Source organism: Thunnus maccoyii, chromosome 11 (genome assembly GCF_910596095.1).
Source record: "Thunnus maccoyii chromosome 11, fThuMac1.1, whole genome shotgun sequence".
Taxonomy (NCBI): Eukaryota; Metazoa; Chordata; class Actinopteri; order Scombriformes; family Scombridae; genus Thunnus; species Thunnus maccoyii.
Window position 1 is genome coordinate 20,533,395 of NC_056543.1, and position 121,896 is coordinate 20,655,290.

General features: G+C 37.9%; 7 protein-coding genes and 2 long non-coding RNA genes across 16 annotated transcripts in view; 5 read left to right on the forward strand and 4 right to left on the reverse strand.

Moving 5' to 3' along the window:
• LOC121907016 (gap junction alpha-8 protein-like) overlaps positions 1-8,494 on the forward strand; it is a 14,815-nt gene extending 6,321 nt beyond the window's left edge. The window contains 5 exon segments of the mRNA XM_042426319.1: positions 6,412-6,498; positions 6,820-7,136; positions 7,591-7,697; positions 7,833-7,863; positions 8,091-8,494. Coding sequence (XP_042282253.1) covers positions 6,412-6,498; positions 6,820-7,136; positions 7,591-7,697; positions 7,833-7,863; positions 8,091-8,198 — 650 coding nt within the window. The 3' untranslated portion in view covers positions 8,199-8,494.
• A 7,705-nt stretch (positions 8,495-16,199) lies between these two features.
• On the forward strand, positions 16,200-19,631 carry LOC121907034. The gene is made up of 6 exons (XM_042426352.1): positions 16,200-16,262; positions 16,635-16,721; positions 17,064-17,378; positions 17,826-17,949; positions 18,085-18,115; positions 18,343-19,631. The coding sequence occupies exons 2-6, from the start codon at positions 16,640-16,642 to the stop codon at positions 18,454-18,456; spliced, it is 666 nt and encodes a 221-aa protein (XP_042282286.1). The 5' UTR covers positions 16,200-16,262; positions 16,635-16,639; the 3' UTR covers positions 18,457-19,631.
• Positions 19,632-22,524: 2,893 nt separating this feature from the next.
• On the reverse strand, positions 22,525-38,449 carry si:ch211-214p13.3 (nectin-3-like protein). Of its 3 annotated transcripts, none has more exons than XM_042426329.1 (8): positions 38,235-38,449; positions 31,251-31,592; positions 30,786-31,007; positions 28,200-28,290; positions 27,075-27,229; positions 25,777-25,873; positions 25,553-25,659; positions 22,525-25,254 (listed from the first exon to the last, which is right to left on the reverse strand). In XM_042426329.1, coding segments are annotated over exons 1-8 (1,149 nt in total). In that variant the 5' UTR covers positions 38,368-38,449; the 3' UTR covers positions 22,525-25,252. The 3 variants fall into 3 exon arrangements, 2 of the variants coding, with proteins under 2 accessions (XP_042282263.1, XP_042282262.1); XM_042426328.1 differs by having other exon boundaries at positions 30,786-31,088; positions 38,235-38,448; XR_006098784.1 differs by lacking the exons at positions 22,525-25,254; positions 25,553-25,659 and adding an exon at positions 26,841-26,962 and having other exon boundaries at positions 25,785-25,873; positions 30,786-31,088; positions 38,235-38,448.
• Positions 38,450-38,627: 178 nt separating this feature from the next.
• LOC121907043 lies at positions 38,628-41,206 on the reverse strand. Its single transcript, XR_006098789.1, has 6 exons — positions 41,003-41,206; positions 40,303-40,375; positions 39,890-40,212; positions 39,706-39,796; positions 39,302-39,383; positions 38,628-39,214 (listed from the first exon to the last, which is right to left on the reverse strand). It is a non-coding gene; the product is annotated as an uncharacterized LOC121907043 (long non-coding RNA).
• Positions 41,207-43,015: 1,809 nt separating this feature from the next.
• On the forward strand, positions 43,016-45,231 carry LOC121907036. Of its 2 annotated transcripts, none has more exons than XM_042426356.1 (5): positions 43,016-43,472; positions 43,563-43,874; positions 43,968-44,058; positions 44,753-44,825; positions 44,923-45,231. In XM_042426356.1, exons 1-5 carry the CDS (start codon positions 43,406-43,408, stop codon positions 45,019-45,021), a joined length of 642 nt encoding a protein of 213 aa, XP_042282290.1. In that variant the 5' UTR covers positions 43,016-43,405; the 3' UTR covers positions 45,022-45,231. The 2 variants fall into 2 exon arrangements, with proteins under 2 accessions (XP_042282290.1, XP_042282291.1); XM_042426357.1 differs by having other exon boundaries at positions 44,756-44,825.
• A 3,386-nt stretch (positions 45,232-48,617) lies between these two features.
• On the reverse strand, positions 48,618-51,900 carry LOC121907042. 2 transcript variants are annotated; one of them, XR_006098787.1, is made up of 5 exons: positions 51,759-51,900; positions 51,345-51,668; positions 51,161-51,251; positions 49,110-49,178; positions 48,618-49,012 (listed from the first exon to the last, which is right to left on the reverse strand). It is a non-coding gene; the product is annotated as an uncharacterized LOC121907042 (long non-coding RNA). The 2 variants fall into 2 exon arrangements; XR_006098788.1 differs by having other exon boundaries at positions 49,110-49,181.
• Positions 51,901-59,670: 7,770 nt separating this feature from the next.
• On the reverse strand, positions 59,671-75,476 carry LOC121907035. Of its 3 annotated transcripts, none has more exons than XM_042426353.1 (5): positions 75,335-75,476; positions 74,921-75,244; positions 74,737-74,827; positions 72,887-72,959; positions 59,671-60,092 (listed from the first exon to the last, which is right to left on the reverse strand). In XM_042426353.1, exons 1-5 carry the CDS (start codon positions 75,399-75,401, stop codon positions 59,994-59,996), a joined length of 654 nt encoding a protein of 217 aa, XP_042282287.1. In that variant the 5' UTR covers positions 75,402-75,476; the 3' UTR covers positions 59,671-59,993. The 3 variants fall into 3 exon arrangements, with proteins under 3 accessions (XP_042282287.1, XP_042282289.1, XP_042282288.1); XM_042426355.1 differs by lacking the exon at positions 59,671-60,092 and adding an exon at positions 72,478-72,789 and having other exon boundaries at positions 72,887-72,956; XM_042426354.1 differs by lacking the exon at positions 59,671-60,092 and adding an exon at positions 72,478-72,789.
• An 11,384-nt stretch (positions 75,477-86,860) lies between these two features.
• On the forward strand, positions 86,861-109,460 carry LOC121907029 (follistatin-related protein 1-like). Of its 2 annotated transcripts, none has more exons than XM_042426345.1 (11): positions 86,861-87,078; positions 87,185-87,241; positions 100,497-100,598; positions 100,724-100,853; positions 102,040-102,072; positions 102,348-102,478; positions 104,177-104,295; positions 104,786-104,898; positions 105,644-105,754; positions 105,870-105,964; positions 108,081-109,460. In XM_042426345.1, exons 2-11 carry the CDS (start codon positions 87,185-87,187, stop codon positions 108,120-108,122), a joined length of 933 nt encoding a protein of 310 aa, XP_042282279.1. In that variant the 5' UTR covers positions 86,861-87,078; the 3' UTR covers positions 108,123-109,460. The 2 variants fall into 2 exon arrangements, with proteins under 2 accessions (XP_042282279.1, XP_042282277.1); XM_042426343.1 differs by having other exon boundaries at positions 86,864-87,057.
• A 1,528-nt stretch (positions 109,461-110,988) lies between these two features.
• LOC121907025 (leucine-rich repeat-containing protein 58-like) lies at positions 110,989-120,719 on the forward strand. The gene is made up of 4 exons (XM_042426339.1): positions 110,989-111,714; positions 119,165-119,293; positions 119,448-119,725; positions 119,979-120,719. The coding sequence occupies exons 1-4, from the start codon at positions 111,257-111,259 to the stop codon at positions 120,170-120,172; spliced, it is 1,059 nt and encodes a 352-aa protein (XP_042282273.1). The 5' UTR covers positions 110,989-111,256; the 3' UTR covers positions 120,173-120,719.
• The last annotated feature ends 1,177 nt before the right edge of the window (positions 120,720-121,896 follow it).

Genomic DNA, 121,896 nt, shown 5'->3' on the forward strand with positions numbered 1-121,896 from the left:
TTCTGCATTCAAAATTGTACTTATTTAAAAGTACATTTATTTAAATATTTTATCAGCACTGAGTAATGTCACCCATTGCCAATGAGTGTCAAATGATCACAGGTAGATTTTACTATAATTTATCAGGATCTGACATGAATTATGATTTATCAACAAGAATTTCAGCAAGAAAAATGAAGAAATCTGATAAAGTTTGATGACAGCTACTCTAAAATAAATAGTAAAAGAAACAGACAGAACAATAGTCATACTTCATATTCATTTGGTATTTTGTTTTTTATTGACAGAATCTTTTTTAGACAGACCTGGCCTGTTTGTTTTGAGTAACATCTTTGTTCCACCATCACACCATTTCAAATAGGTTGAAATATTCAGAGCTCATGTTATTCAAGGTATCAGTTAGGATAGTGGTCTCCGTTTCTTATAAAGTAGACTAATCTGGGTAAAAACCTGTGAGGAAAGAGAAGTGTGGATTTATTTTATTTACTCCAGTCAAGAGAACGTTTTATGAATGCACAACCTTATCAACCATGGTGCTGAAGATAAAAATTAAATACAGGCAAACACAAAGAATCAAATTCACTGTTCAGATATTAATGTGATGATAATTTGCCTTCTTTGATGCCAACACTTCACCCACTGTGTGTGATCGCCCCACATCCCTGCTGGTCAGATTTAAGCAAGTTTAAAGAAGTGGGTTGCAAGTCACCCAGGAAGTGAGTGGCAAGTACTCATCTATCTTCAGTTGTAGTTTTTTCCCCTTTGTTTAAGGCTAAATAGTTTTAATTTAACAAAATGCATTTTATGCTGGCTTTAGTGTACTTTGTTCATGCTAATTACACCATAATTAAGAAGATTGAAAGGAAAAGTTTAAGAAGGAAAGAGAAACACATAGAGGTGTCAGGCGTCAGGTGATGGAGAGACATGAACACATTCAAAGCAAGAAAACTGATAAGGAACTTCCACCTGTATCTAGATGGATTACTGTTCTGGCAAATATTTTGAAAGGCACAATCTGTTATCCAAATGTAAACTAAAGAGCATCTGCACTAACAAAAGTCAAAGCACAAAATTGAAACCTGCTATAAAAGGACTTACAGATCTTTTAATACAGGCACTAACACTACACAACAACTCTATTAACATGATGTTTTCTTAAGCTGTTAAAAGGTTGTTGACCTCAGTAACTGGAATTTAGTGTTGGTTATGGAGGGAAAAATGATGTTAACCATGCTAGGTCAAGCGCGCCCAAGAATCCACAAGGAACACATCAACCGTCCATTTGATTACAGCAGAGCAGGCAGTAAAGGCATCTGGTGATTAGGTCTCTGGAGCCAAGTGAGGAAACCCTTTTCATAATGTAAAAATTACAGTCAGGTGGGGTCCTGGAAAATCTCCCTTATTTTCAAAGCCCAGTGTTGACAGGTATGAGTGAACCAGGTGAAGTGAAAGATAACGTCAACGACAACTATGCTCACAATGAAACCTTTGCAAGTAAAAAGACTATAGGTACTTTATCAAACCACCTGTTCAAGAAGCAATATGTGGAAATGCGATATTTTCAACTGCTTTGCCTGCAGTGTCCCATCCACCACCAGTATGTTTTATACAACCACAGCGTGCTGGTTAGGCTAATACTGGACCAATAAGGGGTATCGATAATAGTAGCACTGATAAAATCCTAACGATACCCATACCTAATCATGATAATGCAGCAAATACACATAATTCATGAGGATTGCAACAACACATTACAAATATAACATGAAGAAAGTATGCCTTTGCTCATCCCAGTTCCCAGGTTCTTCTGTTTATTTTTAATATAACGTTAGTTTTCAGACTGTAAAAAGTGAAGGGATCCAATACTGCCTTCTGAAAAAGTGCAGGGGACATGGCGCCTATACCCCCCCACCCGTAAATTACGCCCCTGCCTTTGCACTGTGAGGGGAAACCCATGCAAACACAAGGAGAGCAAACTCCACTTTGGAATTACGATAATAATGTATCAGTCAGGATGGAAAGTCTTAAAAACATTCAATGCAAACGGACCTTTATGATTTCCAGCAAAATGAATTTAATGGAGTCAACAATAAAGGGTTGTGAGGATTTCTGTTGAATCACCATCAGGTGGCAGTATTGTACAAGGTATTTTATTACTGGATTCAGTCCTTCTGTCTGTTTAAAGATATGCACATCACAAGGAAAAGTGAGAGCTGAATCATCTACTTGAATGGCTGGATTGTACATCTGGTCATTTGGACATTATTGCAACATTAATCAAAATTTATAAAGATGCATTCCTATTTTAAAATCTTTTTTAAAATCTTTTTAAAATAGGAATCATTTATAGAAAAGATGGATGGATATTGTAAATGACAAAAATAAACATCACAACATCTCTGTATTTCTACTAGTAGTATTCCATCACCACTATCAAAGCTTTCAGTGAATCTGCCCTCCACACATATTCTATCCTTTTAAACTGAATTAATTTATTATTTGCCACTAGGGGCACAGCAGAACAGAAGACCAACCACATACTGGTACCTTGAAGGTAAAATATGCCTTCCAGACATGGTTTTAGACATATAAAAATACTCTGCTTTGAATAATAATTTGTGTCTGATATGTAGTCAGAAGTTCTTAAAATGACATATACTCCTTCTCCCTGATTAAAAATCAAATATGTAAATATTTCATTTCACAAGTTTAATTGTTGGACACCAGATGTCTCCTATTTCACTGAAAAGTCCATTCTCAATATTTGTGCACTGGAGGCTTCAAGTTTCCACATAAGTTGCATACAGGACCATGATTGGCTCCAAACTAGTTGTTATGATGTAAATCCTGTTCATGGGTACATGCCTTTACTTTTTGATAAGCACAGAGAAACTTTCCTTCTTGAGAGGATGAATGTGAAAACAGCCTTCTGGTGTCAAATTCATACAGCAGTCTACACAGTGAAGCTCAAACAAAGAGCCAACTGAAGTAACAGAAGGAAAAGCATTTTTGTGTGGGACGAGTCGCTGTCATGGCAAGCTCATTATGCTCTATGCAGGAATGGAGCAGCATGTAAGAGGCCTCTTAAGGGTGTATGAAACTGACAAGAACTTTCCATAGTTACTTCTTCATTCTTCACTGCATTAACCAGTAACCACTTAACAAAGCTGAATTTTGACCACATCATAACATCCTGTGCTTTTTTCTCACACCCATACTGCTAATTATTGACAGTTCAATAATTAAAATGTAGAGTTTTAAATGCAGTGAAGATTTTCTTCAAAGAGAAGCGCATGGGCATTTTAGATTTAGGATATTTAGCGGACATCTTTGTCATTTGGACAAACTCGACCTGCAGAGAAGCTGGTACAAAGAATACTCACATTCATTAACTAGCTCAATCTCTTATGACGCTTCTGTGTAAGAGGACTTGATGGACAGTATTTTCCTTGTGTGTCAGATGCAGCTGACACACTAGAAATGTTTTGAGAACAGAGAATGTGAGAATGCTGCTATTGTGCAAAAGAATATTTCCATTTCATTTTCATTTGATACACACTAACATTTATGACACAACTGAAATTCAGTTGCAAAAGCCAGTTTGCAATTTTTATTTTCAGGGTGCACAATGTCTGCCAAAATGAAGATACACGATCGGTTTAATATACATTATATTTTTGCAGGTTCATATTTTTTGTGGTAATGATGCATTTTCAAACATGAGAAAGAAAATAAAAACATGTAATGTGATCTAAGGTCTCTCACACTCAGGGGGTCTCAGAAAGTTGGAGACTCTCTGAGAGATTGGAGTTTGGATTCTCTGGAGCCACGCTGAACTTGTTTAACACTTACCTCACTGGCAGAAGCTATTTTGTCAGCCTTGGTGAACATGTGTCAGACAAGCGTGATTCTCTCTTTGGTGTTCCTCTGGGTTCAATTCTTGGTTCACTACTGTTCTTTTTCTCCAATAGGAATTGCTTCTGATTGCAGAAATTGTTCGCAACCATGGTGTAAATCTTCATTGTTATGCAGATGACACCCAGTTATATTTATCTGTAGTGCCAGATGATAAGGAGGCCCTAATTCCCTTGATCGATTGCCTCTCTAGCATTGTACAGTGGATGAGTGGTAACTTCCTTAAATTAAATGAAGACAAAACAGAAGTTCTTATAATTGGCACAGATGCACAGCGAGAAGAACTTTCAAGCAGGCTTGGAAATCTGGCTCTACAGATTAAGCCAAAAGTAAAAAATTTGGGTGTTATCCTCAACTCTGATTTGAATTTTAAAAGTAACATCCACAATGTTTCAAAGATAGTTTTTTATAATTTAAGAAACATTGCAAGAGTGGGCCCTACCTTACATTGGAAGATGCTAAGAAACTGACTCATGCCTTTGTTTTTCACTCTTAGATTATTGTAATGCACTTTATACTGGTTTACCAAGTAAAACATTGATTGGCTGCAACTCATAACTTCAGGATAACTTCAAAACTCAGCAGCAAGAATTTTAACCAAAACTAAGAAAAGGGAACATATTACAACAGTATTAGCGTCATTGCACTGGCTACCTATAATGTTGAGGATAGATTTTAAAATTCTTTTAATTGTTTTTAAAGCCCAAAAAGGTCTAGTACCTTCATATCTTTCAGATTGCTTGTCAGAGTATGTCCCAAACTGTTCGCTTAGGTTGCTTAAGGCTGGCTGGTTAAATGTGCAGTAAAATACAAAAAGTATGGTGAGGCAGCTTTTTGAAGCTATGCACCTTTTATTTGCTTTTTACTGTTATCAGCTGTTTTTACTACCTGTATTATCTTTATATCCTGATGATTTTACCTCTTTCTTTCTTCTTACCTCTTTTTATCTTCTTAGTTTTTTATTTTTTATTGTTTTTTTGTTTCTTTTTTTTGTTTTTTCTTGGTTGTTTTAATGTTTCCTATTTTTAAATATCTGTTTATGTTTGTTTTTAATACATTTTTTGTAAAGCACTTTGAGCTGCATTTTATGTTATGAAAAGTGTGGTATAAATAAACTTTATTATTATTATTGTTGTTACTGCATATAGAACAGTACAACTCAGGGTTCATTCACATTTTGCAATACATTGTCTGCAATAAATGTCTGAGTAAAGACACAGCATGGTCTGTCACCTCAAAGAAAACAAAGCACGTAACTTAAATGTCCACAGACCACCAGTGTCATATGAACATTTGTTTCCTGTGTGGAAACCACTTCTGGTGTGTGTTGGACCAGGCCAGGCTTGAATTTAACATTTCACATGCATGCAGCTACAGTGTCATAAACTGTAGATGTGAGTTTTAATCATCATTACTGCTGTAAAATCCTACTCACCACCGGTAAGTAAATGTAGTTACTAAATTTATCGCACTGTATCTGTGTTTGGAAAGGATGTTTTATATGATTCTTAATGGCAGTTTTATTTATAATTTTACAGTCACATTATTGTCTAATTCAGATCTTTTGACATGTATTGTTATTTTTTTCATTTTGTCAGTTTGTAACGTATAGTTATTGCCTCTTATATTGGCCAGAACACTCTTGAGAAGCAGTTTTTTAATTTCGCTTAGGTTTTATTGGTTAGTAAGTAAAGTTTAAATAAAAGTATAACAATATTTGGGCAAAGTACCAATTAATGTCTAATGCACACACAACCCAAATGTATTATCACTTTAGTGCCTTGATTCTCTTTTTAATAAACATTAAACTTTAAACAGAATATGTGAATCATTGCCCTAGAAGGACAACTAATCTGGACATACTGGACCATGATTGGCTCCAAACTAGTTGTTATGTAAATCTTGCTCTTGGGTACATGCCTTTACTTTTTGATGAGCAAAGAAAAAACTTTCCCTCCTCAGAAGATGAATGTGAAAACAGCCCTCTAGTGTCAAACTCATACAGCAGCCTACACAGTGAAGCTCAAACATCCAACTGAAGTAACGGGAAGAAAAGCATTTTTGTGTGGGATGAGTCGTTGTCATGGAAAGCTCATTACACTCTATGCAAGAATGGAGCAGCACGTAAGAGGTCTCTTAAGGTTGTATGAAACTGTCAAGAACTTTCCATAGTTACTGATTCTTCACTGCATTAACTAGTAACCACTGATGTCAACAAGGCTGAATTTTGACCACGTAATAACATCCTTTGCTTTTTTCTTAATGGCAGTTTTATTTATAATTTTACAGTCACATTATTGTTTAATTCAGATCTTTTGACATGTATTGTGTTATTTTTTTCATTTTGTCAGTTTGTAACTTTATTTGTTAGTAAGTGAAGTTTAAATAAAAATACAATGTTTGGGCAAAATACCAATTACATTCAAACCCTATTTCCTGAGTTGACCACATATACAGTCAATATGATGTTCAAAAAAAAATTGTCTTTGTTTCAAGGTGGAATGGAGGATTTTTCTAGATATCTGGCCATCAACTGGACCTTTTCTTTAATATGTTGCATGTTCTGGATTTTCTCACCTGCAGGTAAAATTCATTTACAACATCTATGACACCACTCTGCTTAAGTTTTTGTACAGATTAAACAAATAAGATATAACAAGCTAATTAGTGAATTTTAGAAGTGCTTGTAGGTAGATTTCGAAACTGTTTCCCCGTCTATATGCTAAGGCTTCAAACTGAATGGGCAGACATGAAAGTGGTATTGATCCCCTAATCTTACTCTGGCAAGACAGCGAATAAGCATTTTGCGCAAACATTTCCTTTAACTGTTGTGTAACAGAATTCTGACAACATGGTAACATTGAAAATCAAATTCACCATATGAAATGTCTGTTTCCCTCTCAGAAGGATACATAACCATCTCACAGTTGGTGGGCAGCAAAGTGGTCCTGCGCTGTAACGTGTCTCTCAGCACGTTCGAGCAGCTGACATGGAAAATGAATGGGGTTAACTTGTACAGCTTCAGGCCGAAGACACCCTTACATGTCAATGAAGAAGCTGTCCGCCTGAACATAAACATGTCTTTGTCAGAGAGTGAACAGTACGCACTCGTCATGGACCAAGTCCAGAAGTCTCATACAGGGAACTATACCTGTGAGGTCACAACCCTCCATTCACCCTGGGAACATACGTGGGAGCTGATAGTTACAAATGTGACAGGTGTGTTAATCAGACCTAAATTACAGGAAACACAATCCCACACTAAAAAGCTCAAACACACTCACCCTTCTGTCCTCAAGACACAAACACAAAAAGTTGGACAGCAATGGCTGCACTGTTATTAACTTCATGGTAAATAGTCTCTAAGGGTAGATTTATTACACTGCTTGCCAAAACTCCAAAGAATCTCCTCATCACTTTGTTGTAATAAATAGCTTGTCATGTTTTTAGCTTGGATATTGTATTATAATGACATAATGGCAAAATTATGCTTGGGCTGTTTTGAGAGACCACAGGAAATGGGAGCAGCTCCTCTCCTTCCTTTGTGAAACATTGATCTTACACACACAAATGAAACTGTTTTTCCATGACTGTGAGCTTAATTTAACTACATATTGGGCTTGTTGTGAGTTTAATTGTGCATTTTGTTTCTTCCTAGACAAAGCTGAAAATCAGAACGAGCTGCCGGTTATTGCTGTGGCAACTATTGTTCCTTGTGTTTGTTGCCTGGTGTTAATATTTTCTTTGATCCTTCTGAAAAGAGTCTGCAAACAGCATGCACAGTAAGTTACATTTACTTCAAGTCATTCTATAACACACTTTTATTCTCAACTGCTAAAATATAAACAAGATACTAAAATCAACATTTCAAACCTGTAAATTTTGGATTCTAGCTCTAATGTCAGTCTCTTTTACAGACATAGCATTCAATCTCCACACGCAAACATGGTAAGCAAAATAATTATCATTTTGTTATTTGAGAAGATTCACCTAATATACAATCTGTAGAAATATAAGGAATGGAGTTGGTTCGCTTTGAGTTCAAGTAACAACCAAAGAAAGTAAAGACAAAATCTGTTTTGCAAAGAGACCGAGATCAAAGTGAACTGACTGCAGTAACTGTAAGCCTAGAGTTCAATTTTTGATTTCTGCTCTTTACCTTTTTTTTCCAACAGCATGAGCAAACAGAAGATATATATGTAAACTGCCTGGAAACTGATGTCAGGCAACGACACAGCAATAATCAGCTTTTCAGTAACAAACCCAGTGCTCACTTTAATTAAATATGAACAGTTGAAACAGGGTTCTCCTCCCTTCCTCCAGTAAAACCAAGCTGAATCAGGTGCTTCTCAGTTCAAAGACAGCAAACTTCCAGAGAACAAAAGTGACTGGAGCACGCAGATTAATTCACAAACTTAAATTGTGCAAACAGACTAACATTTCGACACTACTGTGTCTTCATCAGAGTCAAAGTGGACAAAGACATGAGGCAAACAACATATGTTATCAACCTAGACCAGGTATGCAGTTGTCATTAGATAATTGATTAAACAGGGTTTCAAATCTATTTGATAAAGAATCCAAGGGAGGGAGTTGCCATAGTCAGTGTCCAAGCACCACACCCCTAACACCATGTCAGAAACAAAAGAACACAAACCTCTCTAAAAGTTACAAAAAGCAGATCGGTGGAGTGTCGCAGTGATGGCTGTCCTTCTGGAAGTTTCTCTCATCTGCACACAGGATCTCTAGAGCTCAACCAGAGTGACCATCGGGTTCTTGGTCACCTCTCTTACCAAGAACCTCCTCCCCCGTTGAGGAGCAGTTCGAGGTCCATGATGTGAGTAAGAAGTTTTAAGTTTATGCTGGTGTGTCACAGGGTGCTTGCAAGCTGAGACAAAGGGAAGAGGAGCGGATATGGTGTGTTTAAATACCCTGTGGTGCGGAAATGGGTTGCGTACAAGGCGTGGTCTTTGGTTCCCGAACTTTGTTTATAAGTCTATAAACTTCATAAAGATAAAAGTACAAAAAGTACAGATACAAACATCCGTCAAGTGTCTCTTTGTTTGCACAGACACACACACACATCTCACTGTGTTGGTTTTGGGGGTATGATCAAATGGCTCTAAAGAAACTCTGAGAGAGAAGGTAGCTTTGAACCCTTTGTGACCCCCAGCCATCCTTTCGCCTCCCATAATCCAATGCTGTGGAACCTGAATCAAAGAGAGCCTTCAATGAATCACCAAATTGCTGAACACATGAAAGCATTTAACAGCGTTACAATCGAAGCACGATTCTGGTCCTTGTGTACATCTATAAAGTGATATGACTGGAAATGTATGATTTTTTGTATTTTGAGAACTGTTGCATTGCCTGTATGTTTGTAAGAAGACATAATTAATCTTTGGAAAGAAAGAAAAGAAAAAAAATCCTTTTTATTAACTTGTAGTCTGATAGATGTGTAGCAGTATCTTCTTTTGGAATGTGAACCAACACAATAAAAAAGTCACACGTGGTCAAGAAGTGTTGTGTCAGTGTTTCTCTGCAAAGCAAACACACAAAAACAAAAATAAATTCATTATGATTCATAAAGCTATAACTTTAATGCTAAAACACACTGAAATAATACAATTTCAAAGGTTCTTGAAGCTGCTGAACTTGTGTAGGACGATAGTGTACTTTAATGAAAATTATGAGGTTCTTGTACTTCAAGTATACTTCAAGTCTGCTGCTATTTTAGCAGATAACACTGCACTTTTTTAGTCTATGACATTAATCTGACAGCTAAAGCTACATGTTATTTTGCAGATTCATATTTCAATTTATTAAAAAAATCCCCAACAGAATAATTGTTTAAATTGGCTCAGTTTTGACCAGCTGTAGTTTTGAAAGACTTCTTACATGTTAATGCATCAGAAAAAAATCATTTAATAATATAATATAACACTAACTGGGACCATTAAGTACTTTTATTTTTCATAATTTAAATACATTTTGCTGATACATACATATGTACACTAAAATTCACTTAGTGAATCATAATGATAAATAAATCACCACCATCTGATTTTTGTCAGATGGATCTTTGTTCTGCATGAGTCGCACCACACTGATAATGTTAGTTTATTATTAGATTAAAATTAATAATTTAATGAACAGCAATGTGTATATACACACACATTTCAGTTACTGTGTATACTTGTCATGCATGTGGACTGGAGCCAGTGGTGGAAGAAGTATTGAGATCTCACTCCTGCGTTGTCTTGACAAGGTGACAAGGTGTAGAAACATCTTAAAGATGATCAAGAGAAATTGAAGGCACCTGAGCTAAATTTCAAGTGCCATAGCAAGGGGTCTGAATACTTATGTCAGTGTGATTTTTCAGTTTTTTCCTTTTTAATTAATTTGCAAAAAAAAAAAAAATGCTTTTGTTTTGTCATTATGGGGTATTGACTGTAGACTGATGAGGGAAAAAATTAATTTAAATTATTTTAGCATAAGGCTGCAATATAACAAAATGTGAAAAAAGTGAAGGGGTCTGAATAATTTCTGAATGCACTGTATATGTATACAGATATACAGTGGAATTTGTCACATTTTATTCTTTAAATACATTTAACCAAAGAGGATGTAATGTGGATTTTTTTACACTGAGCGACAGAAAATGTCAAGGGGAAAACAGATATCTACAAAGTAATCTAAATTAATTACAAATATAAAAAATATAAATAGTAGAGAAACTAAGGGCCCTAGTTGTTGTTGAGTTAAGTTGAGATACCCCTACCTGAGGTACAACAAAGCATAACCATGTTTTTTCATAACTTTAATATGTTTAGTTTTTGAAATGGATGGTTGTATAAACATATCTTGCTGCAAAATTAGTTTATTTGGTTGATGTTTGGACCCTCCCCAAGACTGAAAATAGTGAAAATTGAGGTCTTCTAAAGGTCTACCTTATCACATATATCTCTGGAAATAATGATCAGAATGTCACCAACATTCTGTATTGTATTGTCAATATTCACAGACAGTTATTACATACAATAAAGCAAAGATTTCATCAAGAATGAAATTGAATGAAAATTTATACACTTAAACACACATGAATGTGTATGTGTCTGTTATTATTAAAGTAAGGAGACCAATCACCAAAAAATGTCATTTATATGTACCAAAGACTGTTATCTTGTCATAAAAGTAGGTTATTTGACTATTCACTTCCCCTCTGATGTCACCAGCCCCGAACAGGTAACCAGTGCAGCACTTCAAACAGACAAATACAATGGTGGCCTATTGGTGTATATGTGTGAAGAGAAACATACAAACCATAGATTAAGCCAAAAGTCAAGATATAACTATATATTATAATACACTGTATACAATAATAAACATTTCTTTATCATTCTAAATACATTCTTTCTTTATATTTTTATATTTATTTTATATTGATTGACTGATTGAATTGGAAGAATTTATTTGGACTGTTGATTGGACAAAACAAGACTTTTGAAGTCGTCTCCAAGAGCTGCATGCAATTATAACAAGTTCACCCTGACGGGTTGAACTGACTTCTAATTTGTGCGTGTGAATAAATGCGTGTGCACGTACACGTTGTTAAGTCAATGGCATCAAAACCTCACTCCAGCCAGGTACCCAAAGTTGGCAACCCTGATGTTTGTATCGTTAGCTAACGAAATAGATTGTGTCTGAAGACATCACTCACACGCTTTTTTTTTTTTGAAAAAAATTTCTGATGTCCTCCGTCTTCTTTATTTTGGGGGGTTTGGATATATCTGCTGAGTTTCTGACTGTTTAAATCGATTTGAATGAGAGCTCGAGAGCAGAGGGGAGGGGGAGTTGTTCTGCGTGGTCCTATTACGTGCAGCATCTTCTGTTTATTTTTAATATAACGTTGTGCAGGGCACATGGCCCCTATGCCCCCCCATAAATTATGCCCTTGCCTGTACACTGTGAGGGGAAACCCATGCAAACACAAGGCGTTCAAACTCCACTTTGGAATTACGATCATAATGCATTCTCAGTCAGGATGGAAAGTCTTAAAAACATTCAGCGCAAACGGACCTTTATGATTTCTTACAAGAATGGAGTTAATGATAAAGGGTTGTCAGGATTTCCACTGAATCACCACCAGGTGGCAGTATTGTACAAAGTATTTTATTACTGGATCCAGCCTTTCTGTCTGTTTAAATGTATGCCCAATCATCTATTTGAATGGCTGGATTGTACATCTGGTCATTTGGAGATTATTACAACATTAATCAAAATTTATAAATATGCATTCCTCTTTTAAAATCTCTCATTTATAGAAAAGATGGATGGATATTGCAAATGACAAAAATAAACATTGCAACATCTTTGTATTTCTACTGGTAGTATTCCATTACCACAAAAAAAAAAAAAAAAAAGTTCCTAGTCAGAAATTCCTAAAATGACATCTACTTCTTCTCTCTCAATAAAATCAACAATCTATGAATATGCAAATATTTTCATTTCACAAGTGTAAGTATTGGACACAAGATATCTCCAACTTCAATAAAAAGTTCATTCTCAGTGTTTGTGCACTGGAAGCTTCAAGTTTCCACATCACAATTGTGTAGGTTGCATACTGGACCATGATTGGCTCCAAACTAGTTGTTATGTTGCAAATCCTGCTCAGGGATACAAAACTTTACTTTTTGATGAGCACAGAAAAACTTTCCACTTTCAGCAGATGAATGTGAAAACATCCTCCTAGTAGGGGTGTGCCTGAATACAAATACATTATTTGGCAAAGCAGAAATAGTGGGTAGTAGTTTATACTAATATTTGTTTCATAAAAATACTAAAAAAAATATTTGTCGGGGATGTTCCCCAGAGATAAAGCTGAGCTACTGACACAAGCAAAGTACTCCCAAGGGACTCTCCATAACCTGTTGTTCCCCTTCTCCTTTCCACAGATTTAGGTTGTAAAAAATAGGCAATAAATGAAAAGTACAAAGCAATAATTGCCTTTGAAGTTCCTCCCTACACCTTACACAGTGTGCTGTCTCTGTGTTATGGGTGTATAAATAGGAAGAGGTCTTTCTGCATGAGGTGATGAGCAAAGTTTTAGCTCAGCAATCAGCGCAGTTGTCTATGATCTGGGAGACTCCAGTTCAAGACCTGATGTGGGGACCTCCCTTGTAAGGCAGTTTATTCATGAACACTTATTGTAACACTTTAATTTTCTAAAATTAAAAGTGTCATAAAAACAAAAACAGGCCTTTTTAAGCCTCTTTCTACTTTTATTCAAATACAAATACAAATACTGGGATCTCTGCACATCCCTACCTCCTAGTGTGAAACTCATACAGCAGTCTACACAGTGAAGCTCAAACATCCAACTGAAGTAACAGGAAGAAAAACATTTTTGAGTGGGACTTAAACAAATTTCTATCATGGCAAACTCATTACGCTGCATGACACAATATTTTCACATTATTTAATTGATTTTTTAAAAATTTGACTGAATTGGAATAACTTTTTGGACTGATGATTAGACAAAAGAAGACATTTGAAGTCATCTCCAAGAGCTCTATACAATTATAACAAACATTTTCATCAAAAATGTCAGACATTTCCTGACATTTTATGGACAAAACTATGAATCGATGAATCAAGAAAATAATTGGCAGACTCACTGATAATGAACATAATTGTTAGTTGTAGCCCTATGAGTCTTTTATAAGTTCTGCATTCAAAATTATACTTTTTTAAAAGTACGTCTATTGGAATATTTTATCAGCACACAGTAATGTCACCCATTACCACTGAGAGTCAAATCATCACAGGTGGATTTTACTATAATTTATCAGTGTCTGGCATGAGTTATGATTTGTCAACAAGAGGAGAGTTTCAGCAAGAAAAATGAAGAAATCTGATATAGTTTGATCACAGATACTCTAAAACTCATGATGAAAGAGAAGTGTGGGATTTATTTTATTTACTCCAGGCAAGAGAGCGTTTTATGAATGCACAACCTTATCAACCATGGTGCTGAAGATGAAAATTAAATACAGGCAAACACAAAGAGTCAAATTCACTGTTCAGATATTAATGTGATGATAATTTGCCTCCTTTGATGCCAACACTTCACCCACTGTGTGTGGTTGTTCCACATCCTGCTGGTCTGTGTCATATTTAAGCAGATTTAAAGAAGTGGGTTGCAAGTTACCCAGGAAGTGAGTGGCAAGTACTCATCTATCTTCAGTTGTAGTTTTTTCCCTTGTTTTAGGCTAAACAGTTTTAATTTGACAAAATGCATTTCACTATTGGCTTTAGTGTACTTTGTTCATGCTAATTACACCATTATTATGAAACTGATGCTGTTGTTCTTTAAAATTAAGGCACAGAGTTTCTTTTGACTATTAAAAGTACAAATACATTTTAAAAACACTGAACATAAAAAAAATAATGGGGAATCTCAAAACTGAGGATATTCACACTCTCAGAAGGTATACTGTATGTAAAACAACATGGTCATGCTTCAGGTATTGTTTTGAATGCCAAATTTTATTTTAGATGCAGAAATGTAAATGTCACTGTTCTGGCTCAATAGGATCCAGCCTCTCTGTATTTGTTTAAAGATATGCACATCACAAGGAAAAGTGAGAGCTGAATCATCTATTTGAATGGCTGGATTGTACATCTGGTCATTTGGACATTATTGCAACGTTAATCAAAATTTATAAAGATGCATTCCTAAAATCTCTCATTTATAGAAAAGATAGATAGACATTTTAAATGACAAAAATAAACATCACAACATCTTTGTACTTCTAATAGTAGTATTCCATCACCACTATCAAAGCTTTCAGTGAATCTGCCCTCCACACATATTCTATACTTTTAAACTGAGTTAATTTATTATTTGCCACTAGGGGCACAGCAACTCCAAAACAAGCTGGCATGCACACACAACCCAAATGTGTTATCACTTTAGTGCCTAGGGCAACATCCTGCTTGAGTTGTGTTTCTGGCCACCTGATAAACATATGTCTAATAGTCATCATCCTTTTAGTTCTGGTTTGGTTTGGGAAGTTTATGTTTCACCTCTGTTGTTTGGTGATTATTCAGCAAAACACAAGCAAGATCAAAACCAACTCCTTAGATAAGGGGTGGTCAGATTCTCTTTTGAATAAACATTTTTTCATTTTTTCATAGGAAAAAAGCACAGGATGTTTTGATACAGTGAATATTTTCTTCAAAGAGAAGCACATGGGCATTTTAGATTTAGGATATTTAGCGGACATCTGTGTCATTTGGACAAACTCAACCTGCAGAGAAGCTGATACAAAGAATACTCACATTCATTAACTAGCTCAATCTCTTAGGACGCTTCTGTATAAGAGGACTTGACGTACAGTATTTTCCTTGCGTGTCAGACGCAGCTGACACACTAAAAATATTTTGAGAACAGATTCCATGATGGTGAAAAGTCAACAGATTATAATTCAATACCACTTTCTCTGCCAAACTGAACTGCGCTGAAGCAGCTGTGTTTTAGTAAAACTGTGCAAATACAGGAATATCTCAATGTCATACAGACTGCATTTAGACTACTCTCAGTGTTCGGATCAACATGCATCGACATTAGTTTTTCTACTCTCTGACACAAAAGTGAATCGAGTTGTTCCGACTGTGTTGCTTACATTGCGTCAGATTTGGGATATGGTTTGCATGTTTTCATGTGACTTTTGAAAGCACACATCTATTCAAGATAAAAGAGCTGTGATGAGATGGGTGATTGAAATTTCCAAAAACACCCCCATGCTATTGTGCAAAATTCCATTTCATTTTCATTTCATACACGCTAACATTATGACACATCCCATGTTTACATTTTCATTTTCAGGGTGCACAATGTCTGCCAAAATGAAGATACATCATCCGTTATTCATCCATATTTTTGCAGGTTCATATTTTTTGTTTGTAATGACGCATTTTCAAACATGAAAAAGAAAGTAAAAAAATGTAATGTGACCTAAGGCCTCTCAAACTCAGGGGGTCTTACGAGTAGAACAGTACAACTCAGGGTTTATTCACATTTTTCAATAGATTGTCTGCAATAAATGTCTGAGTAAAGACACAGCATGGTCTGTCACCTCAAAGAAGACAAAGCACATAACTCAAATGTCCACAGACCACCAGTGTCATACAAACATTCACTTCCTGTGTGGAAACCACCTCTGGTGTGTGTGTGGCCCGGCCAAGCTTGAACTTAACACCTCAGATGCATGCAGCTACGGTGTCATACATTGTAGCTGTGAGTTTTAATCATCATTACTGCTGTAAAATCCTACTCACCACCGGTAAGTAAATGTAGTTACTAAATTTATTGCACTGTATCTGTGTTTGGAAAGGATGTTTTATATGATTCTTAATGGCAGTTTTATTTATAATTTTACAGTCACATTATTGTTTAATTCAGATCTTATGACATGTATTGTGTTATTTTTTTCATTTTGTCAGTTTGTAACGTATAGTTATTGCCTCTTATATTGGCCAGAACACTCTTGAGAAGCAGATTTTTAATTTCACTTAGGCTTTATTTGTTAGTAAGTAAAGTTTAAATAAAAATACAATATTTGGGCAAAATACCAATTACATTCAAACCCTATTTCCTGAGTTGACCACATATACAGTAAATATGATGTTCAAAACAAAATTGTCTTTGTTTCAAGATGGAATGGAGGATTTTTCTAGATATCTGGCCATCAACTGGACCTTTTCTTTAATATGTTGCATGTTCTGGATTTTCTCACCTGCAGGTAAAATTCATTTACAACATCTATGACACCACTCTGCTTAAGTTTTTGCACAGATTAAACAAATAAGATATAACAAGCTTATTAGTGAATTTTAGAAGTGCTTGTAGGTAGATTTCGAAACTGTTTCCCCCGTCTATATGCTAAGCTAACTAGCTGTCAGCTCTGGCTTCAAACTGAATGGGCAGACATGAAAGTGGTATTGATCCTCTAATCTTACTCTGGCAAGACAGCAAATATAAATTTTGTGCAAACATTTCCTTTAACTGTTGTGTAACAGAATTCTGACAACATGGTAACATTGAAAATTAAATTCACCATATGAAATGTCTGTTTCCCTCTCAGAAGGATACATAACCATCTCACAGTTGGTGGGCAGCAAAGTGGTCCTGCGCTGTAACGTGTCTCTCAGCACGTTCGAGCAGCTGACATGGAAAATGAATGGGGTTAACTTGTACAGCTTCAAGTCGAAGACACCCTTACATGTCAATGAAGAAGCTGTCCGCCTGAACATAAACATGTCTTTGTCAGAGAGCGAACAGTACGCACTTGTCATGGACCAAGTCCAGATGTCTCATGCAGGGAACTATACCTGTGAGGTCACAACCCTCCATGCACCCTTGGAACATATGTGGGAGCTGATAGTTACAAATGTGACAGGTGTGTTAATCAGACCTAAATTACAGGAAACACAATCCCACACTAAAAAGCTCAAACACACTCACCCATCTGTCCTCAAGACACAAACACAAAAAGTTGGACAGCAGTGGCTGCACTGTTATTAACTTCATAGTAAATAGTCTCTAAGGGTAGATTTATTACACTGCTTGCCAAAACTCCACAGAAGAATCTCCTCATCACTTTGTTGTAATAAATAGCTTGTCATGTTTTGAACTTCGATATTGTATTATAATGACATATTGGCAAAATGGCAAAGTGCTTGGGCTGTTTTGAGAGACCACAGGAAATGAGAGCAGCTCCTCTCCTTCCTTTGTGAAACATTGATCTTACACACACAAAGGAAACAGTTTTTCCATGACTGTGAGCTTAATTTAACTACATATTGGGCTTGTTGTGAGTTTAATTGTGCATTTTGTTTCTTCCTAGACAAAGCTGAAAATCAGAACGAGCTGCCGGTTATTGCTTTGGCAACTATTGTTCCTTGTGTTTGTTGCCTGGTGTTTATATTTTCTTTGATCCTTCTGAAAAGAGTCTGCAAACAGCATGCACAGTAAGTTACATTTACTTCAAGTCATTCTATAACACTCTTTTATTCTCAACTGCTAAAATATAAACAAGATACTAAAATCAGCATTTCAAACCTGTAAATTTTGGATTCTAGCTCTAATGTCAGTCTCTTTTACAGACATAGCATTCAATCTCCACACGCAAACATGGTAAGCAAAATAATTATTATTTTGTTATTTGAGAAGATTCACCTAATATACAATCTGTAGATATATAAGGAATGGAGTTGGTTCGCTTTGAGTTCAAGTAACAACCAAAGAAAGTAAAGACAAAATCTGTTTTGCAAAGAGGCCGAGATCAAAGTGAACTGACTGCAGTAACTGTAAGCCTAGAGTTCAATTTTTGATTTCTGCTCTTTACTTTTTTTTCCCCACAGCATGAGCAAACAGAAGATATATATGTAAACTGCCTGGAAACTGATGTCAGGCAACGACACAGCAATAATCAGCTTTTCAGTAACAAACCCAGTGCTCACTTATATGAAGTATGAGCAGTTGAAACAGGGTTCTCCACACATCCTCCAGCAACATTAACAACATGTCAGAAACAAAAGAACAAACAAACACAAACCTCTCTAAGAGTTACAAAGATAAAATTAGAAAAAGTACAGATACAAGCATACGTCATGGATGACAACTCAAAGGAAACATGACAAATTCAGTTCCACAGTGGGCTCCACTGTGTTCCACTGAGTGTAAATCCATCATGCCTCTCTGTGGAGCAGTGAGGTGAGGCCTTTTCCATTCCCCAGAACTTTAATGATGCTGCAGAGCCTTGGTTAGCCAGTGCATAATGTCCAGCAATAGCATAGTCCGTGTTTTGTGAATGTAGTGCAGTCTTATGTTCAGATATGTGAATCTTTAAAGCTCTTTTAGTTTAGTGTTTTGTTTACATAAACCAGACCAGAGGGACATTTCAGCATATAGACAACATGTGCGCTGCTGCAGTTAATGAAGTATTTTTACCAGTATGTGGATGTGATGATATAAATGACATATGACAAAAATGAAGAACTGAATATGTCATGTTTCCTTTAATATGTCACATTTGACGGATATTTGTACTTGTTTTTTAACTTCTGTCCTTGTAACTTTAAGAGAGGTCTATGTTCTTCTGTTTCTAACATGTTGTTAAGGATGTGTTGCTTGGACACTGACTATAGCAACTCCCACCAGTGGACTCATTATCGAATACATTTGAAACCCTGTTCAACCAATTATCTAATGACAACTGCACATCAGGTTTAGGCTGATAACATATTATGTTTGCCTCATGTCTTTGTCCACTTGATAAAGACACAGTAGTGTTGAATTCTTAGCCGTTTGCACAATTAAAGGCTGTGAATTAATTGGTGTGGTCAAGTCCCTTTTGTTCTCTGTATGAAGTATGAACAGCAATAAATATGAAGTGCAAAAAGCAAGGGCGCACTGAAAGTGGACTAATGTGTGAAATATCTCATCATTTTATAGGAAATTAAAGACATAATATGTAACTTTTCCACATTACAATGTTTAAAAAACATCACTGTGTATTTAACACCCACAATAACAACCATGTCTAGAACACATAGGGCATTTTCACATCCTCTGTCTAAAATTCTTTTCACTCTGAATAGTTACTTCAGTCTTTAAGCCCACTTGGTGATCAGTTTGATGTACAGTTTCAGTGTGCTGGGTGGAAAATACATCATGCTGTTACACTTATAAATTTTTGGAGAAATAAAATACAACAGGTGTGCATAGTGTCTTGTCATGATCCTGTGTGGCTGATCAATAATACAGAGTAAATCTCTAAGTCTAGTATATTATGAGGAAAGCATGATTTCCCGATTTCTAACGTTACAAACTAGAATGAATGTGTCTGTCCTGTGCAGCTGTCAAACAGCAGGTATTATATGCTAACATTACTTTTTTGCTTTCATGCTTACGTTACTCTTGTGAGGGGGGCTTCTGTGCTTTTAACTCATCCCGCTGGTTGATGGTTTGGGACACAATCAGTAAATTTTTCACTGCCTGTAAAGCTAATGTTTTATGTTAGTTTTATCACTGCTACTGGCTACCATTTTTTTTACTGGAATATGTGTCATATGTCTGCTAGCAAGAGCTGATAGATACCTGTCAAAGGGGGTGTGTGGTTTAAAAAAAAAAGTTTGGGAAATGCAAGGATAAGTGTTGCATACAAATTCCCATCTAAACAGTAATTTTAATGGTTTACAGCCCGTTGCTTTATTTCTAAATATTGAAAATGTCCATATATAATCTTTCAGGACATTGTGGCTACATATATTCTGCACCCTTGCTGCATGCACATATTGCATGAGGTCATGGAACATAGAGCAGCTGTACTAATAAGGCTGTACATGTAAGATTGTGGTAACCCACACAAGAAAACAGTTCTTTTCATTTAACACCATCTAAATAAAGAATAGCAGTGATGGAGGTGGCAATGATGTGGGAGGCAATGTTTGTCATCTTAAGACCTCTAGTAGTTATGCTGGTTTAGGATTTCATCATCTTTAAAAATACATGCATTTCAGGCAGCAATGTTTTTGTTTCTATGTTCAAAATTGGTCATAAATATTTGGAATGAAATCTGACGAAACACTGCTGCTGCAATTAACCCATTAGGTTCATTAATTAGGGAAGTAAATACAATCAGAAAAGAGCCCATATTTACATTACTGTGATGTTTGGGGAAAACAGGAGCCACTCTGATAAAGAGTGAACCGGCATTGTCCTGGTAACCAAGGCCAGGGAGATGGCTCTAGACAATGCATACATTCATGGGCACAATCAGACATTCAAACCAGAATGTGCTGATGGTGACCTGAAGCTCCATGCAACATGACCTGAATTAACACGGGTAAAGTGCAGCTCCTTGTTTAGAAACTAAATGAGCCAGTAAGACTAATTTTTCATATTGTGGGATGATTTGATGGGGTTTAAGACTAAAAGTCAGACCTTCAGAATGCAGAACAGCAAGAGACGACATCTTGTGCAGACCACCTTGATGTTTACTGTTACATGTAACCTAGGTGTATGAATGGTACTAAAACAAAGTTTACTTTGCTTCACCATTGTCATATTCCAGTTATTAATCTTACGTAGCCACAAACAGATACATCACCTCATCGCTTTGCATCCTGTAAACAGCTGTGATTAAAAAATAAAAATAGTATTAAAAATAAGCTGCGTCTTTCTTTCATTTGCTTCCAAAACAAATGCCAGATCAAAATCTTTACGACATGGGTGGTGGTGCTCATGGGAAATGCAGTCTTCATTCTGGGAAATACTACCACTTTTGTCCACAGGGGCTGCCAAAATCACACAAAATGAAAGTTCCTTGTAGTAGCTTCGATAATAAGGATGTCACAAAGACCAGCTGAGACTCATGAGTTACAGTATTTTCAGTAGAGCTCAGATTCTTTGTGAGTTTTTGTAAATAGTTGTAATTAAACTTAAAGGATGGGTTGTAATTTTTCATATCTGACTTAATACAATACTTACATGCCATATGTACTGATAGAGTTATGAATCATTGTGATCTTTCTCCTTGTTTACACTCACCCTGAAACAATATCCTTGCGGTGTCACTGCACTGTGGGAAAGAAAATCTAGTCTCCCTTTGGTGAAAAATGTAATTTCAAAGCTAAGCCAAAGCTTAAGTAATCTAAGTAAGCCAACTTCACCAGTATAGATGCATATGATATGTGAGTATTCTATTAAAAAAGACTTTAAAATAGTGTGTGGTGATGGATGTAACACAATGAGCAACTCTTCTTTAACCCTTTCATGCATGAATTATGATAACCTCAGTCAGAATTTTTATTTTTTTTTATATAGTGTTTTTATTCCTCTTTAGGTGTGAAAAAAATATTTGAACTTCATTTTTTTTAAACACACATTTTTCAAGGAGTTTGTCCAACTTAGTGGACAGATGATTAATTGTCATTTTCTCCCAATATAAAATCAATACTTGGAAATTTTAACAATTGTATTACTCCTTAGTTGTTACTTGATGTTACAAAATTTTATTTACCTGCAAGGGTCTATTACTATAGAAGGATTGGCAAGATATTCCTGAGCTATTGAGCATTCCTAGTCGGCCGGCAGCCATCTTGGTTTTGAGAAATTTGTGTTGCACTTACAAAGGCTGGCCAATGGATGGCAGTGTATGGGATGACACACTAGAGTCCACTGTGTTGGCTGATGTGCAACTATACCATTAAAACCCATGCATATATAAGAAAACAGCTTTTGAATAGCTGTCCACTGTAGTGACCACTTGAAAGGGTTAAATACTTCAATGAAAAATTGCTCTTAAAATATTTTTTCTCTGGGATCAGAAAAGTGCCTGTACACTGGGTTAAGTGAGGTCAACCCTTCCAGTGAGAGACATTTTTATCCTCATAAGACTAGCCTTGTGACAGCCTTGTGACAGCCATTATGCCTCCACATGGTCTGTAATGATAGAGTCACAAGGGTGTGGTCTGTTTTGCTGCTTTTTGGAATGTGAGAGAGTGCAAATTGTAAATACAGATATAGAACAGAACACTGAGGCATTTGTAATGTTTATCTGGATGTATAATACAGACGACGCAAGTAACAAACAACACATTTTGTCTAGCAACAAGGGAGATAATTAAAGAACACACGGTGGAAATGTTTTAAGTCAAAAAGGCACACGCACAAAAAAAAGTGAGTAAATAAATTCAAGCCAAACACGAAAGTTCACTAACTGTTGTCAAACCCCTAAAAACTAGAAAGAAACATAACAAAATCCCAAAAATTACAGCATAATTTCACTATAAAGCAAACATATAATAAAAGACCATCATTATTATTAGTCATTATTCTTATTATGTAAACCATGTTTGAACCAGGTTGGGTGTGTTTACTGTCCTGCTTTGTTGATATTGACTGAAGAAGATTATTCCAAGAGAAACTGTAGCCTACCTCCAGCCCAGAGTGACTGGAGAACACTAAACAAAGATTTCAGTGTCGTATAAATACATATCTATAGATAAGTAAAACCAAAATTTGACAAAAAAAAAATTCCTGTAATGTCACCATTAAATTGGCATTTTTGTTTATGTGTGGGATGTCTCAACAACTATTGGCTTGATTGCCATTAAATTTTAGTGCAGATGTTCAAGGTCCCCAAAGGGTGAATCCTAATAGCTTTTCATCTAGGGCAACCAGCAGGTCTCAAGTTTCAGTAGTAGTTCAGTAGTTTGGTTTTGATATTCTTGGTACCCAGATAATGTATCCTGATAACTTAAGTGGTCCCCAAAGATTTCCTCTTATTTCCACCAGAAGGTTGATATTTTTAGTTGAGAGCCAATGGTCTAAACAATTATTAGATGGACAATGTCGGTTTGTTGACCACTTTGTACTTTGTGTTTACGGGCATGTTAACATTGTTATTGTTACCATGTTGGCATATTAACGTTAGCATCAAGCTCAAAGCATTGTTTCAGCATGACCCAGCTCTAAAACTCACAAATAAATTGAATGTACTGCACTAACAATAAGCTGTGGTCTAAAAATGCACAAGTCTACTGTGTACCTGGATGCTTGTTTCTTTCTCAGATCAGTCTGCAAAGTGGTTTACATGCAGGTCAACAGGATGTTGTCGTGCATGGAGATGCAGTGAAACAGTTAACATTACAGAGTAATCTATTTTGCAGAGTTTGCAACATATAACTTCATTTTGACCTTAAAAGAATATGGATACGTCCTGTAATGCTGTTTTTGCTCACTTCTTTCATGGGTACACACATAACTATAGAGTTCAAAGCACAGCAGTTGTGTAACACTGATGCCAAAAAGATAAAGCCTGTTCCACACTGGGTTTTCCCAACACTAATATTACAAACAAGTAAAACAAGTAACAACATTTGATAAGTGATAAAGCACATACACATATCAACTCAAGAAAACACTTTTAAGATAAGATCTTCTCCACTTTAAAACATCATGACAAAAAGCTGCAGATGCGTATAACAAGAAACACATTCAAGAAATATGTCTGTACCGCTTTGAACTCTCTTGGCAACCAAATATAGGACATCATCATGAATGGACAATTATGTGTTTTTTATAGAGGTCATAGTTAAAGGTGGTGTTGTACTATGGAGGATATTTTTGGTCATAATTATAATTAAAAGTCAAAATAGAAAATTAAAAGAGACAAAATTAGTGTGTGATTGGTACAAACATGCATCTACTGCTGTTCAAAAGACGGACCAAAACAGGAATGGATGTTGTCACAACCTTGCTTGTCAAACTAAAGAGCGCTCGAAAGGTCTTTGGCTGCTTTATCACCAACAGCTCCAACTTCCTGTAGATAAGCTCTGTATATGTTTTCCCACCAACCGTCTTAACTGCTAAGTGTAACAGAGGTTTAAAGTGCCTCTGCGGCCCAGCCGTTTAATTTACATACAGCTTGAAAAGCCAAATGACAAATGTGAAATGGTAAATGCCTAATGGAAAATAGAAAAGATGAAATTTAAAATGGCAAATGGTAAAGTGCAAATGCAAAAAAATATTGATTTATTTTCTTCTATTTAAGCTTTTAATTTAAGTATTCCCATTTAAGCTTTTCCATCTCCCATTTTGAGTTTCATATTTGTATTTGTTTTATTTATTATATTTCTCTTTTCTTATTTCCATTGCCATTTTCAACTTCATCTTTAAAATTTAAGCTTTCAGTTTGAACATCGTAGCACAGGGTTCAGTGTGATACGGTTTCGGAAAAAGCCACATTCTGACAGCATAAAAAATTAATATTGTAGAGTATGTTCAAAACATACAGACGCAGGTTTATAGTTAGTAGTTTTCATTCTTGGTTTGCTGTATGCTGCCTTTTGGATTGAGTACTGTAGTAGCGTCGGCCCCTTTAAAAGTGATTTTATTTCTTCTCATGCTAAATTCAGTCATAATGAAGTCACACTTTGTGGAAAATATGTCCAGAGCTTATCTGCCTACTGCTGGAGCCATTGGTGATAAGCAGCCAAAGAGATTTCGAGCTCTTTTGACAGTTTGCCAAATCAGTATGTGAACAGCAGTTGATGCGTGATTGCACCAAGACAGTAGCAAACCCACAACCCCCAAAAGCAAACCCAAGTTTGCTAGTAGTAGTAAGACTCCAGGGAAACTGATATAAATAAATACACAGCATCTGCTCTGTTGCATCTGTTAACAGGAATGTTAATGACGGAGCCAGTTAAATGCCTGCAGTCCAACTGTTCTCCATCCAGTTGCTTCCATGGTTGTCACAGAGATCTCTAAAAGGAGACAATTCAATATATTTAGTTAACATTCAATTTCAAATGAGTCTGTGATGAGTTTCAAGGTATCTACGGATTACTGAAAGAAAATATTTTTTAAACTCAATTTAAAAATGTAAAAATGACAAAACTGACAAAACATGTGTAATACTCTAAACAAATACTAAAACAGAAAAGATAAGCAGATAGACATAATATCAAAACAAAAAAAAGAGACAAAGTTTTAAAGGCACAAAGATTTTACTTTGATGGAAATTTAAAAGAGCCATAAAGCATTATAACAAATTTAATATACATCTTTCTTTTGCCTCCGCTTGTGTACGTAGATCCACTGTCTCTTCTGCTCCACGAGCCCCATCAGGTGAACCTGAAGTTGTTGGGACTGCCTGCCTGTCCGTTGTCCTTGATTATGAACCACCAATTAATATACAACAAAAGACTTACATATATACATATGCTTGTTTATTTAGCAGTATTACTGTATATTACACTGAAGTAAAGTGCTACTGTACTCAGTACCTCCAAAATTTCCCAGATTTATAAAAGTACCACACTGCAGCAGCAGCTCCACTCAGGATAAGCAAAACAAATAAGGTCCAACAAGCACTGCATCCTCCTGTAGGGAGACAGGACAGAAGAGAGGAGAATGCTATAATACTGGTATAATATATTGTACATTGCCTGTTTATTTGGTGCGTCTAGCTAAATCTAATACAGTCCAATACAACAGCCCTCCAATCTTAGCTTATTCAGTTTTTGTTTACACTGTGTCAGAGAGGTATTGACTCGATCTCAAGGTCATTTTGGTGGCTTTAGTTTGTGATGCTATTAAGGGGAATTTCATGATATGGAAAGACTTTTACATGACTCCATTTATGTCAAAGAGGTATCAGTAATAAGCAGCCCAGAGGTTTTTGTTGGTTGCCAGACAACCTCACAGTAACAACAAAACTCCAGGAGGTTTAATGGCCTTGTTCTGTTCATTCATTCACACGAAGTGGTGGTCATGGTGAGCAGAGGCTTTGCAGTGAAATGATTAATGACTCTTCCTTCAGTTTCTTCCTTAATGTTGTCTTAACTAACATTCTTTACCGGTATCAGGTATTTATGGGAGAAAACACAAGCACGCATAACCTCAGCATAAATACGGCATAACCCCTTAATGCAGACGTTTAAACGAAGCTTTACTGCACTCGGGCAAGAAATAGTTACAGCACAGAATTCCCCCTAAAACCACAACATGTTGTTTTTACATTTCTGTTTCATATTTAGCGTACAGACAAGAAAGTGGTATCCTTCTTATCTAACTTTTGGCAAGAAAACAAATAAGCATATTTCTTAAAAATGTCAAACCATTCCTTTAATAATTATAATCTCTTGTTATTGGAAAAGCATAATAACCCAATTTTTAATTTACTGATATTTACATCCTTTACTAATAAGAATAATGTGTTCTTTTTTCCACTTTACATGAAGTGTTGTTATCATATTTACTATATTTATATATTTTCCCCGTAGTGCATTGGGTGGAGTGTGGGCAGATGTAAATAGATAGAAATCCTCTGGGAGAAATTTTAACCCACTTTTGGCAACTGTAGGTCTGTCCTTGGTTGCCCTCTCAGTTGGGCATAGCTGGAATATGTTCACAGGGAGGTGTTCAAGTGGGCATGAACAATCTGCTCTGACTTCCTACTTCATGTCCGAGCTTTTCATCAAACAAAACCACAACAGACTCAAATTCAAAAACACAGAACAAGAATGAATGCAAAAGACACAATTTGACAAAACCCCCACAGTCAAATCAAACCTGACCTCACCTGAAATCACATGCAAATAAAGGCGACCATGTTTTCTTCCATATGAATTAGATGCCTCGCATTGGTACTCGCCATTCAGGTCAGAGGTCATGCTCGAGAGGTGAAGCACTGCACCCTCTGCTCTGACAGCAGACTGAGGCCATGACCCATCAGATCTGAAACAAACAAAGCTCAGCATGGAATGTAAAGCTAATTTAAGACTTACAGCCATGAGGCAGAAAAAATGCTATAATTTTTGCTAAAACTGTACAGAGCTGTGCCAAAAGTCAAATGAATCTCAATTGTTGGTTCTTAATTTGTGTTTCTAAGTTTGCTAATTTCTAACTCAGACCCTATTAGAATTAGAGCTGCAATGATTAGTTGATCGACAGAAAATTAGTCGGCAGCTATTTTGATAATTAATTATTAAATTCCCTTGTTTCAGCTTCTTACATTTTATTTTATTTGTTTATTTAAAGTTCCGTATGTAGGAATCAGAAATTCCTTCTCATTAGTGACACCTGTGGCCATAAAATAAGCTGTAGTCAACATCCTGGTGCTCACTATTGCAGGTGATGTCTTTTTCCTCACTTACACTTCTCATAATACATAAAAGATCTCTAACATTGTGTTTCTAGTTGTATGGTACAGTTTTTTTGTGGAAGAGAGGCAAGGCACTCGGGAGCGAGCAAAAACATATGTTGTCATTTATGTTGGATTTTCACGGATTTGTTTCTATTAGTAACAGCTACACTCAAGTTAACAACACGTTATGAAAGGCAGGATTAACATCATTTTTATTGGTAGAATACATGAGACTTGTCAGACTAGACTGTGAACTTCTGGGCCCCCCGAGCAAAGACGAGGTCATCATCAATTATAGAACTGAAAATTAAAATGAAAAACATTTTAACAAGGTCTGAGTTGCAAAGCAGCGAATCTATTCTTTAAAGCTCTATGTGATAAAAAATGCTTTTTTTCCTCCTCTCTGTTTTGTCCAACCAAATTTCAATTTCAGAATATACAATTCAAACTCAGAGAACAAACAGCAAGACTCTTTCACCTTTGTTCAAAGTCTGTGAGAATGACAAACAAAACAAGGTGTCAAGGTTATATATTACCTGTTTGTTAAAAAAACTACCTCACCTGCTCCAGGTAAAGTTGGCGGGAGGGTTGGCTTCAGTTACACATTGAAATGAGTTATCTGATCCACTGATACTCACTTCCATGGGTGAGACTGTGAGAAACAGGGAGAGAGGATGAGCTATATTATGACTCACCCTGAACAAGGTTTTTAATTTTCATCTCTACCCTGCTCAGTACTGGACATTACAGAGGTCTTTCTGAGATGCATTTCTCAAATTTACAAATGTTTACAATACACAAAGGCCTTTAAATATACCAGCTGGCAAAAACTAGTCTGCTTGTTTAGACTGGATTTGCTGCATTTGAAAGATTGCTGTTGTCTTTTTATAAATAAGGCTGTTTCTCAGTACTCATCACACAGGAATGTTTTACTAACCGACAACAGACAGGCAGTACTGCATTGTCCCTTATTCTTTGACCTGCAGATAATGTTCTGTCTACAATAGTCCCTTTATAGAGCTGGCAGGAGAAATTGAGGCGTGTTCACTGAGTGATGTGGGACTCTCCCACACAGTCACTAGAAGCTAGAGACCAGATGTCTGTAGATTAGCAGTGTAATAAAAAGGCTCCAAATTGTAAACCTGTTCTTTAAGGTTATTGGAAAAAGAAAAGGTCACACCTGCACTGATATCAAAATTTCACTGCAATCAAAACATTATCTATTTAAAGAAATTTGTGGTTTGGGGTTAGTGTACTCTTTTCATGAATAGCAAAATAATTATTTTTTGTTTCACAGTTTAATAGTATTTGTAAACCTTCAAGGAGTAACACAAACCCTGAAAATCGTGTTTTTAATGACATACAGAAGTTGTTTAACTCCTAAGGACAGACACACATTGTTGTACCAAGCAGAGCATCTTGATATGTCTTAATAATTGTATGGAGGGGATCTTTAAACATCAAATCTATTTTTAAAGGTCTGTCACACTGACATCCTATGTATGCATCTAACTGAAATAAACGCACTGCTCACAATGCACTGAACACTTATGCAGACAGCAGTCTGTAAGCTGACTCTATATTGGGGGCTGTCATATGTCATTAACTGAAACTTCTGGCTGCCATTTATGTAGTGAATTGCTCATTATGCTGCATATGAATTATGTGTGTAATACAGGAGTATGTATAACTATGTCCAAGCAAAGATCATATAATATGACTGATTGACACTCTCTTAACTGGAATACTGTGCATGTACTACAGTATGTGTGCAGGTGTGTCCTCAACTCAAGTCACTAAGTAGTCAGTTATTTAAACCCTGAAATAACAAAGGTGCAGTGTGTAGGATTAAGTGGCATTCAGCGGTGAGGTTGCAGATTGCAAAAAAAAAAAAAAAAACCCTCCCCCTCCTACTCCCCTTCAAAGTGTGTAGGAGAACCTACGGTGGCAGTGAAACTCGCAAATAACATGAAAGGCCCTCTCTAGAGCCAGTGTTTGGTTTGTCCATTATGGGCTACTGTAGAAACATGGTGTTGCAACATGCTGGTCTCCGTGGAAGGGGACCCGCTCCCTATGTGGATATAAAGGGCTCATTCTAAGGTAACAAAAAGACAATGTTTGAAAACAATTGATTTTCAGGTGATTATACTCTAATTAAAACATACTAATGAATATTTTATTCCATTCCTGCCAAGTTCATTTTGCTAGATGCCACTAAATTCTACACACTGCACCTTTAAAAGATTCTCTCTCTTGTCTTAAGGCGTTTTCACAATTGGGTTAATTCAAGAGATTACCAAGAGTTTCAAGTGAACTTTGGTACAACTAAAAGTCCAGTGCTAAAGCCCCATGGGAAGGTCTGCTACTGAAAGATCACAAGACAGTAAGCTAGTAGCTGGAGAACTAGCTAGCTTCTGATACTGCCTATAACTTTGACCTGAGATGGCATTTTGCTCTGCCTCTTTCTGGCCTGACTGTGCCCTTTGTCTTTTTTCTAGCTGATTTCTTCATCTCTGTCTTGAAGAAGAAAAGCCCCTTTCACAGCCTGTTTGTTGAAACATGAAGCAACAGCAATGGAGAGTAACACAAGGGATGATGTCACAGTCACAAAGGGAATTCACACCAATAGCTGTTTAGCAGCCTTAAGAGTAGATCACAAAAGAAACAGACAAATGTATTGTACAAGGCAGTCAATGAATTTTTTGGCACACATGGATCCTTGATACTTGTGTGTTTTTGTCTAAAGAAATGTTGAGAAACAATCATATCTGAACAACAGACAATGTTAAAAAATGATTACAATTAATAATTGTATGAAAATCACATGTAAGGCTATTGGAAAAGGAAAAGGTTACAAGGAATTTGACAAAACTGAATTACAAAATCCATTGCAACAACAAAGCGAGAGGATGACCAAGGTGTTCCTTGAAAGGTAAGATCAACTTCTTCCTGAGCTCATCTAAATCAGACTATTTGACTAGTCCCCCCCCTAAATCACTGGGAAAGAGGTTTCTCCCAGCATAATTATTGACCTGGAAATGTGCACAATACGTCACCTTGAGGATGAAAAAAAAAAAAAAAAAAAAAAATCAACAAGAAAAATAAACTACATGAGAAACTGGTTTAGGGAAGTAAGTCTATACCCACAGTAGACCTGTATGGTGAAGGGCAGGATCTTTTCTTTCGACAGGGCTACACTGGTGACGACACACTGGACTGAATGCTGGTTGATTTCTCTGGTGGGTACCCCAAACAGCGAGCTGACTGTGGTGGTCGTACCGTTGTCATGGTGGGTAGAGTTGGTTATTGGCTTCACCTTTTCTGTCAGAGTATCAATTTGCCACTTCACCTCTGCAGGAGGCCGAGACCCTGCAGCCATGCAGGTAACAAGGGAAACCTCTTGATTACCCAAGGTAGGACGATTGTCCTTCAAGCTTGTGATGGGAGGCACTAGGGGAGTTAACGTACATAATTAAGTCAACATGCAAGCAAGAAGATAAAAACAAGACATTCTCTCTTTCTCCCTCTCTCTCTCTCTCTCTCTCTCACACACACACACACACACACACACACACAAAATACAGATCATTTTAACACAAAGTTTTGTCATACCAAGAAGGTTTAGATGTATCTCTGTCTTGTAATTTCCACTGGGGAACAAAGTGAAGATGCATGTGTAAACACCTTCATCCGAGAGTGAGACATCGGATAACTGGATAGATCCATTGAAGTCAGTAATGCTCCCAACAAATTGAAATCGATCATCCTTTCCATTGTGAAAACGTGGTATACCTGTGTCAGTGATTGTAAAAAAATTAACAATTTGTGGTTTTCCTCTGGTATTCTTCTGCCAGGAAATCTGTGTCAGGCTTTCCTTTGTGTCAGTGAGTTTGCAGGGTAAGATAGCTGTCTCTCCTTGCACCACAGTTATTTCTCCTCCAGTCACCTTGACACCTGTAAGGTACATAAAATCTTATCAGGCAATCAGATCACAAACATACATAAAAACAAACATGGATGCAAACATTCACACCAGGCCTGAACAGAACAGACCTGAGCTAGACTTACTAGTTCTTCTCACTGGTGCCTGAAAAAACACACTTCCACCAACACAAGTGCTTGCCTTTTTCTGAACAGATGACAGAAAAACAATCAGCAACCATTTTGGTAATACATTGTTTCAGTTCTTTTTCAAGCAAAAATAGTGAAAAATGCCAGTCATTCTCTGGTTTTAGCTTCTCAGATTAGAGGATTTCCTGCTTTTTGTTGTCATATATCATTGTAAACTGAAATCTTTGGGTTTTGGACTTATGTTTGAATAAAACAGGACATTTAAAGACTCTCTTTGGACTCTTGGCATTTTTTCACTAATTTTTAATCAGTTAACTGAAAAAATAATTGGCAGATTAAGCGATAATGAAAATTATTGTTAGTTGCAGCCTTAAAACTGCGCAGAATCCCATAGCCTATAGAAAAAGGTTGAGTTGACTCTAAACAAGTATTTTTTTTCCTCTTTGTTCTGTATGTTTGTTTGTGTATGTCTGTAAGTCTTTTCTATAAATGTCAGAGGTATACAGCATGTGAGCCACTTAAGAGAAAAGCTCTTTTATATGGCAAAGATGCTGATTTTCATTTTATTCAGGAAACTCATGCATGTTCAACAGATGAATCTGATGATATGGTTTTCCAATGGCAGTAATCTGACAGCAGGGTTCGCTATTTTAAAGGATACATTTAGAGGTCAAATATTACACAGTGAAAATGTCTTGGAGATGGATTATTTTAGTTGTAGATATAAATCACAGTCAATTTATTCTGATTAAAGATCCCCTCCAGACAGTTATTAAGACATACAGAAACACTCTGCTTGTAGCACAAATGTGTGTCTGATATTATTTCCACAAAAGAAGTATAATTACTATGTTAAAATCCTTAAAATTTCATCTACTCCTTCTCCCTCATTAAAAATTCTGAATCTATAAATATATTTCATTTCAGAAGTTTAACTGCTGGACACAAGATGTCTCCTACTTTTCCTATAATAAAAAGTTAATTCTTAGTGTTTGCGCACTGGAGGCTTCAAGTTTCCACATCACACTTGCACAAGTTGAATATTGGACCAGAATTGGCTTCAAAAATGGTTGAGAAAAACAGAAGAGCACAAACAAAATTGCTAAACAATTTAAAATTATGTACAACACAAGCTTTTTTTTTTTTTTTTTTACAGTTTAGATAATACACTAACTGACAAATCAAGCTCTTAATGAAACACACTGTTCCGAATGTACCAAACTTGTAAAAAGAAAACAAAAGACTCAAGAATTAACAATTTGTACATCTGAACCAGATTGATGACAAACATCAAGAGTAAGTGGAAAATAGATGAATGTGGAAACAGCCTTTCAGTGTCAAACTCTGCACAAACATCATTCTGAACAGATAAGCTCAAACATCCAACTGAGGGAACAAGAAGAAAACATTTTTGAGTGGAAGAGGACTTCAATATACCAACAATAAGTTTAGAAACTCTGCATTGTCCAAAATATTGAGGCAAAAGTCCCTCCTCTATTTAGTTTATCCTTCGACTTAAGTAATATCATAAGGTGATTTTTAATACCGTTTTGTGACAAGAATACAGATTGATGGCCTCCAAGGAATACTACTACTGACTGTGAACTTACATACGTGTACGAATGGGATTCTTGGATATTTGGAGATAGAAAAATCCTCAGAAGAATAAATGTTAGAAATAAGAATTTCTAGTTACAATCACATATTAATTTCTGGCTCATTTCTAGTGATCTTGTTTTCACTTTCATCCGCTGACAGTGGAAAGTTTCTCTGTGTTCACTGAAAATCTAAGGGGTGGGTCTATGAACAGTATTTAGGACATCAAAAACTATTTTGGCTGGTTTAATATCCAACTTTCACATGTGTGACGTGGCAACTTTAAGCCTCCAGTGCACAAACACTGAGAACTGACTTTACAGTGAAGTAGGAGACATCTTGTCTCCGACAGTTCAATTTATATTAAATGTATATAGATTCAGGATTAGGAATAATGAGTAGATGTTATTTTAAGAAATAATGTTTTTGTGGAAAAACTATATCAGACACAAATTATTATTCAAAGTAGATTATTTTAAAAGTCACCTTTCATAAGAATAAATGCAGTGGAGAAGTGTTAGGGTTTCAGGGTTTGAAGATGAATATGGATAAATATCTTATTACCAATTAAAACTTATAATTGAACAGATTGTCATGAAATGCGGAGCAGGTGGACTCGAATGCAACAAAGGAAGCAGGGCGGGGCTAACGGCTTGATGCAGGGCAGGTGTACTAAAAACATGTGCCAACCAGCTAGTTGATGTTATTACTGACATTTTTAACATATCACGGTCACAGTAGAGTGCTCCCACCTGCTTCAAGACAGCCACCATCATCCCTGTGCTGAAAAAGTTTGCGTCTATGTCTAGTCTAAACAACTACCGCCCTGTAGCACTCACACCTATTCTGATGAAGTGCTTTGAAAACTGATTCTCAAGCACATCAAAGACAACATCCCAGACAGCCCGGACCCTCACCAGTTTGTATACAGAACCAACAAATCCACAGAGGATGCCATCTCCACTGTCCTCCACTCAGTTTTCGCACACCTTGAAAATAACAACACCTACATCAGAATGCTGTTTGTTGCTTTCAGCTCAGCATTTAATACAATCTCCCCCATAAAAGTGATTAGAAAACTTAGCACTCTGGAGGCAAAGACACACACCCCTGTCTACATCAGTGAAGCTGAGGTGGAGCAGGTGAACAGTTTTAAGTTCTTGAGTATCAGCATCACAGAGAACCTGTCATGGACATCACACATCTCCACCCCAGTAAAAAAAAAAAGTTCAGAAACAACTGTACTTCTTAAGGAAACTTAAGAAGGCAAAATTCCAATCTACTGAGCATCAATGATATCGGTGAGGTGACAAGCATGCATAGAGCCCAAAGGATACTAGTAGACAATACCCACCCCAACCACAGCCTGTTCACCCTGCTGCCATCTGGCAAAAAATACAGAAGTACCCACTGTCGTACCACCAGACTACAGAGCAACTTCTTTCCTCAGGCTGTGAGACTCCTCAATTCACCCTCCTCACTACAACATAAAAAATAGTTTTGTTTTTGTGACTTGTTGTTTGTTGGTCCATTTGTGTGGTTTCTATTTTTGTGAGTGGCACTGGGGGGCTACAGACTACACATAATATAAAAGATCTTGAATTTTGAATCTAAAGGAAAAGCCTGGCTTTTTTTTTTATAAGACTCACTATTTTAAGAGTTCTGTTCCATTACTGTGGCTCCATGGCAGGCTAACTGTCAAGCTAACTTTATCTGTGTGTCTGGAAACAGACTCCCACAAGACACTTCAGCCACATGTCTTTTCCTGTTTGGATTACTTTTGTCTCTGAACTTGAACTTTTGACCGTGTTCAGGGAATTAAGATGGAAGAACTGTGAGAGACCTTTACAAAAATACCTATTTCAGTTAATCACCCTTTTTATTCATGGTCACCTTTGTTTTGGAGTGAACCCGTTTATTTAAAAGCTTAGCATTTATAATGTAAGAAATAAAAGTGTGGCAGCATTGTTTTGTCCACTTACAGTGTTCATTTTTTGTCTCTTCATACATGACAACATATGGAAAAACATTTTAAAACTACGGTTATTCTATATTTTGTATTTTACTCCGATGATAAGCGGCTGAGTCACCATGAAGCTTATGACAATAAAAGGAGGGAAAGAAATCTAAGGAAAGGATGAACTTGTCATTGGCAAAAGTCAGACGTGTTTGAAACAGCTGTACTGTATTCTGAAACAGTCTGTAAAATTGAGTAAATAGTGAAGCTGTCTGTTTCATTACTTTATATTCATGTAGGCTAATAAATATACAAATGTCAATTAGATGGTATTCTGCATGAGAAATGAAGAAAAAAATCGGTTGTAACAATTATTAGCTCATAGTGATATTTGACCCAGACATACATGATCAATATAAGCAGCTTCCACTGTACTTATATCCTTCTCCAGGTTCTTCATCTCCAACTACAGCTTCTTAATTTTTAACTTTGAATGATGCTTGTAAGTCAAACAGACATCCTACAAAAGAGCAAATGTGTCAAAGAGTAGCTGATTATGTAGCTGGTAAGTTTGTTCTCCTGAGTTGCCTACACCATAATTTTTACATAGCCTACATCTGATATTATCTAGCTTCTGATAATATAGCCACAGTCAGTGATCTGAATGTTCATATTCATACTGCCGGTCCGAGGGATCAAACCGTCAACCACCTGGACACAAGTTCGTTCCTCTATCCTTGAGGCTATCATTAGCTTCCTACATGGCTATGTATAATTTATCCTTTTAATCTGTCAGCAATTTTTTGACAAGTCATCTCCTTTGCTTTGTTAATTGCAGCAGTATTGCCCTTTTTGGTGATGACTCCATTATATTCTTCATATAGTTTCATCAGCAGGGTTTGTTCTGCTGCTGAGAAGAGCATCGCTCTAGTGTTCCCTTCTTTTTGTGACATAGTATCTTCTTTACGACAATCAACTGTTCTGGGCTGCTTGTGTACTCTGCACACGCACGGTGCAAGCTTATTCAAGCCTGGCTAGAGTTAGCGTTGACTAGACACGGCTAAGCTGCTTTAGTGGAACGGCTTGAGCCTCAAGTGAAAGTTAATTCTGTTGATTCAGTTAATTCTGGCCAGGCTTTTTCAAGTAAGCACAGCTTTCTTTAGCTGTGTGATGGAATACCCCTCAAAAAACACAATACTCAAAATACAACCCAGCATACATTAATCCATCCAACAATAAACATGAATATAAATCCAAGTACACAACACCATAAGCTAACCAATAATGCAAGGCAGTCCTTCGAAGATACAACTCAAATCATAAATGAGCAAAACCATATGACCAAAAGGACTGGACAGAACAGAAACAGAAGAGTAGCCAAGAGAACAAAGAGTCCATGACACAGATCGTTATGGGATCCTAATTAAAGAAAGCTGACATACTTAGGCACTGTTGTTTGTAAGAATTTGTAACAATGATGTAAGCTGAATTTTTGACCCTATCATTGAAAAAACAAGAAACTGAATTTGTGGTTAATGAAAGATATTTCTATATATGGTAAGATTCTGTTATCAAAAACGGAAGAAATCTGACTAGATCAGTCATTGTTGCTCTATGTCCCAAAAAATGTAATCAAGGAGATGGATTAGATGTTAGATTAGGCTGTATTTGGAGAAGGAAAAAAACATCAACTTAAAAAAGAAGTTATTTGAGGCAGTAGAGAACAAGGCGCTCTTGAGATCTTGGATTCTAATAATACTTTTAAGTTAAGCGGGTTGAATGACCTCATATTTGGCCTTATTTTTGGCATTAAGAAAAAGATTTTTTAGGCCTGGCCTGTACAGCTATAGGAGAAACACTGTATTATTTTTTAAGCAGTTCCCTCAGGTTTTCTTCAGTTTTAAGGAATTGTAATCTCACAGAGACTAACATTATTAGCTCTGAGCACATTTTTATTGGAGCTATTCTCAATAAACCATGCAGAAACAGACACATCAGAAATGTTTTGAGCTGTGTTAACACCTCAAAATTCTTTTGGTCATCTATTATGGGTGATTAACTACTGCATTAGTAATAAAGTTATATCAGATTTACCCTGTAAAAGGAAATGTTGGAAAGATTTAGCCTAAATATACAGTAGAATATGCTTGTGTCCAGACCCTGCTTTCACGGGTTTATTGTTGAACTCAAGCAGTATGGTACCTTAATCGAAGATCTGAAGAACAAAAAAGCTAGGAAGACTTTCAATCTTTTAAAGGAAGTTAATTTTATTTGAACTCTAAAATGACTTACAATAAATGTACTTAAATGTACTGAATGGACTCATCTGGCTTGTAAAAAGTTTGTTTTTTGTTTTTACTGTTTTTGTGTGACAATTGTTGTACCTCTCTGTTGTAAAGAAAGAAAGTTCTTAATATCAGAGATATCCCTGTTTTTCAATAATTAATAGTATTAAAAGGGTAGATATCATGTTAACATGTGTAAATGAAAGATACTTTACAGAGCTTCCCCCACTTCATGAATAACTTTAAATTAGAGACCCACTTGACTTCCTGACATGTGTCAAGCTAAACAAAAGAAGCCATGAAACTGTATGTCTCCGTTGTTATTATTCTGAAATGTATGTAAAATAATGATTTTCTGTGCAGTTATGTTGTGTGGCTTTTGTGTCTTTGTAAAAATCCCCTTGTTATCTCTCTCTCGCTCTCTCTCTCTCTTTGTTCTTGTTTTCCCCAACTTGCTCTGTATATTCTCTCTCTCTCTCTCTCTCGTTTTCCCCAACTTGCTCTGTATACCCCCCCTCTCTCCCCTTGTTTTCCCCAACTTGCTCTGTATATCCTTTGTGAATAAAGCTATGAAGAAAACTGCTGCGAATCCAGACAGACAATATATTTAAACACCCTCCCAAAACCGCGTGAACAGATGAATCAGCAACGCGCGACACATATTTCATGCTACGCCAGCATACATACCCTGTGTATCTCTGACCAGGATTGATGCAGATATCACGAACAGCAAATTGCAGCTCATTAAGACACAACATGCTGATAAGTTGTCGTAATATGAAGTCCCGGAGAAGGACAGGGACAAGGAGTATGTCTCCATCCATCCAGTCCACTTATACAGCTCATAGATGCACCGTCAATTCGCCATTTTGGTTTAAACTCCTCCTTCTCCTCTTCCTCAGACACATATTTGAAGTTTTTAGCACAGTAAAAATGAAACATTTCTTAAGGTTGGGTTGCACCGGGGGAATTGAAACTCATTATTTCGGTATTTACAACGGATTCAATCTTAACTGTTTAATTTACTGTTGGGTAATTTTCTCTAAAACACATCATAAACTGATCATATGTTTTGGATGAAAACTTAACATAAAAAGTTAATAGTAACTGTAGCTGCCTAATAAATGTAGTGAGATAATAAATTTTCCCTTTGCAACTGGACAAAATTAGTGATGTGCACCAATAATGGATTGGGGCTTTAATTTAATGCACTTGACTTTATCAACACCTGCTGGACAATTTAAATGACTACTTCATTTCACAGATATCACAGTAAATGAGTTCTTTCTTTCTTTCTTTCTTTCTTCCCAAATGAAAAAAAAAAAATCAACACAAAAGTCTTGAGATTTGTTCAAATTTAAATATATACAGTATATTACATTTATTGATTGTTCACCTACTATTCAAGAAAATGTTAAGCAAAAGGTTTTCGTCATTTCTTGTTTTTAACTCTAGTTTATTTGTTCTATGTTTTAATCTCAGAGTACATTAAGACATTAAACTATTAATAAAAACTGGAAAAATGGGGTTGTTCTAAAAGTTGTGGCTTTCATTTAAATATCAGCTCAGTAGAGACCATAGATTGAATTGAGCTTCTCCAAGTACTAACTCCTCTGCTTGTTATTTGTCCTACGGTCCACATCACCCTGCAGTTGAGGAGGGACCACCTATAGAGACAGAAAGTAAAAATAAAGTTCAGTGCAGAAAGGAAAAAAGAAAAGCATAAAAACATGACTGTGTGAAGTTCTTCTTACCTCTCCCCCCGACTGAAGAGGAAACTGGTCTGGGACTGGGTCCCGGTTTGGTGTTGTGGCCCACTATGAAAACAGCTGAGCTCTAGTTGATAGATTTATGGATTATTCAGAGTATTGGAAACACCAAACACGGAAATTTTATTCCTCTTACCTCCCCTGGAGGGATGGAGGTGGAAATCTCACAGAATTTCAAAACCAAAAGTCTATCTGCATGGCTCGATGGAGGCAGAAAATTAGAAAGTGGTTTGTTTGTAATTTAGATAAACTGACCGTTTAAATTCGGACAGATGTGATGTGATTGAGTTTTATACTCAAATCAGCCCTAGTTCCCATTGCTGACAACATTTCTGCACCAGAACAAATGAGAATGAAATACATTTCAAAATCTAAAAGCTATTACTCACCTGCAGAGGCAAACTGCTGCAGCCAAGCCACAAAGAAGCAATCCAATTACAGGTGTACGTATGTATAGATAATAGCTCCATGAACTGACTTCTGCATAAAATCAGATGTGAATTATTGAAGTAGCATGCAGTTTGAGCTTTGAAATGTGTAGACTTGATTTGCCCTGCTTCATGCTCTACCTACCTTTAGAGATCTCCAACACCCCGTCTCCAACGATTAAATTCACTCAGTAATCCTTACGCCTTTGTCATAAGTTACTTCACACTTATTAAGTCCTGCATCTTCATGCTGAACATCAAGAATATTCAGCTTTGAAGGAAAGTTTGAGTCTAGGCTCATTCTTTGAGAGGTGACATTTGAAAATGTCTGATTGTTTAAGACATTAAAAGTAAAAAGTATTCTTCCTTTGGTCCAGCTGATTTGCTTTGCATTTGTCATGTTGCAAGTCAAAACGGTGGCGTTTCCCTCAGACACCAGTATGTCCCTGAAGTCAACTCGACGAACTTCTAACATTAAAGGAAACAATCATTATAAAATGAAATCCGTAGTGAAATCAAGAGAAAAGCATGAATCACAAACACAAATCTCCACTTTACCTGCAAAGACATGGCACATAATTAATAGCTGAATGGAGAGCAGAGCTGCTTGGTCTTGACTGAACATAATAACCTTCAGAATGAAATGAAAGACTGGAACTTAACCATCACTGTTGAGGTGGCTCAGAGGAAAGGAAGTGGTTAGTTGTGTGTTCAGCTAAGTTCAAAGTGTATCAATTAATGTAGGTGGAACATAAAGTTACATTCTGTTTTTCAATAATTAATAGTATCAATGGGTAAATATCATGTTAACGTGTGTAAATGAAAGATACTTTACTGAGCTTCCCCCCACTTCATGAATGACTAAATTATAGACCTACTTTGACTTCCTGACAAAATGTATTAAACTAAACAAAAGAAGCCATGAAATTGCATCGACTTACAGTCTACCAGTCAAAAGTTTGGACTTCTGACTGGCAGACTTCTGACTTGTTATTATTCTGAAATGTATGTAAAATAATGATTTTCTGTGCATTTATGTTGTTGTGTGGCTATTGTGTCTTTGTAATAATCCCCTTGTCATCTCCCTCTCTTTTTCTTTCTGTTATCGTGTTTTTGTTCTGCATGTCCTTTGTAAATAAAGCTATGAAGAAAAAAACACATAACACACATAACACAGGCAAATGAATGCGCAGCACTCAGAAATAGCTGCAAATTAAAATTTATTTGCTGCAGAAAACAAATAAATTTAAACACTCACTCAAAGCCGCTTGTAAAGATGAATAAGCAGCATGTGTTGGGCGCATTTCCGGTTAGAGGAGAAAGCGTATGTGTCGCACAGCATCATTAGCGTACATACCAGTGGCGGCTGGTGACTCAAAAAATTGGGGAGGACAGGAGGAACACCAACATGGAATCCTACAACAAACCGCATCGTACTATATCATTGTCCCCCACTCAATGAAATCAGAGGGGTGGAGGGCAATTTTATATGCCATTAAAACAATTTTCTTTCAAAAACAAAAACGCCTGAGTGGTGAAAGGGCTGCTTATCTAAAGACATTTAGCATTTACATATTGTTTCTGAACAAAGAAGTGCTCATTTTAGCATTTCAAATTTATATAATAGTATTGTTCTACTGTGACAACAGATTTATGTTCTCATCAGAAACAGACAACATATCACATGATTTACACGTGTTTCCTGTGTCTATTTTCTTAGTATACAGAAATATATAAAGTACCACAAAGCTTATAATGTGATACAGGTTCAGATCAGTGCTGAATACTTGAAAGATTGAACACTAAAAACATTCACAGATCTAAAAGTGTAGGTTCACATCAGAAAGTAAAAATGGGGCGTCATTTTACGTGTCTTGGCCAATCATAGATAAGCATGAAAAAAGTGACGTACATTAAATTGATGTAGGAGATTCCGCCCTGTGGAGGACAGCAGGAGCCCGTCTTCCTCTGTCCCCCCACTCCCCCTCACTCTCCCCCACTGCTCCCCACCACCACTTCACACAGACTGCCCTTTCTCCTTCTGCCCTGCAGGTGTCATTGTTGAAGCATTTTAACCAGAATTTCAATAATGGATTTTTTCCAAAGAAGAGAGAAAAAAAAGATTTTATAAATAATACCAAGATTTGGTGATAGTTTATTTCAACCAAATATTCTTTTTTAATATTTTGATCTCCCTCTTGCCTCTCAAAAAATAGAGGAGGAGCAACCTCCTCTGCCTCTATGGACCAGCTTCCACTGTTATATACATATATATATGTTTCCTAGGCGTTATGTGTGTTTATGAGAGGAAAATGTTCATTTTAGTTAAAAATTTATGGTACGTTATTCATTGCCAGTGTCATTGTTAGGCAGCAGTACCACTAAATCACCACAGGTGTCAGTGTCACTATGTGAGCAGTGTATGTGCAGGGGGAAGTCACAACAAAGTCTTGTGTGAGCAAATCAGATACTGAGAATCTGTGTGTACAAGATAGAAGCAGAAAACACTGTGTAGCGATTGTCAACTTAAAGTGATATTTGTGCATTCTGCAGACCCTCATTAGATGTGTAGCACCAGATTGAGCCTGCGTGACATCATTCTGTTCGACTCTAACACACTTGTGACATTCTTTCTACAATAGAAATCAAATATTGTTTGGAAAGATTTTTCCAGCACTGTTGCAGTTGTTCCCACAAATGTGTTGCAGGTTGCTTTGCTTTCATCCTTCTCTCCAGTTCATCCCAAACCAGTTCAATGACTGTGCTGGTTTCATGAGGCCTACCATCTTGTTCTTTTCTTCTAAGATAGTTCTGACAGTGTGGATGTATGTTCTGGGTCATTATCTTGCTGTAGGAGGAACCCCTGACCAACTAGACCAGAGGATATTGCATGACTCTGCAAAATGCAGTGGTAGCCCTTTTGGTCCAGGGTGCCAGAGGATTTGGAAGAAATCAACAAAATTTTGGACACCTGCAGGAAATATTTTCATCAGCTTTAAATGCTTCATTTACGTTCATTGCTGCAGAAAAGCTGTAAGTTGTTAAACCATTACTTGAAATGAACTTCTGAAATTACATTATTTTTCAGTTTCTGGTAACCTAAACCTTTTTCTTTTTCTTACCTCTGGCAGTTTACTGCTTACGTTTGTACCATTTATGGTTATTCACTGGACTTGCTGGGTTGGAACGGCTTAAATCTAAATAAAAACTGGAAAAATGAGGGTGTTATAAAACTTTTCACTGTATACAGTTCTATTATATACACTGCCGGGGAAAAGTTATTACAGTCTGTAGTGAACAGTTTAACTTGACATTTTCATTGTTTATTGTTATATGTAATGTTAAGAATTCAACATGTGTATCAGCTGCACAAAAATGTTTTTAAAGTTGAAATATTAACATGTTTGTATATCCTGGGTCACATTAGGAGAAGTCATTAAATTTCAGCCTAAAAGAAAAAAAGTGTTTAGTGTGTTTTTACTCGTCTCACATGTAAAATTATATCACATTTGACTCTGAACAGAATGTAACTTTATTTTCCACCAACATTAAGTCATACACTTTGAGCTTAGCTGAATAGCAACTAACCACTTCCTTTTCTCTGAGCCACCTCAACAGTGATGTTTAAGTTCCAGTCTTTCATTTCATTCTGAAGGTTATTATGTTCAGTCAAGACCAAGCAGCTCTGCTCTCCATTCAGCTATTAATTATGTGCCATGTCTTTGCAGGTAAAGTGGAAATTTATGTTTGTGATTCATGCTTTTCTCTTGATTTCACTACAGATTTCATGTTATAATGATTGTTTCCTTTAATGTTAGAGGTTCATCAAGTTGACTGCGGGGACATACTGGTGTCTGAGGGAAACGCCACCGTTTTCACTTGCAACATGACAAATGCAAAGCAAATCGGCTGGACCAAAGGAAGAATACTTTTTACTTTTAATGTCTTAAACAATCAGACATTTTCAAATGTCACCTCTCAAAGAATGAGCATAGACTCGAACTTTCCTTCAAAGCTGAATATTCTTGATGTTCAGCATGAAGATGCAGGACTTTATAAGTGTGAAGTAACTTATGAAAAAGGTGTAAGGACTACTGAGTGGAATTTAACTGTGTTGGAAATCTCTAAAGGTAGGTAGAGCATGAAGCAGGTTAAATCATTTCTACACATTTCAAAGCTCAAACTGCATGCTACTTCAATAATTCACGTCTGATTTTGTGCAGAAATCAGTACATCGAGCTATTGTCTATACATACTTACACCTGGACTTGGATTGCTTCTTTGTGGCTTGGCTGCAGCAGTTTGCCTCTACAGGTGAGTAATAGCTTTTAGATTTCAGATTTGAAATTTATTTCATTCACATTCACAATGCATGGATGCTTGTATGTCACTGAATAGTAATGCAAACAGAATAACTATAAAGAATTGACAATAATGCAACTGAGCGTCAACAAACTATTGCTTCATTCACAGTTCTGCCAGAAACTGGATTTCCTCAACAAGTTAACCAAATGTTGGTAAATGTAACCATATTGATGTTAATCACAACAGTAATAAAAACATGATAACAGTCACTAATGGCACAAAATGATACTTCTGAGTATCAATGTATAACAAAATAAAAAGACCAGAATGTTTTGAAGAATCCATGTTGACGACTTCAAACATTTAGTTTTTCCAGACAAACAATCCAAAACCCAAAGATGTTCAATGTACAATAATATAAAATAAAGAAAAGCAGCAAATCCTCACATTAGAGAAGCTGCAACCAGAGAATGTTTGATATTTTTACTTGACAAATGATTAAAATGATTCATCAAATATCAAAATAGTTGCTGATTCATTTTTGAGTAATCAATTAATCAATTTCTTTTTCACCTCTACTTTTAAACAATTTATTTGTATTCCACTGTCCCATGCGTGAACTCAGTCTCTTATAATAATGTGTCTGAAACATTTGGAAATAGTCTGGAGCAAAGTGTCATTATCGATCATGATTCTGTCTCAGCAGAAAACTCAGGACCACGACAACAAACCAGGACCCAGTCCCAGACCAGTTTCCTCTTCAGTCGGGGGGAGAGGTAAGAAGAACTTCACACAGTCATGTTTTTCTGCTTTGCTTTGCTTTTCATTTTTCCTTTCTGCATTGAACTTTATTTTTACTTTCTGTCTCTATAGGTGGTCCCTCCTCAACTGCAGGGTGTTGTGGACTGTAGGACGAATAATAAGCAGAGGAGTCAGTACTTGGAGAGGCTCAATTCAATCTATGGTATATAATGAAGTAGTTGTTTAAACTGTCCAGCAGATGGTGATAAAGGCTCAGCCAAAGTTGTGTGAGAAAAGATAAAGGATGTTACTGTGAAGACAAGTGCATTAAATTAAAGCCCCAATCCATTATTGGTGCACATCACTAATTTTGTCCAGGTGCAAAGGGAAAAGCTATGAGAGTTTTGTGTGTGTGTGACTTTTGTATATGTGCTTCTAAAATACTTGCTTATTTGTTTACATAGTTTAAATTTAATAAAGAATCATCTAAAGAACTATTTCTACTTCTTTACATACTGTACATATGTTGCTGTAAAAAACTTTCTAATATTTGTAACAGAAAGACTTTTAATTTAAAGATATTGAAAATAAGTCTTAATTAAATTAAATTCAAATTTTTGGCAATAACAGTACATATCATGTTTGGAGGAGAAATAGCTCTGCATATGACCCTAAAAATACCACACCTACAATGAAGTTCGGAGGTGGAAGTATTATGGTATGGGGCTGTTTCTCTCCTCATGGTACCAGCAGAATCCACATTGTTGAAGGGAAAACTAATAGAGCCATGTATGGGGATATTCTTGAGAAGAATCTGTTGCCATCCACCAGGACAGTGAGGATGAGATGCGGGTGGACCTTCCAACAGGACAATGATCCAAAACATACTGCAAAGGAGACTCAACTGGTTCCAGAGAAAGAAAATAAAGATGTTGGAATGGCCCAGTCAATCACCCGACTTGAACCCAATAGAACATTTGTGGAAGGAACTGAAGATAAAGATTCACCAGCGGGCCCTCCAGAACCTTCAACATTTGGAGACTGCTTAGAAGAATGAGCCAAAATCCCCCCTGAACACAGTGAGAGATTAGTTTCTTTGTACTGGAAGCGTCTTGAAGCTGTCATTGCAAACAAAGGCTTCTCCATCAAGTATTAACTACATTTCATTTCGTGTGTTCAATACTTTTTTTCTGTGTCACTCCAATTTAATACACATAACTTATTTTATTGATTGGAATGTTGTGATTTCTTTTTTCTCTCTCTCTTATTTCCCCCACTCTATGTATGAATGTTTATCTTGAGAACCGTTCATCTGATCTACTTTATACCTGGCAGGTGGATTGCTGGGGAATCAAGGAAGTGCAATGTTGATGTGTGAAGTTGTTAGTATGAGCAGTTCTCGAGAAATATATAAAAAATACCTCATAAATGACGTTGATTTGCTTTGAGTCAATATGGACAGCGCCACTCTGCCGTTGCAACCCACATTGTGGTTCGAGGTGGGATTACATCCGTAGCGTTAAAGACTTATTTTGGGAGAGACTCAGCAGCCAGACCTTACTCTGTTTCTGTGTTTAGCGTCATCAGGTTAGGTTAGCTTGTTGCTAACTTCAGCGCTAACCCCTTTCACTTTTCCAGCAGTTGAGGAAACAAAAGATGAGACTTTTCTTTGTCTTGAGAAGCTACAGAATAAGTTTGAATGTGATTTAGATTTAGATTTCTGTGTTTGTGCATGCATGTGTGTGTGTACACCTTAAGTGCTCTTGGTGACTTGACAAGTCATGTATTATTGATTCTGTATGTACGTGTGAGATGTGTGTTTGTGCCCATGTGCATGTGTACGTGGGTGTGAAAGTACGTGTCTAAGGGTTGAGGCTTCCTGTGTTAGGTGCATTTATTTGTGGAAGGGCCTTGCAGAATTTGATATCATGCTTGAGGACTGTTTCACTCTAATGCCCACGATACTGTTGTGCCCTCATAATTCCCTACAGTAGTTGTAGATATCGAAGAGAGGGAAAGAGGAATCAAAACGGTGACTCTATGCTAATGACATGTTTTTTAAAGACAGAGTTTTCACTTCCTTAATGGAACCAGATGAGATGATTCTGAAGAGATTCATGTGTTGGGTGGGTGTGAACCTTTCAGGGTTGGTGAGAGGCAACGTTCTCTTTTCTTGCTTGGTATCCGGTCCTCTTCTCACTCAGTCTCTGGTGAATGTGGTCAAGGGTGCCTGCTGACTGCCATTACTGAAGACCTTGTGCATTAACCTGGCATTTGGACAAAAAGAAAAAAAAATCCTCTCATGCACACACAAACACATGCAGTAACATCATGCAACAAAGCAGAGAGAGTGGAAGGTGTCATGTGTGTTTCATTAGGCATCTATAAAGCACTGATGCCCCTTCATAAAAGCACAATAAACACACCAAGACACACTGAACAGTGTTTCTACCACTGTCAAATAAATTGAAGTAGCTTGCTTTTTTTTCTCCTTTGAACCGCACAACCTCTGCAGGCCTCTTGTCAAACTTTAAATAGATCTTCAACATATAATCAAATTCTGCTCCATCAGCCCTGCTATAAGAAAGAGAGAGAGAGAGAGAGAGAGAGAGTGAGAGAGAGAGAGGAGAGAAAGGAAGGAAGACCGGAGGAAAAGCAAAGAAGCTGTCTGCAGGGTGCCTACTGCACACTGGCCTTCAGTAACTGACTTTATTGACTGTTTGACATAACTCTATGCTTCTTTAGCAATGCTAGTATCATTATAACTGTAGTTAATGCCATCACACACAGATAGTGGCACATACTCTCCTTTCATATGCTGACCTACTACTTTTATGTTGTGAGAAGTAGTGGGAAGGAGGGAAAAGGTGATTCCAGCAGCCCCTGCTGGTGCAGGGTACAATTAATTGTATTGTATAATTGTCATTCAACATGTAGTCTTTTACCAGCATCAGCTGCCTCCCTCTTCCTATACACAATCACCTCTGCTTTGAAAAGCTTGTAAAACGCACCACCTGGCCTTTATGATGTTATATAGAGCACTTCCTGGGTGAAGACCAAATCTGATAAAAGTCTAAGAGAAGAGTGATGTCATCATTTGTGATATATTTGTTATCTAGCTAGTGGCTATAATGAGTAATATTTTTTAAATGCATCATTAAATGTGTCAACTGTAACTGACTAGCATGGACATCCGTATAATTGTTTGTCTCTAGTTTTTCAAACAGAAGAATCCTGCTGGAATCTACAGGTTAACAGATCATGACGTGTCAGTGAATTGAGTTATATGTTACAGCATGTGTTGCTTGAATGAGTAGATGTTTGTCAATATTACACAGATAGTTTTCTTCAACCTTTTGTCTAAATGTTTCTATTTATGGCCGTCAAGATGATGCAAACCCACAAGGTCTCATGTTCCACAGCAGGACTGTACAACAACAGACTGAAAAATGAGTGATACTCATAAGAGGCTGGTCATCATCTTCTCCATCATCTTTATTTCATGCTACTTGAGTTATGCAGAACCTTCTCCCTGCTCTTAGTTTACACAATGATGTTGAAAGCCAATTACTGAAATAAGATGTCAGCTCTGATAAATGTTCTGTTTTATACTGAAACAGAGCGTCTCACATCTCCTTTTGAGCCATAAATGTACTGACACGCAGTTGGTTTAAAAACCGACTGCCTGGTTTAAACATCCAGTACAGTCTACTTCAGAAGATGTCATTTCTAAGAGTATCCTGTAGACAATTGATAAGACTTATTTTCAGTATCTTTCAATAAAAAAGTCTCTGTTACAAATATTAGAACATTTTTATTTACAGTAACATATGTACAGTATGTAAAGAAGTAGAAATAGTACTTGAGTTGATTCTTTATTAAATTTAAACCATGTAAACAAATAAGCAAGTATTTTAGAAGCACATATACAAAAGTCACACACACATAAAAACTCTCATAGCTTTTCCCTTTGCACCTGGACAAAATTAGTGATGTGCACCAATAATGGATTGGGGCTTTAATTTAATGCACTTGTCTTCACAGTAACATCCTTTATCTTTTCTCACACAACTTTGGCTGAGCCTTTATCACCATCTGCTGGACAATTTAAACCACTACTTCATTATAGACCATAGATTGAATTGAGCCTCTCCAAGTACTGACTCCTCTGCTTGTTATTTATCCTACGGTCCACATCACCCTGCAGTTGAGGAGGGACCACCTATAGAGACAGAAAGTAAAAATAAAGTTTGATGCAGAAAGGAAAAACGAAAAGCAAAGCAAAGCAGAAAAACATGACTGTGTGAAGTTCTTCTTACCTCTACCCCGATTGAAGAGGAAACTGGTCTGGGACTGGGTCCTGGTTTGATGTCGTGGTCCTGAGTTTTCTGCTGAGACAGAATTGTGATCGATAATGACACTTTGCTCCAGACTATTTCCAAGTGTTTCAGACACATTATTATAAGAGACTGAGTTCACGCATGGGACAGTGAAACACAAATAAATTGTTTTAAAAGTAGAAGTGAAAAAGAAATTGATTAATTGATTACTCGAAAATGAATCAGCAACTATTTTGATATTTGATGAATCATTTTAATCATTTGTCAAGTAAAAATATCAAACATTCTCTGGTTGCAGCTTCTTCAATGTGAGGATTTGCTGCTTTTCTTTGTTTTATATTATTGTATATTAAACATCTTTGGGTTTTGGACTGTTTGTCTGGAAAAACTAAATGTTTGAAGTCGTCAACATGGATTCTTCAAAACATTCTGGTCTTTTTTATTTTGTTATACATTGATACTCACAAGTATCATTTTGTGCCATTAGTGACTGTTATCATGTTTTTATTACTGTTGTGATTAACAGCAATATGGTTACATTTACCAACATTTGGTTAACTTTGGTTAACTAAAATCCTGTTTCTGGCAGAACAGTGAATGAAGCAATAGTTTGTTGACGCTCAGTTGCATTATTGTCAATTCTTTATAGTTATTCTGTTTGCATTACTATTCAGTGACATACAAGCATCCATGCATTCTCTGCATATACACCATGGATACATGCATTGGAGCTTAGGCATATAGCTACAAGTACATGCCTAATCTCCATAGCAACCAGGGTCATAACAAGGACTTTAGAAATACTGAGATCATGAGTGCCCACCAACATCAAAAAACATCTCTAAAATATTTTGATTAGTGAGATTTTTTTTTTTTTTAATTTACATTACATTCATATTTTATGTTGAATTATATTGTGTGTATTTCCCGGTATTAAGGTACAACTGCTGTTTCAAATATCACGCTGGAGAAATACTGATGATTGTAGGGCTGCACCTCAATACTTTGAATCAAAATGTATCACAAAGTATAAAAAAGTGTCAAGTATCAAAAGTCAGCATTGGATGCTTTGTCAGATTCTTCCAGGAAACATTTAAACTTCAGAGTATATTTTATGTAGGCAAAACATTTTATTTAACATTGACACATTGAGCAGTTTGATATATTTTGATAAATTAAAATTAAAGGTTCAAATCATGTTTATATCTCCTACAGTAAGGTATTGCATAAGGACCGATATCGATGCTCAGCCCTTGTTCTTTTTTATTTTGTAATTTTTTTGCCTATTAGTGATTAGAATTAAGTATATCAAGTCTAAACATACTGGAACGAGCCTGTAAAACAACAATGTGTATGTTTGTAATTGCAGGATGTACACTTCCCCCAGGTCGCGTCACTTTCTGCATTTCCTTGTACCCTCAGCTGTGCACAAAATACCACAGACCAAGGACATTTCAAGGTCAGTAAAATAGTTGTATGTGTATTTACTAATTAAATACATTTTCAGATTTCTGTATCCACTCTACGATACAGATGAATGAAACTTAGTTTATGCTGCTCACAGTATTGAAAATGACATTTAAAACATTTGTCTTTGCAGAAACAATGTCCTTGTTACTACAGACAATCCACAGGTCTCACTGTGAACAGATTTGAATGGAACTACAATGAAATTGAAGAAAAAGTCACTATGAAAACAGTTGAGTTCTAGTTGATAGATTTATGGATTATTCAGAGTATTGGAAACACCAAACACGGAAATGTGATTCCTCTTACCTCCCCTGGAGGGATGGAGGCGGAAATCTCACAAAATTTCAAAACCAAAAGTCTATCTGCTCGATGGAGGCAGAAAATCAGAAACTGGTTTGTTTGTAATTTAGATAAACTGACCATTTAAAGTCGGACAGATGTGATGTGGTTGAGATTTATACTGAAATCAGCCTTAGTTCCCATTGCTGACAACGTTTCTGCACCAAAACAAATGAGAATGAAATAAATTTCAAATCTGAAATCTAAAGGCTATTACTCACCTGCAGAGGCAAACTGCTGCAGCCAAGCCACAAAGAAGCAATCCAATTACAGGTGTACGTATGTAAAGATAATAGCTCCATGAACTGACTTCTGCACAAAATCAGATGTGAATTATTGAAGTAGCATGCAGTTTGAGCTCTGAAATGTGTAGACATGATTTAACCTGCTTCATGCACTACCTACCTTCAGAGATCTCCAACACCCCGTCTCCAACGGTTAAATTCCACTCAGTAATCCTTACACCTCTTTCAGTAGTTACTTCACACTTATAAAGTCCTGCATCTTCATGCTGAACATCAAGAATATTCAGCTTTGAAGGAAAGTTTGAGTCTATGCTCATTCTTTGAGTGGCGACATTTGAAAATGTCTGATTGTTTAAGACATTAAAAGTAAAAAGTATTCTTCCTTTGGTCCAGCTGATTTGCTTTGCATTTGTCATGTTGCAAGTCAAAACGGTGGCGTCTCCCTCAGACACCAGTATGTCCACGACGTCAACTTGACGAACCTCTAACATTAAAGGAAACAATCATTATAACATGAAATCTGTAGTGAAATCAAGAGAAAAGCATGAATCACAAACATAAATCTCCACTTTACCTGCAAAGACATGGCACATAATTAATAGCTGAATGGAGAGCAGAGCTGCTTGGTCTTGACTGAACATGATAACCTTCAGAATGAAATGAAAGACTGGAACTTAAACATCACTGTTGAGGTGGCTCAGAGAAAAGGAAGTGGTTAGTTGCTATTCAGCTAAGCTCAAAGTGCATGATTTAATGTTGGTGGAACATAAAGTTACATTCTGTTCAGAGTCAAATGTGATATATTTTTACATGTGAGATGAGTAAAAACACACTAAACACTTTTTTCTTACAGCCTGAAATTTAATGACTTCTCCTAATGTGACCCAGAATATAGAAAAGTGTAATGTGTTAATATTTCAACTTTTTAAAAACATTTTTGTAGAGCTGACACACAATATCTGATACACATGTTGCATTCTTCACATTTCATATAATTCATCACTCTCCTGTTTTATGTGATATCGGACTGTTATATAGTGTGATTGTAAATGTTTTTTCTGCATAAACAAAAAGTATAAAAACCTGAAGAAAAAGATCTCTGTCTGCTCTGTGAAAGCTTCATTAAGGATTAATGACACATTTATTAATGACTGATGAGGTATTCATGGATGATTTGTGGTTCAGCAATGTGTTATAGAGCTCAGTATGTGAGGGTTAAGTCACATGTTATAATACTGTAGCACTTTGAGTTTCACTATGAATGAACAGTGTGGTACAAATTAAATGTATTATCATTATTATACAATAATCTAATTCAAATTGAGTTCAAGCTTGGTCCTTTTTGAAAATAAACTGTGAAAATGATTACATTACTCATTTTTCACTTCAGTTAGTCTTGTAATAAGTAAGGGATAACCAACAAGTATGTGTGTGTTAAACGGTTTTAAGGCATGACGTGGAGGCAAAGTACCACCCTCCGCTTCGATGTGAACCCTTTAACACACACCTACTCGTTGATTGTCCCTTACATATAGAATGCACAAAATATGCATGTTCAGTGAAAACCACCTCTGCATTGTGTTGAACTCATTTCATGCTTTATGATGCTTATGGTGGCATAACAACCAGGTTTTGACAATATTCATCTGTTGCAACAAGAAATATTGTATTTCTTCTGCACCGTAACTGTTAAACCCTCCATCCTAAGCAATAATATGAAGTGCTCATCCATTAAATGTGCAGATAGTGGTCCTGAATAATGGCTTCCCTTTACAAAAGATTTATGTCAGTAAAGTAAAAAAGAAACATGTGCATCCACTTGAACTCTCTTGGCTCTTTCGTCTATGATATGAACATTTTGGTGGAGGAGTAATGATCAGTAAGTAGCTGAATGCAAGCAGCAGCTTTAAGGTCCTTCCCTCTGAATTACATATCATACTGTACATTTACCCAGATAAATTGACTCATCCTACTTAGGAATAGTTCACTGTCTTGATCACGATATTTTTTTTCCACTTTTACAAGAATCAAATCTGTTATCTTACAACTTCTTTTTACAACATTGATCCCCAGGTTGCATATAGTGCAAATACTGGAGACTTAGTTACATAGTTCATGTCCTACATTTCAGTTCTACATCTGGAGGCTTGGTGCTGAGAACCTGTCATACAATATAAGTGATCCAAGTTAAACAACCATATTCATAGTGAACTTGGAAATCAATTATTTAGATTGAAAAGACCCCCTAAAATGTATCTGCAAAAACACCTACAGATATTACAGTCTAACACACTTGACATTTGTTCTACAATAGGACTCAAATATTGTTTGGAAAGTTCTCCCAGGACTGTTGCAGTTGTTCCCACAAAGGTGTTGCAGGTTGATTTGCTTTCATCTGTCTCTCCAGTTCATCCCAAACCAGTATGATGACTGTGCTGGTTTCATGAGCCCTACCATCCATCTTGTTCTTTTCTTCTAAGGTAGTTCTGTCAGCCTGGATGTATGTTCTGGGTCATTATCTTGCTGTAGGAGGAACCCCTGACCAACTAGACCAGTGAGTATTGCATGGCTCTGTTAAATGCAGTGGTAGCCCTTTTGGTCCAGGGTGTCAGAGGATTTGGAAGTAACCAACAAAATTTGGGACACCTATAGGGTAACCTAAACCCTTTTTTTAAAATTTTTTTTTTTTTTTTTTTACCTCTGGCAGTTAACTGTTTACATTTGTACATTTCTACCATTTAAGGTTATTCACTGGACTTCCTGGGTTGGAACTGCTTAAATCTAAATAAAAACTGGAAAAAAGAGGGTGTTTTCACTGTATTTATTACTATTATATATATACTACCAGAGAAAAGTTATAGTCTGTAGTGAACAGTTTAACTTGACGTTATCATTGTTTGTCTGTTTATCATAATTTTGTACCATTTCACCTTGTTGTTTTTTTTAAATATAATTTTGAACTCTTTGATGAAAATGGATAATTTCAGAGGGTATTTACAGATCAGTGCAATAAATCTAAATATTGAACCAAACTTTAAACCAACTGCTTGTCAGTACGTTTATGGCTCAAAAGGAGACGTGAGACGCTCTGTTTCAGTCTAAAACAGAACATTTACCTGAACTGACATCTTCTTATTTCAGATATGGACTTTGAACATCATCATGTTAACTAAGAGCAGGGAGAAGGTTCTGCATAACTCAAGTAGCATGAAATAAAGATGACGGAGAAGATGATGACCAGCCCCTTATGAGTATCACTCATTTTTCAGTCTGTTGTTGTACAATCCTGCTGTGGAACATGAGACCTTGTGGGTTTGCATCACCTTGAAGGCCATAAATAGAAACATTTAGTCAAAAGGTTGAAGAAAACTGATACTATCTGTGTAATACTGACAAACATCTACTCATTCAAGTAACACATACTCTAACAAATAACTCAATTCACTGACACGTCATGATCTGTTAACCTGTAGATTCCAGCAGGATTCTTCTGTTTGAAAAACTAGAGACAAACAATTATATGGATGTCCATGCTAGTCAGTTACAGTTGACGCATTTAATGATGCATTTAAAAAATATTACTCATTATAGCCACTAGCTAGATAACAAATATATCACAAATGATGACAACACTCTTCTCTTAGACTTTTATCAGATTTGGTCTTCTATTCAGATTGATTAGGAATTACAGTGTCTGTCACTGTGTTCACCCAGGAAGTGCTCTATATAACATCATAAAGGCCAGGCCGTGCGTTTTACAAGCTTTTCAAAGCAGAGGTGATTGTGTATAGGAAGAGGGAGGCAGCTGATGCTGGTAAAAGACTACATGTTGAATGGTGAGGAAGTTAATTGTACCCTGCACCAGCAGGGGCTGCTGGAATCACTTTTTCCCTTCCTCCTACTACTTCCCACAACATAAAAGTAGTAGGTCAGCATATAAAAGGAGAGTATGTGCCACTGTGTGTGTGTGATGGCATTGACTGCTTTTATAATGATATTAGCATTGCCAAAGAAGCTGATTGAAGATCTATTTAAAGCTTGACAAGAGGCCTGCAGAGGCCGTGGTCTTCAAAAGGTAAAAAAACAAGCTACTTTAATTGATTTGACAGTGATAGAAACACCGTTCAGTGTGTCTTAGTGTGTTTATTGTGCTTGTGTGAAAGGGCATCAGTGCTTTATAGATGCTTGATGAAACACACATGGTTGTTTGCACACATCCACTCCATTAAGGAAGTGAAAACCCTGTCTTTGTGCGCCTAACACAGGAAGCCTCAACCCCTAGACACATACTTTCACACCCACATACACATGCACATGGGCACACACACATATGTTGTCATCTCACACGTACATACAGAATCAATAATACATGACTTGTCAAGTCACCAAGAACGCTTAAGGTGTGTACACACACACATGCATGCACAAACACAGATATCGAAATCTAAATCACATTCAAACTTATTCTGCAGCTTCTCAAAACAAAGAAAAGTCTCATCTTTTGTTTCCTCAACTGCTGGAGAAGTGAAAGGGGTTAGCGCTGAAGTTAGCAACAATCTAACCTAACCTGATGACGCTAAACACAGAAGCAGAGTAAGGTGTGGCTGCTGAGTCTCCCCCAACATAAGTCTTTAACGCTACGGATGTAATCCCACCTCCAACCACAATGTGGGTTGCAACGGCAGAGTGGCGCTGTCCATATTGACTCAAAGCAAATCAACGTTGTTTATGAGGTATTTTTTATATATTTCTCGAGAACTGCTCATATCAACAACTTCATACATCAACATTGCACTTCCTTGATTCCTCAGCAATCCACCTGCCAGGTATAAAGTAGATCAGACGAATGATTATGCAAAAGACAAACATACATACATACAGTGGGGGAAATAAGTATTCTACATGTTGACATTTTTGTCAGTAAACATATTTCCAGTGCAGCTATTCACATGCAATTAAGACCAGACATTGATATTAACTCAATAAGGCAACACAGCTAAAGAAATCACAACATTCCAATCAATAAAATAAGTTATGTGTATTAAATTGGAGTGACACAGAAAAAAAGTATTGAACACGCTAACTGAAATGTAGTTAATACTTGATGGAGAAGCCTTTGTTTGCAATGACAGCTTCAAGACGCTTCCAGTACAAAGAAACTAATCTCTCACATTGTTCAGAGGAGGATTTTGGCCCATTCTTCTAAGCAGTCTTCAAATGTTGAAGGTTCTGGAGGGCCCGTGGGTGAATCTTTATCTTCAGTTCCTTCCACAAATGTTCTATTGGGTTCAAGTCCGGTGATTGACTGGGCCATTCCAACATCTTTATTTTCTTTCTCTGGAACCAGTTGAGTCTCCTTTGCAGTATGTTTTGGATCATTGTCCTGTTGGAAGGTCCACCCACATCTCATCCTCACTGTCCTGGTGGATGGCAACAGATTCTTCTCAAGAATATCCCCATACATGACTCTATTAGTTTTCCCTTCAACACTGTGGATTCTGCTGGTACCATGAGAAGAGAAATAGCCCCATACCATAATGCTTCCACCTCCGAACTTCATTGTAGGTGTGGTATTTTTAGGGTCATATGCAGAGCTATTTCTCCTCCAAACATGGCGTGTAGTGTTGCTGCCAAAAATTTAAATTTTGTCACGTCTGATCACACCACATTCTTCCAGTAATCTACAGGCTTCTCTAAATGTTGAGTAGCAAACTTCAAACAAGCTTCAACATGTCTTTTCCTCAGTAATAGAGTCTTACAGGGTGATCGTGCATGGTGACTGTGGTGGTGGAGTGCATTGCCTATTGTTTTCTCTGTGACAAATGTACCTGCTTCTTCCAGGTCTTTCTGGAGCTCTTTTTTAGTGGGCGTTGGATCTTGGGCTACTCTTCTGACTAATTTTCTTACTGCCTGGCCAGCAATCTTGTGAGGAGCTCCTGTGCATATTAGGGATGTGCAGAGATCCCAGTATTTGTATTTGTTTCTGCATTTGTTGAGGCAGCAAAAGAGCGTCATCAGGTTAGGTTAGATTGTTGCTAACTTCAGCTCTAACCCCTTTCACTTCTCCAGCAGTTGAGGAAACAAGAATGTTGATTTGCTTCTATCTACACCTGTTGCATCAACAAGCGGAAATAAGGACGTGTGGAACTCACATTGTTGTTTGGGTATGGGACTACATATGTAGTGTTAATGAGTTAACTTGGGGGCAGCCATACATTACTTCGTTCTATGTTTAGTGTCATCAGGTTAGGTTAGATTGTTGCTAACTTGGGGCTAACCCCCTTCACCTTTCCAGCAGTTGAGGAAACAACAGAGGAGACATTTCTTTGTCTTGAGAAGCTGGAGAATAAGTTTGAAGGTGATTTAGATTTCGATTTCTGTGTTTGTGCATGCATGTGTGTGTGTACACCTTAAACGCTCTTGGTGACTTGACAAGTCATGTATTATTGATTCTGTATGTACGTGTGAGATGACAAAATATGTGTGTGTGTGCTCATGTGCATGTGTACGTGGGTGTGAAAGCATGTGTCTAGGGGTTGAGGCTTCCTGTGTTAGGTGCATTTATTTGTGGAAGGGCCTTGCAGAATTTGATATCATGCTTGAGGACTGTTTCACTCTAATGCCCACGATACTGCTGTGCCCTCATAATTCCCTACAGTAGTTGCAGATATCGAAGAGAGGGAAAGAGGAATCAAAACAGTGAATCTATGCTAATGACATGTTTTTTAAAGACAGAGTTTTCACTTCCTTAATGGAACCAGATGAGATGATTCTGAAGAGATTCATGTGTTGGGTGGGTGTGAACCTTTCAGGGTTGGTGAGAGGCAACGCTCTCTTTTCTTGCTCGGTATCCGGTCCTCTTCTCACTCAGTCTCTGGTGAATGTGGTCAAGGGTGCCTGCTGACTGCCATTACTGAAGACCTTGTGCATTGACCTGGCATTTGGACAAAAAGAAAAAAAAAATCCTCTCATGCACACACAAACACATGCAGTAACATCATGCACTCAACAAAGCAGAGAGAGTGGAAGGTGTCATGTGTGTTTCATTAGGCATCTATAAAGCACTGATGCCCCTTCATACAAGCACAATAAACACACCAAGACACACTGAACAGTGTTTCTACCACTGTCAAATAAATTGAAGTAGCTTGCTTTTTTTTCTCCTTTGAACCGCATGGCCTCTGCAGGCCTCTTGTCAAACTTTAAATAGATCTTCAACATATAATCAAATTCTGCTCCATCAGCCCTGCTATGAGAGAGCGAGAAGAGAGAGAGGAGAGAAAGGAAGGAAGACCTGAGGAAAAGCAAAGAAGCTATCTGCAGGACACCTACTGCACACTGGCCTTCAGTAACTGACTTTATTGACTGCTTGACATAACTCTATGCTTCTTTAGCAATGCTAATATCATTATAACAGCAGTCAATGCCATCACACACACAGTGGCACATACTCTCCTTTCATGTGCTGACCTACTACTTTTATGTTGTGAGAAGTAGTAGGAAGGAGGGAAAAAGTGATTCCAGCAGCCCCTGCTGGTGCAGGGTACAATTAATTTCCTCACCATTCAACATGTAGTCTTTTACCAGCATCAGCTGCCTCCCTCTTCCTATACACAATCACCTCTGCTTTGAAAAGCTTGTAAAATGCACAGCCTGGCCTTTATGATGTTATATAGAGCACTTCCTGGGTGAACACAGTGACAGACACTGTAATTCCTAATCAATCTGAATAGAAGACCAAATCTGATAAAAGTCTAAGAGGAGAGTGATGTCATCATTTGTGATATATTTGTTAGCTAGTGGCTATAATGAGTAATATTTTTTAAATGTATCATTAAATGTGTCAACTGTAACTGACTAGCATGGACATCCGTATAATTGTTTGTCTCTAGTTTTTCAAACAGAAGAATCCCGCTGGAATCTACAGGTTAACAGATCATGACGTGTCAGTGAATTGAGTTATATGTTAGAGCATGTGTTGCTTGAATGAGTAGATGTTTGTCAATATTACACAGATAGTATCAGTTTTCTTCAACCTTTTGAATAAATGTTTATGGCCTTCAAGGTGATGCAAACCCACAAAGTCTCATGTTACACAGCAGGATTGTACAACAGACTGAAAAATGAGTGATACTCATAAGAGGCTGGTCATCATCTTCTCCATCATCTTTATTTCATGCTACTTGAGTTATGCAGAACCTTCTCCCTGCTCTTAGTTTACACAATGATGTTGAAAGCCAATTACTGAAATAAGATGTCAGCTCTGATAAATGTTCTGTTTTATACTGAAATAGAGCGTCTCACGTCTCCTTTTGAGCCATAAATGTACTGACACGCAGTTGGTTTAAAAACCGACTGCTTGCTGTTCACCCTGGTTTCAACATCCAGTACAGTCTACTTCAGAAGATGTCATTTCTAAGAGTATCCTGAGGACTATTGATAAGACTTATTTTCAGTATCTTTCAATAAAAAAGTCTCTGTTACAAATATTAGAACATTTTTATTTACAGTAACATATGTACAGTATGTAAAGAAGTAGAAATAGTACTTGAGTTGATTCTTTATTAAATTTAAACCATGTAAACAAATAAGCAAGTATTTTAGAAGTACATACACAAAAGTCACACACACAAAAAAACTCTCATAGCTTTTCCCTTTGCACCTGGACAAAATTAGTGATGTGCACCAATAATGGATTGGGGCTTTAATTTAATGCACTTGTCTTCACAGTAACATCCTTTATCTTTTCTCACACAACTTTGGCTGAGCCTTTATCACCATCTGCTGGACAATTTAAACCACTACTTCATTATAGACCATAGATTGAATTGAGCCTCTCCAAGTACTGACTCCTCTGCTTGTTATTTATCCTACGGTCCACATCACCCTGCAGTTGAGGAGGGACCACCTATAGAGACAGAAAGTAAAAATAAAGTTAAATGCAGAAAGGAAAAACGAAAAGCAAAGCAAAGCAGAAAAATATGACTGTGTGAAGTTCTTCATACCTCTACCCCCGACTGAAGAGGAAACTGGTCTGGGACTGGGTCCTGGTTTGTTGTCGTGGTCCTGAGTTTTCTGCTGAGACAGAATCGTGATCGATAATGACACTTTGCTCCAGACTATTTCCAAATGTTTCAGACACATTATTATAAGAGACTGAGTTCACACATGGGACAGTGAAACACAAATAAATTGTTTAAAAGTAGAGGTGAAAAAGAAATTGATTAATTGATTACTCGAAAATGAATCAGCAACTACTTTGATATTTGATGAATCATTCTAATCATTTGTCAAGTAAAAATATCAAACATTCTCTGGTTGCAGCTTCTCCAATGTGAGGATTTGCTGCTTTTCTTTGTTTTATATTATTGTACATTGAACATCTTTGGGTTTTGGACTGTTTGTCTGGAAAAACGAAATGTTTGAAGTCATCAACACGGATTCTTCAAAACATTCTGGTCTTTTTATTTTGTTATACATTGATACTCACAAGTATCATTTTGTGCCATTGGTGACTGTTTTTATTACTGAAGTGATTAACAGCAATATGGTTACATTTACCAACATTTGGTTAACTTGTTGAGGAAATCCTGTTTCTGGCAGAACTGTGAATGAAGCAATAGTTTGTTGACGCTCAGTTGCATTATTGTCAATTCTTTATAGTTATTCTGTTTGCATTACTATTCAGTGACATACAAGTATCCATGCATTCTCTGCATATACACCATAGATACATGCATTGGAGCTTAGGCATATAGCTACAAGTACATGCCTAATCTCCATAGCAATCAGGGTCATAACAAGGACTTAAGAAATACTGAGATCATGAGTGCCCACCAACATCAAAAAATGTCTCTAAAATGTTTTGATTAGCTATATGTTTTTATTTTTTAAATTTATATTGCATTCATATTTTATGTTGAATTATATTGTGTGTATTTCCCGGTATAAAGGTACAACTGCTGTTTCAAATATCACGCTGGAGAAATACTGATGATTGTAGGGCTGCACCTCAATACTTTGAATCAAAATGTATCACAAAGTATAAAAAAGTGTCAAGTATCAAAAGTCAGCATTGGATGCTTTGTCAGATTCTTCCAGGAAACATTTAAACTTTAGAGTATATTTTATGTAGGCAAAACATTTTATTTAACATTGACACATTGAGCAATTTGATATATTTTGATAAATTAAAAGAAAAGGTTCAAATCATGTTTATATCTCCCACAGTAAGGTATTGTATAAGGACCGATATCGATGCTCAGCCCTTGTTTTTTTTATTTTGTAATTTTTTTGCCTATAAGTGATCAGAATTAAGTATATCAAGTCTAAACATACTGGAACGAGCCTGTAAAACAACAATGTGTATGTTTGTAATTGCAGGATGTACACTTCCCCCAGGTCGCGTCACTTTCTGCATTTCCTTGTACCCTCAGCTGTGCACAAAATACCACAGACCAAGGACATTTCAAGGTCAGTAAAATAGTTGTATGTGTATTAACTAATTAAATACATTTTCAGATTTCTGTATCCACTCTACGATACAGATGAATGAAACTTAGTTTATGCTGCTCACAGTATTGAAAATGACATTTAAAACATTTGTCTTTGCAGAAACAATGTCCTCGTTACTACAGACAATCCACAGGTCTCACTGTGAACAGATTTGAATGGAACTACAATGAAATTGAAGAAAAAGTCACTATGAAAACAGTTGAGTTCTAGTTGATAGATTTATGGATTATTCAGAGTATTGGAAACACCAAACACGGAAATGTGATTCCTCTTACCTCCCCTGGAGGGATGGAGGTGGAAATCTCACAGAATTTCAAAACCAAAAGTCTATCTGCTCGATGGAGGCAGAAAATCAGAAACTGGTTTGTTTATAATTTAGATAAACTGACCATTTAAAGTCGGACAGATGTGATGTGGTTGAGTTTTATACTCAAATCAGCCTTAGTTCCCATTGCTGACAACGTTTCTGCACCAAAACAAATGAGAATGAAATAAATTTCAAATCTGAAATCTAAAAGCTATTACTCACCTGCAGAGGCAAACTGCTGCAGCCAAGCCACAAAGAAGCAATCCAATTGCAGGTGTAAGTATGTATAAATAAATGATTTCTGCATAAAATCAGATGTGAATTATTGAAGTAGCATGCAGTTTGAGCTTTGAAATGTGTAGAAATGATTTAACCTGCTTCATGCTCTACCTACCTTTAGAGGTAGGTAGAGCAGAGGTAGGTGACATTTGAAAATGTCTGATTGTTTAAGACGCTAAAAGTAAAAAGTGTTCTTCCTGTGGTCCAGATGATTTGCTTTGCATTTGTCATGTTGCAAGTCAAAACGGTGGCGTCTCCCTCAGACACCAGTATGTCCACGACGTCAACTTGACGAACCTCTAACATTAAAGGAAACAATCATTATAACATGAAATCTGTAGTGAAATCAAGAGAAAAGCATGAATCACAAACATAAATCTCCACTTTACCTGCAAAGACATGGCACATAATTAATAGCTGAATGGAGAGCAGAGCTGCTTGGTCTTGACTGAACATAATAACCTTCAGAATGAAATGAAAGACTGGAACTTAAACATCACTGTTGAGGTGGCTCAGAGAAAAGGAAGTGGTTAGTTGCTATTCAGCTAAGCTCAAAGTGCTTGACTTAATGTTGGTGGAACATAAAGTTACATTCTGTTCAGAGTCAAATGTGATATATATTTACATGTGAGATGAGTAAAAACACACTAAACACTTTTTTCTTACAGCCTGAAATTTAATGACTTCTCCTAATGTGACCCAGAATATCGAAAAGTGTAATATGTTAATATTTCAACTTTTTAAAAACATTTCTATAGAGCTGACATACATTATCTGATACACATGTTGCATTCTTCACATTTCATATAATTCATCACTCTCCTGTTTTATGTGATATCGGACTGTTATATAATGTGATAGTAAATGTTTTTTCTGCATAAACAAAAAGTATAAAAACCTGAAGAAAAAGATCTCTGTCTGCTCTGTGAAAGCTTCATTAAGGATTAATGACACATTTATTAATGACTGATGAGGTATTCATGGATGATTTGTGGTTCAGCAATGTGTTATAGAGCTCAGTATGTGAGGGTTAAGTCACATGTTATAATACTGTAGCACTTTGAGTTTCACTATGAATGAACAGTGTGGTACAAATTAAATGTATTATCATTATTTATACAATAATCTAATTCAGATTGAGTTCAAGCTTGGTCCTTTTTGAAAATAAACTGTGAAAATGATTACATTACTCATTTTTCACTTCAGTTAGTCTTGTAATAAGTAAGGGATAACCAACAAGTAGGTGTGTGTTAAACGGTTTTAAGGCATGACGTGGAGGCAAAGTACCACCCTCCGCTTCGACGTGAACCGTTTAACACACACCTACTCGTTGATTATCCCTTACATATAGAATGCACAAAATATGCATGTTCAGTGAAAACCACCTCTGCATTGTGTTGAACTCATTTCATGCTTTATGATGCTTATGGTGGCATAACAACCAGGTTTTGACAATATTCATCTGTTGCAACAAGAAATATTGTATTTCTTCTGCACCGTAACTGTTAAACCCTCCATCCTAAGCAATAATATGAATTGCTCATCCATTAAATGTGCAGATAGTGGTCCTGAATAATGGCTTCCCTTTACAAAAGATTTATGTCAGTAAAGTAAAAAAGAAACATGTGCATCCACTTGAACTCTCTTGGCTCTTTCGTCTATGATATGAACATTTTGGTGGAGGAGTAATGATCAGTAAGTAGCTGAATGCAAGCAGCAGCTTTAAGGTCCTTCCCTCTGAATTACATAGCATACTGTACATTTACCCAGATGAATTGACTGATCCTACTTAGGAATGGGTCACTGTCTTGATCACGATATTTTTTTTCCACTTTTACAAGAATCAAATCTGTTATCTTACAACTTCTTTTTACAACATTGATCCCCAGGTTGCATATAGTGCAAATACTGGAGACTTAGTTACATAGTTCATGTCCTACATTTCAGTTCTACATCTGGAGGCTTGGTGCTGAGAACCTGTCATACAATATAAGTGATCCAAGTTAAACAACCATCTTCATAGTGAACTTGGAAATCAATTACTTTGATTCAAAAGACCCCCTAAAATGTATCTGCAAAAACACCTTCTGCAGATATAACAGTCTAACACACTTGTGACATTTGTTCTACAATAGGACTCAAATATTGTTTGGAAAGTTCTTCCAGGACTGTTGCAGTTGTTCCCACAAAGGTGTTGCAGGTTGCTTTGCTTTCATCCGTCTCTCCAGTTTATCCCAAACCAGTTCAATGACTGTGCTGGTTTCATGAGGCCTACCATCTTGTTCTTTTCTTCTAAGATAGTTCTGACAGTGTGGATGTATGTTCTGGGTCATTATCTTGCTGTAGGAGGAACCCCTGACCAACTAGACCAGAGGATATTGCATGGCTCTGCAAAATGCTGTGGTAGCCCTTTTGGTCCAGGCTGTCAGTCACTATTTGCAAGTCGCCAACTCTAGTTTCAGAAAAAGAGCCCCAGACCATCATGCTTCCTCCTCCATGGTTTTATACAGACAGAGGATTTGGAAGTAATAAACAAAATTTGGGAATTGTTTGCATCAACTTTAAATGCTTAATTCATGATCATTGCTGCAGAAAAGCTGTAAGTTGTTTAAGTTTTTTACCCCCTTTTACCCCCTACATCTGGAGGCTTGGTGCTGAGAACCTGTCATACAATATAAGTGATCCAAGTTAAACAACCATCTTCATAGTGAACTTGTAAATCAATTATTTAGATTGAAAAGACCCCCTAAAATGTATCTGCAAAAACACCTTCTGCAGATATAACTTACATACTTTTTTCTACAATAGAAATCAAATATTGTTTGGAAAGTTCTCCCAGGACTGTTGCAAGAGTTCTCACAAAGGTGTTGCAGGTTGATTTGCTTTCATCCAGTTCATCCCAAACCAGTATGATGACTGTGCTGGTTTCATGAGCCCTACCATCCATCTTGTTCTTTTCTTCTAAGGTAGTTCTGACAGCCTGGATGTATGTTCTGGGTCATTATCTTGCTGAAGGAGGAACCCCTGACCAAGTAGACCAGTGAGTATTGCATGGCTCTGCTAAATGCAGTGGTAGCCCTTTTGGTCCAGGGTGTCAGAGGATTTGGAAGTAATCAACAAAATTTGGGACACCTATAGGGTAACCTGCCTCTGGCAGTTAACTGTTCATATTTGTACATTTCTACCATTTAAGGTTATTCACTGGACTTCCTGGGTTGGAACTGCTTAAATCTAATAAAAACTGGAAAAATGAGGGTGTTTTCACTGTATTTATTACTATTATATATATACTACCAGAGAAAAGTTATAGTCTGTAGTGAACAGTTTAACTTGACATCATCATTGTTTGTCTGTTTATCATAATTTTGTACCATTTCACCTTGTTTTGCTTTTTTTTAAATATAATTTTGAACTCTTTGATGACAATGGATAATTTCAGAGGGTATTTACAGATCAGTGCAATAAATCTAAATATTGAACCAAACTTTAAACCAACTGCTTGTCAGTACGTTTATGGCTCAAAAGGAGACGTGAGACGCTCTGTTTCAGTCTAAAACAGAACATTTACCTGAACTGACATCTTCTTATTTCAGGTATGGACTTTGAACATCATCATGTAAACTAAGAGCAGGGAGAAGGTTCTGCATAACTCAAGTAGCATGAAATAAAGATGACGGAGAAGATGATGACCAGCCCCTTATGAGTATCACTCATTTTTCAGTCTGTTGTTGTACAATCCTACTGTGGAACATGAGACCTCGTGGGTTTGCATTACCTTGAAGGCCATAAATAGAAACATTTAGTCAAAAGGTTGAAGAAAACTGATACTATCTGTGTAATATTGACAAACATCTACTCATTCAAGCAACACATGCTCTAACATATAACTCAATTCACTGACACGTCATGATCTGTTAACCTGTAGATTCCAGCAGGATTCTTCTGTTTGAAAAACTAGAGACAAACAATTATACAGATGTCCATGCTAGTCAGTTACAGTTGACACATTTAATGATACATTTAAAAAATATTACTCGTTATAGCCACTAGCTAAATAACAAATATATCACAAATGATGACAACACTCTCCTCTTAGACTTTTATCAGATTTGGTCTTCTATTCAGATTGATTAGGAATAATAGTGTCTGTCACTGTGTTCACCCAGGAAGTGCTCTATATAACATCATAAAGGCCAGGCTGTGCGTTTTACAAGCTTTTCAAAGCAGAGGTGATTGTGTATAGGAAGAGGGAGGCAGCTGATGCTGGTAAAAGACTACATTTTGAATGGTGAGGAAGTTAATTGTACCCTGCACCAGCAGGGGCTGCTGGAATCACTTTTTCCCTTCTTCCTACTACTTCCCACAACATAAAAGTAGGAGGTCAGCATATGAAGGGAGAGTATGTGCCACTGTGTGTGTGATGGCATTGACTGCTGTTATAATGATATTAGCATTGCTAAAGAAGCTGATTGAAGATCTATTTAAGGCTTGACAAGAGGCCTGCAGAGGCCGTGGTCTTCAAAAGGTAAAAAAACAAGCTACTTTAATTGATTTGACAGTGATAGAAACACCGTTCAGTGTGTCTTAGTGTGTTTATTGTGCTTGTGTGAAAGGGCATCAGTGCTTTATAGATGCTTGATGAAACACACATGGTTGTTTGCACACATCCATTCCATTAAGGAAGTGAAAACCCTGTCTTTAAAAAACATTATTATTATCATCATTATCATTTCATTAGCATAGATTCACTGTTTTGATTCCTCCTTCCCTCTCTTCGATATTTGCAACTACTGTAGAGAATAATGAGAGTAGAGCAATATTGTGAGTATTAGAGTGAAACAGTCCTCAAGCATGATATTGAAGACAGCAAGGCCCTTCCATAAATAAATGCACCTACCACAGGAAGCCTCAACCCCTAGCCACATACTTTCACACCCACATACGCACACACCCACATACGCACACACACACACACACACACATATGTTGTCATCTCACACATACATACAGAATCAATAATACATTTCTTGTCAAGTCACCAAGAGCCCTTGACGTGTACTCAGACACATGCATGCATGCACAAACACACAAATCAATATCATACTTATTCTCCAGCTTCTCAAGACAAAGAAATGTCTCCTCTGTTATTTCCTCAACTGCTGGAAAAGTGAAGGGGGTTAGCCCCAAGTTAGCAACAATCTAACCTAACCTGATGACACTAAACAGAGAACGTAAATAATGTATGGCTGCTCCCAAATTAACTCATTAACACTACATATGTTGTCCCACCTCCAACCACAATGTGGGTTCCACACATCCTTATTTCTGCTTGTTGATGCCACAGGTGTAGGAAGAAGCAAATCAACATCATTTGTGAGGTATTTTCTATATATTTCTCGAGAACTGCTCATCCTAACAACTTCATACATCAACATTACACTTCCTTGATTCCCCAGCAATCCACCTGCCAGGTATAAAGTAGATCAGACGAATGATTATGCAAAAGACAAACATACATACATACAGTGGGGGAAATAAGTATTCTACATGTTGACATTTTTGTCAGTAAACATATTTCCAGTGCAGCTATTCACATGCAATTAAGACCAGACATTGGTATTAACTCAATAAGGCAACACAGCTAAAGAAATCACAACATTCCAATCAATAAAATAAGTTATGTGTATTAAATTGGAGTGACACAGAAAAAAAGTATTGAACACGCTAACTGAAATGTAGTTAATACTTGATGGAGAAGCCTTTGTTTGCAATGACAGCTTGAAGACGCCTCCAGTACAAAGAAACTAATCTCTCACATTGTTCAGAGGAGGATTTTGGCCCATTCTTCTAAGCAGTCTTCAAATGTTGAAGGTTCTGGGGGGCCCGCTGGTGAATCTTTATCTTCAGTTCCTTCCACAAATGTTCTATTGGGTTCAAGTCGGGTGATTGACTGGGCCATTCCAACATCTTTATTTTCTTTCTCTGGAATCAGTTGAGAGTCTCCTTTGCAGTATGTTTTGGATCATTGTCCTGTTGGAAGGTCCACCCGCATCTCATCCTCACTGTCCTGGTGGATGGCAACAGATTGGGGCAGCTGTGGCTCAGGAAGTAGAGCGGGTCGTTCACTAATATAGACCAGTGGATAGCAACGTCTAGAATAATTGTAAACAGGAAAAAGAGAGGAATTCCCAGCTTGCTGTTCACCCTGGTTTCAACATCCAGTACAGTCTACTTCAGATGATATAATTTCTAAGAGCATCCTGTACTCTTAAATGATTGTAGTCAATGTTAAAACTTATTTTCAATATCTTTCAATTAAAAAGTCTCTGTTACAAATATTAGAACATTTTTACAGTAACATATGTACATTATTTAAAAAGGTAGAAATAGTACTTCAGATGATTCTTTATTAAATTTAAACCATGTAAACAAATAAGCAAGTATTTTAGAAGCACATATACAAAAGTCACACACACACAAAAAGTCTCATAGCTTTTGCCTTTGCACCTGGACAAAATTAGTGATGTGCACCAATAATGGATTGGGGCTTTAATTTAATGCACTTGTCTTCACAGTAACATCCTTTATCATTTATAGATGCTTGATGAAACACACATGCTTGTTTGCACACATCCATTCCATTAAGGAAGTGAAAACCCTGTCTTTAAAAAACATTATCATTATCATCATTATCATTTCATTAGCATAGATTCACTGTTCTGATTCCTCCTTCCCTCTCTTCGATATTTGCAACTACTGTAGAGAATAATGAGAGCAGAGCAATATTGTGAGTATTAGAGTGAAACAGTCCTCAAGCATGATATTGAAGTCAGCAAGGCCCTTCCATAAATAAATGCACCTACCACAGGAAGCCTCAACCCCTAGCCACATACGCACACACCCACATACGCACACACACACACACACACACACACACACACATATGTTGTCATCTCACACATACATACAGAATCAATAATACATTTCTTGTCAAGTCACCAAGAGCCCTTAACGTGTACTCAGACACATGCATGCATGCACAAACACACAAATCAATATCATACTTATTCTCCAGCTTCTCAAGACAAAGAAATGTCTCCTCTGTTATTTCCTCAACTGCTGGAAAAGTGAAGGGGGTTAGCCCCAAGTTAGCAACAATCTAACCTAACCTGATGACACTAAACAGAGAACGAAGTAATGTATGGCTGCTCCCAAGTTAACTCATTAACACTACATATGTTGTCCCACCTCCAACCACAATGTGAGTTCCACACGTCCTTATTTCCGCTTGTTGATGCCACAGGTGTAGGAAGAAGCAAATCAACATCATTTGTGAGGTATTTTCTATATATTTCTCGAGAACTGCTCATCCTAACAACTTCATACATCAACATTGCACTTCCTTGATTCCCCAGCAATCCACCTGCCAGGTATAAAGTAGATCAGACGAATGATTATGCAAAAGACAAACAAACATACATACAGTGGGGGAAATAAGTATTCTACATGTTGACATTTTTGTCAGTAAACATATTTCCAGTGCAGCTATTCACATGCAATTAAGACCAGACATTGATATTAACTCAATAAGGCAACACAGCTAAAGAAATCACAACATTCCAATCAATAAAATAAGTTATGTGTATTAAATTGGAGTGACACAGAAAAAAAGTATTGAACACGCTAACTGAAATGTAGTTAATACTTGATGGAGAAACCTTTGTTTGCAATGATAGCTTCAAGACGCTTCCAGTACAAAGAAACTAATCTCTCACATTGTTCAGAGGAGGATTTTGGCCCATTCTTCTAAGCAGTCTTCAAATGTTGAAGATTCTGGGGGGCCCGCTGGTGAATCTTTATCTTCAGTTCCTTCCACAAATGTTCTATTGGGTTCAAGTCGGGTGATTGACTGGGCCATTCCAACATCTTTATTTTCTTTCTCTGGAATCAGTTGAGAGTCTCCTTTGCAGTATGTTTTGGATCATTGTCCTGTTGGAAGGTCCACCCGCATCTCATCCTCACTGTCCTGGTGGATGGCAACAGATTCTTCTCAAGAATATCCCCATACATGGCTCCATTCATTTTTCCTTCAACAATGTGGATTCTGCTGGTACCATGAGAAGAGAAATAGCCCCATACCATAATGCTTCCACCTCCAAACTTCATTGTAGGTGTGGTATTTTTAGGGTCATATGCAGAGCTATTTCTCCTCCAAACATGGCGTGTAGTGTTGTTGCCAAAAATTTAAATTTTGTCACGTCTGATCACACCACATTCTTCCAGTAATCTACAGGCTTCTCTAAATGTTGAGTAGCAAACTTCAAACAAGCTTCAACATGTCTTTTCCTCAGTAATAGAGTCTTACAGGGTGATCGTGCATGGTGACTGTTGTGGTGGTGGAGTACATTGCCTATTGTTTTCTCTGTGACAAATGTACCTGCTTCTTCCATGTCTTTATGGAGCTCTTTTTGAGTCGTCCTTGGATCTTGGGCTCCTCTTCTGACTAATTTTCTTACTGCCTGGCCAACAATCTTGCGAAGAGCTCCTGTGCGGGATGTGCAGAGATCCCAGTATTTATATTTGTATCTGCATTTGTTGAGGCAGCAAAATTATTTGTATCTGTATTTGTATTCAAATAAAAGTGGAAAGAGGTTTAAACATCCTGTTTCTGTTTTTATGACACTTTCAATTTTAGAAAATTCAAGTGTTACAATAAGTGTTCATGAATAAACTACCTTATGATGGAGGTTCCCACATGTTATACACCCATAACACAGAGACAGCACACCATGTAATGTGTAAGGAGGAACTTCAAAGGCAATTATTGCTTTGCACTTTTTATTTATTGTCTATTTTTTACAGCCTAACTTTGTGGAAAGGAGAAGGGGAAACACAGGTTATGGAGAGTCCCTAGGGAGCACTTTGCTTGTGTCAGTAGCTCAGCTTTATCTCTGGGGAACACTCCCAACAAATAATTTTTTAAATATTTGTATGAAACAAATATTGATATAAAACCCACTATTTGTGCTTTGCTGAATAATGTATTTGTATTCGGGCACATCCCTGGTTCGTAGTCGGTTGATGGTGGAGTGATGATGCTTCCACTTGCGGATAACGCTATACCATTCCTATGTTGTTCAACAATCTTGTTGCAAAGGTCTTGGGAGAGCTTGTTGCCTCTACCCATCATGAGATAGTTGTTGCGTGACAGCTTGGTTGCAAATTATGCATTCACAGAAGGCTAACCCTTTTTAAAACAGTTGAAGTGCTAATAGCCACATGCACTAACCCAGCTGATTCTAATTAGCACAGGTAAGAGGACTAATTAGTGGAATCACCTGGTGCAGTGCTTTTTCTTACTGCGTGTTCAATTCTTTTTTTTGTGTCAGTCCAATTTAATGCACAGAACCTTTTTTATTGATTGGAATGTTATGATTTCTTTAGCTATGTTGCTTTATTGAGTTAATGTCAATGTCTGGTCTTCATTTCATATGAATATCTGCACTGGAAATATGTTTAATCAAAAACAAGTTGATGTGTTGAATACTTATTTCCCCCACTGTACATACAGACAGAGATTCCTTGCTTTATCTAGAGAGATTACCTCAGTATTTATAATGGAGCCAATTTTAACTATTTAATTCACTGTTAGATAATTTTCTCTAAAATGCATCATGTTTAATAAACTGATCATATGTTTTGGATGAAAACTTAACATAAAAAGGTAAGAGTAACCATAGCTGCCAAATAAATGTGGTGGGATAGTAAATTTCCTTCTGAACTGTTAGATTCAATGTAACATGAAAATATGAAGTAAAGTACAAATGCCTCAAAATTGTACTTAAGTGGGACAAATCTACAGTTACTTTTCAAGACTGGCTTATAGACCAGTGGATAGCAACGTCTAGAATAATTGTAAACAGGAAAAAGAGAGGAATTCCCAGCTTGCTGTTCACCCTGGTTTCAACATCCAGTACAGTCTACTTCAGATGATGTAATTTCTAAGAGCATCCTGTACTCTTAAATGATTGTAGTCAATGTTAAAACTTATTTTCAATATCTTTCAATTAAAAAGTCTCTGTTACAAATATTAGAACATTTTTACAGTAACATATGTACAATATTTAAAAAGGTAGAAATAGTACTTCAGATGATTCTTTATTAAATTTAAACCATGTAAACAAATAAGCAAGTATTTTAGAAGCACATATACAAAAGTCACACACACACAAAACTCTCATAGCTTTTCCCTTTGCACCTGGACAAAATTAGTGATGTGCACCAATAATGGATTGGGGCTTTAATTTAATGCACTTGTCTTCACAGTAACATCCTTTATCTTTTCTCACACAACTTTGGCTGAGCCTTTATCACCATCTGCTGGACAGTTTAAACAACTACTTCATTATATACCATAGATTGAATTGAGCCTCTCCAAGTACTGACTCCTCTGTTTATTATTCGTCCTACGGTCCACATCACCCTGCAGTTGAGGAGGGACCACCTATAGAGACAGAAAGTAAAAATAAAGTTCAATGCAGAAAGGAAAAACGAAAAGCAAAGCAAAGCAGAAAAACATGACTGTGTGAAGTTCTTCTTACCTCTCCCCCCGACTGAAGAGGAAACTGGTCTGGGACTGGGTCCTGGTTTGATGTCGTGGTCCTGAGTTTTCTGCTCAGATAGAATTGTGATCGATAATGACACTTCGCTCCAGACTATTTCCAGGTGTTTCAGACACATTATTCTAAGAGACTGAGTTCACACATGGGACAGTGGAATACAAATAAATGATTTAAAAGTAGAGGTGAAAAAGAAATTGATTAATTGATTACTCAAAAATGAATCAGCAACTATTTTGATATTTGATGAATCATTTTAATCATTTGTCAAGTAAAAATATCAGACATTCTCTGGTTGCAGCTTCTCCAATGTGAGGATTTGCTGCTTTTCTTTATTTTATATTATTGTACATTGAACATCTTTGGGTTTTGGACTGTTTGTCTGGAAAAACTAAATGTTTGAAGTCGTCAACGTGGATTCTTCAAAATATTCTGGTCTTTTTATTTTGTTATACATTGATACTCACAAGTATCATTTTGTGCCATTAGTGACTGTTATCATGTTTTTATTACTGTTGTGATTAACAGCAATATGGTTACATTTATCAACATTTGGTTAACTTGTTGAGGAAATCCTATTTCTGGCAGAACTATGAATGAAGCAATAGTTTGTTGACGCTCAGTTGCATTATTGTCAATTCTTTATAGTTATTCTGTTTGCATTACTATTCAGTGACATACAAGCATCCATGCATTCTCTGCATATACACCATGGATACATGCATTGGAGCTTAGGCATATAGCTACAAGTACATTCCTAATCTCCACAGCAACCAGGGCCATAACAAGGACTTTAGAAATACTGAGATCATGAGTGCCCACCAACATCAAAAAACATCTCTAAAATATTTTGATTAGTGAGATTTTTTTTAAAATTTACATTACATTCATATTTTATGTTGAATTATATTGTGTGTATTTCCCGGTATTAAGGTACAACTGCTGTTTCAAATATCATGCTGGAGAAATACTGATGATTGTAGGGCTGCACCTCAATACTTTGAATCAAAATGTATCACAAAGTATAAAAAAGTGTCAAGTATCAAAAGTCAGCATTGGATGCTTTGTCAGATTCTTCCAGGAAACATTTAAACTTTAGAGTATATTTTATGTAGGCAAAACATTGTATTTAACATTGACACATTGAGCAGTTTGATATATTTTGATAAATTAAAAGAAAAGGTTCAAATAATGTTTATATCTCCTACAGTAAGGTATTGCATAAGGACCGATATCAATGCTCAGCCCTTGTTCTTTTTTATTTTGTAATTTTTTTGCCTATAAGTGATCAGAATTAAGTATATCAAGTCTATACATACTGGAACGAGCCTGTAATACAACCATGTGTAAGTTTGTAATTGCAGGATGTAAACTTCCCCCAGGTGGCATCACAGTGCAATGTTGTTCTTTGTTACTACAGACAATCCACAGGTCTCACTGTGAACAGATTTGAATGGAACTACAATGAAATTGAAGAAAAAGTCACTATGAAAACAGTTGAGTTCTAGTTGATAGATTTATGGATTATTCAGAGTATTGGAAACACCAAACACGGAAATGTGATTCCTCTTACCTCCCCTGGAGGGATGGAGGCGGAAATCTCACAGAATTTCAAAACCAAAAGTCTATCTGCATGGCTCGATGGAGGCAGAAAATCAGAAACTGGTTTATTTGTAATTTAGATAAACTGACCGTTTAAATTCGGACAGATGTGATGTGGTTGAGATTTATACTGAAATCAGCCTTAGTTCCCATTGCTGACAACGTTTCTGCACCAAAACAAATGAGAATGAAATAAATTTCAAATCTGAAATCTAAAAGCTATTACTCACCTGCAGAGGCAAACTGCTGCAGCCAAGCCACAAAGAAGCAATCCAATTACAGGTGTAAGTATGTATAGATAATAGCTCCATGAACTGACTTCTGCATAAAATCAGATGTGAATTATTGATGTAGCATGCAGTTTGAGCTTTGAAATGTGTAGACATGATTTAACCTGCTTCATGCTCTACCTACCTTTAGAGATCTCCAACACCCCGTCTCCAACGATTAAATTCCACTCAGTAGTCCATACACCTTTTTCATCAGTTACTTCACACCTATAAAGTCCTGCATCTTCATGCTGAACATCAAGAATATTCAGCTTTGAAGGAAAGTTTGAGTCTATGCTCATTCTTTGAGAGGTGACATTTGAAAATGTCTGATTCATTAAGACGTTAAAAGTAAAAAGTATTCTTCCTTTGGTCCAGCCGATTTGCTTTGCATTTGTCATGTTGCAAGTGAAAACGGTGGCGTTTCCCTCAGACACCAGTATGTCCCCGAAGTCAACTCGATGAACCTCTAACATTAAAGGAAACAATCATTATAACATGAAATCCGTAGTGAAATCAAGAGAAAAGCATGAATCACAAACATAAATCTCCACTTTACCTGCAAAGACATGGCACATAATTAATAGCTGAATGGAGAGCAGAGCTGCTTGGTCTTGACTGAACATAATAACCTTCAGAATGAAATGAAAGACTGGAACTTAAACATCACTGTTGAGGTGGCTCAGAGAAAAGGAAGTGGTTAGTTGCTATTCAGCTAAGCTCAAAGTGTATGACTTAATGTTGGTGGAACATAAAGTCACATTCTGGTCAGAGTCAAATGTGATATATTTTTACATGTGAGATGAGTAAAAACACACTAAACACTTTTTTCTTACAGCCTGAAATTTAATGACTTCTCCTAATGTGACCCAGAATATAGAAAAGTGTAATATGTTAATATTTCAACTTTTTAAAAACATTTCTATAGAGCTGACACACATTATCTGATACACATGTTGCATTCTTCACATTTCATATAATTCATCACTCTCCTGTTTTATGTGATATCAGACTGTTATATAGTGTGATTGTAAATGTTTTTTCTGCATAAACAAAAAGTATAAAAACCTGAAGAAAAAGATCTCTGTCTGCTCTGTGAAAGCTTCATTAAGGATTAATGACACATTTATTTATGACTGATGAGGTATTCATGGATGATTTGTGGTTCAGCAATGTGTTATAGAGCTCAGTATGTGAGGGTTAAGTCACATGTTATAATACTGTAGCACTTTGAGTTTCACTATGAATGAACAGTGTGGTACAAATTAAATGTATTATCATTATTATACAATAATCTAATTCAAATTGAGTTCAAGCTTGGTCCTTTTTGAAAATAAACTGTGAAAATGATTACATTACTCATTTTTCACTTCAGTTAGTCTTGTAATAAGTAAGGGATAACCAACAAGTAGGTGTGTGTTAAACGGTTTTAAGGCATGATGTGGAGGCAAAGTACCACCCTCCGCTTCGACGTGAACCCTTTAACACACACCTACTCGTTGATTGTCCCTTACATATAGAATGCACAAAATATGCATGTTCAGTGAAAACCACCTCTGCATTGTGTTGAACTCATTTCATGCTTTATGATGCTTATGGTGGCATAACAACCAGGTTTTGACAATATTCATCTGTTGCAACAAGAAATATTGTATTTCTTCTGCACCGTAACTGTTAAACCCTCCATCCTAAGCAATAATATGAATTGCTCATCCATTAAATGTGCAGATAGTGGTCCTGAATAATGGCTTCCCTTTACAAAAGATTTATGTCAGTAAAGTAAAAAAGAAACATGTGCATCCACTTGAACTCTCTTGGCTCTTTCGTCTATGATATGAACATTTTGGTGGAGGAGTAATGATCAGTAAGTAGCTGAATGCAAGCAGCAGCTTTAAGGTCCTATTTAAAATTCCAACATTCAAAGAATTTCAATCAGTCATTAACAGTTTGTTTACTCACTTCCCTCTGAATTACATAGCATACTCTACATTTACCCAGATGAATTGACTGATCCTACTTAGGAATGGGTCACTGTCTTGATCATAACATTTTTTTTCCACTTTTACAAGAATCAAATCTGTTATCTTACAACTTCTTTTTACAACATTGATCCCCAGGTTGCATATAGTGCAAATACTGGAGACTTAGTTACATAGTTCATGTCCTACATTTCAGTTCTACATCTGGAGGCTTGGTGCTGAGAACCTGTCATACAATATAAGTGATCCAAGTTAAACAACCATCTTCATAGTGAACTTGGAAATCAATTACTTTGATTCAAAAGACCCCCTAAAATGTATCTGCAAAAACACCTTCTGCAGATATAACAGTCTAACACACTTGTGACATTTGTTCTACAATAGGACTCAAATATTGTTTGGAAAGTTCTTCCAGGACTGTTGCAGTTGTTCCCACAAAGGTGTTGCAGGTTGCTTTGCTTTCATCCGTCTCTCCAGTTTATCCCAAACCAGTTCAATGACTGTGCTGGTTTCATGAGGCCTACCATCTTGTTCTTTTCTTCTAAGATAGTTCTGACAGTGTGGATGTATGTTCTGGGTCATTATCTTGCTGTAGGAGGAACCCCTGACCAACTAGACCAGAGGATATTGCATGGCTCTGCAAAATGCTGTGGTAGCCCTTTTGGTCCAGGCTGTCAGTCACTATTTGCAAGTCGCCAACTCTAGTTTCAGAAAAAGAGCCCCAGACCATCATGCTTCCTCCTCCATGGTTTTATACAGACAGAGGATTTGGAAGTAATAAACAAAATTTGGGAATTGTTTGCATCAACTTTAAATGCTTAATTTATGTTCATTGCTGCAGAAAAGCTGTAAGTTGTTTAAGTTTTTTACCCCTGTAAGTTTACCGCTTTGTACCATTTAAGGTTATTCACTGGACTTGCTGGGTTGGAACTGCTTAAATCTAAATAAAAACTGGTGTGGGGTGTTCTAAAACTTTTCACCATATATAGTACTATTATATACACTACCAGTGAAAAGTTTTAGAAACAAATGTGACCAAAAATATTGGTATACTACCACCTTTTTTTAAGATAAATAAATAAATAAATTTTCTCTGTATTAAGTTGAAACTGACAGAAGTATATGGTATCCATCATTCTTTATTTCACATTGAATATAACTGAAACTTTGCTTTTGATTTACAACTTAACATATAATTTAATACAATAAAAGAAATGAAAATGGTCAAAAACATTGGTACCCTTAACTTAATATTTCGTAGCACAGCCTGTGGGGGCAATAATTGCAGTCAAGCACTTTCTGTAACTCTGAAAAAGGTTTCTCCACTTCTCCACTGGTAGTTCGGCCCATTTTTCTTGAGCAAACTGCTCCAGTTCTCTCAGGTTTGATAGGCGCCGTCTCCCAACTGCAAGTTTCTGCCCTTTCCACAGATGTTCAATGGAGTTCAGATCAGGACTCATAGTAGGCCACTTCAGAATGGTCCGACATTTTCTTCTCATCCACTCTTGGCTGCTGGAAGACCCATGACCTGCGACTAAGACACAGCTTTCTGACAATGGGCTGTATGTTTCGCTCCAAAATGCCTTAATAGTCTTTTGATTTCATTGTGCCCTGCACAGATTCAAGGCACCCAGTGCCTGAGGCAGCAAAGCAACTCCATAAATCACTGAGGCTCTTCCATGTTTCACAGTAGGCATGGTGTTCTTTTCTTTGAAGGCTTCATTTTTTCCTCTGTAAACACAGGGTTGGTGTGATTTACCAAAAAGCTCTAATTTTGTTTCATCTGTCCAAAGCACATTCTCCCAGAAGGACTGTGGCTTGTCAACATGCATTTTGGCAAAGTCCAGTCTGGCTTTTTTGGAATTGAACATGTCCATCTCCCACAGAGGGGGGTGGGATATTAACACCCTTCTTCTACAATGTGAACTATTTTGGATTTACACTCTTGACACTGTGTCACCCAAGGGCCTCAATGAGGAAATGTGATTCCTGTAGCCTTTCATTGTGTCATATTATATCCTTGTATATCCACATATCTCAGTTCCGTCTTATTTTTTTGTCTTTATTGGTTCCCTTTCCTCTTTCTTGTTCTTGACACTGTTACTCTCTGGTTAACCATATTGCACCGGTCACAGGACAAAAAGAGGCGCCTCTTTAGTAGTTTCCTTATTTGATGACAGCTTGCAAGCCCAATGGTAGTCTAAGATATCCTACTTTAGGTTTTCCTTTGTACACATATTTTTGGATATATTTGGACATAGTGTATTGTTGACTTTTACACATAGTGTTTTCCCTGGTAATGGTCTATTTAATGTAACCTTACACCAGTGGATTCTTATATTTATTTATATCTGTGTATATTTATTATATATGTTGCACAGACAAGGCTTTTCCTTGAGATTTATTAAGTGTTATCAACACCATTGAATCCTGAACTTTTTGTATACAGCACTATGTACACTACCATCATTATGTGTACTATCATATACATATAGATTGTATATATTTTGCTGTATATTCTTGTGTGTATTTTTGTATGTATATATTGTTACCCATGGGATGTATCAGAGTATCAGCGTGTATGGTCATGTGACCACATCATGTGACTTGTATGCATGTATATATCTAAGATGGCATTGTGCTATTATCACTTGAGTCTGATGAAGAGCTGGGGTGCTTGAAACATCACCTTGGTGCAATAAAGTCTAGTGGACATTTGAACCCTGCAGTGTGCAGGCTATTACTTTGTTTTTTGACTATTTACAGATCAGTGCAGTAAATCTTAATATTGAACCAAACTTTAAAATGACTGCATGTCAGTACATTTATGGCTCAAAAGTAGACACGAGACGCTCCATTTCAGTCTAAAACAGAACATTTATCAAAACATCTTATTGCAGAAATGGGCTTTGAGCATAATCATGTAAACTAAGAGCAGGGAGAAGGTTCTGCATATTTTTTTTACCGATGCCTCAGCTGTTGCAAGTAGTAAGAGACAGCCTGCAGCTCAATGGACAAACAATAATGTCCATGCTAGTCAGTTAACCCACCACGAAACACGCAAAGGTGACAGTAAATGAATCTCATTTCCTTTATTTCTGCCCACACCTTTTCAAGAGGCCCACAAAAGTGACGATCAAAAAAAAAAGAACAGGAACAGGAAACCCACATTTTACAAGGGTGTCGAAGGCCAACAGTTGACATGTGTGTGATAATACACTTAAATAGCATGCAGTATATATAAGAGATGATGACATCACTCTTCGGCTTTTATCAGGTTTGGTCTTCTATTCAGATTGATTAGGAATTACAGTGTCTCTCACTGTGTTCGCCCAGGAAGTGCTCTATATAACATCATAAAGGCCAGGCTATGTGTTTTACATGCTTTTCAAAGTGGAGTTGATTGTGTATAGAAAGAGGGAGGCAGCTGATGCTGGTAAAAGACTACATGTTGAACGGTGAGGAAGTTAATTGTACTCAGCAGGGGCTGCCTGCACCTTTTCCCTCCTTCCTACTACTTCTCACAACATAAAAGTAGTAGGTCAGCATATGAAAGGAGAGTATGTGCCACTGTCTGTGTGTGATGGCATTTTGCCAACTGCAGTTATAATGATATTAGCATTGCTAAAGAAGCATAGAGTTATGTCAAGCGGGCAATAAAGTCAGTTACCACAGGCCAGTGTACAGTATGCACCCTGCAGATAGCTTCTTTGCCTTTCTTCCTCCTTCCTTTCTCTCTCTCTCTCTCTCTCTCTCTCTCATAGCAGGGCTGATGGAGCAGAATTTGATTATATGTTGAAGATCTATTTAAAGTTTGACAAGAGGCCTGCAGAGGCCATGCAGTTCAAAGGAGAAAAAAAAGCAAGCTACTTCAATTTATTTGACAGTGGTAGAAACACTGTTCAGTGTGTCTCGGTGTGTTTATTGTGCTTGTATGAAGGGGCATCAGTGCTTTATAGATGCCTAATGAAACACACATGACACCTTCCACTCTCTCTGCTTTGTTGAGTGCATGATGTTACTGCATGTGTTTGTGTGTGCATGAGAGGATTTTTTTCTCTTCAGTCAAATGGCAGTCAGCAGGCACCCTTGACCACATTCACCAGAGACTGAGTGAGAAGAGGGCCGGATACCAAGCAAGAAAAGAGGACGTTGCTTCTCACCGATCCTTAAAGGTTCACACCCACCCAACAACACATGAATCTCTTCAGCATCATTTCATTTGTTTCCATTAAGGAAGTGAAAACCCTGTCTTTAAAAAAACATGTCATTAGCATAGATTCTCTCTCTTCCCTACTACTGTAGGGAATTATGAGGGCAAAGCAATGTTACGAGCATTAGAGTGAAATAGTCCTCAAGCATGATATTATCGAATTCTGCAAGGCCCCTCGACAAATAACCTAACACAACACAACCTAAGTGTACCTAACACAGGAAGCCTCAACTCACAACCCCTAGCCCCATACTTTCACACCCATGCACACACACACACATATATATGAAATCATCTCACATGTACATACAGAATCAATAACACATTTCTTGTCAAGTTACCAAGAGCCCTTGAAGTGTACTCACACACACATACACACACACACACACACACACACACACACACATAAACATACACATGCATGCAAAAACACATAAATCACAAATCTAAATCACATTCAAACTCATTCTGCAGGCGGGAGAAAAGAAGATGATAGAAAAACCGTGATTACAGAAAACTCCCGGACCAAAAAAGAAACTAAATGATTGCGTTTGCATACCGTGGCCAGTCATTGACCCTTTCAGGCATTGATGGATGTTTGTGAATATTTGAGATGCCTCTCAGAAAGCCCCTGGCAGAACACAAAGGGACATCAGAGGAGCTAATACTTCAGTTCTGTTCTGTTCTGTCGTGAATACTGCATTATTCACTGGTGTACGTACTCAGTGCATGAATTTAAATCAGTGGTAGCAGAACGCTGTTTTTTTTTTTTTTTTTTACGCTGATTGCTCGGAGGGGGAATCTGTATTGTTTGTTGGACATTGCAGCAAGAGAAGAGATTAAAGAGTTTGTCTGATTAAGTATTCATCTCCTCCCAGCTGCTTGCAGAAAATAGTGAAAGCAAATCTGACGTAAATGCATGTCCTTTCCTGAGTCAGTGTTATTTCACACATATCTGTATATGTGTGAATGCGTGTGTCTGTTTGTGTTAGTCTGTGAGTGTGTGCATATGTGCACAGGCAAAGTATAGGAAGAAAGCTAAACAGGTGGCAAGAGGTCAGTCTCTGTAACTAGCATTTGAGAGAGCGGATGACAAGATCAACAGCCTATTAGCTTTTGCATCACATCAAGCTGCTCTTAGAACCACTGTGTTTACACTCATATATTTTAAAAAATATTTGCAGAATGTGGACATGGATAGGATTTTTAAAAAAAGGGGTAATTAAAGGTCTTTAACACACTTTTTTTCCCGATTAGTGGAGCACTACAATTAAAATGTACCCCACACATGAGATGTTTGGGGTGAAAGGTGAGTGTACAAAAAGCAGAACTTTGTCACAGTCTGGTGTGTGGTTAGAAGAAGTTATTGATTTTGGTTAGATGTTAATAAAGTAAACATGTTGGTTCACATGCTTCAAGTCACTTCTGACATTTTTAATATTTAACTAAGACCACAATCTTTCCCTAACTTTAAACCTTCTGTTGTCCTCGGGTCAAATTTGACCCGTTTTCAAATGTTGTTATATGGATTACTTTCATCTAATTGCCTGAAAATCACTTTGATGGTTCCATACTACTCTCTTTGCAAGCAAAATTAATGATCACTACTTTCATTGAATTGAATGTGTTTTATTCAAATTCAAATTCAAATTTGACCCTGCCACCAATAGGTGGTGCAATGGGGAAATGGGTCACATTATTGTGTTTTCCAGCAGATGAACACACACGTGCGCGCTCACACACACACACACACACGCACACACACACACACACACACACACACACACGCACACATACACACACAGAGCAGCTGAGACCCACAACTAGATGGTGCAATTGGGCAGTTGGTCACACTATTGTGCTTTCCAGCAGATGAACACACACATGCACATGCATACGCAAGCTAGGGGTGGGTAGCCCTAAAATAATATCATGATATTCAGGGTATTTCTGCAATACCATCTGTCTATCACTGTCTTCTACCTTGCGAGGCAGCTGGATTTGCAAGATCACGAGAATCCATCTTGTCAGGCCTCAAGTTGTGCGCTTGTGTCCGAACCACTCAAGTAGGTCTATCTGCAGACTCGCAGTATCTACACAACACACCCACTTTACTACATGACACACCCACTTGGTTAAGTTTAGGCATGAGGAGGGGGATGGTTAGGTTTAGGGTTAGGGCTTTACTGTCGTAAAGTGGGCGTGTTATGTAGTAAAGTGGGTGTGTCGTGTAAGTCTGCAAGACTGCAGATAGAACTTTCTTATGAGGATTCTCGCATGATATTATGATCTTGCGAATCCAGCTGCCTCGTCAGGTAAGACAGTTATTTTTTTGAAAGTGCCTGCCCTTTTCCAAACATTTTCCAACAATGAGTTCTCAAATGATTCTGTGTAACAAAGCATCTGGCACGTCAGGTTAGCGATAATGATATTCTTGACAATATGACCTAATACTCCTGGTGGGATTTTTGGCTTTCCTTGTACTTAACCGGGTGCTTCTGCTTGAGGTGGTGAAATAAGTTTGTTGTATCGGCCCCTTTTGTTGTAAGGGTGTTCTTCCACTTCTTACATATTACCGTGGTTTCTTGTACATCTGATATTTTGTAACCAAACCACCTCCACACTAACTTCTTCACCATGGAGCAATGTTACTTTAGCCTTTAGCCATACTTGTTGTTGCTGTGCATAATGGTATGATGTCATCATGTCAACAAGTTGTAATATTGCCATTACCACCATATGAATTTTTTTTATTATATTAAAAGTTATACCAATATTATCATGAACAATATGATATGGCACACCCCTAACACACACAGATACACACAACTTCACAGCAACAGACCTGATTTCATGAAAATAGAGGTTTAATTTCATGTAAATGAGGTCTATTGAACATAAATTCCAAAAAGTAAAGCAGTGTAAAACGTGTGGTACTGAGTTGGAATGAAGTTGGCGAAAAAGATGTAACACAGAATTGGGTGATAATTTATACTTTATGCTTTATAAACAGCCAAACCAGACCGAGTCAATTTTGACCCAGGAGGACAATGCACAGTCGACAGGAAGACAATAGGAAGCTTAATGAAGTGTTGTGAGTGCCTGAACATACCCATAACAACATTAATCATGCTTGAGACGCTGTGAGTGGATACTGTAATGCAAGAGTAGGTATTGTAGAGAAAACAAATGAAATACATTGTCAGTGAACGCTTTGCAAACGCATTAGGTGTTAACATTTTGTGAATTGGCAAATACGTTCATTAAAAACAAAAATGTAAATTGGGTGGTATTATGTGCCTCCCAAAATGTGTTTGCTGTTGCAAATTAGTATTATATAATTGTCATGTCTTATGAGACAGGGCTGGTTGCCAGCAGGGGAAAAGATTTAACATGTGGCTAAAGTTCATCTCACTAACATACTAAATTAAGTGTCTTTCTGTTCCATTGTTGCCTCATTTAAGAGTTAGAGTTTTGTTTTGCAACTCCCAATGGGATGCACAAAAAAAATCTTTTCTTCTCCTCTCACACAGCTTCCTGCTCACCAGCAAATGCAGGCGGCAAACAAAGGCCGCTGAGGCAATATAGAAAAATAGACAAAGTAGGTGACAACAATGACACGCATTAGGCAATCTAAGAGCATAAAACTAAAGTCGGCAAACAAAGAGTTGCAATTTTTCCATGTTTCTTAATGCTTGTTATTCAGTATCAGTGCAGGCAGAATGAGAAACACCACAACACACACAAGCACACACTCATACAAAAAGCCCTGGGGTGTAGAGTAATCACAGCATCTATTTAAACAGGTGGGTTTCCTCACAGGGAATGAAGTTATATATAATTGATGGCTTGCAGTGGGAGAAATTCATTCATCATCTCCTTTCTATTCAATATTCAGTGAGCTGTGGTGTTCGATGCCTCACACTGTCCTTCTTAATCACTCTTTAATTACTCTTCGCTGGCGCATGCAATGGTGGTTTGTGATCCTGAAATACTTAAATCATAAGAACCTTTGAGCATTAATCTTTCATAAATGGAGTAAAAAAGGTCTTCAGGGTTTACATGGAGGAAGGATCTGATTGAAGAGAGAGGGACTTACGGTATGATGTATGACACAGAAATTATACAGTATGAATTAGAAACATGAGAGGCCTCCAACTAAAAATCACATACAAATCTGATGCTCTTGTTAACATTATTTATATATGCATACTAAATGGATCTTGGGAAAATAAAATCAAAGACGAATAGAAAAGTTAAAGCTAAAAAACACATTTTATGACCCCGTTTTGTGTCCAATTGACTCTATTATCAATGGAAGCCATAAAAGTGTCACAGCAGGGATATTTCTTGATTATTTTCTGGCTACAATTTACTTTTCTGGTTCGGATTTTTTTTTGTCAGCAATACAGAAACTTTACAAATGATAAACTCAATTAAACATTGCCATAGAACCACTCAAAGATTTGTCAAAGCTTTAGGAAGTAGTCTGATCAAGCTGTTTCTATTTTTGCCAGCATTCAAAGTCATATTAAGAAGTGAGAATTTGTGGGGATCTTGAAAGTAAAGTCCATTTCCTTATGACACTTCCTATCTTAAAAAAAATTTTGTTAAGGCAGCACGGTATACTGAAGAGTTCACTGCAGTTTGGGGATGTAGTATTTTGTACTTTATTTTACAATAAACCTGTTTCTGATTTGTATTGCATGTCACTCTCAACCTGTCTCTCCCCCTCATTTCCTGTCATCTCTAAACTGCAGGCACAACAGTAAACACATAGCCAGCCCAAATGTCATTTAAAGGACCAGTATAAAGGATGTAGTGGCATCTAGTGGCGAGGTTGCAGCTTGCAACCAAACAGAATACACTTTCCCTCACCCTCTTCCCTTCCAAGCGTGTAGGAGAAGCTACGGTGGCTGCGAAACCCGTGGGAAGCGCAAAAGGCCCTCTCAAGAGCCAGTGTTTGGTTTGTCCATTCTGAGCTACTGTAGAAACATGGTGGTGCATAAAGGGAACCTGCTTCCTATGTAGATATAAAGGGCTCATTCTAAGGTAACAAGAACACAACGATTCTTTATTTTCTTATCATACACTAATTAAAACATACTTATGAATATTATATTCTATTTCTGCCAAGTCTGTTACACTAGATGCCACTAAATTCTACACACTGCACCTTTAAAAGATTACAAACAAAAAATTTCTGTCAAAATTTCTTCCAACTGATGAAACAAAAACATATGAAAAGAATTCATCTTTGGACAGCGAGAGATTTGTAATTATATGGTTGAGTTTCATTACAAAAGAAGAGGAATGACGTCTGTTTATGTTTTTTTGATGCTGGTGAAGGATTTCCCACATCCTGGCAACCCAAAAGTTTTTCTTATTAATGGCTTTTAAATGATCTATAAAGCATCAGTAAATGATTTATTAACCATTTATGAAGCCATTAAACTGTAACTTATCAGAAAGTGGTAGCTACCCAAACTTTTAAAAATGGCTCCACAGGTTTGCTTAAATCACTTTTGGGGTATTTACATAGACTTATATTCTTTTCTTGGAAACTTACCCTAACCCTAACCTTAACAAATAAACAAAAAATCAGCTTTTTTCTCAAATGTGGACACGGTTTGCACAATGGCACAAGCCGCCCCCAATTAACTGGTCTTAGCTCTGGTGTGCGTCCCTGAAAGTGACCCCCCACCCCCTCCCAAACACACAAACACACAGTGCCAGTGAACATAATCCACACAGCAACTGCGTTCTCTCTGAAACATGTTTGGCAAAAGCATTTAGCAGTAAACGTATTTCTTTCGAAGGGGGGGGGTTGCACACACTATACTCATACCCTCATACCCCGGTCCCTCCCCCTCCTCCATTTCTTCTGAAAACGTCCTCGGAGGAATACCTACAGACATTTTCATTGGCCACGTCGGTGAGAGAGGAGGGAGGGGAGACTGACGGACTGGCACCAATTCCTCAGTGCTCCTCCTCATATTTCTTGAAATCACGGACCTCCTGTTCCAACATCCAAAGCCGCTCTCCTCCTCCTCCGACCAGACCCCCGAGCGGAGCAGCTTTAACGAAACGGTAACGTTAAGTAAAGCGAAAGTATGATTTTCCTCAAGTTTTTTTTATTATTAAATAACCTACTAAGAAACTCCTATCTCCTTTCTTTTTTCTACCTAAACCTTACTTTCTCTTTTTCCATGTCCAGATGTTGCGAAGTGTCGCTGTGCTGCTTCTGCTGGCCGCAGCTCTCTGTGACGCTGAGGTAAGTTTGGTTCAGACGGCTTTATTTTTTCAACCCTGAAACTAAAATAATTTCCTTTGTATTGTTTCAAACGGGTAACAAATCCTGTCTGACATCTGTACGAAACGGTTTGTAATTGTTCGGCACGAAACTGCCCGCCTGAAGTAACACACAGCAGTTTTTTTTGTTCACAAAGCTAAACGAGCTAGAACACATCTGGAAGGCTGTTATCCACCATGTTGTAGTGAAATGAGCATTTTGCAGCTGGGTTTTCAAGACTGTGCTGGGTCAATAGCTCGTTATGGTGTTTTTATTCTTAAAGGGAACCAATTATGCCATTATTGTTGGCACTGCGCAATTATGAGCTTCATTATGGAGACAGTCAGAAGCGCAGTTTAACTAAATTGCCACTGGTGCAGCTCTTTTCAAGAGGGACACAATTCTCATTTCTAAAAATGACTGCACCTATGAGGCGCTTTGATAGGTATGTGTGTGTGGGGGTTTTTTGTCTGTGAGCTGAAGCAAACCTTCGCATTTTGCATCCAGTTGGACCACACACACACTTAAACACACCTCCTATTCTCAGTTTTTTTGTGAAGTTGGGGATTTAGGAGCAAAGCAAAAGCTGCTGTAAGAGGACAAGAGTGTCACACCAGTGACAGGCAGCTGTGAAAAGAAAAAAAGGGAGGGCGGTGTTTGTGTATATCTCACAAGCCCTGCTCCTCTCACCCTTGGGTTTGATGGCCCCCGTCATCAATATTGTAGGGTGCTTCGGTGCAAAAAGCTCCGCCAACTGGCAGCTGCTCTAATGGCATACGAACACTGTGTTTGGGTGCTCCTTTAGGGAGCATGTGTGTTTGTCTGTGTACTCGGGAGTGGTGAGCGTGCTCAAGAGTTGTGAGAATACTCACCTTAAGGGTGTCACACTGCAGCACTAAGTAGTCTAACCTCTGAGTAAACAAGAGTTAATGTGCTGTAAGAGTAGCTGGTGTGATGGCACAAAGGGATGACCAACAAAACAACAATTCCAGCACTTGTATAATGCTGGAGAGACGTCAGTGTTATGTATGTGGTGTTTTCCACTTAAGAAATAGAAACACACACACACACCAGGTGGTGTTTGTTGGCCTTAACCTCACTGGACACAGCTGTTGAACACCTGGCTTTGTGTTGACTCTTTTGTTGACCTGCACAACTGTTACAGGCTGAGGGAATAAACAAGGAATTGACTTCCTAATTACAGGATAGATTTTTTTTAAACATTTACAGCTACAGCAAATGTGAAACACAAGATAAACAAATTGTCTCCTGTTTAGTCTTTATAGCTTCACGCAGAAGGCCATTAATTTGTCTCAACTGCACACAACATTACTCATATAGCCAGATATGTTAGCCCTCTACCTTCCATAGCTGTCCCCACCTTTGCCTGTTGGAAAATGTGCCATTGTTTGCTTCTTTATTGGACTCATGATCTCGGTGGAGACAGAGCACACAGCAGAGCCTGTTGAGTGTATCCATGAAGTTAATGGGGAGGCATTAGAGAGGCATCTATTCTCCGAAGGTAATTACTCTGATAATATATGGCCTGTTGACTGGCCGTGGGAAGGGCTTGAACTGGCATACCAGTGAGCTGTCTAAAGGAGGTCAACAAGTTGGAGCAAAGCCCTCACAAGAGTGGACCTGATGAGCCTACAGGGTGTGTATTTGGGTTATGTTTAGGTGTCCGGATGCGCGTCAGAATTACTTTATATGAGCACACATAGATTGCATAGAAGAGCTGGAGTGATTGATGAAAACAGGATTCTTTGTGTGTGAATTGATGTATTTTTGGCGTGAGTGTAGGCCATTAAAATCTGGACAGTAACTCTTGATTTATGATGAAGGAGAATGCCTTCCAGAGGTGAAAAATTGCAGCGCCCGAGATAAGCGGCTCAGAGATGCGTAGTGGCAGGGCGGCCTGGGTCAGAAACTCGGGTATAACTGCGTGTGTGCAGGCTGGAATGAGATATGCATCTCTTGAATGAAATGTTGATGTTTTACTCAAACACACCGGGAGCTTGATATGCAAAGGAGGTCGAGATGCAGACATAGTGAAAGTCATAAGAGTTTGCAGCCTTGGGGGACTTGAGCACACACACACACACTCACATATAAACAGAGAGAGAGAAAGAGAGGACTGTTTATATTTCTGTTTTCATGGCATGCAGTGTGATTGTATTATCCTGCATCATCCGCGGCGACAGGGTGGAATGACACAGTGGTTAATTAAGTTATCGGCACCGGCACTGGATCTTGAAAAACACAGATGTCAAGAGGAAGTCGGCCCAACCAGGCAGCCAGACAAGCTCTCCTCTCCTCTTAGACAGCCAGGGAGTTAAGAGGATTAAGAAGAAGAAGAGGGGTGAAGAAAAGAAGTAGAAGTTGGCGCCCTTCTTGAGATCTGTAGCAGACTCTGATTGAGCCACAGCATTTCAGGCACCATGTTGATGCCTGTTCTCCCTCATTCAAGGTGGGCTAAAAATATCTGCCCAGGTGGAGAGAACATGAGCATGAGGGGACGCTGTGTCCTCTGTCGGTATCAGCCTGCTCTAATTACTGTAGCTCAACATCCAGTCATGGATCCTGTGCAGGGACTGCGGAGGGCGGTGAGATAGAGAGTGATGTAAAACAGAAAGGAGATGGAGCCACATTCATGCAATTATAGCAGGGGAGATTGGGGGGTGAGGTAAGGCTTGGCTGTGTAGTGAGGGGGGAGAAAGAAAGAAAGAAAGAGGGGTTGGGCTGTGTTTCATGTCCCTGCAGTGTGTTCTCTTCACTCTTGGCTTCACATAAAAGGAGTCCTCATTTAGCTTACCAGCTGTACTGGTGTCTTATCATTACCAGCACTCCACACTCAAAGACTCCGTACATATAAATGAACACACACACACACACACATATACACATGACAAAGAGCAGCTCTAAAGTTTACTCAAATGGTTTGTGAGTAAGAGATAATGAATATATAACATACTAACCTGCGCTAGAAGTTATAGAGTTAAAAATATAGGCTTAAAGGAGTTCACTCCTTTTTGTGAAAACAGGACTCAGGGATGCCTCCTGAACGCGTGTTATAAAGGGTACAGTTCCCTATTATTTTCTTCCTTTGTGCTCACAGTCAGAGGCAATAAATCAACATCATTAGTGTGTCTGAATTCCAAGGATACTTTACTCCAGTTCAAAGTCACCCAAACATGCCACAGAGTCTTTCTGATAAGAAATGATTTTCAAAAACTGCCCACCGACTTCCACCAGAGATCGTTCTTTGTCCAGCGGCGTGTGTAGAGGATGCACCTTGAATCTGAAATGCAGTTCGCCTGTGGTCACTGTGGAATGAGCGATTAACTGGCTGGCATTGTTCTCTCCGATGTTCATTATAAATTTCTTCCACCGTTTTAACCAGAATGCCTTTACAACAAATACAGCTTTAAAGTGTCTCATTTACAGTGTTTATGTGACAAATTTTGTTTTCTTGTTAAGTGTGTGATCCGAGATATAATGCAATACACTTGCAAGACAAGTTTAACTATATTCACCATTAGTAATCAGCCAGATCCCTGCAAAAGCTTGTACTGTTTGTCCTGTGAATTGTATTATCTAACCAGCAATAGGCTGCAGAAACAAAATAACTAACTGCTACATTTGATGCACTGTTATAGTTTGGACCAGGACTACATCCTCTACATCATATTCCCTGGAAAATATAATAATAATTCAAATGTCACCAGACATACAGCAGTTGTAGGTGTACATTATGCCCACTTATGTGAGGCACTGGTTGAACTATGTACTTGTGTCATGTGTAAAGGGTTTGACACAGTTGGGGATATTGCATGTCATTAGGTTTCGTGTATAAGGGTTAAACAGAGGTCAGCTCCATGTTGGAAAAGCATGTTGAAGGAACAGGAACAGGCTCTCTGGGGCACAAATATCTGTTTAATTTATTCAAAGTACAACATCTTGTGTGACTAAGTATCTAATAATCACAGGCCCAAATTCAAAGAAGACTAGTGCTGCAATGATTAGTCAATCGAAAGATGATTAATCTGCAACTATTTTGATAATCGATTAATCATTTAGGTAATTTTTTAAAGCAAAAATGCCAAAGATTTGATGGTTTCAGGTTCTTAAATGTAAAAAAAAATGCTACTCTTTTGATCTTTCATGATTGTAAATTGAATCCTTTTTTTGATTTTTTGAGTTTATTGGACAAAACAAGACATTTACTGACACTGCCTTGTGCTCTGCATGTCTGCTCACAGTTCAGCAGATCTCAAATGGCTGCACAAACTTAACACATCCTGCAGTCTGTAATCGGGACTTTTCCTGCTGCAAACATGTTCCAACAGCCGGCCCCAATACTGGCCTCAACAAGGGAGCAGAGGAGAGGGCAGGGAATCTACTCATTCCCCTGGCCCGAGCCTGTGCTTCAGCCAGGGCCCCCTCCCTCCTTTCCTTCCTCCCTCTCTGGCAGTGGAAGAATGCCCAGAACAGAGCAGGGTGGGACAGAGGGGAGAGAAAGAGCAAAGGTTTTGGGGGAAAATTAGGCGATGTTGTTAGGTCGAGAATGAGAGAGAGAGGCAGACTTCACAGTTGAAACAGATGACAAAAGTTGTACTTCATACAGAAAAGGTTATGGAGTAGAGGACTGCATGGACAGAGGTGAGACAGCGCCTCTCTGGGATTGATGTGGGTCAGGTGGTGGGGACACTGGGGACACTGTTGTCCCAGCAGTGTGACAACAGGGTGCACAGGGGAGGGGAAGGCCGGGGGTGGTGCTGTGTTCATAGCATTTTATGCTCTCTGGTGACGTTTTAACTGCTAGCAGATGTGGCTCTGCCCAGACCGTGACTTATTTCCTGCTTTTCTTTACTCTCTCTCTTTCTTTCTGTCTCACTTTTTCTGAGTTTTGCTCATTTTCTTTCATTGTCTCTCTCCCTTCATTCTTTTTATCTCCTCTCTTTCCTCTGTTTCTTCTTCTCTCTTCTTGTTTCTTTCAGGGTGTAGTTGTTAGATTTCAGCTCTGGAACAAGGGTGGAGGGGAGGAGGGGGGGTGTAAAATAAGAGGCTGCAGACTGGAGTGACCTCATCCTATCCGTTGGCGCATTCCTTTCACACTGAATAAGAAACAGAGAAGAATAGCAGACAGATCTGTGTAAACTGGTCGTTACCCGGGGTCCTTTTGTTTCCGCAGGTTTAATCTCAGACCTGGCCCCCCGGAGAGAGTTTGAGACCACCCGTAGAGCTCTCACAAACAGCTCATATCTTTATAACAGACTCAAATTAGTCTTACTTTGGCCTCATTATTCCAAGGACACACCCTGCCAATTCCATTATCAACTCATTGTCATATAAATCCATAAAATACTGAGCAGGCTTTTCAGCTCGAAGGAAGCATGTCATTAGATTCTGTCATTTTGGGATATGAATGTGTGTTTCTCAGCGGAGGCTTAAATTTGCTGTATGTCTAATCTCAAGAGTCTGTCATGCACAGAAGAAATGAGGCTGAAGCTAATTTGATATGTATGAAGATACAGTTGAAAAGATTCATAAGGAAGTAAAGGCTAGAGGTTTGAGAATGGAGGCGTTTGAATTATTGAGGGCAAATGCTACAGCTTTCTGTAATGACTCTAAACCAGAGCTGATGATAGTCGTTCTCTGTGATGTTTCTCCCCTGTGCGTTGGATTTAGCCACAAGCTCGCATAAATTCCTTAAAAGGGGGAAACTGGTTCATAGTTAGCGTACAGTATGTGGAATAAGAGTGGTTCTCATTCTTCTTTGGGTGTGCTCCACTTCTCTTTTGGCAAGGCCCGGTTCGAGGGAGACAGAAGTGAGAGGGAGGTCTTTACGGGCAGAGGGAGATGGGCGGTTTAGTTTGAGCCCTCCCTGTCCTTCTCCCTCCTGGCATGAGCCCTACATCTCATGAGGCTGAAGCATGTTGGACAATCTAGAGCTGGAAAGACAACACAGGGGAAAAGCAGGAAGCGCTGGAGAGGGGGAGAGCAAGGGCACCTCTCTGACCTAGATACTGAGGAGATTTTTGGCTCAAGACGAACCCTGTTGGACCCCAGCTGAGGCACAACATAGCTCAGGAATGTACCCCCACCTACCCTCTCATTCTCTTCAATCTTTCTCTTGTCTACATCCTTCACCCTTTTTTACCTCCATTATTTCACCTCATTGTAATTAATAACATGCTTGTAAAACTAATTTTTAAGGTTGTGAGGGTGAAGTTGTCTTGCTGTGCGTACATTTTTCTGGCCATCTGTCAGCCTAAGTGTCTCTGTTGCGGTCGTGAAAGTACATGACGCAGGGAATGGTGTCATTGTAGGTAAGAAACAAACAATATTAGTGATCTGCCATCAGTTACAAGATGTTTCACACACATAACCCCTTAAAAATAAAAAGATGTACAGATATATATGCTCTTTACTGTACACAACTTAAAGGAATAGTTTGACATTTTGGGAAATTTGTTTATTCACTCTTGCAGAGTTAGTTTAGAAGATGGTTTCCACTGTAGTGTTTGTACTAGAGCTCAACACATAAATGGGCCAGGCAGATGTATCAACCAATGTATGGCAACAAGAAATTGCAGTAAAGAAATGCCAAACTGTCACCATTGCATAGTTTTTCCACCAGAGAGCACTGACAAGTTGAATTCTAAACTGTAAAATGTCTCGCTTAGTACACATTTTGTGACAATTTCTTGCCTCCAGGTTTTATGCTAAGCTAAGCTAACCAGCTCCTGGCTGTAGCTTCATATTTACTATACAGACTATAGCCTGACCGATACTGGAATTTTGAGCCCAATACTGATATTGATATTTAGGAGTAGAGGTAAATCTGATAATGATATATTGGCTAGTAGTAATTTTTTAAACATAAACACATAACATTATATTAACATTATAAATGCATGGTAAATATGAAGCTACACCCAGCAGCTGCTTAGCTTAGCTTAGCATAAAACCTGGAGGCAGGGGGAAACAGCCAGTCTGTTTTCCAACCAGCACCTAGAAAAAAGCAAAAAGTGGTTTTACTGGGGGTTATGTACCAGCCTACGTCTTAGCCTGGCACAGTGACCTTCTGCAGTCGCCATTTGTTGCCTGGCAACTGCTTACAGCCAAGAAATATTCTGGCACATAACTCCCGTGACAAACCATAAAACCATCATCATCTTTGGACTTTGGTCACTTTGGTATGCAGACCCTTGGTACAGAGCCATGCTAGCAGTTTCCCTTGTTTCCAGCCTTTATGCTAAGCAAAGCTGCTGCTAGCTAGCTTCATATACTGTATGTATGTCAGAGTGAATCTGGGCAAAAAAGCAAATGAGTATATTTCCCAAAATGTTGAACTATTCCTTTTGTGCTTTCATATATAAATAGTATCCCAGTAGCTGTAAAGACAACCATATGCAATATGATGTGCAGTATTACCATTCTGTTTTAAGTTTTGCAAAGTATAAATACCAGCTAAAACCTCTAAACGGAGACAGATTGATGCCTTTAGGCCACAGTTGGGTGCATTAATGCCTGCCAAGGCTTGACTGCCTCATCTGTTCATGTCAACATCATTGTTAAAACTCTCTAATGAGTTCTCAAATATCATTTCTTTGATGAAGAACTGTGTTTTGTTAAGTTTCCAAACAGCTCTTTTTCAAATCTTGTAATAATTTACCCTTTTATTTATCTCAATTCCGTAGTCATTAGTGTTTTCCCGGCATTGCAAAATTTTAAGATTGAATTACTGCCTCCATACACATTCAATTTAATTTTTTCTATTTATTTCTGTTTGTCACTGTTATTGCCACAGGGAAACCTAGACTCGAATCCAGAGCCTTTTTCGAATGGCATTCAAACTGTAATTTAATGTAATACTTCTTTACTTGTCCATCTTCTTGCACTCTCCTGGGTTGATTTGTTTTAATATTTCAAGTTGTCACATAGCACAATATTTTATTCATGAAAACACACAGCAGACTTTGTGTACCCTAGGGGGAAAAGAAACAAGTTTTGTCAAAAAATATTTCTATCTTTACACTGGGATGACAGTAAGATCAATGTAGCTACATCCAACACAACAGCCTTGCAACAAATCTGACCTTTATGAAGCTTCTCGTATTAAATTATTACTGAGGAGAGGTGTTGATGCAAATAAAGCTGAACCACCTTTCACCTTTTTGTAATGTGGTGAACTTTAATAGCACCGGATAGTAAAGCCTCCACAATGAACTTAGCGCTGACTCAACACCTCGTGGAGCACAATCTCAAGAAAAGCTCAATAGGCTTGTTGTATTGGATTGCGTTGAAACTCAGTGTGCCTGATAAACTGATCAAGCTGATTAGAGTGATCCTGATAGAAACAGAAAGTCACATTGCTGTTTAATTCATAAACAGAAAATTAAATTCCGTACTTAATGCAATTTGTTTTTCATTTAACATCCATTATGCTGCTTGTCACTAGGTATATCCAGGGCAGGCTGTTTACAATCCATAAATCAATGTTTTCTATGCTGATGAGGGGCAGGGTGCATTGTGGGAATGAATTTACAGTGGCTGTAAAGTGACATCCTCAGAGGGGAAGCATTGATTGGCCTGCTAGATCAATGGAGCATCACTGAGATATACACAAATGCACAAGCAAACATGCTCATACAGGCAGATAGGCTCTGTTGTGTGAATGTATGTGAATGGATGGACAGGGAGATGCACAAAGACATACAGATGTTCTAATTTGTTTTTTTTTATGTGTTACTGCCTGCATCCTTATCAGCAGAGGAAAAAGAAAGAGGCTTTTTTTTTAACTGAAGCAAAAACATTGCCCTTTAAATCCAGTCAGCCTCAGCATGGAGCTATTCAACATGTGGCAGGGAAGAAATTGACTGAGTGAGCACACAACCCCGCCTCTCCTTTTATCTTCACCATCTACCTGTTTCTTAATAGTCAGAATCTCTTTGCTGTTCCCTCCTCGTACTTTTCCTCTCTCCGCTCACTTATTTTTCCTCCCCAGACTTCCATCAACCTGTGCAAGGCTGGTCTCAGCTCACTGGCACATCTCTCGCAGCCCTAAAAGGGTATGGCAGTGGGAATAAAGATGACAAAACACAGAGAGTTACAGCAGAAGAGAAATTACACCAGACTTGAACTGGGAGGCTCCACACAGTGAGAGGAGGATGAAAATGATGCACTGAGGGTTTTGAGAAAAATCACTTAAATCTGTTAATCCTCTTAAAACCTTTAAATAAATTTAACCTTGTGACGAAAAGATTGAAACAGGAAAAATGGAAGAAAAGGGCGCAGGAGTCGAGGAAAATGAGATGTGAAATGTGTGTATATACAATTAAGTAATATGCTTTAGGCAGCTTTTATAGGATGGGTCTCAGCTTAATCTGTTATGATTCACTACTCACTTATCCTGTGATTAGTTTTGAATGGGAGAGAGGGAAAATAAGGCAGCGTTTTTTGGATGCAATAAAAAATTGATGTTATTAGTCATAAGTAGGACACCCACAGTGGGTATGTTTGTTTTTGTTTGTGCTGAGTTTGTACATTTTTTAAGAATGTATGCTGTTATAGTGATCGGGTTAATGAGTGTGTTTACGTGCATACTAGTATCCCAGTTATGATCAAGTTTTTGGAGTTATACCAGTTATATTTTTGTGTGTGTGAACATCATATAGTTAGTATAGTAGTTATACACAGTTTTAAGGATACCTGAATATGCTAGCTAGAGTGTTCTGATACAGACTGAGATACTGTGGTGTGTAAACACCTTATCCAGGCTTCTGATTGCTGTCTGCCATTTGTGCTGGTCAATCCTCAACTCCAATTACGCTGCAATTATTCTGTAGAACAGAAAGATATAACAATCTACACACTACAATCAAATTTACGTTCTAAAAGTGGTAATCTTACAGGAATGGTGAGATGAGAAGATCAATACCACTCTCATCTCTGTGCATGAAGCACAAAGTGGGAGCCAGGAGACAATTAGCTTAGCTTAGCATAAAGACTGGAATCAGGGGGAAACAGCTAGCCTGGCTCTATACAAAGGCAAAAAAATCCACCCACCAGCATTTCTAAAGCGCCCTATTAACAAATTAAGTTAAATCTTGTAAATGTTTTGTGAGATTACAAGGGACTATTCCAGCACATAAACTCCCACAAAACCACATTTGTACGCTTTTTGTACAGATTAAAGAAGAGCCAGTTTAGCTGCTTCCTAGCTTCATATTTAGTCTCATCTAACTCTTGGCACCAAAGGGAATAAGCATATTTACCAGCACTCAATTTCTTTAAGCATTTGAAAATTATTGTATCAAATCTATTTCATCCCTTGTCACCCTCATCTTCCCTTGGTGATTCTATGGAGATGAAAAACGCAGCAAATGAGAGTAATAAATGCAGCGAGTCCACACAGTCAGAAAACACACTCAACTGCAGAAATGACACCAAGATGTGGAGGAGCCATAGACGCATACGCATAGATGCAGAAACCTAGGATAATGGTAGATTCATGTATGCATGCAAATGAGTAACCAGCTTTCTCTATGTTCCATGAAAACATCAAAATATGATAAAAACCAGGCTAATATTTAAAATCAGGACTAGGTTTCCTTGTAAACATATGGTGATGGTGATGCGTGTAGCTGTGTGTGTCTTCATGGCAACAGTGAAGGCTCCAGGCCACATGCAGGCATGATGTATCACCAAGGCATAATGAGCAGCGGCTCCAATATTCAGACTCATTTCCCTGCTTTGTTGAAGGTTGGTTGGTGACATTATAATCCATTGTTTTCTACAGTCTTTTGATGTACATCTGTGTCAATCATACAATCTGAACAACAGGCTCGGCTGCGATCTCATTACGGGGTTTGCTTCCATTTACCTCATTTGATTGACACTTCTGTGATCTAGCCACAACAGGAGCTGGTACATGCTCTCACCATAGCAACAACCCACTTGAATCAACTGAAAAAAAGACCTTGTGTCTTGTGTGTATTCATTAGCTAAATGTCAGGGATATCTGCTGGTTCTATTCGGAGACAGACGGACGGACAGGGCTCTGCGTTTAGATTCATCTGAGGAGCTCATCCATTATTCATGTGCTCATTGTAGGTTTCTACAGGTTTCAACAGGCTTCTAGCACATCTGTGTCTAACAAACTGGATTGTCCAACACGCTCAAGGCCACAAGGATCGCTTTGAAGATTTTTCCATGACCTCAACTTTGGAGTGCAAGTGTGTGTGTGTGTGTGTGTGTGTGTGTGTGTGTCTTTAAATCATGTGTAGAAATGAACCGAGACCCTTCAATCCCTCCTCTCCTCTCTCTCTCTCTCTCTCTCTCTCTATCTGACTCTCTCCTCTCACCACTTTGGGGTTAAAGCTGCTACACTGCGATGTTTGCATGTGACTCCCCCCTCCACCACCCCTCCTTCTATCCATCCATCCTGTTACATTCAATCATTAGAGAGCTTATAAGAGTTTCAGTCACAAGAATCCAGCCTCTTTTTTAACCTACATACCAGACGCTAGACTTACAAACACACACACACACAGCAGTTTGGAAGCCAGCTCACGTGCACTCGCGTACAGAAGGCCAACTTTCTGCCTCGCTCTTACAGGAAACAGCGGCTTATGGAGGAGGAGGGTAGTCTAGAGAAACGGGGAGGAGAACAGATTTCACAGAGCATGGGAATGGGCCCAAAGGAAAACACAGCTCAGCTCAGACTCCAGATGTTAAAACACCCTGTACACACACACACACACACACACACACATAAACACACACATACAAAGATACACAGATAGGGAAAGGAGGAGGTAATGAGGGTCATAAAGCAGCTCTTGGAGCTCCGCTTGGCGTCTCGTGATTGGTTGGCTATAGCTCCAGTGAACACATTTTTTGGCAAGTCCGGCGTCCATGTTTAACAACAGACAAACAAAAGATAACGAAACAAAGGCACCAGTGTGACAACAAGAGAAAACTACAACATCTGACTGGACAAGAAAAGAAAGTTTGACTGGTACAGAAAGACTAGAGAAGTTTGAGGGAAAGAAAGGAGGATTTAGGAGCTGACGGTTTGGTTGTAGTTTACACAGAAGGCAAAAAGCTTCACTGTTTCTGTTTTTTTCTAAGTCGAGTATGGTCAGTTGTCACCTCTTGAGCCAAGTCTGTCTGTTGTTGACATGGCAACTACTGGCAAACATGAGTTAATAAAAGTGCAGACACTGGAACATGAAATGTGTGTTAACCAGGTTTGAATAAAAAATACATATAGTAGTGACAGACAATCCTTCTCGTTGAGTGACTACAGCCATGATTTTGGAGAAATATTGCTCAGGAATACTGGGGCTTTATAGAGTGATGAAATGTGCAAATTTCAGTCAGAGTCATGATCACTGATATAAGACTATTTAAATGTGTCATGTTTGTGATGTATTGCCACCTAGAGGGGAAATGCTATCAAACTTTGCAGGACCGCTCAGAGCTGATATGTGAATGTGTCCCCTAAATTTGACTGCAGTAAAACAATGTGCTTAAGAGGTGGTTTATTTCAAATATACCAAATCTACAGCCAGATATATGATGATAGAAATATGTTAAATTATGCGCTAAAGCTCGGTGAGGATTAGATTAAATTTGTAGGAGAAGTGTTGAAATGGATGAAAATCTAAACTGTATTTGTTTGGGGAGAATATTTATGGAAAGTTACAGTGATGGATGATCCAGAAAAAGAACAGCAAAAACATAAAGTTCTTTACAAGTGGCAACCAAAAAGCTTAGTTATATAGTTTGTCCTTTTTTTTCTCTTTAATTTCCTACTAAATTTTAGTGATATCTGTCAACTATCTTGTCAGATATCCTGTAAACAAACAAAAAGACAAACAGACAAACAAATATAGCCAAAAACGTAATCGTCTCTGTGGAGTTAAATAAAGAAATGGGGTGTTAGTTTACTTTGGATGTTATAAGGTAATACTGTCAATGCCACAAAGAGGTAATAGTCTCTCTGGGTCTATGCCTGAGGGTCAAGTTTGATCAAATATGGTTTGTGAAAATATTTACAATATGTATGCTAATTTGGGTTTTATATGTCTGTTAGAGCACGGGTGACATCTTCACAGTGCTTTCAAATGGGCCTGTTAATAGTGCAATAGCGCCGCCCTGTGTGTGTAACCTGTAGGAACCAATGGTATTTCAAGTGCCAACAAGGTATTTTCTTTTCTCTCAGGAGCTGCAGAGCAAGAGCAAAGTGTGCGCCAATGTGTTCTGTGGGGCCGGCAGAGAGTGTGCTGTCAACGAGAAGGGAGAGCCCAGCTGTCTGTGTATAGAGGTGAGTGACGGGTGTGTAGTCCTGCAGTTCAACATAAATGCCATAGAAAAAAGGAAAAAGAATGAAGATAACAGTTTCCCCTTGTTTACACTTCATTGTCTCTCTCTATCTCTAACTCTCTCCAGAGCTGTAAGCCCCACAAGAGGTCAGTGTGTGGCAGTAACGGGAAGACCTACAGGAACCACTGTGAGCTCCACAGAGACGCATGTCTGACTGGCTTGAAGATCCAGGTGGCCCACGATGGACACTGCCAGGGTACGAGCTGAAGCACACAGTGATGCGGCACGAGATGAAAATGTTGACAAAACAATTCCCAACGCAAGGTCTATTCAGTAGCTGTTCTTGAGCTTTCACTTGGATCACATGTTCTTCTTCAGCAGTTTGCCCAGTTGTTGTGGACTTGCAATACTCATATTTTTTTTAATTTTTTGAGCACTTTAGGGTTTAAGGTTTGTTTAAAAGTTGAAATTGAAGTTTCATTCTTGACCTTGGAAACAGTATTGTCAGCTGCTGTTTCAAAGGTCGAGAATGAACTTTTAATTTCAAGAATTTTTAAAAACTCACCCACTTTATCTCTGCTTCTACTGTGGTTAAAGGATAGGCTCACAATTTTTTCAAGTCTATCTTAAAATAGTGATGAGGTCCCCGTATGAATATCGAAACAGATTTTGCTTAGTATAATTATTCCTTCTGTTCATACTGGCCATTAAAAGTATTGACAGTATTGACACCAGTACCAATCCAATTTATCAGACTGGTGCATCCATTTTCTTAAATGTTCTGTTGTGGGTTGCAGAGCAGAGGCTAAAATATTATAACCTTGTTATTGATTGGTTATTTGTTTTTTTGCCCCAACACTGTACTGGCCCTGAGCTGTAACATTTTCATCTAAATACACTTTTTTGATGAAGTGTTTGATTGATAATCTCAAATTGTCACTAAATTTTGATTTGTAAAAGGTAAGTAGAGCAGAGAAGCACAAGGCCAGATTTACAGGGTAAGTAGGATGACGTTTGACTCACCTGACAAATGGTGCAAGTGCTGATAAGAACGTATATAGTTAATTGGACTGATTAGCGGGTGATCTCTGAACTAGAAGTGATACCTGGGGTGACCCGGTTCATAGTCATTCTGTCATTTCATTCACGCTTCTTATCTCATCTATTAATGCATCTAATATTAGCATCTTATCTCAAGTGAACTTTCACTGTTCACACTTAGCCGTTTCGCACTCTTTGTGTCCCCGCTGGCCTGAACATTGATCAGAGCTGTGGCAAAAAAGGACAATAGTTATATCACACGGTCCTTTTTTCAGACCTTTGGCCAAGTACTATATGACATACAAGTTTAGCTCCATTAATCTGAATCAAGTCAAGTGATGAATTCTTTATGTGTTGCCTCACACGTTATCTTCTTTCTCTTTTTTTTTAATCACCTTTAGAGAAGAAAACAGAGCAGGCAGCTGCCAGCCCAGGTGAGTGTGTGCTCTTTTGCACGTGTGTTAAAAGTATTCACAATTTTAGTGAGATAAGAAAAAACTCCAAATTGAATTCTTTTTGTTGGTCTTCACTTTAATCATGTGTATTAAGGCTATGTCTACTATTTAGATGAAGTTACTGTGTGTGTGCATTAACTGTGGTTTATGGTCTAAGGACATAGTGAACAAGGAAACTGACGTGCAATAGATTTTTATCCTGTGGATTATTTATTAATGTTATTGACCTATGGAAATGTTCCCACCCCCTGCAGTTGTATGCTATGCCGCAGACCGCAATGAGCTGAGGAGCCGTGTGATCCAGTGGCTGCAGACAGAGGTTGTCCCAGATGGCTGGTTTGTCAAGGGATCCAACTTCTCTGACACCCTGCTCAAATACTTCAAGGTGGGCTTCCTGTCACTATAAGGGTGCTGAATGATAGAATCAGCCCTGGGGCCAGATGCATAAAACTGTGTAGATTCATAACTAACACTGTGTGTACGCACAAAGCCAGAAATATGCATACGCATTCTTTTCATTAGATTTATAAAGCCATGTGTATGCATGGTTCTGTTTTATAAATCTCAGTCATTGGGGAACAGGGCGCACTTGCACGAGCCTTGTTTCCATTTCCACAATTAACTATAAATGGATGAAGACACACCCTGAACCAGCCGTTTTCATATCAATTCGCCACCTGCCCCACCAGCCAGTACAGCTGTCAATGAAAGAAACGGGAAAGAAGAAGTGCGGTTTCACATATTTTGTTGCACCAGCGAGGTTCTCCAACAGCCAGAACAGCTACGCACGACTATTACACACGGCTGTGTGGCTCTTTATACCGTCCATATCATTAATTCATCACATGGACCTGTAAACCATCGTCGGCAGTGACATCTCAGATATGTAATCAATGATTAGTTTGTAGCTCATATCTAAACCGACTTTACAACTAAGGATAAAATAAAAAGAATAATAAGAGCAAATAAAATGTTGACTCCTATGTAAATTTAAAAAATTATAAAATTAAACACAAAAGTAATTAATCAATGTTATTTTTATAAATGCGCCTTTGATTGGCATTTTACAAATACCTGTGTAAACACAAAAAAAAGAAAAAAAAAGTGTAGCTGGTTACATTCTCACCGCACATTCTGTGTTTATAAATACCAGTTTATATGCAGGAAACGACATATGCATGGTTTTTGTGCGTACGTATCATTTATGCACCTGGCCCCAGGTCTCTATTACTATTCAGCGCTGCTCCTACGTGAGTCGTCCTGTTTTCTTTTACAAAATGTCACAGATGTGGGCACCAACCCCACAAATCCCTAAAGCTGTCTCCGACTGTGTCTGATCATTCACGTGACAGACCTTTCGAGCATGTCAGCTGATGGTTATAATTCAGTTTAATGAGGATCTCTGTCCTGCAGAGGAGGACCCCTGCCACCCTGTGAGCTGACATGAATGACATTAGAGAAGAAGAGCAGATGGTTCTTTATTTATTCAGTATTTATTTGATGAGCCTTTCCCATTATAAATATATGCTCTCTATTCTGAACATACTGTACCATAAACATGATATGGAATCTCATAAATGTTTTCAGTTCATCTGTCTTCCACAGACACACCACGTGGTCACACAACAGGGTCTTTAAATATGTGAAAGGTCTCGCACCATTACTCCCAAACCATCTCAGAGGCCTTTGTTACAGAGCCTATAGGCTATGTCAATAAAGTAATACAGGCTGTGTGTAGAGCAGGTATACAAGGTGCTCATACCAGATTGAAATCATTTGGCATCACAGTTAAGGGATGATTGTCATGGCAACCGATGTGCTCTTGGTATTTTTTTGTGGCGGTGACTGCTTATTTCCTGGCAGCCTGAACTGAAAAACACCAGTGACTTCATTCAGACTGATATTTGCAGCACACACACGGACAGGATATAAATTAACCAAAAATCCCTTAGAGATGTGCAAGTTTTTAGCAGACAGTGGTGAAAATGGTGAAATATCAGTCTTACTATTCATATTCTACTTCTTTATGTGGAAACAAAAAAAAAGGAGCCTTAGCGGTGTGTTTCTGTCTATGTTTCTGCAGTCATATGACAACGGTGACTCTCAGCTTGACTCCTCTGAGCTGCTTAAATTCATCCAGCACAATGAGTCGGTGGTGGAGCTGCAGTCCTATGCAGACCAGGAGAGCAACAAGCTGCTCAGGTCAGTGTCTGTGTGTTTGAAAGCTCACATGATGGCTGGAGGAAAAAAAAGCTACTGTTTGCATTCTTTATTTTGTTTTGTCAGTATTTCACCTCCCCTTCCTCCCCTCTACAGTTGGTGAACATTTTCTTCTGTGGTAATGCTTGTACATACAGATCCTGTTTTAAGCCTGTTCAGCACTTTGGTCAACTGCGGTCGTTTTAAATGCGCTATACAAATACATTTTAACTTGACTCGAGATCCATATCTATGTGCTGTGTTGCTATTTTCAGGTACATGCTGTAAGTCATTGAACTCTATCTGGGCCAGTGTAAACTTTACTGAAGGCGTCCTGTGGGAGCCTGCACTGGTGTAAACACCTGCACTCTGTGGAATAAAGCGCTCTAAACTAATTATCATCTCTACAGCTTCTTTTTTCTGCAATGTTCTGATGCTACCGTATGGAGCATCTAATATTTATTCTGTGTTTTCATGTACCTGTGCTTCCCAGGAGTCTGTGTGTAGATGCCCTCATCGAGCTCTCTGATGAGAATGCAGACTGGAAGCTGAGCTTTGATGAGTTCCTCAACTGCCTGAAGCCTGGCTTCAATCCACCAGAGAAGAGTGAGCTTAGAGGGATTGTTTGTATTATCTGTTACACAGCGGTAGATACAGTATATGGATGCTTTGACATAAGTAAAGTCTGACTCCTGACACCCAGCAAACAGTGGAAATGAGCCTCAGATTCTTTCTCTTCTCTTTTATACACAGTCTCAGTTGTGTGGTATTCACTTCACTCTGCTCAGCCCAGTATATCTGGGATAAAGTTCACAGGAAGTGGAGGCAATTGCTCAATCACAGACAAAACTAACATTCAATGTGGAGCACTGAACTCTGGTGCTTCACCAGATTCAAGGACACACAAACACACACACACACACACACACACACACATGGCTGACCTTGAGGAGATATTTAGAAACTCCACAGTTACCAGATATACAGGATTCCTTTGATAGTGGAAATAATTATTTCAAGCCAGGAGATTTCAAGAGAATGATACACATATTAGATCTTCAAATTATTTCTTGACTAATCTTTTCTCAGAAGCTTAAAAGTTTAAAGTAGTCCGGTTGATGGCAGACTTGCTGACCTTTCATTAGTACAGCAAAACTAGCCAAAGCAAGGCATGTGGCTTTAAAAATGAGATATTGGATGAATGATGCGGCATTTTGAAATGCTGACATGTCCTGATCGTGGAAATTGAAGACTGTTTAACACATTTTGTGAGAAATGTCATCGTGTCATGTTACAGCCTACGGTCTGTGTCTTTGCTGAATAGTCTGTCACATGTTTTTTTCTTCTGCAGAATGTGCCTTGGAGGACGAGACATATGAGGACGGCGCAGAGACCCAGGTGGAGTGTAACCGCTGTGTTTGTGCATGTGGCAACTGGGTCTGCACTGCTATGACCTGCACTGGTAAGCTGAAATACTTGAAGTTGATCATCATTCTGTTTATTGATTATTTTAATCAACTGATATGTTTTTTTAAAAAAAATTCTGTGTGACCACTTTTGACCTTTTATCTGTCCAGACAAGACGGCGGCTCTGGATGAGTCGGTAGATGCTGGCGCAGAGATGACAGAGGAGGAGTGGAACCTGCGTGTCGCTGAACTCAACAAGCACCAGGTCTGTATTGAGTTGGAGTTTGAGTTTCTTTATTTGCACAGGGTAAAATCAAACAAATACACACAAACTACAAAAAACAAATATGCAGGGAGAGGAAAAAGTAGGCCAGTAGGCTTATTGACTACCTCTACCTAAATAATATACATACATACAAAAACAAGTCAAACTATAAACAAAACAACTAAACAAATTGGATTATAAAACCAAAATTACAACCTTTTAAAAAATATGCTCTAAAGGACTTTAATGAGAATAGCTCCAGAAAATTTGCAGAAACTAAAAAATGTAAAAATGTAATGTATCAATCATATTTATTTTATATATTTATTTCAAAATAAATAAGCTTCCCCTTTTGTTTTCCTCAACCTGAAGACCTTTTCCAGATTTTCTCCCGAGAAACAGGACAGGCTCAGCGAAGCCTGTTTACACACTAGTCACAATTTTAAGTGTGCTTCAAAGCTGCATCACTGTCCAGTACTCACAGTACCCTAGCTGGTGATAAGGTCTGCGAAATAATACTGACAGAAGCCATAACCCAAGCGTCTGCTTTTACTTTCCTTCAGGATATAACCTTCATTACTTATAATGTGCTTCTGGACAAAGAGCATTTGAATCAAACTGCTCAGGCAGCACAATACAATTCACAGTTCAGTTTGTATGACTGTGTATACAGACACACACACACACACACACACACACACAAAGTTCAGTCAGCATCTTTATGACCCCTTTTATCAAAAGCTGTGAAATCAAGAACTGGTTTCTAAATGAGAATGATAAAACTATGAAATGGCTATGGATATGAAAATGCCAGCTGTAGAAAGAAGCACTGTTATGACCATCAGCATTTTCCTTTACGATTATAGCATAGTAGGAGTATTCTCATCTAAGATTTAATGTGAATGATTCTATATCATGGAGTAGGCTTTGTACACAGCAGCACAACACTCCAAATTATAGAGCCTATTAAGAGGGAGAGCAATGTTGGAAACACTTACAAAAGGGCCTAAAATGGGCTTGATGTTACTGTCAGTTAACTCAGAGAATAGTGGATTAATGCTGCCAATGTCATGGAAACAAAAAAAGTACAGAGGGGTTCCTGAGATTATGAATAATAAATAATAATGAGTAAGAGCTTAAGAATTAAATTCAATTTATAATACTTTTTTAAAAAAGTCAGCCTTACGGTCGAGCCAGCTGGTTGTAACAGCTGTCAAGCAATAAAGGTCTCACTACAAATCTATTTTAAATTATAGAACAGACTGCAAATGTAATAGGAGACTCTCTGTCTTGATGTAAAAGGTGCTCGGTTCTGGAGATGATTCCTTGAGCTGTTGTAGTGCGAATATTTCCTTGTGATGCACCTGATAATACAGTCATTACGGTCAGAGAACCTCTCTAGACTCTCAGCATAGCTCTACAGTCTCTCCTATGAAAACAACATACAACACACAATTTCTCCAGACAAACATCAGCAGTTGTCTAACAACTCCAACAACACAATGACAACCTTTCCTGAAGTTCTAGAACCTCGCCAGACAAACAATAAAGATATGCAGCCAATCTAGATGGTCAGTAGCATTCTAGAACCTCTGTAGACTAAGAATGGAGTTCTAGAACCTCTCTATTCCAAGAGTTAAGTCCTGGAATCTAGTTCTAAATTGTGTCCAGACAAGACAGTGCTGTTCTAGGTCCTAAACACTCAGAGTGTGAGAAACAAGCTTTACCCCAATAAATTATCTCACTGTCCTTGTACTTGTAAGAGTGTTTTTTACTATATTTGTGGTATGCCTGCTCTTGTGTGTATGTGTGTGTGTGTGTGTGTGTGCTTGCTTATATGTGTGTATGAGAGCATGAGGCTGACAAGGTAGCACTAGGGCTCTGGCTTGAGGCCATGGCTGAGTCAGCAAGGTCATGTGTTCTGTACTCCAGAAGCGTAGCTTACAATGCCTCTGTAAACAATGGAAGCTCTCTGGGTACAAGTTTAGTGTAATTAGGAATACACTGTATTCAGTGAAATTCCTTCTTTCCTCATTATTTATTGATTGTGTCAAATGATACACCATATCTCACTTTTCCTCAACTCTTTTTTTTTGTTTGTTTGTTTTTAATACAGGAAACAGTTGAGAAGATGAAGGCCAGCACAAAGGAGGCCTAAATAAGGACGCAATGAAGGAGAGGATGCACACTATCACCCTTCCTCCATACTTGATTTACCTTGCGGCCGTGTGTTGTTATTAAACTGACTTTTGTTACTCTGCCATGTTAATTATTATACTTTTTTATGATGTTTAAGTGTTTGTGTTGATGTTTGGTAGATTCAGGGGCTATCAAAGATTATTGTAGGATTCCCTTGTGTTCAGTACTGTCATGTTTGATTGTATTACTGCGCCCCTACACTAGCCCTGGGGCTATTTTTACTACAATCCTTATATTTTTACAGTTATTACAGAAAAAAAAACAAACAGTCAAGTTGTCACTGTTTTTGGAATATGAAAGTCACTGTTAGAGAAGATAGAAAAGTTGAGCGAGGAGAATCCTCCTATTGGAATGACTCTCATAGGTTGTATGGTTAGCAGAATGGTTGAACTGCCAGAGTAGGCCAATACTTGACCAATGCACTTCCTATTCTTTCTCTCTAGCTTACTTAGGCTTTAGTTTATCACCAGCCAGAAATTAGTTTGTATCTTACTGCTAAAGTAATAATTTTGCTGCAAAAAAAAAAAAGTTTGCTTCTATGTACAGTTTGTTATTGGTTCGAGTTGGAGCTCCTCTTGTTCCCATGTTATGCTCAGGTAAGTCTCTCTGGTGTTTTTAGATTAAACATTTCTCTCTGCATGTCTTATATTTTTGAGACAAAGATGCAGTAGTTCAGCTTTCAAATTGTGGAGATGCACCACAGCACCCAGGTGAGACCTGATCTGAATATAGCATGGGGAAAACTGAAACCAAAGTCTTGACGAAAGTGTTTGAATAATGTACACAATTCTCCAGGTAAAACATTACTCTGGACCCAGCAACAACACTATACCTGTGCTTTCAAAATCACTCTTTAACAGAAGGACTAGCCTCACTGTCAGCTAAAGTAGTGTAGTTCAAGTGACTGGGTGCATATTAATTGTGCGTGTGAGTGTGTGATTGTGTGCGTGTGCTATCAGAGTGTGATGCTGAGAGTAGTTTGGTTTGTTAAATGTGTTTATTTGTTAAAATCATGTGTCTAAATTGGGAGGGTTGACAATAAAAATCAGTGCCTTAGACCTGCAAACAGTACCGGTTTCTACCTTTGCCTGCACATAGGCTATTATATCATGTGGCATTGCAAGAATGAGTGTGCTTTGCTGAAGTTTAGCAGTAAACTAGTGCTTTGTGACTCTATCCTTCATAAATGTCTGTGTGAAAGTTGCATTACTAGTTCAAGCTAAATCTTTATATTCCACTAAAAGTGCAGAGAGTGTAAGGAATATGTATGTATGCCAATAAATCCCATACACCACAACACAGTTTTGTCACTTTGCATGTGTGAATTACATTTCAAACTTTTACTGAAAAAGAAGAAAATAAGGTTCCTTGGGAGAATAAGAAATAATTGTTTGACTTAAAGGGAGTAAGAAAGTCTTATATAAAGCAATTTGTATTATTTTGTGGTGTTTCAAAATGCTGCAGCCTGTCTTTTAACAAAGAAAAGCCACATACCCCAGTGTTGGCCCCTCTCCCTTTGCTACCTGTGGAGTTGAAAGTTATATAACATTTTAGTTTAGGCTCGACACAGTCATTTCTGAATTACTGTGACCATACAGTAAAGTCTAACCAGCATCTACTGAATGTTCCCAGTTTCTGCTTAAAATGAAGTTCATGCATTTGCTTACTCACTCACTATTAGTTTACTCAGCTGCAATGACATTTGAAAACTTCTCAAGATTGATTTATATCCCCTTGCTATTAATTGATATTAACTGATGTTTTTTTCTCTGTTTTGTTGTTGCTATTTCTGTTTTATTAACCCAGTTTGGTTTCTTTTATGTTTGTTAAGTCAGGTCAATTTTATTTTTATAGTCCAATATCACAAATTTGCCTCAGGGGGTTTTACAGTCTGTACAGCAATACAATCCTCCTCCTTTGTCCCTCTGTCACTATCCTACCAGTTTATTATTTTACTAAATGCTTTCACTGTGAAGTGTTATATATTAAATAATGAATTAATTAATTAATACACTTTATTCACACAGTGATTTTAAAGGCACTCAAAGACACTTAAGGCTATAAGTGACACAAGACTACTGTGTCACTGTATAACCATTGTGTTGATATGCACTAAATACATAAATCTTTACATACTTGCATAATGCATTTTTCAGTCCTACAATATTAGAAGTGTCATTATGCTTTATTAGGTCCAATTGGCACAAAGTTTGTGTTCTCTTTGGTAGTTTGTAGCAGTGCATCATATCAAATCTGAGATGTTCTCAGATTTGAAGGTAAAATCTTAATCTGCACCTAAATTTGAACCAATTCCTTTAAGATTTGCAAACACAATAGGCTTATTGGGTAAATCTCACTTACCATTTCTGAAATGTGCTCTCCTTATAGATGGACATAAACAGAATAAAAGCATGACAAGTAATTTTGAATAACTGTGAATACAGTGGGAGGAACCCAATTATCCAGTATCTATTCCTCATTCTATGCACGTCTTAGTCAGCAGAGTCTTGCATAATGTAACAGAAGAGGGGTGTTGCATAATGGCAGACGGAACTGGGCAGCTGACATACAGGATCATCAGTCACCTCTCCCGTTGTTGCAAGACTTAAAAACTTAATCACCTCAGTAAGATCGATCAACATGGTATTGCACGGCTGCAAAAACGTCACTCAACTGGGCAATAAAGCTGTTACAAATGCCTTTAGTAATACTCATAATATTCACTGTAATATGACAGATTGGGAGACTAGCCAATCAACGGTGGGTGGGCGGGGTTTGTGTCAGGCTCAGCCAATCACAAAACATGGAAGCAAATATTCTCTGAAAGAACGGCTGCATTGTGAGAGAGAGCGACACAGTGCTTACTGTTGATACATGTCGCCTGTCCTCAGCAGTAAATCAGTGACCTAGATTTTCACTAGCGAGATGCGGCTAAATGTTGCGGGAGCAAATAAAGAGATATTTCTGTTCTCCACGTTAACAACAGACCACGAGTCCTGGAGCTAACTGGCGGTGCACGGGGGCGTTCAGCCTGCAGCAAAAACTTCCACAAGGACTTTGTTCAGAGTTTAAATTCACGCTAAAATTGTCAAAATGGAGATTCACGAAGGGGCAGCGGCAGCGGGCGACGGCGTGCTTGATTTCTCCCGTTTGAGTTTGAACACTTTTAGCGTTGACAGCATGAGCGACGAGAGGAAAAGGGACACCAAACAGCTCTACCTGAACCACAACCGGCTGGGCTCGCTCCCCTCGTCGGTCAGCCTTTTCTGCAACCTCGAGTTTTTGGACATCAGCAACAACGGACTGACGGCCATCTGTGAGGGCATTACGCGACTGACCAAGCTGAAAACACTAATAGCCAAGAACAACCGTCTGGACGAATTTTCGCTGCCCAAGGAGTTCGGCTCTCTGCAGCTGGAAGTGTTGAACTTTGGTGGGAACCGATTTGAGGAGATCCCGCTTCAGTGCATGAAACTGCTGCGTCTGCAGTCGCTTTCAATCGGCGGAAACAGACTGAAAAGTATACCTGCAGAGATAGAAAATCTAACCAGGTAGGTCATGGAGGATACTTACCAGAAACAGCTGGCCAAGTTAATTGTATAGTAACATCATCATAAGTCATAAAAGTAGGTCAGGTATCAAGCCAACAGGTCAAACTGACCGTACACTGATCAAATTTACACTGTGTTGATTGCAAAATCTGTTTTTCAAGAGAGACCTGGCAAAGAGGGCAGTGTAAAAACATTGTTGCCAAACCAATACATAAAATCAACATAAACAGACTAAGACAAATAAGTATACACAATATCCAGTTAATATGCTTTAAAATAGTATGAAAGTATGAATCCAGTTTAGATGCATTAAGAATATAGACCAAAACCAGTAAAGATGCACAAATGGGTATGATTTTCATCAACTGAAATAAGGTAAGAACTAGGGCTGTAACTAATGATTATTACCTCAAATGTCTTGTTTTGTCAGGACCAACAGTAGACAACCCAAAGATATTCAGTTTATTGTCATAAAAGAGAAAATATTCACATTTCAGGAGTTGGAACCAAACAATTTTAGCATTTTTTCTTAAAAAATGACTTAAAGCGATTAATCAGTTATTAAAGTAGTTGGCAATTCATTTTCCGTCAATTAGCAAATCGATTAATCAACTAATCCTTGCAGCTCTAGTAAGAACAATATTTTTATAAGCAAATACACTCACCAAGAGTAGGTCCACTATTTTCTTGGTCCTTTTGTAATTTACATAAATTCACCAACATAATCAGTTCTGACTGTTTCACATCCTTCTATACATTGTTCCAGGTGTAAGGGGCAGTGTATTTAAAAGCTATTTTGCCCAACTCCAGCCTAACTTGGGGAACTGATATCAGTATAACATCATGAGAACACAGCCATATTGGTTTTGATTTCATGTATGTACACAGGTAAGGAGGAACTAGGGATGGGAATCTTTGGGAGTCTTGATTCGATAAATGGAATGGGGGGGGGGGGGGGGGGGGGGCTTTTTTGGGCTCTTACTCCAGTGCACTGTGTGCCAAATCATTCACCCTGGTCTTCAATCGATTGAACTGGAATATGAAACATAACTGACAGTTAAGCTAGCTGGTCTTGATGAAGATCACTTCCCTAATAGACAGAAACAGAAACAGAAAAAAAAGCAGAGAAATTTTTGAGAGTACCCAGCTTTTCTGAACAATATTAAACCCAGATTCCAGGAATTCAAATATTTTTACTACAGATGGGGAAGAACAATAGATAACAGTATCATCAGCATAAAAATGGTACAGTGCATTTGAGAAGTTATCACGAAGATTATTTACTTGTATGGAAAATAAAAATGGTCCAAGCATAGAACCCTGGGGTATGCCCTTTGATACAGGGAGGAAGGAAGAAGACCCAGCAAACTGGACACATTGAGTTCTACTTGACAAGTAATTTATAAAACACTTTACAGCAATACTACAGAGTCTATTAATCAGGGTGACAGGGTCAACTGTGTCAAAAGCCTTGGACAAATCGCTAAAGAGTAAGAGTTTTTGCAGTCCAGTGCCTCAGTAATGCCATACGCCACTTTAAGAGCGGCAGTGCGTCGTTATCTGACAAGCCAACACAATGTCTATGTAGAGAAGGGCTGAACAATTAATCGAAATTGCTATATGGCTCACTGCAACTTTCAAATCGCAGGAGGTGCAATATTTTTTCTATGTGAAATATGTGTCAAAATACCATTTTAAATTAAATATTGTCATGCTGCAGAGATGTCCTGGCCTACACATCATATTCTAAACATCTTTGTTTGGTACAGATCCCCTTTTGAGTAAATTATATTTCCGTACTGGGACACCTTGGAGTATATTATAGAGCTTATACAAATGTCAAGTACCATTATCCACATTGTCCGTTTCGCCCATGATTGGGTTTGTTGAGAGTTAACTGGTAACATAGTGAGAAACACAGTTGCTGTTGCTATGGCTACCTCCTGTTAAATACAGTGGGGTCCAAAAGTCTGAGATCACTTTCCCATTCACTTGAATGAGAAAGACTTTTGGACCCTTCTGCATGTCTGATGCACTGTTACAATGTTGGTTCACTTGTTAACTAGAAGTTAAACAGACAACTGCAAGCCAATCAGAAAAAAAAATACTTTCCACAGTTATGGTGTATTTCATGGTTACAGTTTACATAAATGTTCTATTTGTCTGTTTACAATGTAGATGGAGTTTTGTAATAAGTCAGTGGCATAATGATTTGAATAATGTTTTTTCTGAATATTCAATCAATCACCTTTTCAGTTTTATATCTAGAGCTGAAATAGTAAGGCAATTAGTTAATATACATAAAATGAATCCATAACTATTATGATAATTGATTGTATTGTCAAGTAAAAATGCCAAACATTCACTAGATCCAGCTTGTCAGAGGATTTCCTGCTTTTCTTTATCTTATGTGATAGTAAATTGAATATCTTTGGGTTTTCGACTGTTGGTCTTCAAGCAATTTGAAGACTCCCCCTTTGGCTTTAAGAAACTGTGATGGCAACTTTCACAAATTTCTGAAAGTGAATAGACCAAATGATCATCAAATAATTGAGAAAATTATTTTTCGACAATGAAAACTAGTAAGTTGCAGCCCTACATTAAATACATTAACTAAAAGGTAGAGTTAGTTAACAGGTTAATGGCATAATGTCACTTTCAGAGCGTTCACATTCGTCGCCATCCTACCAACCCCATTGTCTGTTAGTGTGTTTGTCATGTATCTCTACACACTGAACCGACAAAAGTGCATCCTGGAATTTAAAATGTTAGGTGCTTTCCTGAGTTGAACTCATGAGAATCTAGCTTTCATGTGTTGCATTTGCAATCTGTATCCTGCATCTGCTCCCAATTTTTATCAGTTGTGTCATAGAAAGTACTGTAAACCACTTTAGTTTCACATGAGTCAGAGGAGTTGACCCACTTGTTTAACCTGGAAACAATCTTTTCAAAACTGTTTACAGCATCCACTATCACTAGTCACATGTAGCATTTTTGAAAATGTAATTTAATTTAGGTCAGTTTTTCTATTTCTATTTCTTTGTTTGATTAGCGGTGATAACTGAAACCATATGTGACATTCCTTTTGTATTTACCGCTGTACTGCTGCTGTTACCTCCGTCTGTATGTGTCATGTTCATTTCCAGACTTTTAAGCTGTAAACATCACGATTCATAGGGTGTTCAAGATAATTGTGTACTAAGTTGTTTCAGTAACTACCCTGGACTGGTTTTACAGCTAAACCAATAGCAATTACTCATAGCAGAAAAGTAGAAGTGACATGGAATACTTTTGAGATACGTTATCACTGTAACATTTATTTAAAAAGTAAAACAGATATGGCAGCTGAACAAATTGCAGCAACAGTGCTATAATATTATATGGCTGCACAGGAGAGAAAAAAGGTCTCTTAGTATGTGTACATCTGTACAGAAAATGCTAATTATGGACAAAGTACATGATTCAAAAATTGATGTTTGTTTTTGTCTAAATTTATTATTTAGGGGTCCAAACTGAATAAAAAGCACTAGAGAATTGGAAAAAAGGAGCATTAAATGTCACTTGTGTTGCACGGTATACTGACACAGGAAGGTATTGCAATACCCTGCCGTTTAAAAACAGTACTATACCCCATTTTTATTAGTACCGATACTTTAAGAATGACAGTGTTTAATTAGAGCTGTATATCCTATGAGTTGCATCAATGTGTGACAGCAGGGCAGCGTGTGTGTGCAGCGCTTTGCTTCCACTCTTGCTGCAGCTTTCATGGTGACAGAACGAGAGGCTGCTAGTACAAGTGTTCTTGCCAACCGTCCACGACTTGTTGACAAAGCAGACGCACAGAGCGAAATATGGCATTATTTCGCTTACATAGCCGACAGTCAGGGCAAGCCCTCGGACACCACAAAGCCCGTCTGTGAAAGATGTTGTTGATTCAAGCTACGTTCATGTTTCACATCCAGACTGAAGCTACGTTCATGTTTCACATTCAGACTGAATATATTATTCCATTACTTTTCCTGATGTTTTAGGTTTTTTGCCGTGGTATCTTTTAGGTATTAAGATATTTAGGCAGCTATTGTATTGAAGTCATAATTTTGGTATCGTGGCAACACGCCAACAACAAGCCAATTTGAACTAACTTACTATCAGAACTAAAATTAAAAAATGTAAATATATAATCTCTAAAATCTGCACCCCACAGTTCATTTAGAGATGTTTCTGGTGAAGCAGCATGTCCTCCCTTTGAGCCCCATTAATCATTATGAGTGATGAGTGTATTTTAAATCCTTTATTACAAACCAATTGTTTGCTGTCTCTTTTCCATGGATCTGACACTCTGCATCTCTGTTCTAAATATGCCTGCTCAACAAAACTTTTGCACTCCATAAGAGTAGTTAATGTTATGGATATGATTTGGATTGTGATTAATGTTAAAGGGAATATGGTGCTGTGATATTGTCGCACCAAGCACAGACACATGGACGTATGCTATGGCATAACTGCCCCCACTCCCTCCTACTCCTGCCGCCCCCTGACGATCGGATCGCCTATCGACGATCTCAAGTAAACACACCTGGACAATATGAAAATACAAACAATTGCCCAACCCTAGTAGCAGGTCATAGTGACCCCCTGCCTGTCTAAAGGTCAAACATGTAAAAGTGTCATCAGTTTATTATGCACACAAAAACAACTTGTGTAGCCGTTTGTAAGGAATGAAGTCAATAAGAGGGGGAAGTTGTAAAGAGCCACTCAGTTAATAATCAAACACAGTCATGACTATTCATTTGAGGACATCTTGACATATGTCAAGTGTCTGGAACTAATCGAAAAAATAATCACAAGATTAATCGATAATGAAAATAATCATTAGCTGCAGTCCTAAATCTTTCAGTAGTACCTTTCTAATCCCCTTCAACGTACTCTCCTTAAGATGCAACACACTCGTCCCAGCGCTTCTCCCATTCCTGGAAACGTTTCCTGTGGTCATCTTCTGTCACCGTGAAAGAGCCTCCTGCGATTCTTCCTGGATTTCTTCCATGGCGGTGAATCGTCTCCCTTTCAGTCCCAATTTCAGTTTCACCAAGCTGTAGGCAAATCTGATAAATACACCCTACTCCTATGCTTTCGATGACTTCCAAGAATTTTTGAGTCCCTTCTTATATATATATTAACCCTCCTTTAAATTTTCACAGTGGAAATGAAAAAAGCACTCTACTTTCTACTAACAATCCCACAATGCAGTGCAGCAAATTGTGTAGATGGGAAAGTTACCATTCTGTGACTCCACATCTGTCCGCAAAATGATAATGATGAATAAGTGTCCAAAATCTTAACTTCCTGCTAATAAACCATGAGTGTCTGTTAAACACTTGTGCTTTTCCACTATGACGAGTCAAAACTGTCATTGCATAACTTTCATTTCAACTCATTTCTACAGATTGTTTTCACTTTGACTTTTTTGTCTTGGCCAGTGTCAACATGCATACTTACTTTGAATCATAAAACAGTAAAACATATAGTCCAAGCAATAATATAATGCTGACTTGTGAAAATGTTGAGCTTTGTATACTCCCCTTGATACACCCAACAACTAATCATCATAAGTCTCTGCTGGCTGACTTGTGTCGTTGTGCCGGTGAGGACAGTGAGCAGACCCTGAATGTCTCCGTCACAGAGGGGGCTTGCTCAGTGCTCAGCCATCAAGGACAGTATAATGGCTTCCTGTCTCGCAGTCGCTGTGTCATCAGTTCCAACAGGCAGATGGCCTGACAGCTTACTTTCGCTGACCAGCCATCCATTTCTCTCTCTCTCTCCCTCTCTGTCTCTCTCTCTCTCTCTCTCTCTCTGTCTCTCTCTCTCTCTGTTTCACTCCCAATTACACCCCTGTGTACTCTATACATCCATTAACCTTCCAGGGTCCTTTGTTGTCTTAATACTACAAAAAAAAACACTTATATATCAATTGAGTTGTCTTCTGAAATGGGAAGTAGTGGTTTTGAGGTCATCATAGAAATATCTTGTTTATGTCAGTTAAGAAAATTAATTTCATGTGATAACTTTGCTCACTGACATTTTTCCTGTTAGTTGGTGTTGCATTAATGTGTGTATAGCAAAAAAAAGTCTTGATCAGCTGAGATTATTTTTGACTTTTAGTATCAATTCCCCTTTGTCTTTGAATTTTCATGTTTTGGCCCCACAGACACATGGATTAACATATGCATACAAACTCTTAACGGTGCTTTATGTAAGAATTTTAGTTTAAAACATTCAAAAAATATCTAAAATTATCAACAGAATGTGAAGAAATAACAGTTTTGACATAATATCAAAGACGTCTATGTAGGAAGAGGAGCAGCAGCAGGAGAGAACAAAGACATATTGGAGGGACTGTGCATTTCCTTGTCTTACGATAGGGGTGGACACCCCAACTTTCTAGTGATATGCTGCCCCCAAATTGTTTGGAGTGTGGAGTATGAATTAGTCAGGTGGCCAATTCATAAATACAACACCTGTAAGCATGAAAACATGTATCTTCAGCTCCCCCTTGTGGTTGGTATAAGTTTTAATTTGGGGATCACTGAGCTTTGTTGGCCAGAGTAATCCCTTTTTTTTATATGTATATCTTCCTGGCCCCCTGAAATATATAAACCCAGCTCCCACAACATTGACGCTGCAGCAAATTTACTGTAAATAGCAAATGTAAACTGCTGATGTTGAAGCTGCGCCTCTAAAACGTGTTGTCTTTGACAATATAAGCTTTTTTACTGCACAGCACTATTATCTCTGTCTGGGCTGTTCTTCCTTGGTTTATGGGAGATTATGAAATATAATTGGTAATCAAAATGATGACTAATGCCGACTATGATGTCAACAGTCATTAAGTGTTTAGTGTCTCACATTAAAATTGCTTATCTACAATCACTTCTACTGCCGATAAATTCAGTCAGTTACTTGGCATCTGTATAAGCTGCTTTACAGCCAAACCACTGTAGTAAAGTAAAAAATCAATACATAGAAATGTTTTGGAACTCCACATATTCACACATTTGTGTTTTAGGAGGAAAATAAACATAGAAATTGGATTAAAAATCAGTGTGAGGCTGATCTTTAGTGTGAGCGTATATATATATTTGCACAATAACCAATAAACTACCAGCTACAAAAGGCTGACTGTGCAGGACACGGCTCTCACTAACCTGAGTCAGCTGTACCATCTAAACACATTTGCAACATGACGAGTGGTGTCGATGAAGGACTGCGAGATGAATCAGACAAAAAAGGTTAGAAATTCCCGGTCAAAAAAAAAATTTTGAACCAAATCAAACCCCAAAAATAGTGTATAGAGTAAATCACTGCTATAGTGTACTCTGTGATATTATTATGTACTTTCTAAACACCTAACTTAATTTTGAATGGACTCTTTTCCTCTCTTTGTTTCTGTCAGTCTGGAGATGTTGTATTTGGGTGGAAACCTCATCTCAGCCATTCCGCCAGAAGTGGCTAACCTGCCCTACCTCAGCTACCTGGTCTTATGTGACAACCGCATCCAAAGTGTCCCCCCACAGCTCACCAGGTAACTGCAGCACACACTGCCACTATCTAACCAGTTTATACTGCTGTAAACAATATTCTCAGAGATAACATAAAATTGTACGTGCCCTGCATGGAGCAATTAGTCATGTTTGATAAATGAAAACATCTAAAAGTGTGTCTTCGACTCATTCCAGGCTCCACTCGCTGCGATCTCTAAGTCTTCACAACAACTTGCTCACTTACCTGCCGAGGGAGATCCTCAGCCTGGTGCACCTGCAGGAGCTCAGTCTGCGTGGAAACCCATTGGTGGTGCGCTTTGTCAAGGAGATGACCTATGACCCGCCCTCGCTGCTAGAGTTGGCAGGACGTACCATTAAGAGCAGAAATATTCCGTACTTCCCCCGGGACCTGCCCTCGAACCTGCTGCGTTACCTGGACCTGGCCAGCAAGTGCCCCAACCCCAAGTGTGCCGGTAAGAGACTTTTTTATTTTTTCTCCCAGTGTTTGAGGAAAATGCACAAATTAGTATTGAGTTGTCTTTTGATTTATGATTTTTTTAATATACAGCTGTGACATTTTATCATCAATATGTGAAAACCTACTTTAACCTTTTCTTTTTTCTGCCTGATTGCCAAGTCTTGTTGATGTATACAATTGCACAGAACAACACAAGTCACTGACCGGCCACGTGAACCTGCCTTTGTTTCTCTTCTCTCTTTCTCCAGGCGTGTACTTTGATTCATGTGTGCGGCAGATTAAATTTGTGGACTTCTGTGGGAAGTACCGGCTTCCTCTCATGCACTACCTGTGCTCCCCAGAGTGCACCTCTCCCTGCAGCTCTAACCCCCAAAGCGACGCAGAGTCGGAGGACGAGAGCAGCGTGCCCGCGTACCGCCTGCAGAGGGTGCTTCTGGGATAGTATGACACGGAGAAGCCTCTAACCCTCTGGCCAAGCCCAGCATCATCAGTCTGTCACTGTTTGAATATTTCTATAAAGATGAAATTGCAGTCAGACTTCACTACACATACATGTCCAATCATGCATACACACATTCTACAGATGTGTGTGTGTATGTTTTTGCATAAAGCCAGTTAAATGCACAGAATGTGAAACTGTGGTCCTTTCTACTTTGGCCAAATGTTGAAAAAAGGTTAACTCCATTTTCTGGAATTTATTTTTGAGAAGGAACTTCCCGTTCACTCTCTCACTATGTAACACAAGCAGACCTGCCAACCTTTTTTACACGCATTTTTACATCAAAGTATGCTGGTATGAGATGTTCCTTTTAAGGTTTACAAAAAGAGGCCAGTTGTCTTTTCTTTTTTTTTTTTTTTTTTTTTACATCTAAGTGAGGGGTAAATATAGCCGAGCCAATCGAGACATTAAGCTGGCATGATTGTTTCTTCTCCTACTAACAAACTCTCTACCAATTTAAAAAAAGAAAAAGAAAGAAAGAAAAGAATGGGGGGAAAAAAAAAGACCAATGATGATTAGTGATGGTTAGTGACCAATGACAGTAGTTTTGTCAGTCATGCCTCACTGTGTGGACCTAGAAGTTGCTGCAGGAAGCCTCCCAAAGCGGTAAAGCCCATATATTTCCATTTCAGCTGTCATGCTCTCAGATATGTCCACTTGCTTGTGAGATTGTATTGATTAGAAAGTCCTAATTTTTCAGAATGAAATGAGCTATTGCACACTATATACATTGACATACATGATATGATATATACATACATACATTTGACTGAAAAAACAGGCGTTCTATCCACAAATGTTTGTGAGTCAGTAGCACTAATGTTAGGCTAACGGCATAGCTTAACAGGTTGTCGCCAACTTTGGGGCTACATAACGTATTGCTGTCTTTTCAACTGCTGAACTGCTGACACAGACGTTTTCATTATTTTGCAGTGTAGGGTGCACAATAGCCAGCAGTAAATTTTGGGAAGGCTTAGCCTTCTCTAGCACGCATTACCCACCGCCCCTGGTTACACGTACACACGAGAAATAACCTGGCCAGCTCTTCACTGAGGACACTTTGAAGTGAGGAGAGGAAGAAATCAAAAGTCACCATTGGATATTAAAGGAGAGAGCTATGGGGGGAGAGCAGTGTGTGTGTGTGTGTTAGCACTGTAAAACTGAGCCTACTCTAGGAAAATTTCAAGGAAAGGAAACACCCCTGTAGCAAATTAAATAACACGATATGTAATATATGTACAATAGTTCATTGTGTGAACAGCAGTGACTAGTATCTGAGGCATCTAGGTCAAAGTGGTACTCAAAAAATTAGTCCAGGGTTGGCAGGTCTGCACAAGTGAAGGAAACCTCTTATTTCCCATGTAGCCATTCAAAACCACAGTGTGTCAGTCATGATTCCATCAAGGTGCTGGTCTCACGGTTGAGCATAGGAGGGCAGTAAAAGTCTGTTTGGGTGAAGGAGCGGCATGATTCTTTTCCTTTTCCAGACAACATACTTTATCTTTATGCTTTATAGTAGCTACAGCACAACTTTCTGCATTTTCTGAAAGTTTGGATATGAACAATGTGTTTTTTTTTTTCTGCTGGAAACACACATCCAGCTTTCATTAAAATTTCTCAGACCAAGTGAGCATCAAAGCTGCTGTGCTGTGGGGAAAATGTGGTAT

Bases quoted from the DNA above. Each gene is read 5' to 3' on its own strand.
- LOC121907034 (XM_042426352.1), top strand. From the start codon at position 16,640: ATGGAGGATTTTTCTAGATATCTGGCCATCAACTGGACCTTTTCTTTA. The intron at 17,950-18,084 runs GTAAGTTACATT...TCTCTTTTACAG, and splicing joins GTCTGCAAACAGCATGCACA to ACATAGCATTCAATCTCCAC. The intron at 18,116-18,342 runs GTAAGCAAAATA...TTTTCCCCACAG, and splicing joins AATCTCCACACGCAAACATG to CATGAGCAAACAGAAGATAT.
- si:ch211-214p13.3 (XM_042426328.1), bottom strand. From the start codon at position 38,367: ATGGAGACATACTCCTTGTCCCTGTCCTTCTCCGGGACTTCATATTAC. The intron at 31,593-38,234 runs GTATGTATGCTG...TGTACCTTACAG, and splicing joins CCTGGTCAGAGATACACAGG to GTGTCAAGGTGACTGGAGGA. The intron at 28,291-30,785 runs GTGGGTATAGAC...TGTTTCTCACAG, and splicing joins CTTCACCATACAGGTCTACT to TCTCACCCATGGAAGTGAGT.
- LOC121907036 (XM_042426356.1), top strand. From the start codon at position 43,406: ATGTTCAGTCAAGACCAAGCAGCTCTGCTCTCCATTCAGCTATTAATT. The intron at 43,473-43,562 runs GTAAAGTGGAAA...CTTTAATGTTAG, and splicing joins TATGTGCCATGTCTTTGCAG to AGGTTCATCAAGTTGACTGC. The intron at 44,059-44,752 runs GTGAGTAATAGC...ATTCTGTCTCAG, and splicing joins GCAGCAGTTTGCCTCTACAG to CAGAAAACTCAGGACCACGA.
- LOC121907035 (XM_042426353.1), bottom strand. From the start codon at position 75,401: ATGTTCAGTCAAGACCAAGCAGCTCTGCTCTCCATTCAGCTATTAATT. The intron at 75,245-75,334 runs GTAAAGTGGAGA...CTTTAATGTTAG, and splicing joins TATGTGCCATGTCTTTGCAG to AGGTTCATCGAGTTGACTTC. The intron at 72,960-74,736 runs GTGAGTAATAGC...ATTCTATCTGAG, and splicing joins GCAGCAGTTTGCCTCTGCAG to CAGAAAACTCAGGACCACGA.
- LOC121907029 (XM_042426345.1), top strand. From the start codon at position 87,185: ATGTTGCGAAGTGTCGCTGTGCTGCTTCTGCTGGCCGCAGCTCTCTGT. The intron at 87,242-100,496 runs GTAAGTTTGGTT...CTTTTCTCTCAG, and splicing joins CAGCTCTCTGTGACGCTGAG to GAGCTGCAGAGCAAGAGCAA. The intron at 102,479-104,176 runs GTGGGCTTCCTG...ATGTTTCTGCAG, and splicing joins CCCTGCTCAAATACTTCAAG to TCATATGACAACGGTGACTC.
- LOC121907025 (XM_042426339.1), top strand. From the start codon at position 111,257: ATGGAGATTCACGAAGGGGCAGCGGCAGCGGGCGACGGCGTGCTTGAT. The intron at 111,715-119,164 runs GTAGGTCATGGA...TGTTTCTGTCAG, and splicing joins GAGATAGAAAATCTAACCAG to TCTGGAGATGTTGTATTTGG. The intron at 119,726-119,978 runs GTAAGAGACTTT...CTCTTTCTCCAG, and splicing joins CCCCAACCCCAAGTGTGCCG to GCGTGTACTTTGATTCATGT.